Below are 122,500 nucleotides of genomic sequence, written 5' to 3' on the forward strand. Positions count from 1 at the left end.
TTCCTAAAAGATGGTGCTTTTGAACTGTCAATCCCTATTGCTCACATAATAAATCTGTCAATCACCACTAATACCGTACCGGAGGGGTTCAAGGAGGCCAGAGTTACTCCTATCTTCAAGAAAAATAATAGGTCTGATGTAAGCAACTATAGACCTGTTAGTATACTCAGTATAATATCTAAAATTCTGGAGAGGGCGGTGTATTCTCAAGTAGTTAAGTACCTTAATGACAACAGCATTCTCCATAGCTATCAATCGGGCTTTAGAAGATCCTACTCAACCGATACCTCCCTTATTAATCTGATGGATTACCTGAGAACTGAAATGTCAAAAGGGAACCTCATAGGTATGGTAACCTTAGACCTGCAAAAGGCCTTCGATACTGTCAACCACAATATATTATGTAATAAACTTCAATCTATCGGTATAGGTTCTGTAGACTGGTTTAAGTCCTACCTTAGCAACAGGAGACAAATAGTCAAAATCAACAAAACGGAATCAGAACCCCTGCCGATAACATGTGGAATTCCCCAAGGTAGTATTCTGGGTCCCTTACTATTCTTATGTTATGTCAATGATATGCCTATCAGTGTCAAGTGCAAACTCCTACTGTATGCAGATGACAGTGCTCTGTTAGTGACAGGTAAAGACCCACAAGATATTGCTAATGTTTTAACACTGGAACTGGAGTCCTGCAGCAAATCGTTAGTAGACAACAAACTATCATTACACCTAGGGAAAACTGAAGCCATTCTCTTTGGAACGAAACATAAACTGAGAAGGGTAAATAATTTTAATGTTCAGTGTAATGGGGAGTCCATCACTTTGGTTTCATCAGTTAAATATCTGGGAATCCCCTTTGACCCATGCATGTCAGGAGAATTGATAGGGAACAGTGTAGTAAAGAAAGCGAATGCCAGGCTGAAGTTCCTGTATAGACAAGCACAGTGTCTACCTACTGAGGCTCGCAGGACCCTATGTCTAGCCCTTATACAATGCCATATGGATTACGCTTGCTCTTCTTGGTACTCTGCCTTGACAAAAAAACTGAAAGATAGACTGCAAATCACCCAGAACAAAATCGTAAGATTCATCCTGGGGCTGGGACCAAGAGAACATGTAGGCCAGGATGAATTACAGCAGTTGGATATGCTGAATGTTGAAGACAGAGTAAAACAACTGAAGCTAAATCATGTTTATAAAATTGCTCACAAACAGTGTCCAGAATATCTTGCTGTCAATTTTGTCAAGGTTGGGAACCGCAGCAATCATAGTACTAGGGGGAGAGAGCACAACTTTGTAGTACCCACAGTCAGTGGCCAGGCTTCAAACACCTTTTATTGTACAGCAATAAAGGAATGGAACAGACTACCCACAAATGTCAAGGCCAGTCATAGCTTGAACCAGTTCAAGAAGACTGCCAAAAAGTGTCTGATGAATGAAGCAACAGAAAGGGAGGGGAATGATTTTCTATTTTTTAGCTAAAATACGTGTAAATTTTACCTTATCCCTAGTAATGACCCTCGTATTGTAGATAGTCGTAATGACCCTCGGGTAGTAGATAGTCTTAATGACCCTCGTATTGTAGATAGTCTTAATGACCCTCGTGTAGTAGATAGTCTTTTTAGTATGATAATAAGATGTTATCTTCATTATAGAATAATAAGAAAATATTATAACCTTTATATTATAATAATAAGGTAAAAGGACCCCAATGGAAATAAGTCACTCTGTCTGACTTTTTTGGGTTATCCTAGGTTCTCTACACATATGCTGCTATGTATGATAATTCTATGTAACTGTATTGTGTATACCTGAATAAATTTACTTACTTACTTACTTACTTACTTACCCTACCACAATTACTCTCTCACTTGGTTCAAAGGCTCCTATACATTCACTTAACATCTCCATAAAATCTCTCTCTTTCCTCTGCATTCCTCTCTTCTTCAGGTGCATACACGCTTATTATGACCCACTTCTCGCATCCAACCTTTACTTTAATCCACATAATTCTTGAATTTACACATTCATATTCTCTTTTCTCCTTCCATAACTGATCATTTAACATTACTGCTACCCCTTCCTTTGCTCTAACTCTCTCAGATACTCCAGATTTAATCCCATTTATTTCCCCCCACTGAAACTCTCCTACCCCCTTCAGCTTTGTTTCGCTTAGGGCCAGGACATCCAACTTCTTTTCATTCATAACATCAGCAATCATCTGTTTCTTGTCATCCGCACTACATCCACGCACATTTAAGCATCCCAGTTTTATAAAGTTTTTCTTCTTCTCTTTTTTAGTAAGTGTCTACAGGAGAAGGGGTTACTAGTCCATTGCTCCCGGCATTTTAGTCGCCTCATACGACACGCATGGCTTACGGAGGAAAGATTCTTTTCCACTTCCCCATGGACAATAGAAGAAATAAAGAAGAACAAGAACTATTTAGAAAAAGGAGAAAAACCTAGATGTATGTATATATATATGCATGTGCGTGTCTGTGAAGTGTGACCAAAGTGTAAGTAGGAGTAGCAAGATATCCCTGTTATCTAGCGTGTTTATGAGACAGAAAAAGAAACCAGCAATCCTACCATCATGCAAAACAGTTACAGGTTTCTGTTTCACAGTCATCTGGCAGGATGGTAGTACTTCCCTGGGTGGTTGCTGTCTACCAACCTACTACCTAAAAAATATATCTTTAAAAGTATAAGAGAAAATTTCAGAAAGGACTTAATTTTAAATGAGTTCTTGCTAATTGACGAGTTTTACATATTCGGCACGACATATATATATATATATATATATATATATATATATATATATATATATATATATATATATATATGGGAAATGGCACGGCTGGCAATACTAGGAGAGGCAAGTGTCGGTCATGCTTACAGCTTCGTTGTCTCAACTCTAATGGTTTCCTCCGCAAACACGGTAGTTGCCCTGGTTCAGGATGTCCTCCTGTGGAAAGTGATGATCCAGAGCCACCTCAGGCACCTGAACCCACTCCAACAGATTTTATCTCATCAGACAATCTCTTGGAAGCAATCAAAGCAACAGGTACGAGGACACTCACACATATTCCCAAAGCAGCCCGTCCACACGCAGCTGGGAAACTTACAGACCTCCTGAAAAAAGTAAACGATGGTTCCACTATCTTAAATGCTCCACCAACCATCAAGGCATGGCACAACTTGCTACTTTTTGGCAATGTCTGCTTAGCTGTGCCGGAAAGAAGGGGAAAGAGGCTAGCCTCAATGATAATTAAATCCTTAAGAGATTTTCCTAGAGTTGATAACCTCATTCACCTTCCCCGTCAACACAAAAAAGGGAGAGGCAGAACCCCCACTCACTCTACTGACAGTGAAAAAGTCAGAGTCCAGGTGAGCAAGAAAATTGAAGAGGGCAACACAGTGGGGGCAATCAGAATTATTACCAGTGAAGATACAGTTGCTCCCAGGGATGCTGACACGGCTGAAGCACTTAGAGGAAAGCACCCTGCCAGGGAAACCAGTGGCACCAACAGTTCCAACACCTCTGTCCCCACTATGGAACCATTGATTGTGGAAGACTCAGACATTTACAAAGCAATAATGTCGTTCCCATCTGGCTCTGCTGGGGGTTACACTGGAATAAGGCCACAGCATTTAAAGGAAATGGTTAATCCAGTTATTGGGGAAATTGCAGAGACACTGCTTTCAGAGATCACAAGGTTCGTCAACAATTCCTTGGCTGGTCTGATTCCTGATGAAATTAGACCTTTCTTTTTTGGTGCAACACTTTGTGCACTTAAAAGAAGGATGGAGGAATTCGGCCAATTGCAGTAGGCAACACGTTACGCCGCCTCGTATCCAAAGCTGCTGTCCGAAGTATTCGTGCACAGGCAACCATGATGCTTCAACCAAACCAGCTTGGCTTTGGGGTCTCTCAAGGAAGTGAAGCAGCGGTTCATGCAACAAGGGCATATATCAACAACCTGCCTGAGGACAATGCAGTGGTAAAATTAGATTTCAAGAATGCGTTCAATCTCCTGAAAAGAGACGTGGTATTAGCAGCAGTACAAGAACATTTCCCTGGTCTCTTCCCTTTTGTTTCAGCTGGGTATAGCAAGGAATCAATGCTTCTCTTTGGAGAGCATGAAATCACATCATCAGAGGGTGTCCAACAAGGAGATCCTCTTGCACCATTTCTCTTCTGTATTGCAGTTAGGGAAATCACAGTCAGACTGACCAGCGAGCTAAACATCTGGTTCCTAGATGATGGCACACTAGCAGGTACAAAGGAGTCCCTCCTACATGACCTTACACAGGTAATGACACGGGGACAGGAAATGGGTCTCATCCTGAATCCATCCAAATGTGAAATCATCTCAGTCAGTCAACAAGTGATAAATGCAGTGAGATCAAAACTACCAGGAGCAGCAGTCATTGCCCCCACAAATAGTGTCTTGCTAGGAGCACCTCTGGGAAGCAATGCCATTGACACAATTCTCAGGAAGAAATTGGAAGAGTTAAGGAGAATGGAACAACGAATTGGCAATCTGGACACCCACGATGCCTTGTACCTTCTCACAAAGTGCTTGAGTCTGTCCAGGTTGACATATTTCCTAAGATGTGCACCTTCATATGATAACCCTATACTGCACGAATATGACAGTATTCTGAGGCAGATTTTTACGAAAGTACTTAACCTTACTCTAGAAGACGGGCAGTGGAACCAAGCTACACTTCCAGTCAGACTAGGAGGCATTGGTGTCCGCAAGTCATCACAGATTGCGTTACCTGCTTTTCTGTCCTCGTGTATTGCATCCAGAGAGCTTGTAGCAGCGATTCTCCCTGAACATCTTAGGGACAAGATTGGAGCCCAGGACCAAAAATTCATTGACGGAGCAATGATCTGGGATAATCTAACGGGCTCAGAAACCAGACCTGCTCCCCCCAACAACTACAAACAATCGCACTGGGATGGTCCAATAGTGGAAAATATAGCCTCAACGATGCTTCAGAGTGTGTCAGGGAAGGATAGAGCCCGCCTGCTGGCAGTGAGAGCCCCTCATGCTGGGGACTTTCTGTTGGCTGTTCCCAACTCCAGCCTTGGCACACGCCTCGACCCACAGACCATCCGCATCGGTGTTGCCCTTCGACTTGCCGCCCCTATTCTCGCCGAACACAGGTGTATTTGTGGCAGTGAAGCAGCAGACCGATTCGGGTACCATGGTCTTGTGTGCCGTAAATCCGAGGGAAAGATTGCAAGACATGAGGAGGTTAATAACATTATCAAGAGGAGCCTCACAACAGCTGGATGCCCAGCAGTAAGGGAGCCACCCCAACTATGCAGATCTGATGGCAGCGAGAAGCGTCCAGATGGTATCACCCTTCAAGCCTGGACAGATGGGAAGCAGGTGGTGTGGGACTATACATGTGCATCTACCTTGGCTGATACCTATCTCCAATACACCAGGGAGGAAGGAGGGGCAGCTGCCAGCTTTAGGGAGTCCCAAAAGTCTAGAAAATATGGAGAACTTGCCCATCATTATATGTTTGTTCCCATAGGCTCAGAGACCCTTGGCTCATGGGGAAAGAGTGCATCTAATTTCCTTAAGGAGTTGGGAAAAAGACTCATCAGGGTAACTAGGGATCCCAGGGCAGCTAGTTTACTGTTCCAGCGGCTCAGCGCGGCTGTTCAAAGGGGTAATGCATGCTGCATTTTGGGCACACGCCCCAGCTCTGAGGAGCTGGATGAGATTTTCGCCTTATAATCGGTGATACACACGTAACAACATGTATATATATATATATATATATATATATATATATATATATATATATATATATATATATATATATATATATATGCCACCTTTATATCAACAATGTATCTCTTAAATCTTCTGTATATATATATATATATATATATATATATATATATATATATATACATATAAATATATATATATATATATATATTTATATATATATATATATATATATATATATATATATATATGCAAGGAATTCGCGAGAGCATGCGAAATATACACAAACACTGATCTCTGGCTGAAGGAGACTCGAACCTACGAACCTTAGGACAAGGTACGCAGTGCTTTACCAATCTACCCACACTGGACCAATACCTTGGCGGCTGATGCATGCAGGGGATGAGATGAAAAGCTGTAAGCCTTCTCCCTGAAAGCTGGCTGCCTTGGATCAAACGTGTAGCTCATGCTACACGCCAAGGTATTGGTCCAGTGTGGGTAGATTGGTAAAGCACTGCGTACCTTGTCCTAAGGTTCGTATGTTCGAGTCTCCTTCAGCCAGAGATCAGTGTTTATATATATATATATATATATATATATATATATATATATATATACATGCATGTATATGCTTATATGTTAACTCACCTTGTGGATCTTGTACTCCAAATGATATAAAGCGCTGGAGATTTTTATTTTGCTGTCTGCAGTTTTGAAGATATCTGTTGAATGTATAAATACATATGTTGACGATGGACAGAGCTCACTGTTAATAATTTTCAGAGTTTTCTCTGCATTAAGAAGTAAGTGTCCAGAGAGCACCTTGGAAATCAACATGTACAGTTGCAGAGGGACAGACCAGCATAAACTAATTAACATTGTTATTGTTGCATTAAAAGTCACTTCTGGGATTGTAATCATACCTGCTTTACATATACCATAAAAGACAGAATATGGAATTGAAAGTATGACTACGATTGCTGGAATTATAGGTTTTTCCTCCTTTCGTTCACTGCTTTCTAGCATTGACGAAAGATTCTTCAAGATGGACGCTAGTTGGCGACTCTTCGCCCACAGAAGAAGCATCAGAACACTTTGCGACAGAAAAAATATGGTTCTTGCAACATGAAATATTATGGTTCCTATATCAAAATTCAGTTCAGATAATATCAGTCTCTTTATATATAGATTAATATTGCAGAAAATCGCCGTCTGTACAAACACACCCCAGAGACAGATCTTAAGGCTGAATTTGAAGCGGCACTGTGTCTCTGTCCTGGACAGAATGTATGGAAATATACCAAGTAACTGACAGAGAATCAGTAGTGAGCGCCAAGGCCAGGATCCACCGTAGTTTGTTGCTCTCTCGAACATATTTCTTACTTTAAAAGCAGATACTCTTTCTTTAATGCTTTAATACATATGAAAATAGCTCTGTGTAATTTGCTTATACATGTGTGAGCGCAAATCTTGGTGATAGATGACAGTGGGTACAACAGGTACTGGTAACTAGTCTCCAAGTCTGCCACAAACTGAATGGTAGACAGGTACACGGTGAGGGTTTCTGGATTGTTGTATTGATTTTATGTCAGTGTGTGAGTGTTACGAACATAGCCGGTTGGTCCCTGGGTTATAATGCTTCTCGTAACAAACGAACAAACTTAGCACGTCATCACTCATAGAGGAGAAGGAATTTTCTTAGTAAAGTAAAAGGACACAAGTGCAACTAATGTGACATTTATTGTGGCAACGTTTCGCTCTCCAGGAGCTTTATCAAGCCATTGATAAAGCTCCTGGAGAGCGAAACGTTGCCACAATAAATGTCACATTAGTTGCACTTGTGTCCTTTTACTTTACATATTGTCGGTAATTCTACCAATTTTATTACAATTTTCTTAGTGTCTAATTTATTAAAAACCATTTGAGGGAAAAGTTCAATAGATAGGAGTAGCGAGGGAATATATAGTAACAATAGTTTCATGTCCGGCTACTTGTTAAGGTAGGGTAAATCCAGCTTCCCCTATTCCCCCCCCCCTTTTCCCCCTCCCCAAAAGTGATAGTTTGATTGCCGGCTGCTTGTTTAGGTAGGGTCAGTCTAGCTCCCACTATCCCTTCCCCTCCCTCTTCCCCCCCCCCTCCGAAAGGTGACGTGTGGGGCTCCAGTCAAACAGTAAATCACTCGACTCACAGCTCCCAACACTACTGTAAGTATGCGCCTGATCATATTTTAGTGGACTTATTGGTTGAAAGCTTCACTTTTGACCAATAATTAACCTAGTCCTTTCAGTCTTGATAGGTTAAATGTTTTAATAATCACCACATCTTTTAGATACTGTACTTATCATGGTGAGTGATTTCTTAAGCAGTGGGTAATCTGTCTCTCTTTACAGCTTGAAATGACAGAGAGGGTCACCTGCCAATCAACGAGTAGAATTGAAGGAGACGGACTAACTTCCTGAGACGTCCCATGTTATATATCCTTACCTGTGCACCTGTATGAAGTTGCAGGAGATAACCCCTCATCATTGCAGCGGTAAAGAACCTGCTTTCCTGTCATCGGGATAGATTATTCACTGCTATACTGTGAAGAACTAGCCAGTGGATTGTCACCAACACCTGCGACCCCCCCCATCAGCAACGGCTACGATTTCAACAATACGCAGTGTCACCAACACCAGACACCCAAGTTTCATATATATTAGCGTTGAATTCAGATATCATATATATTTTTCATTTTTCATTTTCTTTAATGTAGGATCAATATTTCATGTTTAAGTGTTTTATATTTTATATTCTAATTAATAAAGCGTTTAAGTTTGTCAGTTTTTATTATTTTTCTATGCATTAATTTTCCTGAGGAGCCAGCCTTAGTAATAATGACTGAAGTTGTTACAGGGCTGAGTAAGCCTTCACAAGTGGCGACCTTGCCAGGATCAACTCGACTGAATCAAGATTCAACTCCATCTCGAATCTACCATTGGAACTTCAACGCCACACACCTCAGACGGTTACCACCAGCCATGAGTAATCATTCTCTATGGTAGGACTACGGTACAGGTATTTAAAAGATTTGGTGATTGTTATAGTCTCAATTTATTTTAAGTCAAGTCAGGCAGGATATAATATTTAATTCTGCCACCTTTTTGTTCGAACTTGAAACACTTTGGAGGATTAGACTTTAGGGACCCGAGATTTTCCAGTGACAATTTGTTTCATTGAGCTCTTTAGTATATCAAGGGAACTGTCGTAGGACACTCTTGATTTGCTGGTGAGAAGATTGGATGGTCAAGGAACCCCATTCTACTTACTGTTTGCTTGGAGCCGGCATAGAACCCTTTGTTTTCATTAATACATATTGTTTAATTGAAGTAGGGATCGAGCCCTATGGTTTATTTACAGTTTGAGCGGAGCAAGAATTGAACCCTCCGTTTTCTTTGATACCCATTTCATTTTTCTCCTGGTAGTTTAAGTTATTCTTGCAAGTATGGAGGAATGCCAGTTTTGGATGAATGCTGAAAGTAAGTTATGAATAACAGGGAAAAATTTAGAATCTTTCATTAGTGCTAAGATCCAGGAAAGACTTGAAAGAGAGAGAATTGAGAGAGAAGAAAGACAGCTAGAAAGGGAAAGAGAAGAGAATAAGGAGAGAGAAAGAATAGAGAGAGAGAATCAAGAAAGACAGAAAGAGAAAGAGAGGATAAAAAGGAGAGAGATCGAATTGAAAGAGAAAACCAAGATAGACAGAAAGGGAGAGAGAAGACAAAAAGGAGTGGGATAGACTTGATTGTGAGGAGAGAGCTAGAGTACGTGAGAAACAAGCTAAAGTACGTGAGGAACAAGTTAAATTAAGAGAACTTGAGGAAAGAGCAAAGGATAGAGAAGTTGAGGAAAGAGCTAGAAAACATGAGGAAAGAGCTAGAGAACGTGAGGAAAAAGCTAGAGAACGTGAGGAAAAAGCTAGAGAACTTGAGTTAATAGAGAGAGGAAAGGATCGTGAGCTCGAAAAAGCTCGCCTTGAATTAGAGAATAAAAAGTTAACTCTTACACAACAACAATTAGAGGAAGGAGTAATTGAACATCATGCAGCTAGTGCTCATATTCCAACACCTAATTTACCTCCCTTCACAGAGGGTGAAGACATTACTTCATACATCATCAGGTTTGAAAATACCGCTACCCTCTGTGAATGGCCTGCTGACACCTGGGCTACCAGGTTAGGAATGTTATTTTCTGGTACCGCTTTGAATATCTATGCAACTTTGTCGCAGGATATCATATGTAATTATAACCTACTGAATAAGGCAATCCTTAAAGCATATCAAAAAACCACTAATTCTTACAGGAAAGATTTCAGGTATGCCACCTTACAGCCTGGCCAGAACTTTCAGCAGTTACAGGTAACACTTTGATTTATTCGACTTTTGGATAGAGAGTTCAGGAATTGATCACAGTTATGAATCTCTTTGAGACTTCATGGTTGCTGACCAGTTCCTGACAGCTCTTCCTCACCAGATACGAACATTCATTAGAGAACATAACCTGATTAAAGCTGAGGAAGTTGCTGAGGCTGCTGACCTGTATGTTGAGACTCACAATTCCTATAAAGACCTAAAGGGATCGAACCCTAAAGGCAAGGGTTCATCAGACCTTAAGAAATCAAAGCCTCTAGTGGAAAGTAAAATAGTTTTTTTATTATCACACTGGCCGATTCCCACCAAGGCAGGGTGGCTCGAAAAAGTAAAGCTTTCACCATCATTCACTCCATCACTGTCTTGCCAGAAGGGTGCTTTACACTACAGTTTTTAAACTGCAACATTAACACCCCTCCTTCAGAGTGCAGGCACTGTACTTCCCATCTCCAGGACTCAAGTCTGGCCTGCCGGTTTCCCTGAACCCCTTCATAAATGTTACTTTGCTCACACTCCATCAGCACGTCAAGTATTAAAAACCATTTGTCTCCATTCACTCCTATCAAACACGCTCACGCATGCCTGCTGGAAGTCCAAACCCCTCGCACACAAAACCTCCTTTACCCCCTCCGTCCAACCTTTCCTAGGCCGACCCCTACTCCGCCTTCCTTCCACTACAGACTGATACACTCTTGAAGTCACTCTGTAAAATGACTTCTTTTATTCCTGTTTGTCATTTGTGTGGTGTTAAGGGATATAAACGTCCATATTGTCCTTCTAAAAAGGTCCAAAAAGTTGGAAGATGTTTTAAAGACTGTAATGACCAAGCACCCTTCTGTTCAGGAACAGTTAATGGACTTAATGTATCTACCATTTTACGAGACACTGGATGCACATGTATAGTCATTTCTGATAAGCTGTTCCCTACCCTTAAAGAAACTCATTCCTCTGCTAAACTTTCAGACTACTTGGGCCGTACGGACACTCTTCCTACCATCCGTTGTTACATTAGGTCTAAATGGTTCACAGGTTGGTCTGAAGCTGTACTAGCTCCCATCACTTCTTGCTCCGTACTAATAGGTAATGTAAAAGGTGCCATTCTTCCTTCTGAGGTTGACCTTTCATCACCAAAGGTGGACATAAGCTTCTCAGATCCTCTTCCTGTAGAGTCAGAGAAACCCCTCGAAAGTTCAGATGAGACAATGTCTCACGAGATTCATGTGGGATTAAAAACCAGTGAAGCTGCTCTCGAAAGCGAGGTAGTAGGATCACCGGTTCACTTGTTAGATGAAAGTGAAGATATCACCTCCGATACCATAAATGTCTTGACTAGGGCTCAGACAAAAGCCAAGGCTTCTCCTACAATCCATCCTTTGATTTTCCCTGACTTTAAGCCTTTAGATATATCGAAGGAGTCCTTTGTCAATTTACAACGTAATTGCCCTTCTCATCAGAATTGCCATAATGCCGCTAAACAAAATCAAGTTATCCAAAGGAAAAACTTTTCATATAAATTTGAATATATAAAAGGTATCTTGTACAAGTCAGTATTCAAATTAAATTCAGATGAGATAGACTATTCCATCTTAGTTGTTCCAAGTCAATGCAGAGAGACTGTTCTTAAAATGGCTCATGACCTGCCAGTGGCCGGACATTTCTCTCATCGTAAAACCTTAAATAAAATTAGGGAAACCTATTTTTGGCCAAAAATGTCCTCAGATGTCACTACCTATTGTAGATCGTGTAAAGTTTGCCAACTGTCATCTTCCCGAGGTACCAGGCGAGTACCTATGGTCAGAATGCCAGTCTTTACGGTACCCTTTGAAAGAGTAGCTATTGACATCGTTGGTCCTTTATCTCCACTTTCATCTGGGGGACATAGATATATATTAACATTAGTTGATTATGCTTCGAGTTTCCCTGAAGCCGTTCCCTTAAAGACCATAGCTACTACAGAGGTGGGTGAAGCCCTTTTGTCCATCTCCAGAGTGGGCATCCCTAGAGAAATTTTGTCTGACCGTGGGATACAATTCACATCTGACTTAATGCAACATCTATACCAACTTCTGGGATTGAAGCCTCTCTTCACCACACCCTATCATCCCAGCTGTAATGGGAGGATTGAGCGCCAGCACTCGATTCTCAAGTCCATTTTAAGGAAACTTTGCTCCCTTAAACCTAAGGAGTGGCATCGTTACCTACCCTGTGCTTTGTTTGCCATGAGGGAAGTTCCCAGTGACTCTTTGGGGTTTTCACCTTTTGAACTTCTCTATGGTAGACAGGCCAGAGGCCCATTGTCCATCCTTCATGACTTATGGACTAATGAGGAGATGAGTGCTGAGGTTCAGTCTTCTTACCAGTTTCTCCTTGACCTTAGATCCAAACTTGAGGAGACCTCTGACATAGTTTCGAAAAACCTAAGCTTGTTAATGGACCAGTACAAAACCTATTTTGATTCCAAAAGTCAGAGGAGAAGTTTTAAAGTAGGAGATGAAGTTCTTGTACTTTTGCCTATCAAGTCAAATAAATTATTAGTAGCATGGAAAGGTCCATATAAAGTGTTAAAAATTTGTGGGAAAGTTGACTACCTCATAGAAGTCAAGGGGAAACCTAAGCTTTATCATATCAACATCCTTAAGAAATATTACCGAAGAAATTCGGTTAACTGCCTTAATAACTTTGACTTAGTTTTTCCACACGAACTTGATAAGACAACTTAAGAATGTAAGGTGTGCGTAATTGACACCTTTAACTTAGACTATGATGAAGAACTACATGACTTGGTGACTCTTGACCACTCGGGCACAACCAACATTAATATTAATGAATCTTTGGATGACCATAAGAGACATGAACTACTTCTATGTGTGAGTAACTTTTCAGACGTCTTTACTGATATTCCAGGTGTTACCTCCACGGTAGTCCATAAGATTGACTTAGTGACGTACAATCCTATCAAAAGAAAATTATACCCAGTTCCAGTTCACCTTAGGGATGCATTTGACCGAGAGGTAGACAAATTATTAAAACTAAAGATCATTGAACCTTCAGTATCTGCATATTGCTCACCAGTAGTCATGGTTAAGAAGGAGGATAATTCATATAGGCTTGCTATTGACTTCAGAGGCCTTAATGCTATAACTCGGTGGGATGCTGAGCCTATGCCCTTAATAGATAGCGATCTACTCAAATTTTATGACTCTTCCTTCTTTTCAGAGATTGATATTGCTCGGGCATATCATCAAGTAATGTTAGATCCTTCTTCTAAGCAGTACACCGCTTTTCCTACACACCAAGGACTGATGCAATATAGAACTATGCCCTTCAGTTTGGTAACTGCCTGTGCTACCTACGTGAGACTGATGAGAAAAGTCTTGGGTAATATGCCAAATGTTTCAGTTTATTTTGATAACATTTATGTAATGACATCCACGTGGGGCGAACATATCCAAACATTAACATCAGTTTTGCGTAGGTTACGCTCACATGGCCTCACTGCCAAGCCGAAGAAATGCTTCCTTGGGTTTAACAAGATTAGATATCTTGGGCTGATACTTTCTAATAACTCTCTGCAGCCTCTCCCCAGTAAGATCAAAGCTTTATTAGAATTTAAATTCCCCAAAACCAAGAAGCTCATGCGTAGCTTTATTGGTTCTGTAAATTTTTATGCATTGTTTATCCCGAACCTTACTGATCTTACAGGCATCTTATCTGACTTCCTTAAAAGTCTGTGAAGGAATCTCTTGAACTTTCCGACGTAGCTCGGGAAAAGTTTAATGAGATTAAAAGTATCTTTTCGAAAGACCCTATACTTAAGATTCCAGATATTAATAAAACATTTTGTTTAAGAACTGATGCCTCCAATACTGGCTTAGGTGCGGTGTTACTACAATACCATGATGGTACTCCCTTCCCTGTATGCTTCCTAAGCTGGAAACTCCTTTCTGCAGAAACGAGATACTCCACCATAGAAAAGGAATGTTTGGCCCTTGTGTGGGGTATCTCCAAACTTAAATTTTATTTGCTGGGAAAAGAATTCATTTTAGAAACGGACCACAAACCTTTGATATACCTAGAAACTTTTAAGGGAACCAACAGTCGCCTCTTGAGGTGGACTTTGGCACTCCAGGCTTTTAAGTTCCATATTGTATATATCAATGGTTCATCCAATTATTTCTCTGACTGGTTAAGTCGTGACAGTCAGTAGAAGATTTGTTGCCTTACGCGACTTCCACATGTTAGAACTTTTTCCTCGCCTATTCTTCTTATACTCCTTGACTATAAGTCTTGGTATGGGGGAGTGTGAGGGAAAAGTTCAATAAATAGAAGTAGCGAGGGAGTATATAGTAACAATAGTTTCATTGCCAGCTACTTGTTAAGGTAGGGTATATTGCCTAACAATGTTGGGTACTTCAAAATCACATTTATCACTTCTTTGGCTCGGTCACAGGCCAGATCTTGTAAAAAATCGTCCAGGGATAGTAGAACTTGAGTGTTTCTAACACGGACTTCCATTCATTTGGAGCAGTCCTCCAAACCCTCCTCTTCTTGCTGGGATTCTAGAAGAATGGCAGCGGTCGGGGCTAACCTTCCATAATATCTCTTCAATTGGTTAACATGGTATGTATGATCCGATTTCTTTTTCCCTGGCGTACGAACCAGGTAATTCACTTCACTTAGTTTTTTGATGACTTCCAAAGGTCCCTCATATCTTGGTTTCAGTGCATGTCTGGGCATGAATTTCTGAGCCAATACTTTATCACCGATGTCGAGAGAGCGAGGGGCCGCATGTTCATCATGTCGTAGTTTCATATTAGCCTGGGGTTTCTTCAAGTTCTCTGCAGCTAAATTCCTCGTGAAAATGAGGTGTTCCTGCATCAAAGCCGGGCATACCTGAACTGACGGAGTACGCCTTCCGGTCCATACATCTTTCAATACTGCGAGGGGTCCATGTACCGTATAACTATATATCAACTCAAAAGGGCTATACCCTAAACTTTCCTGCTCGCTTTCCCTTACGGCCAGAAGAAGGAAAGGAATGTCTTTGTCCTAGTCTTTACTGAATTGTTCACAGTAGGGACGCATCATCACTTTCAGCATTTGATGGAACCGTTCCAATGCTCCTTGGGACTGGGGCCTATAGCTCGTAGGGAGAATAGATCTTATACCAAGGCGTGACATGGCCTCCTTGAAGATTTTTGAAGTAAAGTTTGATCCTTGATCGGATTGGATCTCACGAGGCAGCCCTACCTGTGAGAAAAACTTTATCAAATTGCAGACTATTGAACAAGCATTTATTTTCCTCATGGGGATGGCCTCGGGTTAACGGGTGGCAGAATCCATTATAGTGAATAGGTATTGATTTCCCGCCTTGGTCCTTGGGACTGGACCTACGCAATCGATAATCAGACGGGAAAAAGGCTCGTCATCTGAAGCGATAGGACAGAGAGGAGCTGGAGGCGGGGTATGTGCTGGTTTGCCGACGGTCTGACAGACCCGGCAACTGCGATTTTCCGCATTCTAGGCCAAAAAAAGTATTTTGACAATTTTACCATTGTTTTCCTTACTCCCAAATGTCCTCCCATTGGACTGTTATGGGAGACCTCCAATGCAAGTTCACGATAAACCCTAGGTAGGATTAATACATGCTTGGCCTTGGCGAACGATGTCCCTAGAAAATGTCTTCTGGCGGATTTCTTCATAAGTATACCACTACTGGAATACACACAGTCTTCTAGTTTCTCGGCCTCTTCTTCCGTTACCACCAGCTTTCTTTTCTCCAACGAGGGGTCTTCCATCTGTGCTTGGATTAGATCTTCCGGTCTAAACTTTTTAGCACCTAAAGAATCTAAAGTCGAGTCTAGCCCTTCAGGCACAGACCTCGCATCCCTTGGCCAGTGGGTCGCACTGAACAATAAGTTCAAACCCAAATCAGCTTTGTCTTCTTCCTCTGTTGATTCAGGAGATAACCTGGTCGTTGCCATGGACCTAGTGGCAACTCCCAGCGGAAATAATGATAGATCCTTCCTATGAGCCTCAACCACGTAATCCTCTCCAAAGTTATTTTCTATCACCAAAGTTTCTTTCTTGATTCCTTCGCAACTTAGGTCATTACCTATCAGTAGGTCAGCAGACTTAATAGGGAATCCTTCGTCTGATATACCGACAGTCGCATATCCTTAATAGCAGCCTAGGTTTAGGTATATCCTGTGGAGGGGAACTCTAGAGACGGCTCCTCTATAAGCCTCCAGAAGTCCATCTATCTTCGTGTAAGTGTGGTCGGATAAAGGGAGGATTCTCTTTTCTAACAATGTTAAGTAACTCCCAGTATCCCTATAGGTTTTAATATGTACCACTTGACACTCGTCAATACCAGCTTTTTCTTCTGAAAAATATGGGCTCATTGCCTTCTCGAATCTCGATTTCTTGCCCTGAGATGGCCCTCGTCTCTGGTCATCTCGTTGAAGCGATCTTCGGTCCTGCCGGCCCTAGATCCGTCTGTAGACACCCCTGCAAGTGGGCTATTGAGGACACCATCTGCATCGGAGCACCTTCTCGATACTTATATTTCTTATCCTATTCCTATTCCTGATAACATTAGTTTCTCACATGACCTCCCTTTTGGCAATATGAACAGGACAAGCTCTTCCTGGCTTTATACACCTCCCGGTTCTGTCGTGGTGCAAACCGGTCATCATTGCATGGCTTATCCAGGGTACGAGAGGTCACTGCTTCCGAAGGAAATTTTTTGGCGAGGTTCTGTTCTTGACTTAACTGGTCGAACCTTCTGGCCCGATTTTACTGCTTCCTCTCTGGATGTTCTATCACGTATCAGCTGGCTGGAGATCTCGTAGCGATCGGCCAGTGCAGCCGTCTCCACATCAGGTGTTTGACGGTCGATCAGGAACTTCCGCAGATCACCAGATATAGAATTATAGAAGTTCTCTTGTAATATTAATTGGATTAGACTGCTTACGGTGTTGCTTTGTGAGGCTGTTTGCCACCTCTCAAAAGCTACCTTCTTCTGCCTGGCGAAGTCCACCCAAGTTGGCCCTTGTAACCATTGCAGGGTACGGAAGGCTTGCTGGTAGCTCAAAGGGAGTAGGTCATAGGTCTCCAGTATGACCTTTTTGACGGAGTCATATTGTACGTACTTTTCCTAAGGCAAAGCCGCGGTACATTCTCGAGCTTTACCAGTCGGAGCAGGGGTTGAGCAGCTCAAAACACCTATTGGTGCTTGCCCAGGTCGCACCAACAGTTTAGACTAATTAAGTAACTTACCTATATTCAAAGCTAAATAATATACGAGTAAATCCATTTTAATATACTAGTAAATCCATTTTAGCTACTAATGGGATTACTTATGAATATAATAAGTGAAATCGCAAAAGTAACATGTAAAAATATACCATTGCCATAATAACAAACAGAAATTGTCTACTTAAATGAACAAAAGGGTGTAACACTGATGGCATTCCATATATTGATTCTGGTAAGTAAACCTCACGAAATTTGCATTACATTACTGACCGTGTAGTGGACTACATTCCTTGTGACAGCTGAGTGAAAGGTACTTTCCTTGTGACAGCTGAGTGAAAGTCACTTTCCTTGTGACAGCTGAGTGAAAGTCACTTTCCTTGTGACAGCTGAGTGAAAGTCACTTTCCTTGTGACAGCTGAGTGAAAGTCACTTTCCTTGTGACAGCTGAGTGAAAGGTACTTTCCTTGTGACAGCTGAGTGAAAGTCACTTTCCTTGTGACAGCTGAGTGAAAGTCACTTTCCTTGTGACAGCTGAGTGAAAGTCACTTTCCTTGTGACAGCTGAGTGAAAGGTACTTTCCTTGTGACAGCTGAGTGAAAGTCACTTTCCTTGTGACAGCTGAGTGAAAGTCACTTTCCTTGTGACAGCTGAGTGAAAGTCACTTTCCTTGTGACAGCTGAGTGAAAGTCACTTTCCTTGTGACAGCTGAGTGAAAGTCACTTTCCTTGTGACAGCTGAGTGAAAGTCACTTTCCTTGTGACAGCTGAGTGAAAGTCACTTTCCTTGTGACAGCTGAGTGAAAGTCACTTTCCTTGTGACAGCTGAGTGAAAGTCACTTTCCTTGTGACAGCTGAGTGAAAGTCACTTTCCTTGTGACAGCTGAGTGAAAGTTACTTTCTCAGATATTTTTTGAATAATTTCACGGGATGTTTAGAATTTTATGATATTGTGACAAACCGATAAAATCTGAAACTTGAACAAAACTTAAAAGAAATGAAACTCTATAATGAACCATTCTGCACTTGTGGTCACTGAGACTGATAAACCGAGACCGAGCCAGACCGAGCCAGACCAAGCCAGACCGAGCCAGACCGAGCCAGACCGAGCCAGACCGAGCCAGACCAAGCCAGACCGAGCCAGACCGAGCCAGACCGAGCCAGACCAAGCCAGACCGAGCCAGACCGAGCCAGACCGAGCCAGACCGAGCCAGACCGAGCCAGACCAAGCCAGACCGAGCCAGACCAAGCCAGACCAAGCCAGACCGAGCCAGACCGAGCCAGACCGAGCCAGACCGAGCCAGACCAAGCCAGACCGAGCCAGACCGAGCCAGACCGAGCCAGACCAAGCCAGACCAAGCCAGACCGAGCCAGACCGAGCTAGACCGAGCCAGACCGAGCCAGACCGAGCCAGACCAAGCCAGACCGAGCCAGACCGAGCCAGACCGAGCCAGACCAAGCCAGACCGAGCCAGACCGAGCCAGACCAAGCCAGACCGAGCCAGACCGAGCCAGACCGAGCCAGACCGAGCCAGACCAAGCCAGACCGAGCCAGACCGAGCCAGACCGAGCCAGACCGAGCCAGACCAAGCCAGACCGAGCAGCGGGGGCGTTGACCCCCGAAGCTCTCTCCCGGTATAAAAGCTTCAGGTACTTGATGGGGTAGGAAGGAGAGGAAGGAGCGACAATAGGCAAGTGGTCGGAGAGAGAAACATCGATCTGCTCTTGATATCAAACCCCCTCAAGGGAGGTTCCTTGATGCTAGTGAGAGGCTCTTGATCTAGGGAATTGGATCTGTGCTCCAGTTCCCTGAATTGAGCCTGAATACCTTCCATCCCCCCACGTGCGCTATATAATCCTACGGGTTGAGCGCTCCCCCATGATCATAATAACATCAGTATTCAATAAAAGACTTACGTATTGTAGATGAATGGTTCAGAGAACCGACATGTTGATAAATTAGACACATGTGCAACTCTTGGGTATCTTTATTGAGGAAACGTTTCGCCACACAGTGGCTTCATCAGTCCATACATAGGAGAAACTTGAAGAACAGGAGGAGAATGAGGTAATCAGTCCCTCAACCTTGAGTCGATGTGTTCAGTCCATCAATCTTGAGTAGAATACGGCAGATGAGCGGAGAAGCAGCTTATAAACCGTATGGCAGGAGAGGTGTAGCAGTCATAGGTAGTGTCACATTTGTTCAATGTGGAAGTAGGTTGTGCCCAAGAATTAGGCAAGCGAAGAATTCCTAAGTATTATGTACGGACTGATGAAGCCACTGTGTGGCGAAACGTTTCCTCAATAAAGATACCCAAGAGTTGCACATGTGTCTAATTTATCAAAAGACTTACGTAACATTGATGGTTCCTTGCTCGGATCTCGACCATCACATTTATGTAATATAATTGTCTGGCCTAGTTTTAAAGCTACCTAAGTTTTTGGTTAGGTAACCCTACTAGGCAAGTTGCTCCACTTATCACTATTGCTCAACCTCTCTAAATTGAAATTAATCTAAGTTGAACCTATTTTTGCGAGAATTTTATTTCATAGATATCATTGTTCCAAGCGTTGAGAGAGAGAGAGAGACAGACAGACAGACAGAGAGAGAGAGAGAGAGACAGAGAGAGAGAGAGAGAGAGAGAGAGAGAGAGAGAGAGAGAGAGAGAGAGAGAGAGAGAGAGAGAGAGAGAGAGAGAGAGTGAGAGAGAGGGAGAGGGAGGGAGAAAGAAAGAGAGGACAGCGTGAAACAAGCTTTCATGCCACAAGACGGGCAGGCAGCAGCAACTTCACTCTGGCTGTAACCTTCTCCAGAACATCACTCCATCTGAGATCCTATATACCCAGGATGACTCGAGTATGGAACACATTCGTACAGCATAATGATGTCAACGAGATAAAGTCAGTTGATCACATGAAAATTCTGGCACACAGATGGCTCCAACTTCATCCTGTTTCCTACTTGTGTGTCTCATAACAATAAAAATACTTTCAAATGAGCTGATGTAGGTAGCAGTTCTTAGCTTGTCAATAAAGCTAGGGATCCTAAACCTTGTCAAACCCTGTGTAAAAAAAAAAAAAAAAAAAAAAAAAGAGAGAGAGAGAGAGAGAGAGAGAGAGAGACAGAGACAGAGACAGAGAGACAGAGACAGAGAGACAGAGAGACAGACAGAGAGGACACAAGGAAGCAAGCTTTTATACCACAAGACGGGCAGAAAGCAGCAGTTTTACTCTGGCTGTACCCTTCTCCAGAACATCACTTCATCTGAGATCATTTATCCCCAGGATGACTCTAGTGTGGAACACGTTAGTACAGCAATATGATGTCTACGAGATAAAGTCAGTTGATCAAATGAATATGCTGGCCCACAGATGGCTCCAACTTCATCCTGTTCCCTACTTGTATGTCTCATAACAATAAAAATGCTTTCAAATGAGCTGATGTAGGTAACAGCTCTTAGCTTGCCAATAAAGTTAGGAATACTTAACCAGTAAATAGCTTGAGTATAAAGTTAGGAATACTTAACCAGTAAATAGTTTGTCAAAAAAGTTAAGGATCCTTAACCTAACCTTGTCAAACCCTGTGTGAGAAAAACAAAGGTGTCCTTATTGGCTTCTTGAAAGCTCTTCGCCTCTGCAGGTTGTTCCTTAACGAAGAATAAACCTACATAACACACGTCTTTACGTCTTAATTCCGTCAACATCCTAGACTGAAGAGACGAGACACATGTAATCCTTAAGAGATTACCCAGGAAATATTCCTCTAAACAGTTCATAGTGCTCCTGTGTGGCGATGTTGCCAAGAATATCCGCCAGTTGCTTGATAGAAGAATTATTAATGTTTACAACATAACATAATATAATACAATATAATATAATATATAATATCTTTGTTTCTACAAGTACATGTACAAGGTATACAGACCATAGTTGACATCAGTGACATAATACTATATAGAAAGCCGCTTGTTATGCTCAGCATTTCGGGCAAATTAGGGCAGTTTTGTCCCAGAATGCGACCCACACCAGTCGAATAACACCCAAACCCATTTTACTGAAGTGGAACATAAACAATCGGTGTAAGGAAACACGCCCAATGTTTCTACCTTCATCGGGAATCGACCCCGCACATTCGCCCTGTGAAGGAAGAGCTTTAGCTACTAGGCCAGTGGGTCACATGAATAAATCCCCCTTTGAATGGTCCCACACTAACTTCCACAGCAGGCTTCTACATCTCTTGTAGACAATATTCAAAGAAATATGCTGGAGAAACAGGCAGAAATATTTCGGTACACCTAAGTGAGTATGGATACTCCATCATCAAGGACGACTTAAAGAACGCCTTAGTCCTCCGCAGGAGCTCCACGGAATATTTTATGTATTGGAATAAGGCACAACTCTTCTTCACTGAACATGACCTTAAACACCGACGGTACCTGAAGTCTCTCTACTCACCGTCACCGACACCGTGGAACATAGTACCGGAAGCTACAAAATTTAAGTAACACTTGGATACATGATATTCAGCCAAGCAAAGCCCAACCTGCCTCACAATACAAGTATCACGTGACATCACAATACAAGAATCACGTGACATCACAATACAAAAATCACGTGACATCACAATGCAAGAATCACGTGACATCACATTACAAGAATCGCGTGACATCACAACACAATAATCACGTGACATCACAACACAAGAATCACGTGACATCACAACACAAGAATCACTTGACATCACAACACAAGAATCACGTGACATCACAACACAAGAATCACTTGACCCCACAACACAAGAATCACGTGACGTCACAACCCAAGAATCACTTGACCCCACAACACAAGAATCACTTGACCTCATTGTCTATCTGACATCGAGAAAACCCTCACTTACATTTTTCATGTCACTATATTACATTTACATCTATATTCTGCTATATTTTTACCTCTACTATAAGTGATCAAGGTCCCAGGACCGAAACGTTTTCAAATAAATATGTCCCAGTGTTTTCTCACTTGTCGTCTTTTAGCAAAAAATTATCGGTATCAGTTACCAATGTTTATACTATATACATTGTGCACTCCGTGGCCACTTTATTAAGTACACTTGCGCACCTAACCAGCCAATCACGTGGCAGCAATTCGATGTCTAAAAGCATGTGACCATGGCCAAGAGGTCCAGCTGTTGTTCAAACAATACTCCAGAATGGGAAACAAATGTGATCTGAATGACTTTGTGGAATGTAAGACGTTAGAGAATGGCCAGACAGCATCAAGCTGACAGGAAGGCTACAGTAACTCAAACAATGACTGGTTACAATAGTGGTATGTAGAAAAGCATCTATGAACTCACAAAACATCGAACCTTAATGTGGATGGGTTACATCAGCGGAAGACAACACCAGGTTGCGCTCCTGTCATGTCAACAAGGACCTGAATCTCTATGGAATCTCTATGGAATACATGCCATGATGAATTCAGTCTCTTCAGTAGCAGAAGGGTGTACCTCATAAAGTTGCAACTGGTTTTGAGTTCGTGTGTGTGTGTGTGTGTGTGTGTGTGTGTGTGTGTGTGTACTCACCTAGATGTCGTTGCAGGGGTCGATTCATAGCTCCTGGCCCTGCCTCTTCACTGGCCGCTACTGGGTCACCCTCCCTGCACCATGAGCTTTATCATACCTCTGCTTAAAGCTATGAATGGATCCTGCCTCCACTACATCGCTTCCCAAACTATTCCACTTCCTGACTACTCTGTGACTGAAGAAATAATTCCTAACATCATTGTGATTCATCTGTGTCATCAATTTCCAACTGTGTTCCCTTGGTGCTGTGTCCCATCCCTGGAACATTATGTCTCTGTCCACCTTGTCAATTCCTCTCAGTATCTTATATGTCGTTATCATGTCCCCCTTATATCTCCTGTCCTCCAGTGTCGTCAGGTCGATTTCTCTTAACCTCTCCTCGCAGGACATACCAATTAGCTCTGGGACTAGTCTTGTTGCAAACCTTTGCACTTTCTCTAGTTTCTTTACGTGCTTGGCTAAGTGTGGGTTCCAAACTGGTGCCACATACTCCAATATGGACCTAACGTACACAGTGTACAGGGTTCTGAACGATTCCTTATTAAGATGTCGGAATGCTGTTCTGAGGTTTGCTAAGTGTGTGAGTGTGTGTGTGCTTTTCGTAACAAACTAACAAACTTAGCACGTCTAGGGGTCTTCACTAGTAGAGGAAAACGAATTTTCTTGGTTTCTGTTTAATTTATTAATAACCATAATAACCACTTAAATCCACTTTCTCATATTTTGCACTATGAGTAGAACACTTATTCTACTCCTCATTAAAACATCAGAGTACTTCGTTAAGTATTTACAAATGGCTCTGAGTGAGACAGGAAATATCAGTATATGTACAGGCGTTGTTTAAAAACTCCAACACCGCATTGATAGAGCTCTTACATAGGGTTCACTCTGCAATAAGCCCTCTTACAACACAGAAGCTTGATCACTTGGTTTCACTTTCTTGAAGAGTTTCTCAACAGCCTTCTCCAACCGAGATAAGTCTTAGCAATGAGTTTCCGAAAATTCCTGGTATTTTCTAGGAAGGCGAATGGTGGTTTAGAGGTGGATACTTCCCTAGACCCTTCCTGGTCCAGAGGAAGGTATGAACTGAAGCAGGGGTTGAGCAACTCAAAACACCTACTGGTGGAAACATAAACACATATGCAGTTTAATGTGATCCTTTATTGACAACGTTTCGCCCACACAGTGGGCTTTTTCAAGTCACAAACAGATCTACCTTGGGAGGAAGGCACGGGAGTATTTATAGTCAGGTTCAGAATGTTGAGGTCAGGTGGAGAATGCTGCATTCGATGATCTACCGGGTAGGGTTATAGAGTCTTGGGTAGCTTGGCAGGGGTATTGGACAAGTTGTGAGTAGACCTTCTGCAGTGTTCTATATTCTTATGTGGGATAGTTATGAAGAAGTTTCTTGGCAAGTGGTTCAGCTGTGTTATAGAAGCCATTGTTTTGGTTGAAATTGTTGGTTATAGAGATAAGCGATGATTCCAGGATTCTTCGGTATTGAGTGTTGTCTTCTGTGTCGATAAGTCTTGAGTTTCTGTAGTTAATTAAATGGTTGTGTGAATTGCGATGTTGCACACAGGCATTCCTTGTATCGTCAGTCCTGCTTGCGTATTGGTGCTCTGAAATACGTGTTTGGAGGTCTCTTGATGTTTCGCCCACGTATAATTTGTTGCAGTCATTACAAGGGATTATGTATACCCCTGCAGAGGATGGAAGCTTTTCCTGTCTACTACTGGTGATGTCCTTGATGGTCGTGGTTGTGGAGGTAGATACTTGGAATGATGTATTGGAAAAGATGTTGGAAACATGTTTGGCAATGGAGTTGGTGGGGAGGACTATGTATCTCTACATGCAGCTCCCCAGTCATACCTCGACGTTACATCATTGCACTTAAAGGTTTAGCAGAAGACACGACCATCAGGGTCACCACCGCTGATAAAGGAGGTGGTGTTGTTATCATGAACACTGATGACTACAGGAACAAAATGCTCAATCTACTTAATGACCCAGATACCTACAAACCCCTCACAACTAACCAAGTGGACAACTTTACTAAAATTTTTCTTCAAAGGACTCGCCGCATTCTAAGGAACTCAGAACAAGGGAAGAAACTTCTGCACACCATACCCAGCAACCCCAACCTACCAAAAACTCACAAGCCTGGTATCCCATTGAGGCCCATATCTTCGGGAATAGGCAGTGCTCCCCACCAACTCTCAGGAATTCTCGCAAAACACCTCTCCAAACTCTTGGGCGCCATCAGTCCAGCATATCTCAAACACTCGGGTGATCTTCTCAATCGCATTCGCAACATCATCAGGAACAAGAAACTTCCCAGCCTTGACGTAACTTCCCTATTCAAAGTACCTACTACACAAGCCATCGATCTCCTGCGCAGAAAAATTGACGATTCACTTGATTTTCCTATTCCAGCCAGCGATTTCATCGACCTCTTTGAACTATGTGTCGGCTATACGTGTTTCTCTTTCGAAAATCACCTCTTTCAACAGACTTTTGGTCTACATGTGTCTAATTTATCAGACTTTTGGTCTACCCATGGGCTCGCCACTCAGTGCCGTCCTGGCGAACTTATACATGGAACATCTAGAAGCCGAAAGTTTCTCCACCATTATTCCTTCGAATGTCACCTGGCTCCGTTATGTTGACGACATTCTCCTCATAACTCCCAGGCGCTTCAACGTTCAAACTCTCCAAGACAGGCTCAACCAGGTCGAGCCCTCAATCCAGTTCACACTTGAAGAGAAGTCGACAACACTCTTCCTTTCCTTGATGTTCTTCTCTGCAAAACTGACCATGAACTTCGTTTTAAAGTCTATCGAAAACCAACCAACAAAAACGATCTTCTCCACTTCTACTCTCACCACGACACCAAAACCAAACGTGGTGTAATTATAGGCTTCTTCCTGCGCGCACTCAGAATCTGCAGCAATGAGTTCCTTGAGGAAGAATGCACTATAATTGAACAAGTATTTTCTAAACTCCGCTATCCTCGTCACTTTATCAGAGACTGCAGACGAGGGCATTAACATCTTCAACACACCCAGAGAAGACACTGCCGAGAAGAGATACATAGTCCTCCCCACCAACTCCATTGCCAAACATGTTTCCAACATCTTTTCCAATACATCATTCCAAGTATCTACCTCCATAACCACGACCATCAAGGACATCACCAGTAGTAGACAGGACAAGTTTCCATCCTCTGCAGGGGTATACATAATCCCTTGTAATGACCAACAAATTATACCTGGGCGAAACATCAAGAGACCTCCAAACACGTATTTCAGAACACCAATACGCAAGCAGAACTGACGATACAAGGAATGCCTGTGTACAACATCGCAATTCACACAACCATTTAATTAACTACAGAAACTCAAGGCTTATCGCCACAGAAGACAACACTCAATACCGAAGAATCCTGGAATAATCGCTTATTTCAATCAGAACAATGGCTTCTATAACATAGCTGAACCACTTGCCAAGAAACTTCTTCATCGCTATACCACATAAGAATATAGAACACTGCAGAACATCTACTCACAACTTGTCCAATACCCATGCCAAGCTACCCAAGACTCTATAACCCCACCCGGTAGATCATCGGATGTAGCATTCTCCACCTGACCTCAACATTCTGAACCTGACTATAAATACTCCAGTACCTTCCACCCAAGGTAGATCTGTTTGTGACTTGAAAAAGCCCACTGTGTGGGCGAAACGTTGTCAACAAAGGATCACATTAAACTGCATATGTGTTTATGTTTCCATTGTGTCAGTATTTTATACCATTTATTTACACCTACTAGTGCTTGGCCAGGTCGCACCAGCAGTTTGGACTAATTAAATAACCTACCTATGTACAAAGCTAAATAATATACTGCCAGATAATATTATAAAGTCGAGTAAATCCATTTTAGCTAATAATGGAATTACTCCTGAATATAATATTAAGTGAAATGGCAAAAATAACATGTAAAAGTATACCATTGTGATAATAACAATTAGAAACTGTCTACTTACAATGGAAGAAAAGGGTGTAACAGTGTGTGTGTGTGTGTGTGTGTGTACTCATCTGATCGTGGTTGCAGAGGTCGATACTCAGCTCCTGGCCCCGCCTCTTCAATGAGTGCTACTAGGCCCTCTCTCTCCCTGCTCCATGAGCTTTATCATACCTTATCTTAATGCTATGTACGGTTCCCGCCTCCATTGCATCACTTCCTAGGCTATTCCACTTCCTCACAACTTTAAGACTGAGGAAATAATTCCTAACGTCCCTTTGACTCATCTGGGTCCTTAGCTTCCTGTGTCCCTATTGTTGTTGTGTCCACTCTGTATATGCGTGTGTGTGTGTGTGTGTGTGTGTGTGTGTGTGTGTGTGTGTGTGTGTGTGTGTGTATGTATGTATGTATGTATGTATGTATGTATGTATGTATGTATGTATGTATGTATGTATGTGTACGTGAGTACTGCGGTGGTAAGAGTCAACCCGACGGCCTGAAACACATTATTTGAGGTCGAACATTACTGCGATAATTATGGTGTTGACTGAACGTCAACTTGACGTATTACAGAATTTTCTTCACCTGCGTCAACAAGCATAGAATAAATTGATATTTTATATGCTATATTATATGCTATATTATATGTCATATTACATTACATAATTGTTAACGAGCTGAAACTAATGGATTATTATTCTACGTGATCATTATACATTGTAAAAATTATGTTACTTGTCTTGTCTTCCTCCAAATTGATTGGTATTAAAGGTCAGTATATTTTTTTTATATTTTCACATCGTATTGGTCGCCAAGTTTCTCCAAGTCTGGCAGTACAAATGTTATCATTATTACTGTTGCTTTTTATCTTAATTATCAATAATCCTTTGATTTACACTTAACAAATATGGTTTTGAATATTTTACACAGGCTACGTTTCGCTCGTCAGGAGTGAAACGTGACTTTCATATTATATTCAAAACTTTGCAAAAGTGTCTATTTGCTTAGCTTGATTATCGGTATATTTATTCCTGTCCTTGTCTCATTGATTTGTAGATGATTTTATAAATTTGATCTATTGTGGTCACTGACAGGTTAAGTTAGGTTAGGTTAGGTTACGTCAGGTTAGGTTACGTCAGGTTAGGTTACGTCAGGTTAGGTTACGTCAGGTTAGGTTACGTCAGGTTAGGTTGCGTCAGGTTAGGTTACGTCAGGTTAGGTTACGTCAGGTTAGGTTATGTCAGGTTAGGTTAGGTTAGGTTAGGTTACGTCAGGTTAGGTTACGTCAGGTTAGGTTAGGTTAGGTTAGGTTAGGTTAGGTTAGGTTAGGTTAAGTTACGTCAGGTTAAGTTACGTCAGGTTAAGTTACGTCAGGTTAAGTTACGTCAGGTTAAGTTACGTCAGGTTAAGTTACGTCAGGTTAAGTTACGTCAGGTTAAGTTACGTCAGGTTAGGTTACGTCAGGTTAGGTTAGGTTAGGTTAGGTTACGTCAGGTTAGATTAGGTTTGGTTAGGTTAGGTTAGATTACGTTAGGTTAGGTTAGGTTAGGTTACGTCAGGTTAAGTTAGGTTAGGTTAGGTTAGGTTAGGTTACGTCAGGTTAGGTTAGGTTAGGTTAGGTTAGGTTAGGTTAGGTTATATCAGGTTAGATTAGGTTTGGTTAGGTTAGGTTAGATTACGTTAGGTTAGGTTAGGTTAGGTTAGGTTAGGTTATATCAGGTTGGATTAGGTTTGGTTAGGTTAGGTTAGATTACGTTAGGTTAGGTTAGGTTAGGTTACGTCAGGTTAGGTTAGGTTAGGTTAGGTTAGGTTAAGTTAGGTTAGGTTAGGTTAGGATAGGTTAGGTTACGTTAGGTTAGGATAGGTTAGGTTACGTTAGGTTAGGTTACGTTAGGTTAGGTTACGTTAGGTTAGGTTACGTTAGGTTAGGTTACATTAGGTTACGTTAGGTTAGGTTAGGATGGGTTAGGTTAGGTTAGGTTAGGTTAGGTTAGGTTAAGTTAGGTTAGGTTAGGTTAGGTTACGTTACTTTACGTTAGGTTACGATAGGTTAGGTTACATTAGGTTTCGTTAGGTTATGTTAGGATAGGTTAGGTTACGTTAGGTTACCTTAGGTTAGGTTAGGTTAGGTTAGGTTACGTTACGTTACGTCAGGTTAGGTTAGGTTAGGTTAGGTTAGGTTAGGTTAGGTTAGGTTAGGTTAGGTTAGGTTAGGTTAGGTTAGGTTATATCAGGTAAGATTAGGTTTGGTTAGATTAGGTTAGATTACGTTAGGTTAGGTTAGGTTAGGTTAGGTTAGGTTAGGTTATATCAGGTTAGATTAGGTTTGGTTAGGTTAGGTTAGATTACGTTAGGTTAGGTTAGGTTAGGTTACGTCAGGTTAGGTTAGGCTAGGTTAGGTTAGGTTAGGTTAAGTTAGGTTAGGTTAGGTTAGGATAGGTTAGGTTAGGTTACGTTAGGTTACGTTAGGTTAGGTTACGTTAGGTTAGGTTAGGTTAGGTTAGGTTAAGTTAGGTTAGGTTAGGTTAGGTTACGTTACTTTACGTTAGGTTACGATAGGTTAGGTTACATTAGGTTTCGTTAGGTTAGGTTAGGATAGGTTAGGTTACGTTAGGTTACGTTAGGTTAGGTTAGGTTAGGTTAGGTTAGGTTAGGTTAGGTTAGGTTAGGTTAGGTTACGTTACGTTACATTACGTTACGTTAGGTAAGGTTAGGTTAGGTTAGGTGAGGTTGCATTAGGTTACGTTAGGTTACGTTAGGTTACGTTAGGTAAGGTTAGGTTAGGTTAAGTTAGGTTACATTAGGTTACGTTAGGCTAAGTTACGTTAGGTTAGGATAGGTTACGTTAGGTTAGGATAGGTTAGGTTAGGTAAGGTTAGGTTAGGTTAGGTTAGGTTAGGTTAGGTTAGGTTAGGTTAGATTAGGATAGGATAGGTTAGGTTAGGTTAGGTTAGGTTAAGCTAGTTTAGATTAGGTTAGGTTAGGTTACGTTAGGTTAGGTTACGTTAGGTTAAGTTACGTTAGGTTAGGTTACGTTATGTTAGGTTAGGTTAGGTTACGTTAGGTTACGTTGTGTTAGGCTAGGATAGGTTAGGTTAGGTTAGGTTAGGTTAGGTTAGGTTAGGTTAGGTTAGGATAGGTTAGGTTAGGTTAGGTTAGGTTAGTTTAGGTTAGGTTAGGTTAGTTTAGGTTAGGTTAGTTTAGGTTAGGTTACGTTAGATTACGTAGGTTATGTTAGGTTAGGTTTGGTTAGGTTATGTTACGTTAGATTAGGTTAGGTTAGGTTAGGTTAGGTAAGGTTAGGTTTGGTTAGGTTAGATTAGGTTATATTATGTTAGGTTAGGTTAGGTTAGGTCAGGTGAGATTAGGTTAGGTTACATTAAGTCAGCTTAGGTTAGGTTAGCTTAAGTTAGGTTAGGTTAGGTTAAGTTAGGTTAGGTTAGGTTAGGTTAAGTTAGGTTAGGTTAGGTTACATTAGTTTACGTTAGGTTACGTTACGTTACGTTATGTTATGTAAGGTTAGGTTAGGTTAGGTTAGGTTAGGTTACATTAAGTCAGCTTAGGTTAGGTTAGCTTAGGTTAGGTTAGGTTAGGTTAGGTTAAGTTAGGTTAGGTTAGGTTACATTAGGTTACGTTAAGTTACGTTAGGTTACGTTAGGTTAGGCAAGGTACGGTTTCTCAAGACACTGGACAAGTTTTTCCTGAGCGGGTGTTAGTCAACTGATGACCCGCCACTTGGGGTTATGGTCATCTGACCGAGGCCTTCCACTAGCGTACCGGTCCACCCCTTTAAAACTTAATGGAGTAGTGCACAGTGTGGTCTATGTTAATGCACTTAAATATCAGCGCGAATGAGAAAACATGCATGATATATTTAATTAAAACCTTCCATTAAATACAGCTGCTATGAAGCTAAGCCAGCAACTTCCATTCGCTCTTAAAAGTTGTGGTATCATGTTATCAGCGTTGAAATGTTTAAGCAAATGGATTGTGAAACTTGGAAATTATTACTTAATTAAGAAGAAAAATTTCGATATTCGCAATTCCTTCCAGGAAAGGCAAGTTGAGATCAAAATCAGTCAGATGTTTTCTGTAGGTAAGACAGATCAGCTTTTAACAAAATAAATTTTATTTGAATTTTCGATGCATAACATACTGTTGTTTTGACAGTGATATTAAAGACACACAGGTAATTTTTAACATGCTTGCCGTCTCCTACTAATGTACAAATTAATTCCGTATTTTCATAAGAAAATGGACATTATTACATACCTTTTCGCATGACTCGATTATAAGCTTTGGGGCCCCATTGCATAAAACTAGTAAGGACCCCTACCACTCAAACGTCAGTGTCAGTTTACATACTGGTGGTATGTAAAGTGATGATACCAAGCTATTTTGAAAAGCATCACCAATGTTCAGTTGCTAACAAAGGAGTTGCCAGCAAGGAAGTTGCTAACAAGGGAATTGCTTACAAGAGTTGCTAACAAGGGAGTTGCCAGCAAGGAAGTTGCTAACAAGGGAGTTGCTTACAAGAGTTGCTAACAAGGGAGTTGCTAACAAGGAAGTTGCTAACAAGGGAGTTGCTTACAAGAGTTGCTAACAAGGGAGTTGCTAACAAGGGAGTTGCTAACAAGGTAGTTGGTAACAAGGGAGTTGCTAACAAGGTAGTTGATAACAAGGTAGTTGCTAACAAGGAAGTTGCTAACAAGGGTGCTAACAAGGGAGTTGATAACAAGATGGTTGCTAACAAGGGTGCTAACAAGGGAGTTGCTAACAAGGGAGTTGATAACAAGATGGTTGCTAACAAGGTAGTTGCTAACAAGGTAGTTGCTAACAATAGTTTGCTAACAAGGAAGTTGCTAACAAGGTAGTTGCTAATAAGGTAGTTGCTAACAAGGTAGTTGCTAACAAGGTAGTTGCTAACAAGGTAGTTGCTAACAAGATAGTTGCTAACAAGGTAGTTGCTAACAAGGTAGTTGCTAATAAGGTAGTTGCTAACAAGGTAGTTGCTAACAAGGTAGTTGCTAACAAGGTAGTTGCTAACAAGGTAGTTGCTAATAAGGTAGTTGCTAACAAGGTAGTTGCTAACAAGGTAGTTGCTAACAATAGTTTGCTAACAAGGAAGTTGCTAACAAGGTAGTTGCTAATAAGGTAGTTGCTAACAAGGTAGTTGCTAACAAGGTAGTTGCTAATAAGGTAGTTGCTAACAAGGTAGTTGCTAACAAGGTAGTTGCTAACAAGGTAGTTGCTAACAAGGTAGTTGCTAATAAGGTAGTTGCTAACAAGGTAGTTGCTAACAAGGTAGTTGCTAACAAGGTAGTTGCTAACAAGGTAGTTGCTAACAATAGTTTGCTAACAAGGAAGTTGCTAACAAGGGAGGTGCTAAAAAGGGAGTATCTAACAAGGGAGTTGCTAACAAGGGAGTTTCAAACAAGGGTGCTAACAAGGGAGGTGCTAACAAGGGCGTTGCTATCAAGGGAGGTAACAAGGGAGTTGCTAACAAGGGAGTTGCTAACAAGGGAGTTGCCAACAAAGGAGTTACTAACGAGGGAGTTGCTAACACCTTTCATTTTCTCTGCGTTTATGTGACGCCCCTAAGTATTTAGCGCTTCCTCACGAGAATTTTAACATTTTGCAATATTTTTCTACGAGTACTTTGTAATTTAGTTAAAAAAAATCTGTTTTTTTTTTTTTGCATTTTTATTTCTGCAGCGAGAATACAGTTATAATGAAGGTATAACTAACATAATGTATTTAAAATTATTTTAGCTTGAATAAAGATAATTTTTTTTATAATGTATATATTCAAACAGAAAGTGCTTTACTGTAGGTCTAACTTTACCTAAATAACTACAAAATCATAATATAAAAAACTGTCCATTTTACCAAATGTTTTACAATGTTTGTAATGAACATATTCGGAGAGAATTATTTAAGGATTATTCAATTTGGCGAAATTATGTGGGATTTACTATTTGGAAAGGAAGCGTCAGCAAGTGAGCAGCTGTCTCCACCTCCCTGTCTGTCTGTTTTTTCCGAATTATTTAAAAGAGTATCAGCAGGTGAGCAGCTGTCTCCACCTCCGTCTGATTCTCTCCGTCTTATTTAGGAGAGTAATATTGACAGACAAATCGCTGTATTTTCAAACAGGAATCATCGTTCAGCATCAGATGCATGTTAGTATCAATGTCAACACAGATCTCTGTTCCACTATAGTCGTTGGGTTCACCAAACGCCCAGAGACTTGAATTGATTGGTCTTCCGTCCATCCAGGTCCACTCAGAGGTTCCTGGGGTGTTGTTCTTGCCTCCCAAAATGGCTTTTATATAACCTGTTTTCTCAGCGTCACATGGATCAGAGGAAAGAAATAATATTAGTTAATTATATTTAAACAAGAAATGCTTTGTACAAACATTCATATACACTATTTACAAACAATATATATATATATATATATATATATATATATATATATATATATATATATATATATATATATATATATATATATATATATATATATATATATATATATAAATATATATCATTTACAAAACTGCGGCACGTCAGGACTCGATCTTACAAACCTTGTACCGCCTCAAGGGGTCGTCACGTCAATTATATGTTGCTTTTTTGTTTACCGTCCAATTTCCTTCAGTTTTGGTACACAAGACGAAGTGTTTTCTCTAGTTACTCTAAATATTTATCAATAAGATACCTCAAACAACAACTGAGAAAAGACTGAAAAAGGACTGATTTACTGAAAATGCCCTTTGGCAGGAAGGTGATCCTATATGGGACGACGTAAGGTTGTTTGGACACTTGGTGCCGAGACAACAATGCTTGTACGAACTCCTCATGGTTTAGTTTCCTCTAAATATCTTATCTTTATTTCACAAAAAAATAAAGTTTGTTAGTTCTTGGAATGTTGTAAAAACTCTGCCCTTTACTCCCACATAAATTGGAATATTTCCAAAAATGTACCATCAGAAATTAAAGAAATCATTATTTTACAATTTCTGTGAATATTATTCCATTTAATTAAGTAATAAAGGCATCGATACCATGCCTAACCCTTCTAGGGTAGGGTAGGTGCCTGAGCCCGAGCCTTTAGCTCATAAGACTGTCATTCCCATTTGCCCCCTTGGGGTGGGGATGGCAGACCAGAGAGGCCTAGCTTGTGGCTAGGCCTGGGGACAGTTGGTCCCAAAGATAAGGAGGTACTTGTGCCTCCTCCCATGGGAGACTTAGGTCTCAGACACTCCCTAACGAGGGAGCCAAGGCCGGGCCACCTCTTGGAAAAGGCCCGGGCCGGGAGAATACCGGCAAATCTTTAATAATAATAATAACAACAATAATAATGAAGGCGTACCTTAGCGAAATAAGTGAATAAGTTACTTCCGAGATATTGGCCTGGAGCACCGGCCGGCCCCCCGTCTAGAAAAAATAAGAAATAAAAATTCGCGAAAATAGCGTTTATTTCGGTGTATTTCTTAGTAAACTGATGTTCTAGTGCAGTTATCCTCTTCAAAATACCGTTTTCTCTTACTCAAAGACGACATGAGGAGTAACTCATTTATATCGAAATATTCCCGATGGTCTCTCTCCATATCATGGCTTATTTTATTCAGTCTAGATTATATAAGATGTTTGTATGTTATTTATAGTGTTTATTATATCATATTAGATCAATTCTGATAGATAAATAAGCCGTAGAGTTGATATATAAGCTTTTATTTTTTAACACACTGGCCGATTCCCACCAAGGCAGGGTGGCCCGAAAAACAAAAACTTTCACCATCATTCACTCCATCACTGTCTTGCCAGAAGGATGCTTTACACTACAGTTTTTAAATTGGAACATTAACACCCCTCCTCCATTATTAGCTTATATAAGCGTAATAATGAAGTGAGTTCTCGTGGCTCTTTCTGGAGCGGGAATACTGCAAGTGTTCCTAGATGGTTCCTGATTGGCTGGCACTCTACGGATAAGCTCCGCCTACTCTTCTATGATGCCAAATAGTCAAATATTATATTAGGAAGAATAATGCAAGAAAAAGAGATAAAAATCAAGGAAAAAATTACAAAAAAATATATGTGCTGTGAGCAGACGCACTACCCATATCACCGTCACCTTATCTGATATAAATGACTATAATTTCTTGTATTATTATTATAATCAAAAAGAAGCGCTAAGCCAATAATTTATTGTAGAAACGTCGTAGATCATTGATTCTGGTACCATTGTGTTGCCAAAGAGTTAAGCTATTTTTCTGTATATATAACTCAATTTCCATATTTTTTAAAAATTTTTTTGAGAGCGCGCGGAAAATTGCCTGGTCGGCCCCTCAAGAGACAAAATACACGCATCATCTTACCACTACGCCACTGATCCTACAAGAACCAAGCACACAGCACGTAGCTATGTGATCGCCTTGGCCCGAGGACACTCGTGGCAGTGGTAAGATAAGATTTCGTTCGGATTTTTAACCCCGGAGGGTTAGCCACCCAGGATAACCCAAGAAAGTCAGTGCGTCATCGAGGACTGTCTAACTTATTTCCATTGTGGTCCTTAATCTTATCCCCCAGGATGCGACCCACACCAGTCGACTAACACCCAGGTACCTATTTGCTGCTAGGTGAACAGGACAACAGGTGTAAGGAAACGTGTCGAATGTTTCCACCCGCCGGGAATCGAACCCGGGCCCTCCGTGTGTGAAGCGGGAGCTTTAGCCACCAGGCCACCGGGCCACCTAGCACGTAGCTATGTGATCGCCTTGGCCCGAGGACACTCGTGGCAGTGGTATCTCAAGGATTAATTTCAGCCTCGTCCTGTTTGAATACCCGCCTCAACAAGCAATCTATATAGCAATGAAATTACGAAGCAAGTTGAGGCGGGTATTCAAACAGGACGAGGCTGAAATTAATCCTTGAGATACCACTGCCACGAGTGTCCTCGGGCCAAGGCGATCACATAGCTACGTGCTAGGTGGCCCGGTGGCCTGGTGGCTAAAGCTCCCGCTTCACACACGGAGGGCCCGGGTTCGATTCCCGGCGGGTGGAAACATTCGACACGTTTCCTTACACCTGTTGTCCTGTTCACCTAGCAGCAAATAGGTACCTGGGTGTTAGTCGACTGGTGTGGGTCGCATCCTGGGGGACAAGATTAAGGACCACAATGGAAATAAGTTAGACAGTCCTCGATGACGCACTGACTTTCTTGGGTTATCCTGGGTGGCTAACCCTCTGGGGTTAAAAATCCGAACGAAATCTTATCTTGTGTGCTTGGTTCTTGTAGGATCAGTGGCTTAGTGGTAAGGTGATGCGTGTATTGTTTTGTCTCTGGAGGCGGTACAAAGTTCATAAGGTCGAGTTCTGCCCTGGCGCAGTTTGGAAAATTATTTAAAATCACTTGTTTGTCGGAGGATCTCAACTTCAAGGACCATAACATTATATAAATTGCAGCTGCTAGAAAAATGACAGGATGGATAATGAGAACCTTCAAAACTAGGGATGCCAAGCCCATGATGACACTCTTCAGGTCACTTGTTCTATCTAGGCTGGAATATTGCTGCACACTAACAGCACCTTTCAAGGCAGGTGAAATTGCTGACCTAGAAAATGTACACAGAACCTTCACGGCGCGCATAACGGAGATAAAACACCTCAATTACTGGGAGCGCTTAAAGTTCCTGAACCTGTATTCCCTGGAACGCAGGCGGGAGAGATACATGATTATATACACCTGGAAAATCCTAGACGGACTAGTACCGAACTTGCACACGAAAATCACTCACAACGAAAGCAAAAGACTTGGCAGACGATGCAACATCCCCCCAATGAAAAGCAGGGGTGTCACTAGCACGTTAAGAGACAATACAATAAGTGTCAGGGGCCCGAGACTGTTCAACTGCCTCCCAGCATACATGAGGGGGATTACCAATAGACCCCTGGCAGTCTTCAAGCTGGCACTAGACAAGCACCTAAAGTCGGTACCTGACCAGCTGGGCAGTGGCTCGTACGTTGGATTGCATGCAGCCAGCAATAACAGCATGGTTGATCAGGCTCTTATCCACCAGGAGGCCTGGTCACAGACCGGGCCGCGGGGGCGTTGAGCCCCGGAACTCTCTCCAGGTAAACTCCAGGTAAATATATATATAATATACATATATAATATATATATATATATATAATATATATATATATATATATATATATATATATATATATTTATATTTATATTTATATATATAGTATATATATTAACTAGGTAGTAGGTTGGTAGACAGCAACCACACAGTGTAGACAGCCTGTACTGTCTGCACAGACAGCCCATGCTGTCTGCCAGCTTAGTTCATATTTCGCGCCACTCAGGTGCTGCCATCTATAGGCCTTGCCACTTCAGTATGCCCAGACTTGCCTCGCTCTCACTCACACAGCGGCCTGGCATCAAGACACAAGTACTCCCAGCTCTCTCTCGCGGGCATGGCCCTGCCCGGGCCATGGGCACAAACACACAAGCCTGTGTAACCCACCACTACTTAACAATAAACTAAGAAGCCTCCGAAGAAGTATATCATTTAACTACCCGCTCTACAGCTACCAAACAAGCCCTTTATATTGGTGGCAGCGGTGGGATCAGCGTTGTGTTTACCCTGGAGAGAGGAAGGAGAGGTATGAAGTCACCTTCACTTCATCACCCTACACAAGAAGCATCCGTCTCTCAACGAGTTATCCTGATGTTGTGTCTGCACGTTTGAGCATCCAGACACAGGTACAAGCAGGATCCAGCCGAAATTTGCCGAATTTCTTCGAGAATTGTGAGTGGCGTCCCAGCGTCTCACGCTACAGTGTCCCACGCTGTTTCTCAAGTCACGTGTTCAGCGTCACTTGTATGTTGCTGTTGTTGTTCAGCTCAGCACAGCTGTTTCAGCAAGCCAGAGGTGAGTCTTGTGGTGATTTCTGCGTCCAGTGTGAGCTTCTCCACGTGTTTGTGGGTGGGGGAGGAGAGGAGAGGAGAGGAAGTGGCTGTTCCTCACCTTGCCCATGCTCGCCCTCCTCACGCTCACCCGTCTACCATACACCACTCACCACTGCCCACTCCCTCTGCTGTGTTTTCTGCTGTTTTTCGTGTGAATTCTTTGCCAGTGCTGTGTATCCGAGTGCCCGAGGCCACTCGAAGCTACGTGGATTACGACGTCACGTGGGTGTGGGCGATCATGTAGACCTACAAAGCCACGTGAGTTACCAGATGTCCCAGGCCTCATGCTGTGGTCTGCTGCCCGCATCACATCGACGCCACCCACGATGCTGCCCGACTTCATGACGTCACGATGTCTGCTGACGTCACCTCACGATGTCTGCTGACGTACCTCGAGATGTCTGCTGACGTCACCTCACGATGTCTGCACCTCGAGATGTCTGCTGACGTCACCTCACGATGTCTGCTGACGTCACCTCACGATGTCTGCCTGACGTCACCTCGAGATGCTGACGTCACACGATGTCTGCTGACGTCACGATGTCTGCTGACGTCACCTCACGATGTCTGCCTGACGTCACCTCGAGATGTCTGTTGACGTCACTGCTGCTGACGTCACCTTGCGACATCACGCCTGACATCACATGATGTCACATCGAGTGTTCTAGTAATTATTTCAGTATTGTCGAGAAGATTGAGAGAAAATATATGTCGTGTGTTAATTAATTCCTCTCAGTCAGTGTTCTCACATTTTAGTATGTCTTAATCAGTTTTATGCGCAGAAAAGCATCTTTTGCTAGTTCAAGCCATGTTGTACCGTATGTACAGCGGTGTGTTTTTAAAGTTCCGTGTGTCCAGTGAGGTCTGTGGTCAGACCCTTGAGTTGTACCACTAAGTCACCCGTGACCAGTGTGTTTGACAGCTGATTTCTCAGCCCTGAGCGTATGAGCCCCCTTGTACAGAAAGCTTTTATGCTCGTCGCTCGTGTTGTTCTGCAGAATCGTACCTGCTACGATTCCCATCGAGATTTGTTTCACTTCACCTCCAGACCTTCAGAGTGCAGTTATATGTAGAGAAACAAGTCTGGGGACGCTTAGACTAACCTCTGCTATAACTCCAACTGTCGAGAGATGATACTCGTCAAGCCGCAGCCAGGCCTGTCGGCAGGCGCTGTGTCAGCCTCGTGTCACAAGCTTCAGTGAGCAGCCTGCACAAAGAAGATGTCACTTTGACTGCTAGCTCTCTCACTGCAGTCTGGTGTATGATGTTACGACTCCCAGATGTTTCGCCCAGTCGTCTCTGCCACGACTCGCTCCACAACTCGCTCCACGCTCGCCGGCAGTGATAGCCCAGCGACAGTACCAGTCGAGAAGTGTCCTCCTGAGTCGCTTGCCAGAAGTCCTGCCCAGTTGCCGAGTTTTGTCGACGCCTCACTCAAGGGCACCAGCATGTCGTGCCCCAGGTTGAGTGAAAACCTGCAGCGACTCCTACGATGTCTGCTTCACCGTTCCAGAGGAGACCGTACCCTGTTACGTCACAGCTCAGCCGCAGCGATGTCTCCCGTGTTGCAGTATCTGTCCAGACGCAGGAAGGCGTGCAGTGATGCACTTCGATGCTCACTGCCTATGACCACGATGTTTAGCACACCCCACATGTTTTTTCTTCCCTCCCTGTAGGAAGTTTTTTTTTCCATGTCCATATGTATATATATGTTTTTATTTTGTGTTCTGTGCCCTGTTCCTACGAGAGAGAGACCGAGTTTCTTTTACTACCAGTATTGTCGCGTCGGGACGACGCGCGATAGGTGGCCGAGCGTATGTAGACAGCCTGTACTGTCTGCACAGACAGCCCATGCTGTCTGCCAGCTTAGTTCATATTTCGCGCCACTCAGGTGCTGCCATCTATAGGCCTTGCCACTTCAGTATGCCCAGACTTGCCTCGCTCTCACTCACACAGCGGCCTGGCATCAAGACACAAGTACTCCCAGCTCTCTCTCGCGGGCATGGCCCTGCCCGGGCCATGGGCACAAACACACAAGCCTGTGTAACCCACCACTACTTAACAATAAACTAAGAAGCCTCCGAAGAAGTATATCATTTAACTACCCGCTCTACAGCTACCAAACAAGCCCTTTATAACAGGGAAGTACTACCGTCCTGCCAGATGACTGTGAAACAGAAACCTGGAACTGTTTTACATGATGGTAGGATTGCTGGTGTCTTTTTCTGTCTCATAAACACGCTAGATAACAGGGATATCTTGCTACTCCTACTTACACTTTGGTCACTTCACAGACACGCACATGCATATATATATATATATATATATATATATATATATATATATATATATATATATATATATATATATATATATATATATATATATATATATATATATATATATATACATACATCTAGGTTTTTCTCCTTTTTCTAAATAGCTCTTGTTCTTCTTTATTTCTTCTATTGTCCATGGGGAAGTGGAAAAGAATCTTTCCTCCGTAAGCCATGCGTGTCGTATGAGGCGACTAAAATGCCGGGAGCAATGGACTAGTAACCCCTTCTCCTGTAGACATTTACTAAAAAAGAGAAGAAGAAAAACTTTATAAAACTGGGATGCTTGAATGTGCGTGGATGTAGTGCGGATGACAAGAAACAGATGAGTACTGATGTTATGAAAAGAAGTTGGATGTCCTGGCCCTAAGCGAAACAAAGCTGAAGGGGGTAGGGGAGTTTTCGGTGGGGGGAAATAAATGGGATTAAATCTGGAGTATCTGAGAGAGTTAGAGCAAAGGAAGGGGTAGCAGTAATGTTGAAGGATCAGTTATGGAAGGAGAAAAAAGAATATGAATGTGTAAATTCAAGGATTATGTGGATTAAAGTAAAGGTTGGATGCGAGAAGTGGGTCATAATAAGCGTGTATGCACCTGGAGAAGAGAGGAATGCAGAGGAGAGAGAGAGATTTTGGGAGATGTTAATTAAGTGAATGTATAGTAACCTTTGAACCAAGTGAGAGAGTAATTGTGGTAGGGGACCTGAATGCTAAAGTAGGAGAAACTTTTAGAGAGGGTGTGGTAGGTAAGTTTGGGGTGCCAGGTGTAAATGATAATGGGAGCCCTTTGATTGAACTTTGTGTAGAAATGGGTTTAGTTATAGGTAATACATATTTTAAGAAAAAGAGGATAAATAAGTATACAAGATATGATGTAGGGCGAAATGACAGTAGTTTATTGGATTATGTATTGGTAGATAAAAGACTGTTGAGTAGACTTCAGGATGTACATGTTTATAGAGGGGCCACAGATATATCAGATCACTTTTTAGTTGTAGTGACACTGAGAGTAAAAGGTAGATGGGATACAATGAGAAAGAAGCATCAGGGAAGAGAGAGGTGAAGGTTTATAAACTAAAAGAGGAGGCAGTTAGGATAAGATATAAACAGCTATTGGAGGATAGATAGTGTAATGAGAGCATAGGCAATGGGGTCGAAGAGGTATGGGGTAGGTTTAAAAATGTAGTATTAGAGTGTTCAGCAGAAGTTTGTGGTTACAGGAAAGTGAGTGCAGGAGGGAAGAAGAGCGATTGGTGGAATGGTAATGTAAAGAGAGTAGTAAGGGAGAAAAAGTTAGCATATGAGAAGTTTTTACAAAGTAGAAGTGATGCAAGGAGGGAAGAGTATATAGAGAAAAAGAGAGAGGTTAAGAGAGTGGTGAAGCAATGTAAAAAGAGAGCAAATGAGAGAGTGGGTGAGATGTTATCAACAAATTTTGTTGAAAATAAGAAAAAGTTTTGGAGTGAGATTAACAAGTTAATTAAGGAAGCCTAGAGAACAAATGGACTTGTCAGTTAAAAATAGGAGAGGAGAGTTATTAAATGGAGAGTTAGAGGTACTGGGAAGATGGAGGGAATATTTTGAGAAATTGTTAAATGTTGATGAAGATAGGGAAGCTGTGATTTCATGTATAGGGCAAGGAGGAATAACATCTTGTAGGAGTGAGGAAGAGCCAGTTGTGAGTGTGGGGGAAGTTCGTGAGGCAGTAGGTAAAATGAAAGGGAGTAAGGCAGCTGGGATTAATGGGATAAAGATAGAAATGTTAAAAGCAGGTGGGGATATAGTTTTGGAGTGGTTTGTGCTATTATTTAATAAATGTATGGAAGAGGGTAAGGTACCTAGGGATTGGCAGAGAGCATGCATAGTTCCTTTGTATAAAGGCAAAGGGGACAAAAGAGAGTGCAAAAATTATAGGGGGATAAGTCTGTTGAGTATACCTGGTAAAGTGTATGGTAGAGTTATTATTGAAAGAATTAAGAGTAAGACGGAGAATAGGATAGCAGATGAACAAGGAGGCTTTAGGAAAGGTAGGGGGTGTGTGGACCAGGTGTTTACAGTGAAACATATAAGTGAACAGTATTTAGATAAGGCTAAAGAGGTTTTTGTGGCATTTATGGATTTGGAAAAGGCATATGACAGGGTGGATAGGGGGGGGGCAATGTGGCAGATGTTGCAGGTGTATGGTATAGGAGGCAGGTTACTGAAAGCAGTGAAGAGTTTTTACGAGGATAGTGAGGCTCAAGTTAGAGTATGTAGGAAAGAGGGAGATTATTTCCCAGTAAAAGTAGGCATTAGACAAGGATGTGTGATGTCACCGTGGTTGTTTAATATATTTATGGATGGGGTTGTATGAGAAGTAAATGCGAGGGTCTTGGCAAGAGCCGTGGAGTTAAAAGATAAAGAATCAGACATAAAGTGGGAGTTGTCACAGTTGCTCTTTGCTGATGACACTGTGCTCTTGGGAGATTCTGCAGAGAAGTTGCAGAGGTTGGTGGATAAATTTGGTAGGGTATGTAAAAGATGAAAATTAAAAGTGAATACAGGAAAGAGTAAGGTTATGAGGATAACAAAAAGATTAGGTGATGAAAGATTGGATATAAGATAGGAGGGAGAGAGCATGGAGGAGGTGAATGTATTCAGATATTTGGGATTGGACGTGTCAGCGGATGGGTCTATGAAAGATGAGGTGAATCATAGAATTGATGAGGGGAAAAGGGTGAGCGGTGCACTTAGGAGTCTGTGGAGACGAAGAACTTTGTCCTTGGAGGCAAAGAGGGGAATGTATGAGAGTATAGTTTTACCAACGATCTTATATGTGTGTGAAGCATGGGTGATGAATGTTGCAGCGAGGAGAAGGCTGAAGGGGGAATTCAGGCCTAAAATTTTTTTTTTTTTATTTTTCGTTCGATTTCTTTCATTTTTTTTGTACGTAAAGAAGCACCTTTCAATAGTAATGTGACCAAGTTTCAATAAGATAGCTCAAAAAACAACTGAGAAAAAAATTATTTACTAATAATCATACATAATCATACATATTGCAAGGTACCGTCGAAGTGGGACTTGGAGAAGCTGTTTTGGCATTATCTACGCATAAAACAATGCTAAACTGTATTTCTAGTGGATTGCCGTTCTGTAATTTATCCTTTCTTCATTCTTAAAAAAATAAATTTTGTATGTTTTTTGACTTTCAGCCAAATATCTGACTTTTGCCCTCACATAAATCAAAAACAAATTATGATATCTCAAAAAGCGATCCACTAGCTTGTAAAACAATCTTTCCTTTATGTTCTCTGTGAATTTCATTACATTCCTGCTATTATTAACTTAGTTACTTGCTCATATATGTGAATAACTTACTTCCGAGATAATCCACGAAACAGCCGGACCACCTTTTTTTTTTTTTTTCCGAGAAAATAACATTTTTCTCAGTCTTATACTGCATTACGAGTGTATATCATAGTTAACCATGTTCGTTTTCTCTAATATAAGGACCCTGGAGGTGAGAGAAAGAGAATGTAAGCCCCTCTCTGAGAATGGGAATCTATTATTCCCGATGGAGCGCTCTGGGAATATTCCATATATTATTCATTCTGGAGTATTTACCATACTTCTTTGTTATTTATATTGTTTATTATGTCATATTAGATCAATTGTGATAGATAAATAAGCCGTAGAAGCTATAATAGCGTTATATTGAGCCATATTCCCCGGCCACCCCCGAGACTGGAATTTTCCATGACGTCAGCAAGACTCAGCAAAATGGTGTCGGGAGGTTCCTGGTTGGTTGGAACTCTACGTATAAGTCCCACCCACTGTATTATGATACCAAATCGTCAATTATTATCTTAGAAAGAATAATACAGTAAATACACGAAAAAAAAACGGAAAAAAAAAAAAATAAATTGACGACAGGTGAGCACACCTGTCGCGGGTGGTGACGTAACCCTAGGTGTATTTAAATGACCATAATTCCTTGTAGGAATGTCGTAGAACAATGATTCTGGTACCATTGTGTTGCCAGAGAGTTAAGCTATTTTTCTATAAGATTAACTCAGTTTGTGAATTTTTTTCGGAAAAAAATTTTCGTTCGTGTTTTCCCGGAATTCCCCCTGAAGGCAGTGATGTCATATCTGAGGGCAATGTGTGGTGTGAATATAATGCAGAGAATTCGTAGTTTGGAAGTTAGGAGAAGGTGCGGGATTACCAAAACTGTTGTCCAGAGGGCTGAGGAAGGGTTGTTGAGGTGGTTCGGACATGTAGAGAGAATGGAGGGAAACAGAATGACTTCAAGAGTGTATCAGTCTGTAGTGGAAGGAAGGCGGGGTAGGGGTAGGCCTAGGAAAGGTTGGAGGGGGTAAAGGAGGTTTTGTTTGCGAGGGGTTTGGACTTCCAGCGGGCATGCATGAGCGTGTTTGATAGGAGTGAATGGAGACAAATGGTTTTTAATACTCGACGTGCTGTTGGAGTGTGAGCAAAGTAACATTTATGAAGGGATTCAGGGAAACCGGCAGGCCAGTTTAAAAACTGTAGTGTAAAGCATCCTTCTGGCAAGACAGTGATGGAGTGAATGATGGTGAAAGTTTTTCTTTTTCGGGCCACCCTGCCTTGGTGGGAATCGGCCAGTGTGTTAATAATAATAATATATATATCCAAAGAAATTGTTATGCACGATTATTTTTTTCCGAAAACTCCGCCATTTGATTCCATCCATAGAATTCAGTCTAAAAACAAAAAAAGGTATTCTTTCCCGGACACTCATCTCAAAGTGCAACATTCATCTTAAATTCTACATTTACTGGACACCAACAATCACGCACAACTACGTACATTCATTCAGCGAGAACTTTACACATATCAACAGATCAGTATCCAGTCGGGATTTTAGAGACAGATTTCCTTGTCTGAAGTCACTCATATTTACAATGAAGTGAACATTTTCCAGACGTAATTCCCGAAATTTGGGCACTCGAAATGATTTACTGGAAATTGTCTTAGGTTTGCCAGCAAATACTTGTGTAAATACTACTGCAAATACTGCAGCAAATACTGCAGCAAATACTGCAGCAAATACTGCAGCAAATACTGCAGCAAATACTGCAGCAAATACTGCAGCAAATACTGCAGCAAATACTGCAGCAAATACTGCAGCAAATACTGCAGCAAATACTGCAGCAAATACTGCAGCAAATACTGCAGCAAATACTGCAGCAAATACTGCAGCAAATACTGCAGCAAATACTGCTCCAAATTTATTTATTTATTTATTTTATGTCTTTGCAAACAGTACATTGAGATTTTGTATTTACAATAGTGGGTTGCAGTACAAAGAGAGCCTCTATTATGCCTAGGCATTATGGGCCAACTTAACATTATTGGCTTACAGACTACTTAACACTAAGGATTTTATCATAGTTGTACAGTAGGATAGTAATTATTTCATAGTTGTACAGCAGAACATTAATTATAAATTAATCAAAATTTGTGTAATACAAAGATATATTTATATTCGAAAATGATTTGTGAAAACAATGATTCAATTATATTCCTGTCAACAATGGATAAAAGGTTCAAAGTGATTGTTGAAGTTATGATGTGGGAGTACATAGGCGAGTATGTGTGTACTGAGTATTTAGAATTTAGTCTAGGGTGATTAAGTGGCTTTTGAGAAGAGTCTGAAATTGATTTTCAGACTGGGTTACTTTAATATCTTTGGTAATGGATTCCATATTTTGGGGCCATTTATGTGCATAGAGTTTTTACACAGTGTGATATGGACACGAGGTATATCAAAAAGAGATCTGTGTCTTGTGTTGTGGTCTTGTGTCCTGTTTAGGTTGGTTCAGGTTGCGTGCATTGTTCTGTGTATGTAGTAGGCACATGAATAAGTATGGATGTTCTTAATGGTGAGCAGATTAAGACTTTTGAAAATTGGTGGAGTATGCTGGCGGGAGTGGGAATTTGTTATTCTTACTGCTGCCTTTTGCTGGGTTATTAGGGATTTTAGGTGAGTGGATGTTGTTGATCCCCATGCACAAATTCCATATGTAAGATAAGGATATATGAGTGATTGGTACAGTGCCAGGAGAGCTGATTGTGGAACGTAGTACCTTATCTTTGATAGTATGCCTACAGTCTTGGAGATTTTCTTGGTGATTTGTTGTATGTGTGTCCGGAACTTAAGGCTACTGTCAAGGTGGATACCTAGGAATTTTCTTTCTGTGAGTCTTGTGACTGATGATCCATTTAGCGTTATGTTAATTGGATCATTTGCAGCTTTGTTTCCAAACTGAATGAAATAGGTTTTATCAGTGCTCAGGGTAAGTTTGTTAGTCATCATCCAGGCAGATATTTTCTGTAATTCAGCATTAACTGTGTTTGCTAGTATGACTGTGTTTGGGTGGGAAAAGACATATGTAGTGTCATCTGCAAATAATATGGGTTTGAGTAGCTGTGATGCATTCGGTAGATCACTGATGTAGATGAGAAAGAGGAGTGGTCCAAGGATGCTTCCTTGTAGGACTCCTACTGTGATTGGTTGGGTGGAACAATTTGCATCATTTGCATACACATATTGAGTTCTGCTACTAAGGTATGACTTTAGGTAGTTGAGGGAGTGGCCTCTGATACCATAGTGCATTAAGTTGGAGTACAGTAGTTCATGGTCGACTGTATCGAAAGCTTTACGTAAATCAATGAAAATGAACAGCGAGACTTCTTTGTTTTCAGGTGCGGTATATATTAGTTCTAGCATGTGTATGATAGCATCATTTGTGCTTTTATTATTCCTGAATCCAAACTGACAAGGGTTTAATATGTTGTGTGAAACGAGGTAGGAATAGATCCGTCTATGAATTACTTTTTCAAAGATTTTAGAGAGCATTGGTAAGTTAGATATTGGTCTATAGTTATTCATGTCAGGTTGGTCACCTCCTTTGTGGATCGGAGTGACCCTCTCTATTTTGAGGATTGTTGGGAAGGTAGATGATTCAGTGGATTTGTTAAAGAACGTTGCAATAATTGGTGACAATACTTGAGAAGCTGTTTTGTACATAAAAGCAGGCAAGTTGTTTGTCTCCTGCTTTGTTTTTAAGGGTGTTTATGATGAGCGTAACTTCTATGGGGTTGGTTGGAGCTAGGAATAGCGTAGGTACCTATGAGGTAGTCTGATGGACGGGTGTTTGTGCTGGTATTTTGTTTGCTAGATTTTTTTTCCTATGGTGGAGAAGAAAACATTAAGTCTGTTCGCTGTTTCAGTAGGTGTGAGAGGGGGTTCATCTGATTTTGTTAATAGGATTTTCTTTTCGGATAACTTTTCAGTTCCAAGAATTTCAGATAGACTTTTCCAGGGTTTTTTCATATCACCTTTGATGTTATGTAATTTATTTTCATAATACAATTCTTTCGACCTTCTCATCAGGCTGGTAAGTGCTGACGAGTAACGTTTAGACTGTTCTCTAGTTATTTGACCCATTTTATACTGTTTTTCATATTTGTGCTTTGTGTTAATGGATTTGAGGATGTTTGGTGTTACCCAGGGATTATTCAGTCTCTTTGCTGTGATCTGCTGCAAATACTGCAGTAAATACTGCTGTAAATACTACTGCAAATAATGCTGTAAATACTGCTGCAAATACTGCTGTAAATACTGCAACAAATACTGCAGCAAATACTACTGCAAATACTACAGCAAATACTAGTGGAAATACTACAGCAAATACTGCTGTAAATACTGCTGCAAATACTGCAGCAAATACAGCTCTAAATACTGCACCAAATAATGCTGCAAATACTGCAACAAATACTGCTGCAAATACTACAGCATATACTGCTGCAAATACTGCAGCAAATACTACAGCAAATACTGCAGCAAATACTGCTGCAAATACTGCAGCAAATACTACAGCAAATACTGCAGCAAATACTGCAGCAAATACTGTTGTAAATACTGCAGCAAATACTGCAGCAAATACTACAGCAAATACTGCAGCAAATACTGCTGCAAATACTACAGCAAATGCTGCAGCAAATACTGCTGCAAATACTGCAGCAAATACTACAGCAAATACTGCAGCAAATACTGCAGCAAATACTGCTGCAAATACTGCTGCAAATACTACAGCAAATGCTGCAGCAAATACTGCAGCAAATACTGTTGTAAATACTGCAGCAAATACTGCAGCAAATACTGTTGTAAATACTGCAGCAAATACTGGTGTAAATACCGTAACAAATACTCCTGCAAATACTGCAGCAACTAGTACAGCAAATATTGCAGCAATTACTGCTTTCAATACTGCTTCAAATACTGCTGCAAATACTGCTGTAAATACTGTAGCAAATATTGCTGTAAATACTGCAGCAAATACTGCTCAAAATATTGCTCTTAATGCTGCAGCAAATACTACTGTAAATACTGGAACAAATAATTTTGTAAATACTGCTGTAAATACTGCAGCAAATTCCACTGCAAATACTACTGCAAATACTGCTGTAAATACGGTAGCAAATGTTGTTGTAAATAATGCTGAAAATACTGTAGCAAATACTGCTGCAAATATTGCTCTTAATACTGCAGCAAGTACTACTGTAAACACTGCAGCAAACACTTCTGTAAATACTACAGCAAATACTGTTGTAAATACTGCTACAAGTACTGCTGTAAATACTGCAGCAAATACCGCTGCAAATAATGCATCAAATACTGATGTAAATATTGCAGCAAATTCTACTGCAAATACTGCTGTAAATTCTGTAGCAAATATTACTCTAAATGCTGCAGTAAATACTGTAGCAAATGCTGCTGCAAATAATGCTGCAAATACTATTGCAAATATTGATCTTAATACTGCAGCAAATACTACAGTAAATACTGTAACCAATAGTTCTGTAATTACTGCTGTTAATATTGCAGCAAATATTGCAGAAAATAATGCAGCAAATAGTGCTGTAAATACTGCTGAAAATACTGCAGCAAATTCTGCTGAAAATAGTGCAGCAAATACTGCTGTAAATACTGCAGCAGATACTGCTTTAAATACAGCTGCAAATACTACTGAACATACTGCAACAAATACTGCTGTAAATGCTGCAGCAAATACTGCTGTAAATACTGCTGCAAATGATGCTGTAAATTCCGCAACAAATACTGCTGTAAATACTGCTGTAAATACCACTGCAAATACTGCTGTAAATGCAGCAGGAAATACTACAGTAAATACTGCAACAAATACATCTGTAAATTTTAATGCAAATACTGCAGCAAATACTGCTGAGAATACTGCAACAAATACTGCTGTAAATACTGCTGCAAATACTGATGCAAATAATGCTGCAAATACTACTGTTTATTCTGCAGCAAATTCTGCTGCAAATTATGCTGCATATTCTGCTTTAAATAATACAGCATATATTGCTTTAAATATTCCTCCATAAACTGCTGCAAATAATGCTGGAAATACTGCCAGAAATACTGCAGCAAATACAGCTGAAAATAATGCAGCAAATACTGCTGTAAACACTGCAACAAATACTGCTGTAAATACTACTGCAAATACTGCTGTAAATACTCCTGCAAATACTGCTGTAAATACTGCAGCAAATACTGCTGCAAATACTGTTGCAAATACTGCAGCAAATACTGCAGCAAATATTGCAGCAAATATTGCTGCAAATACTGCTGCAAATACTGCAGTAAATACTGCAACAAATACTGCAGCAAATACTGCAGCAAATATTGCAGCAAATACTGCAGCAAATACTGCAGCAATTCATGCAGCAATTACTGTAGCAAATACTGCTGCAAATATTGCAGCAGATACTGCACCAAATACTGCACCAAATACTGCTGCAAATTCTACAGCAAATTCTGCTGCAAATACTGCTGCAAATACTGCTGCAAATACTGCTGCAAATACTGCTGCAAATACTGCTGCAAATACTTCAGCAAATGCTGCAGCAAATACTCCTGTAAATACTGCAGCAAATACTGCTGTATATACTGCAGCAAATACTGCAGCAATTCATGCAGCAATTACTGTAGCAAATACTGCAACAAATATTGCAGCATACACTGCAGCAAATACTGCAGCATATACTGCAGCAATTACTACAGCAAATAATGCCGTAAATACTTTTGCATATACTGCTTTAAATACTGCAGCAAATACTGTTGTAAATACTGCTACAAGTACTGCTGTAAATACTGCAGCAAACACCGCTGTAAATCCTTCAGCAAATACCGCTGCAAATACTGATGTAAATATTGCAGCAAATTCTACTGCAAATACTGCTGTAAATTCTGTAGCAAATATTACTCTAAATGCTGCAGTAAATAATGTAGCAAATGCTGCTGTAAATAATGCTGCAAATATTGATCTTAATACTGCAGCAAATACTACTGTAAATACTGTAACCAATAGTTCTGTAAATACTACTGCAAATACTGCAGCCAATATTGCAGAAAATACTGCAGCAAATAGTGCTGTAAATACTGCTGAAAATACTGCAGCAAATTCTGCTGAAAATAGTGCAGCAAATACTGCTGGAAATACTGAAGCAGATACTGCTTTAAATACTGCTGCAAATACTACTGAACATACTGCAACAAATACTGCTATAAATGCTGCAGCAAATACTGCTGTAAATACTGCAACAAATACTGCTGTAAATACTACTGCAAATACTGCTGAAAATAATGCAGCAAATACTGCTGTAAATGCTGCAGCAAATACTACTGTAAATACTGCAACAAATACTGCTGTAAAAACTGCTGCAAATACTGCTGTAAATACTGCTGCAAATACTGCTGTAAATACTGCTGCAAATGATGCTGTAAATACTGCAACAAATACAGCTTTAAATACTAATGCAAATACTGCTGTAAATACTGCTGCAAATACTGATGCAAATAATGCTGCAAATACTACTGTTTATTCTGCAGCAAATTCTGCTGCAAATTATGCTGCATATTCTGCTTTAAATAATACAGCATATATTGCTTTAAATATTCCTCCATAAACTGCTGCAAATAATGCTGGAAATACTGCCAGAAATACTGCAGCAAATACAGCTGAAAATAATGCAGCAAATACTGCTGTAAACACTGCAACAAATACTGCTGTAAATACTACTGCAAATACTGCTGTAAATACTGCAGCAAATACTACTGTAAATACTGCAGCAAATACTGCAGCAAATACTGCTGTAAATATTACAACAAATACTGCTGTAAATACTACTGCAAATACTGCTGTAAATATTGCAGCAAATACTGCAGCAAATACTGCTGTAAATATTACAACAAATACTGCTGTAAATACTACTGCAAATACTTCTGTAAATACTGCAGAAAATACTGCTGAAAATGCTTCAAAAAATACTGCTGTAAATACTGCTTTAAATTTTGCTGCAAATACTGCTGCAAATACTGCTGCAAATAATGCTGCAAATACTGCTGAAAATACTTCCGGAAATACTGCAGCAATTGCTGCAGCAAATAATGTTGTAAATGCTGCTGTTAATACTGCAGCAAATATTGCAGCAAATACTGCAGCAAATACTGCAGTAAATGCTGCAGCAAGTACAGCTGAAAGTAATGCAGCAAATACTGCTATAAATGCTGTAGCAAATACTGACGAAAATACTGCAGCAAATACTGCTGTAAATACTGCAGCAAATACTGTGGTAAATACTACTGTAAATACTGCAGCAAATACTGCTGTAAATACTGCTGCAAATACTGATGCAAGTACTGCTGAAAATACTTCCTGTAATACTGCAGCAATTGCTGCAGCAAATAATGTTGCAAATGCTGCTGTAAATACTGCAGCAAATATTGCAGCAAACACTGCAGCAAATACTGCAGCAAATACTGCTGTGAATACTGATGAAAATACTGCAGCAAATGCTGCTGTGAATACTGCAGCAAATACTGCTGTAAATACTGCAGCAAATACAGATGAAAATACTACAGCAAACACTGCAGCAAATACTGCAGTAAATACTGCTGTAAATAATGCTACATATACTGCTATAAATACTGCAGCAAATACTGTAGCAAAATTTGCTGAAAATGCTGAAGCAATTATTGCTGTAAATATTACTGCAAATGCTGCTGCAAATACTGCTGTAAATACTGCTGCGAATGCTACTGAAAATACTGCTGCAAATACTGAGGCAAATTTTGCAGCAAATACTGCTGTAAATGCTGCTACAAATACTGCTGCAAATACGGTTGAAATACTGCTGCAAATATTGCTGCAAATGCTGCAGCAAATACTGCAGAAAATACTGCAGCAAATACTACTGTAATTACTACATCAAATACTGCTGTAAATACTGCTGCAAATGCTGCTGCAAATACGGTTGAAATACTGCTTCAAATATTCCTGCAAATACTGCAGAAATACTGCTCTAAATAGTGCAACAATTACTGTAGAAAATACTGCTGTAAATATTGCTGCAAATGCTGCTGCAAATATTGCTGCAAATGCTGCTGCAAATATTGCTGCAAATACTGCTTCAAATTCTGCTGCAAATACTGCAGCAAATTCTTCAGCAAATACTGCTGTACATACTGCTGCAAATTTTGCAGTAAATACTGCTGCAAATACTGCTGTAAATATTAGTGCAAACACTGTAGCAAGTACTTCTGCAAATACTGCTGTAAACACTGTAGCAAATACTGCTGCAATTATTGCTGTAAATACTGTTGTAAATTCTCATGCAAATACCGCAGCAAGTTCTGCAACAAATACTGAAGTAAATACTTCTGCAAATATTGCTGTACTCTTGGAAATATTGTTGTAAATACTGCTGCAAATACTGCTGCTAATAATGCTGCAAATACAGCAGAAAATACTGTTGTAAATAATGCAGCAAATACTGATGTAAATACTGCAGCAATACCGCAATAAATACTGCATGAAATACTGCTGCAAATACTGCTGCAAATATTCCTGCAAATACTGCTGAAAATGCTGCTGCAAATGCTGCAGCAATTACTGCAGCAAATAATGCTGTAAATACTGCTGCATATACTGCTTTAAATACTGCAGCAAATACTACTGTGAAATCTGCTGTAAATACTGCAGCTGATACTGTGGCAAATATTGCACCAAATATTGCAGCAATTACTAAAGCATTTACTGCTTTCAATACTGCTCCAAATATTGCTGTAAATACTGCAGCATATACTGATGTAAATACTGCTGCAAATACTGCTGCAAATACTGCAATAAACACTGACGTAAATACTGCAGCAAATTCTGCTGCAAATATTACTTCAAATACTGCTGTAAATACTGTATCAAATACTGCTCTAAATACTGCGGTAAATACTGTAGCAAATGCTGGTGTAAATAATGCTGCAAATGCTACAGCAAATACTGCTGCAAATACTGCTGCAAACATTGCTTTTAATACTACAGCATATACTACTGTAAATACTGCAGCAAATACTGCTGTAAATATTGCTGCAAATACTGCTGTAAATACTGCAGCAAATACCACTGCAAATAATGCTGCAAATACTGGTGTAAATACTGTAGCAAATACTGCTCTAAATGCTGCAGTAAATACTGTAGCAAATGCTGCTGTTGATACCACAGCAAACACTGTTGCAAGTATTCCTCTTAATACTGCAGCAAATACTACCGTAAATACTGTAACAAATAGTGCTCCAAATACTGCTGCAAATACTGCTGTAAATACTGCTGTAAATATTGCTGTAAATACTGCAGTAAATACAGCTGTATATACTACAGCATATACTACTGTAAATACTGCACAAATTCTGCTGTAAATACTGCTGTAAATGTTGCTGTGAATACTGCAACAAACACTGCTATGAAATCTCCAGCAAATACTACTGTAAATACTGCAACAAATAATGCTGGAAATACTGCAGCAATTGCTGCAGCAAATAATGTTGTAAATGCTGATGCAAATACTGCAGCAAACATTGCAGCAAACACTGCTGCAAATACCACAGCAAATATTGCGGCAAATACTGCTGTAAATACTGCTGCAAGTTTACCTGGAGTTTACCTGGAGAGAGTTCCGGGGGTCAACGCCCCCGCCGCCCGGTCTGTGACCAGGCCTACTGGTGGATCAGAGCCTGATCAACCAGGCTGTTGCTGCTGGATGCACGCAAACCAACGTACGAGCCACAGCCCGGCTGGTCAGGAACCGACTTTAGGTGCTTGTCCAGTGCCAGCTTGAAGACTGCCAGGGGTCTGTTGGTAATCCCCCTTATGTATGCTGGGAGGCAGTTGAACAGTCTCGGGCCCCTGACACTTATTGTATGGTCTCTTAACGTGCTAGTGACACCCCTGCTTTTCATTGGGGGGATGTTGCATCGTCTGCCAAGTCTTTTGCTTTCGTAGTGAGTGATTTTCGTGTGCAAGTTCGGTACTAGTCCGTCTAGGATTTTCCAGGTGTATATAATCATGTATCTCTCCCTCCTGCGTTCCAGGGAATACAGGTTTAGGAACCTCAAGCGCTCCCAGTAATTGAGGTGTTTTATCTCCGTTATGCACGCCGTGAAGGTTCTCTGTACATTTTCTAGGTCAGCAATTTCACCTGCCTTGAAAGGTGCTGTTAGTGTGCAGCAATATTCCAGCCTAGATAGAACAAGTGACCTGAAGAGTGTCATCATGGGCTTGGCCTCCCTAGTTTTGAAGGTTCTCATTATCCATCCTGTCATTTTTCTAGCAGATGCGATTGATACAATGTTATGGTCCTTGAAGGTGAGATCCTCCGACATGATCACTCCCAGGTCTTTGACGTTGGTTTTTCGCTCTATTTTGTGGCCAGAATTTGTTTTGTACTCTGATGAAGATTTAATTTCCTCGTGTTTACCATATTTGAGTAATTGAAATTTCTCATCGTTGAACTTCATATTGTTTTCTGCAGCCCACTGAAAGATTTGGTTGATGTCCGCCTGGAGCCTTGCAGTGTCTGCAATGGAAGACACTGTCATGCAGATTCGGGTGTCATCTGCAAAGGAAGACACGGTGCTGTGGCTGACATCCTTGTCTATGTCGGATATGAGGATGAGGAACAAGACGGGAGCGAGTACTGTGCCTTGTGGAACAGAGTTTTTCACCGTAGCTGCCTCGGACTTTACTCTGTTGACGACTACTCTCTGTGTTCTGTTAGTGAGGAAATCATAGATCCATCGACCGACTTTTCCTGTTATTCCTTTAGCACGCATTTTGTGTGCTATTATGCCATGGTCACACTTGTCGAAGGCTTTTGCAAAGTCTGTATATATTTCATCTGCATTTTTTTTGTCTTCTAGTGCATTTAGGACCTTGTCGTAGTGATCCAATAGTTGAGACAGACAGGAGCGACCTGTTCTAAACCCATGTTGCCCTGGGTTGTGTAACTGATGGGTTTCTAGATGGGTGGTGATCTTGCTTCTTAGGACCCTTTCAAAGATTTTTATGATATGGGATGTTAGTGCTATTGGTCTGTCGTTCTTTGCTGTTGCTTTACTGCCCCCTTTGTGGAGTGGGGCTATGTCTGTTGTTTTTAGTAACTGTGGGACGACCCCCGTGTCCATGCTCCCTCTCCATAGGATGGAAAAGGCTCGTGATAGGGGCTTCTTGCAGTTCTTGATGAACACGGAGTTCCATGAGTCTGGCCCTGGGGCAGAGTGCATGGGCATGTCATTTATCGCCTTTTCGAAGTCATTTGGCGTCAGGATAACATCGGATAGGCTTGTGTTAATCAAATTTTTTGGCTCTCTCATAAAAAAATTCATTTTGATCTTCGACTCTCAGTCTGGTTAGCGGCTTGCTAAAAACTGAGTCATATTGGGACTTGAGTAGCTCACTCATTTCCTTGCTGTCATCTGTGTAGGACCCATCTTGTTTAAGTAGGGGCCCAATACTGGACGTTGTTCTCGATTTTGATTTGGCATAGGAGAAGAAATACTTTGGGTTTCTTTCGATTTCATTTATGGCTTTTAGTTCTTCCCGCGATTCCTGACTCCTAAAGGATTCTTTTAGCTTAAGTTCGATGCTTGCTATTTCTCTGACCAGTGTCTCCCTACGCATTTCAGATATATTGACCTCTTTTAGCCGCTCTGTTATTCTTTTCCGTCGCCTGTAAAGGGAGTGCCTGTCTCTTTCTATTTTACATCTACTCCTCCTTTTTCTTAGAGGAATAAGCCTTGTGCATACATCGAGTGCCACCGAGTTAATCTGTTCTAGGCATAAGTTGGGGTCTGTGTTGCTTAGTATATCTTCCCAGCTTATATCGGTTAGGACTTGGTTTACTTGGTCCCACTTTATGTTTTTGTTATTGAAGTTGAATTTGGTGAATGCTCCCTCGTGACTAATCTCATTATGTCGGTCTGGGGCTCCACGCATACATGACTGAACCTCAATTATGTTGTTATCTGAGTATATTGTTTTTGATATGGTGACATTTCTTATCAGATCATCATTGTTAGTGAAGATGAGGTCTAGTGTATTCTCCAGTCTAGTAGGCTCTATTATTTGCTGGTTTAAATTGAATTTTGTGCAGAGATTTAAAAGCTCGCGTGAGTGTGAGTTTTCATCAGAGCTGCCTCCTGGTGTTATTACTGCAACAATATTATTTGCTATATTCCTCCATTTTAGGTGCCTTAAGTTGAAATCCCCCAGGAGCAAGATGTTGGGTGCAGGAGCTGGAAGATTTTCCAGACAGTGGTCAATTTTTAACAACTGTTCCTGGAATTGCTGGGATGTTGCATCCGGAGGCTTGTAGACTACCACAATGACTAGGTTTTGGTTCTCGACCTTTACTGCTAAAACTTCCACTACATCATTTGAGGCATTTAGCAGTTCTGTGCAAACAAGTGACTCTGCAATGTACAGGCCAACCCCCCCCCCCTTTTGCCTGTTCACTCTGTCACATCTGTATAGGTTGTAACCTGGGATCCATATTTCGTTGTCCAAGTGATCCTTTATGTGGGTCTCAGTGAAAGCCGCGAACATTGCCTTTGCCTCTGCAAGCAGTCCACGGATGAAAGGTATTTTGTTGTTTGTTGCTGGCTTTAGACCCTGTATATTTGCCAAGAAGAATGTTATCGGACTGGTGGTATTGTTGGTACTAGGGGGGGATTTTTTTTCCGGCATTAGTATCTGTATCTGTTGGTTTGGAGTGGAGGCCATCGACTGTGGTTCCACTCCAGGAATGACTGGATTTGGTGTACGATTTCTGCCATTTCCTGCCAGTTTTTTTTTCCTTCCTGGCACTAAAAAACCTCTCCCTCTTGAGTGGCTGTGGCTACCCAGGTTTTCCCATGGCCTGGATGTTTTGTATTTTTTTGTCCCCTTTAGATGGTATGCCTGGCAATTTAAGTTATAGCACAGTCTTTCCTGTACTGAAGAGGTAGACATATACCAACAAACTCAGTAATAAATATTAAAATATTAAATGACAGGATATTTTTTACCATAGTCTGCAACAATGTTTCAGGTTATGGTAAACAACAACAAAATCTTTTCCCCAGGCTGAGGGACTGACCACCTCAAAACTGTCTTCAAGGCTGATGGACTGATTACATCGTCTTTACGTCTCTACTGCTCCTGTCAACTTTTCTGTACTCGACTGAAGAAGCTTATTATGTAAGTGAGACGTTTTGGAATAAAGACACCTAAGTGTTGCACATGTGTCTTACCAAACTAAGTATAATGACTGGAACACAAAACCAAAGAATCCGTTATTGTCGGCCATACCAGGAGGTGATTCACCTCATTTGTCATGACTAAACTAAAACAAACGAATGATGGAGGGGAATAGTGCTTTTCGTATTCGAATCAAAAATTAATTTTTCAGAAAAAGATTCTATGGTAGTACATTGGATTTTTCTGTTTGTGTTGGGGTTACTGATTTATTTTACTAAGTGATTTTTTTTTCTAGCATATGTCAATTAATCATTTATATTGAACTATATGGAGGTTATGACACTAAAAAAAATTGAGAAAATCTTGGGTTTCCCATGCAGAAAAGTGGCAGTGTGCCGCTGTTTACTACCAGATGATTCGAGGAATATTTCAAAGATTATAAATAAAAGTCATATTCTTAACTGGTATTTGACCATCAGGTATAAAATACTACGTAACTACAAAAAGAAAATGATAGCAGCAGCACCTCCAGACTCCATGGCAGCTCTATCACGTCTCAGTATTGATGGAACTCAAGTGGAATTCGGAGATCGGATCTAAGACAGTCCAAGTGTGAACCTTAACTTAAGACACATCTTATATAAAGCTTATAACAAACCTCAAGTATATCCAGCATAATGAACTTCTATATGTCTCCTCATGTACATACTATCATGTTCTCCCAAAAAATAATTGTCTCTCTTCATTACTGTATTTGCTGAAGATCTCTTAATGGGTTATTCACACAATTCATATTTCAGTCCATCTCACCTCCTTAGTTCTTTACACATCCAAGAAGACAAGGACAAGAAGACAAGGAACATTAATTTTGTATACATAACACAAACTTAAATATTCAAGAGACATCAACGACCAAACATAAATTACACATCATCAACAGAACATACAAACCTGCAGTACTGATAATGAATGACTTGAGGCCGTAGAGGTTCCTGGGTGAGGCTAAGTCACCTGTCATACCTTGACAATACTGGCGAGCATCAGGCCAGTTAAGTGAGATAGAACTCACATAGAAGCACTCATCTACCACTCTGCTGTAAGGGTAAGGGCAACAAATCTCTGGAAAAATAAAATGATAAAAATGAAAAGACGTCGTTTTACGTTCATTTCATAAAACTGTTATTTGGGTTAATTTGATCTTTTCATCTCTCAACAATTTTTTTTTAGTATAAATGTTTCAGGGCCTCATGAATCGTGAGTTAAATCATTCATTTTCAAATCCATCAAGATACTAGACTTTCCACTTCCTGTCTATTATATACGACATAACAAAAATGACTCCCGCGAAGCTTACATCATTTTCTTGTTATGAGCAGAACTTTAGATTATTTCAGTGCGATAGAAAAATGCTAATGCTTTTATTTTGTCATCATTGGTAATTAATGAAGGAATATTATTCGTATTTCATATTCCATTACAAATTACTTCACATAATATCTGCATTCTTTAAATAACACACTAACATTTCTAGTCTTAGAGTTGCAAGAGTACTACAGTGGTAAAGTTAACTGGCACAGTAATGAAATGGGACATTTATTTGTAAAATTAATGTTGATTTAGAAAATACGTGGCAATAATATGACAGATAACTGATATAATAAGAGATATGACTACCTTTTGCTTTTATAAGCATTTATAAACTTTCTGGTATGGAATCGACCAATGCTGAACACTTTTTGGTAAGTTCTTGCTCTTGGTACCAAGTCCTAATAACAGAAGCAATTATGGAATGGTTCAAAAGCAATTAGCTTCTCCATAGTTGAACAATCCTGTTTTGCGATCCTGCGTTTGGTTATTACCCATAGATTTTCAGTTGGGTTGAGGTCAGGAGAGTTTCCAGGCCAATTTAGAACACTTAGCCCACTCTCTTCGATGAATGTCATCATTTTTCTGGAAGTGTGTCATGGAGCAAGATTCTGCTGGAAAATACAAATGAGTTGCTAGGACTGCCTTGTATTTGTCGCTGTTGATCGTTCCCTCAACAGTGTTTTATCGCTTGTTAAATGTGTCCATTCCGAAGAGGTTTGCCTTTGCTCCGTCTCGCTACCACTAATCTGTACCCATGTACTTCAAAATGTACCACATCTGATAGTGCCCACTGATGCCATTTTTTCTTCAAAGCAGCAGTAAATAATTGTTTCTTTACCGTCTTTCTGGCAGTTCTGCCAACTTTAAGTAGTCTCGTCAAACTATTGAAGAATCACCATTAGCACCAGCTTAAGCCAAATCGCTCTGTAGATCTTTGCTGGTTTTCTTGGGATCTTTCAATTTCTTATGATAAGATTGTCATCATGACGTGCTGTCTTGGATTTTCTTCCACATTTTCTCCGTCGCAGCGCTTCACAATCACCAGTGTCGTCATCTCTTCAGAATTCGACGAACAGTTGACTTTGCTAGGCTCAAATTTTCGGCGATCTTCCTGGTAATCAAATCAGCAAATTTTCAATGAGTTACAAGACTATCAAGCTTCCTGGGCGTAATATGCATTATGAATTTCAGCAGTAATCATGAACTCAAGAGGAGAATTTAGTGAAACCACATTCACTCAAGCAGCACACTTGCAAGAATAACCTTAATGAACAACAGCTGTTGTAGCAGTGAAGGCAGTCGCAGGGTAACACCACAGTCGCAGGGTAACACCACAGTCGCAGGGTAACACCACAGTCGCAGGGTAACACCACAGTCGCAGGGTAACACCACAGTCGCAGGGTAACACCACAGTCGCAGGGTAACACCACAGTCGCAGGGTAACACCACAGTCGCAGGGTAACACCACAGTCGCAGGGTAACACCACAGTCGCAGGGTAACACCACAGTCGCAGGGTAACACCACAGTCGCAGGGTAACACCACAGGAGCAGGGTAACACCACAGTCGCAGGGTAACACCACAGTCGCAGGGTAACACCACAGTCGCAGGGTAACACCACAGGAGCAGGAGAGGAAACGTGCAGTAGTAGACAGGTGTAGCAGATAAAAAAGTGCAGTAACAGAGAGGTGAAACAGGGAACAAGTGCAGACGTTTACAGGTGCAGCAATGAACAAGTGAAATAGTGGTGCAGTAGTGTAGTGGTGCAGTAGTGGAGTGCTGCAGTAGTGTAGTGGTGCAGTAGTGTAGTGGTGCAGTAGTGTAGTGGTGCAGTAGTGTAGTGGTGCAGTAGAGTAGTGGTGCAGTAGGGTAGTGATGCAGTAGAGTAGTTTTGCAGTAGTATAGTGGTGCAGTAGTGTAGTGGTGCAGTAGTGTAGTGGTGCAGTAGTATAGTGGTGCAGTAGTGTAGTGGTGCAGTAGTGTAGTGGTGCAGTAGTGGAGTGCTGCAGTAGTGTAGTGATGCAGCAGTGTAGTGGTGCAGTAGTGTAGTGGTGCAGTAGTGTAGTGGTGCAGTAGTGTAGTGGTGCAGTAGTGTAGTGGTGCAGTAGTGTAGTGGCGCAGTAGTGAAGTGCTACAGTAGTGTAGTGGTGCAGTAGTGTAGTGGTGCAGTAGTGTAGTGGTGCAGTAGTGTAGTGGTGCAGTAGTGTAGTGGTGCAGTAGTGTAGTGGTGCAGTAGTGTAGTGGTGCAGTAGTGGAGTGCTGCAGTAGTGTAGTGGTGTAGATGTGGAGTGCTGCAGTAGTGTAGTGGTGCAGTAGTGGAGTGCTGCAGTAGTGTAGTGGTGCAGTAGTGTAGTGGTGCAGTAGTGTAGTGGTGCAGTAGTGGAGTGCTGCAGTAGTGTAGTGGTGTAGATGTGGAGTGCTGCAGTAGTGTAGTGGTGCAGTAGTGGAGTGCTGCAGTAGTGGAGTGCTGCAGTAGTGGAGTGCTGCAGTAGTGGAGTGCTGCAGTAGTGGAGTGCTGCAGTAGTGGAGTGCTGCAGTAGTGGAGTGCTGCAGTAGTGGAGTGCTGCAGTAGTGGAGCGCTGCAGTAGTGGAGTGCTGCAGTAGTGGAGTGCTGCAGTAGTGGAGTGCTGCAGTAGTGGAGTGCTGCAGTAGTGGAGTGCTGCAGTAGTGGAGTGCTGCAGTAGTGGAGCGCTGCAGTAGTGGAGTGCTGCAGTAGTGGAGTGCTGCAGTAGTGGAGTGCTGCAGTAGTGGAGTGCTGCAGTAGTGGAGTGGTGCAGTAGTGGAGTGCTGCAGTAGTGTAGTGGTGCAGTAGTGGAGTGCTGCAGTAGTGGAGTGCTGCAGTAGTGGAGTGCTGCAGTAGTGGAGTGCTGCAGTAGTGGAGTGCTGCAGTAGTGTAGTGGTGCAGTAGTGGAGTGCTGCAGTAGTGTAGTGGTGCAGTAGTGGAGTGCTGCAGTAGAGTAGTGGTGCAGTAGTGTAGTGGTGCAGTAGTGGAGTGCTGCAGTAGTGGAGTGCTGCAGTAGTGGAGTGCTGCAGTAGTGGAGTGCTGCAGTAGTGTAGTGGTGCAGTAGTGGAGTGCTGCAGTAGTGGAGTGGTGCAGTAGTGGAGTGCTGCAGTAGTGGAGTGGTGCAGTAGTGGAGTGCTGCAGTAGTGTAGTGGTGCAGTAGTGGAGTGCTGCAGTAGTGGAGTGGTGCAGTAGTGGAGTGCTGCAGTAGTGTAGTGGTGCAGTAGTGGAGTGCTGCAGTAGTGGAGTGCTGCAGTAGTGGAGTGCTGCAGTAGTGGAGTGCTGCAGTAGTGGAGTGCTGCAGTAGTGGAGTGCTGCAGTAGTGGAGTGCTGCAGTAGTGTAGTGGTGTAGATGTGGAGTGCTGCAGTAGTGGAGTGCTGCAGTAGTGTAGTGGTGCAGTAGTGGAGTGCTGCAGTAGTGTAGTGGTGCAGTAGTGGAGTGCTGCAGTAGTGGAGTGCTGCAGTAGTGGAGTGCTGCAGTAGTGGAGTGCTGCAGTAGTGGAGTGCTGCAGTAGTGGAGTGCTGCAGTAGTGTAGTGGTGCAGTAGTGGAGTGCTGCAGTAGTGTAGTGGTGCAGTAGTGTAGTGGTGCAGTAGTGGAGTGCTGCAGTAGTGTAGTGGTGCAGTAGTGTAGTGGTGCAGTAGTGTAGTGGTGCAGTAGTGTAGTGGTGCAGTAGTGTAGTGGTGCAGTAGTGTAGTGGTGCAGTAGTGTAGTGGTGCAGTAGTGGAGTGCTGCAGTAGTGTAGTGGTGCAGTAGTGTAGTGGTGCAGTAGTGTAGTGGTGCAGTAGTGGAGTGCTGCAGTAGAGTAGTGGTGCAGTAGTGGAGTGCTGCAGTAGTGTAGTGGTGCAGTAGTGTAGTGGTGCAGTAGTGTAGTGGTGCAGTAGTGTAGTGGTGCAGTAGTGTAGTGGTGCAGTAGTGGAGTGCTGCAGTAGTGTAGTGGTGCAGTAGTGTAGTGGTGCAGTAGTGTAGTGGTGCAGTAGTGGAGTGCTGCAGTAGAGTAGTGGTGCAGTAGTGTAGTGGTGCAGTAGTGGAGTTCTGCAGTAGTGGAGTGCTGCAGTAGTGGAGTGCTGCAGTAGTGGAGTGCTGCAGTAGTGGAGTGCTGCAGTAGTGGAGTGCTGGAGTAGTGGAGTTCTGCAGTAGTGGAGTGCTGGTGTAGTGGAGTTCTGCAGTAGTGGAGTGCTGGAGTAGTGGAGTTCTGCAGTAGTGGAGTGCTGGTGTAGTGGAGTTCTGCAGTAGTGGAGTGCTGGAGTAGTGGAGTGCTGCAGTAGTGGAGTGCTGCAGTAGTGGAGTGCTGGTGTAGTGGAGTGCTGGAGTAGTGGAGTGCTGCAGTAGTGGAGTGCTGGTGTAGTGGAGTGCTGCAGTAGTGGAGTGCTGCAGTAGTGGAGTGCTGCAGTAGTGGAGTTCTGCAGTAGTGGAGTTCTGCAGTAGTGGAGTGCTGGAGTAGTGGAGTGCTGCAGTAGTGGAGTGCTGCAGTAGTGGAGTGCTGCAGTAGTGGAGTGCTGGAGTAGTGGAGTGCTGCAGTAGTGGAGTGCTGCAGTAGTGGAGTGCTGCAGTAGTGGAGTGCTGGAGTAGTGGAGTTCTGCAGTAGTGGAGTGCTGGTGTAGTGGAGTGCTGGAGTAGTGGAGTGGTGCAGTAGTGGAGTGCTGCAGTAGTGGAGTGCTGCAGTAGTGGAGTGCTGGAGTAGTGGAGTGCTGCAGTAGTGGAGTGCTGCAGTAGTTAAGTGCTGCAGTAGTGGAGTGCTGCAGTAGTGGAGTGCTGGAGTAGTGGAGTTCTGCAGTAGTGGAGTTCTGCAGTAGTGGAGTTCTGCAGTAGTGGAGTTCTGCAGTAGTGGAGTGCTGCAGTAGTGGAGTGCTGGAGTAGTGGAGTGCTGGAGTAGTGGAGTTCTGCAGTAGTGGAGTGCTGCAGTAGTGGAGTGCTGGAGTAGTGGAGTGCTGCAGTAGTGGAGTACTGCAGTAGTGGAGTGCTGCAGTAGTGGAGTGCTGCAGTAGTGGAGCGCTGCAGTAGTGGAGTGCTGCAGTAGTGGAGTGCTGCAGTAGTGGAGTGCTGCAGTAGTGGAGTGCTGCAGTAGTGGAGTGCTGCAGTAGTGGAGTGCTGCAGTAGTGGAGTGCTGCAGTAGTGGAGCGCTGCAGTAGTGGAGTGCTGCAGTAGTGGAGTGCTGCAGTAGTGGAGTGGTGCAGTAGTGGAGTGCTGCAGTAGTGGAGTGCTGCAGTAGTGGAGTGCTGCAGTAGTGGAGTGCTGCAGTAGTGGAGCGCTGCAGTAGTGGAGTGCTGCAGTAGTGGAGTGCTGCAGTAGTGGAGTGCTGCAGTAGTGGAGTGCTGCAGTAGTGGAGTGCTGCAGTAGTGGAGCGCTGCAGTAGTGGAGTGCTGCAGTAGTGGAGTGCTGCAGTAGTGGAGTGCTGCAGTAGTGGAGTGCTGCAGTAGTGGAGTGGTGCAGTAGTGGAGTGCTGCAGTAGTGGAGTGCTGCAGTAGTGGAGCGCTGCAGTAGTGGAGTGCTGCAGTAGTGGAGTGCTGCAGTAGTGGAGTGGTGCAGTAGTGGAGTGCTGCAGTAGTGTAGTGGTGCAGTAGTGGAGTGCTGCAGTAGTGGAGTGCTGGAGTAGTGGAGTGCTGCAGTAGTGGAGTGCTGCAGTAGTGGAGTGCTGCAGTAGTGGAGTGCTGCAGTAGTGGAGTGCTGCAGTAGTGGAGTGCTGCAGTAGTGGAGTGCTGCAGTAGTGGAGTGCTGCAGTAGTGGAGTGCTGCAGTAGTGGAGTGGTGTAGTAGTGGAGTGCTGCAGTAGTGGAGCGCTGCAGTAGTGGAGTGCTGCAGTAGTGGAGTGCTGCAGTAGTGGAGCGCTGCAGTAGTGTAGTGGTGCAGTAGTGGAGTGCTGCAGTAGTGGAGTGCTGGAGTAGTGGAGTGCTGCAGTAGTGGAGTGCTGCAGTAGTGGAGTGCTGCAGTAGTGGAGTGCTGCAGTAGTGGAGCGCTGCAGTAGTGGAGTGCTGCAGTAGTGGAGTGCTGCAGTAGTGGAGTGCTGCAGTAGTGGAGTGCTGGAGTAGTGGAGTGCTGCAGTAGTGGAGTGCTGCAGTAGTGAAGTGCTGCAGTAGTGGAGTGCTGCAGTAGTGGAGTGCTGGAGTAGTGGAGTGCTGCAGTAGTGGAGTTCTGCAGTAGTGAAGTGCTGCAGTAGTGGAGTGCTGCAGTAGTGGAGTGCTGCAGTAGTGGAGTGCTGCAGTAGTGGAGTTCTGCAGTAGTGAAGTGCTGCAGTAGTGGAGTGCTGCAGTAGTGGAGTGCTGAAGCATTAGAGTGATGCAGTAGTGTAGTTGTGGAGTGCTGCAGTAGTGGACTGGTTCAATACTGGAGAGGTGCAGTAGTGGAGTGCTGCAGTAGTGGAGTGCTGCAGTAGTGGAGTGCTGCAGTAGTGGAGTGCTGCAGTAGTGGAGTGCTGCAGTAGTGGAGTGGTGCAGTAGTGGAGTGGTGCAGTAGTGGAGTGGTGCAGTAGTGGAGTGCTGCAGTAGTGGAGTGCTGCAGTAGTGGAGTGCTGCAGTAGTGGAGTGCTGCAGTAAAGGAGTGGTGCAGTAGTGGAGTGGTGCAGTAAAGGAGTGGTGCTGTAGTGGAGAAGTACAGTAGTGGACTCATGTGTTAATTTTCATGTACAGTACTGGACATTACCACTAAAAGGTGAATCAAGGAATAGTCCATGTTCGAGTCCCTGGAAAGTCTGCCATAAGTAACAAAAAAAGGCGCAATACCGTGACTGGAACGATACACAAATAACCCGCACGTAGAAGAGAGGAGCTTACGACGACGTTTCGGTCCGACTTGGACCATTTACAAAGTACACTAACCAGAAGTGGAGCAGGACGGCTATATATAGGCAGGAAGAGGTAGTGGTGGTAGTAGTAGTGGGGGGAAGGGGAAGTGATGAAATAAATAATGAAGGAACAGAAACACGCGACAGAAGAAAGAAAGACAAAAAAAGGAAAGAGGAAAGGGGAAGAGGGAGAATTAGAAAAATTGAGGAATCAGGTTAAGTCACGGGTGTTCTGAAGTTTGGAGCATTTTACAATGTAGTGGGAGAGGAAGGCATCTACAGAGACGAAGCCAGGACTAAGATTCATGCAAGGAAAGTTGTGTATTAAACAGGATTCAACTAGATGGCGACTGCTAAAGTTGGAAGTAGGGAAGACAGTTTTAGCAGAAGACCAGTCAATAGGATGGCTGTGATCTCTGACGTGACAGAACAGAGCATTGTTAGTGTCGGCAAGCCTAACACTATTTTTGTGCTCCCTAAGTCTGTCAGAAAGAGATCGGCCAGTTTCTCCAAAGTATTGAAGAGGATAGGAGGAGCAAGAAATAGAGTAGACGCCAGGAACATCTGTAGAAGGAGGAGAGGTATGAACGAGATTAGTGCGAAGAGTGTTAGTCTGGCGGAAAGTAAGCTTGATGTCTAAGGGACGGAGGGAATTGTTGAGATTAGAAAGGAGGGAAATGTAGGGAAGGCAGAGGACAGAAGAGTTCCCAGGAGTAGAGAGTTTGGCTAAACAGTACCTGCCTCAAAGCCCCTCAACATATCCAACATTATGGTTATACTGCACTACAGTCCCCCTATGATCCCCATGATGGGGTTGTCATCCTCGTCAAATCCAACATAAAACACGAATTTCTCCCAATCCCTTTTATACACCAACACTGTCTTGTGATCAGAATACACACCCACCTTGGCCCCTTTATCTTTTTCACCACCTATGCTCGCCCAAATACTATTCTCAACATACACGACCTTTCCTTAGTCTTCAACTACACCAACACACCAACATACCTACTAGCTGACATGAATGCCAAACACACAGCCTTTCATCACACCAGTAACAACCAGCTTGGTCAGCAATTACTCAACTTCACAAACCATAAACACCTAAGTCATCTTGGCCCAGACTTCAACACCTTCTACAACCACACTGGCCAAGGCAAACCAGACATCATTCTGGCAAACCGAGCCAGCTCTCTCTTTCAACACTACATCTCACCAGGCCCTATTACAGGCTCTGATCGCATCCCAGTCATCTTGCACATCTCCTCCAACCCTATCCTCATCTCGGCCACACCTTCCTTCTCCTACAAGAACGCTGACTGGGATGCCTTCAAACAACACATAGATAATACTAACCTCACCTATGACTACAACAACAGACCCATCTCTGACACTGACACTCAACTTGCTCTCATCCAGGACACCATTACACAAGCAGCCAACACCGCAATATCAAAGAAAACCCACACCACTCGTTATTCCTTCAAATCCTCAATCAGAACAAGAAGACTAATTATCTGCTACCACAACAGCTTCCTCTACAACACACAGATTTAATCAAGTTCGATTAGATCTCACTTACCTCAGAAACAACATTCTATACAGTCTAGACCAAGACCACAACAATCACTGGTCACAGCTCATAATACAAGTAGACAAACAGCGTATTAAAAACAACAAAGCTTTCTGGAACTTTATAAAAAAAATCAGAAGTACCACTCCCACAAACAAATTCAAACACATCACCCACAACAACACACACATCTCAGATTCACAGGCTGCTATTAACATCTTCAAACACATCTGCTACAAACATCTTCCACCCTCACCCACCCCACCCTAACGCTATCCAACACATTCAGAACATAGAACACTGGAACACTACACACCCACACGAAACAACACCAGACAGCCACATCCATCTAGACTCTCTTACCTCCTCCCAAGAACTTGACACTCCTTTCACCAACACAGACGTTAAAACTCTCCTCAGACACCTTCCTCCCAAGGCCCCTGGTACCTCTGGCCTAAACCATATTATCCTGAAACACCTTCCTGACTCTATCATTACTGCCTACACAAACATCCTCAATGCCTCCCTGGCCTCTGGATACTTTCCTTCCCTCTTTAAAGCTGCTACTGCTATCCTCCTTCCTAAACCTAATAAAGACCACTCTGACCCTAGAAACTATCGCCCTATCAGCCTCCTCGAAACTTTAGGAAAACTCTTTAAAAAACTCATCAATCATCGCCTTCGCAGATACCTGGAACACAATTCTCTACTTTGTGATGGCCAGTTTGGATTCAGAACACACAGTCCCACACAGGATGCCATTAACATCATCCTCAACTACATCCATATAAACACAAAACAAAGAAACAGGACAGCCCTGGTTGCAAAAGACGTTGAAAAAGCTTTTGACACTGTCTGGCACGAAGGGCTCAAGTACAAGCTCTGCACTAACTTTAACCTGCCTCTCACTACTCGTAAACTCCTCTGCAACTTCCTAGACGGCCGTACCATGAGAATCACATTCCAAGGCTGTTACTCTGACTACTTCACACTGAATGCCGGAGTACCCCAGGGATCTGTCCTCTCCCCTACCTTCTACATTTTATACACTAACGACATTCCAACACCTGTATACCACAACTCCATCACACTAGCCTATGCAGACGACATTACACAACTTATCACTCATGCTAATATAGATACACTCACACACAAAACACAAAATGAGGTCGACAGGATAGCCATCTGGGAACAAAAATGGAGGATCAAAACCAATGCAGCTAAATCCAGCATTACGTATTTTAACTACAGGAAACGTGATCCTCCATTACCTGTCGAGCTCAGAACAGCAGACACCCGCACTTACATCCCCATCACACAATCTGTCACTGTCCTTGGCGTTAATCTTGACTACCTACTTCGTTTACACGGACATATTCACTCAAGGCATGCAATAGCTAGTAAGGCCCTTGCGGGCCTCTACAAACTGAAACATGCCTCTCAACGCACCAAACTACACCTCTGCAAATCTCTAATATGTCCTCTGATAACTTACTCTCCTCTAGCCATCTCTCTTGCAGCAAAAACAAACTTACTTAAACTGCAGCGTGTCCAGAACAAGGCGCTGCGCTGGGTGCTTGATGTCAGATGGGAGGACTTCGCCACAAGCGAGTCTCTCCATGCCCAATTAGACATCCCTGCGCTGAATCTGTACTGGAAGGCGCTCAGTGACAGACAAACAGACAAACTTGAGACACGACATGACTACTGGACCTCTCTCCTTGACGAAGACATTCGCAGACCCACAAACCAACACAACCTTTTCTACTCCTTGCATGATCCTGCTCCTAACCCTATTTACAAATAACCTTGAATCCTCTGACAGGTACCTTCTCTGACAGGTGCCGTTCTCTGACCCACATTCGCCTTAGCTTTTGGGTTAAGACATAGCTCAGTTCTACACTCCTCTCTAGCTCTAAACGTCGCATGTCCCTTCCTCCCCGCTCACCCCACCGAGTCCCAACTGAAGAGCCTGAATTTCTCTTCTCAGTATCTGTCCCACGATCGCCTTCGCTGCTGGGTTAAACCCTGGCTCTATTTCTACGACTAAGAACACTCCTCTCCAGCACTATTCTTCGTCTGTCCCGTCTTCCCCGCTCATCCCTTTTGGGATCTTACCTGAACTTTCGTTCGTTCGTTCGTTCGTTCGTTCGTTCGTTCTGGTTAGTGTGACATTGTAAATGGTCCAAGTCGGACCGAAACGTGGTCGTAAGCTCCTCTCTTCTATGTGCGGGTTATTTGTGTATCTGCCATAAGACTAGCAGGTCACTTCCCTCACCACTGGTCCATTGAATCGATAATTTTAAGGCCGACATACCTGGAGAGGGTTTCGGGGGTCAACGCCCCAGTGGCCCAGTGTGAGACCAGGCCTCGTGGTCGATCAGAGTCTGATCAACCAGGGTGTTACTATTGGCTGCACGAAAACCGACAAACCATAGCACGGCTGGTCAGGTACTGACTTTAGGTGCCTGTCCAGCGCCTTCTTGAAGACAGACGGATCTATTGGTAATCCCCCTTATGTATGCTGTGAGGCAGTTGAACAGTCTTGGGTCCCTGACACTTATTGTGATGTCTCTCAGTGTACTCGTAGCGCCCCTGCTTTTCATTGGGGGAATGTTGCATCTCCTGCCAAGTCTTTTGTTTTCGTAGGGAGTGATTTTCATGTGTCTTTCTCGCCTGCGTTCCAGGAAATACTAATCAAGGGACTTCTACCGTTCCTAGTAATTTAGGTGCTTCATCGCACTTATATGTGCCGTGAAAGGTCTCTGTAGAGTGACTTGAAGAGAGCAGTTAGTGTACAGCAGTATTCCAGCCTAGAGAGACCAAGGGATTTGAAGAGAATCATCATGGGCTTGGCGTCCCTAGTTTTCAAGGTTCTCATTTTCCATGCTCTCATTTTTCTAGCAGATGAGGTAGATACATTCTTGTGGTCTCTGAAGGTGAGATCCTCTGACATTTTCTCTCCCAGGTCCTTTTTATTAATTTTTCGCTCTGTTGTGTGATTAGATTTTTTTCATACCCTGATAAAGTTTGAATTTCCTCAAGTTTTCCATATCTGATTAGTTGAAATTTCTCTTCATTGAACTTCATGTTGTTTTCTGCATCACATTTAAAGATTTAGTTGATGTGTCCCTGGAGTCTTGCAGTGTCGTCGATGGCGGCCACTGTCGTGGCAATTCTTTTGTTATGCATTTTGTGCACTGTTACACCATGGTCGCACTTGTTGGGGGCTTTTGCAAAGTCTGTGTACACTACATCTGCATTTTGTTTATCCTCCAAAGCATCCAGTACTTTGTCATAGTGGTCCAGTAGCTGGGACAGACAGGGGCGACCTGCTCTAAACCCGTGTTGCCCTGGGTTGTGTGACTGATGGGTCTCTAGGTAGTTGGCGATCTTGCTTCTTAGAACCCTTTCAAAAAAATTTATATGGGATGTTAATGCTATCGGTCTGTAGTTCTTTGCAATTGCTTTACTGTCACTCTTGTGGAATGACTCCTTTGCCAATGCTCCCTCTCTATAGAATGCTCAAGGCATGTGACAAGGGCTTCACGCACTTCTTGATGAACACAGAGTTCCACGAGTCTGGGCCTGGGGCAGAGTGCATGGGCATGTCAATAATTGCCTTTTCAAATTATTATGGTGTGAGAATAATATCATAGATTTTTGAAGTGATCAAATTTTGAGTCTTGGTCATAAAAAATTCATTTACATTGTCGACCATGAGACTGGTTAACGACTCACTGAGCACTGAGTCATATTGGGAGTTTAGTATCTCACTCATTTCTTTACTGTCATCTGTGTAGGTCCCATCTCGTCTACTGGATGCTGTTTTCTCCTTAGATTTGGCATAAGAGAAGACGTATTTTGGGTTTCTTTCAATTTCATTGATGGCTTTAAGTTCATCCTGTGATTCTTGTATCCAGTAAGATTCCTTAAGCTAAAGTTCATTATTTGCTATTTCTCTGACCAGTGCCTCCCTTTGTATTTAAGATATATTGGCCCCTCTCAGCAACCCTGTGATTCTTCACCATCGCCTGCATAGGGAGCCTCTCTCTCTTTCTAGTTTACATCTTCTCTTTCTTTTTCTTAATGGAATGTGCCTTGAGCAGACCTCAAGTGCCACAGAGTTCATTTTTTCTAGACAAAAGTTCGGATCCATGATGATTAGGATATCTTCCAAGCTTGTTTTATTTAGGACATGGTTGACTTGTTCCCATGATAAGTTTTTGTCATTGAAGTTGAATTTTGTGAAGGCACCCTTATAACTGATCATATTTTGCTGGTCTGGAACCCTGTCCATACATGTCTGTACCTCTATTAAGCTGTGATCTGAGCGTTATATTACGTATCAGATCGTCGTCCAGTGTATTTTCCAGTCTTGCAGGCTCTATTATTTGCTGGTTTAATTAAGATGAATTTGGTGCAGAGATTTAATAGCTCGTGTGTGTGTGAATTTTCATCTGAGCTGCCTCTTGGGGTGATCTCTGCTAAAACATTATTTGCTACACTCCTCTATTTTAAGTGTCTCAAGTTGAAATTCCCCAGTAGCAAGATGCTTGGGGAATGAGTTTGGAAATTTTCCAGACAGTTGTCAATTTTTAAAAGCTGTTTCTGGAATTGCTGGGAAGTTGCATCCAGAGGCTCCTATACAACCACAATGACAAGTTTTGGTTTTCGACCTTTACTGCCAAAACTTCAACTACGTCATATGAGGTGTTTAGTAATTCTGAGCAAATGAGTGACTCTGTGACGTACAGGCCAATCCCATCCCCCTTTCTGCCTATTTAGTCTGTCACATCTGAATAGGTTATGACCTGAGATCCATATTTCGTTGTCAAAATTATCTTTTTATATGGGTCTCTGTGAAAACTGAAAACATTGCATTTGACTCCGTGGGCAGTCCCATGATATAAGGTATTTTGTTGTTTGTTGGTGGCTTCAGACCCTGTATGTTTGCAAAGATGTCGTCATATTGATGGAATTTAAGGGGGTGTTGTTTGCTGGCATTAATATCTAGTGTTCTGGAGTGGAGGCCAATGACTACCCTTCCACTCCAGAATTTTGGTGTAGGATTTCTGTCACTTCTTGCCAGTCTTGCTTCCTTTCTGACACTAAAAAATTTCCTTCTTTGGAGAGGTTTTGGCTTCTCTCTTTTGTTTCCCACAGTCTGGGTGATCTTCTTGTCCCCTTTCGATGATGTGCCTGACAGTATATGTTGTAGCATTGTCTTTCATGGGCTGACAAGTGACACATTTTGGGGTGAAATAAACTACAAGAAGAGTTGCTCCATCCTGTTGTCATGTGGTTTCGGCATTTTTTGTGATAGTCAAAAGTGCATGTCCCACTTATTTTTCCAGATAAACAATCCCTTCAGATTCCCAAGGCATAGAATCTGCATAGATTGAATTTTTGTTTGCCACGATATTTTGTGGCTGCATTTCCTACTGGTGGTCCATTTTTTCTGTTTCCCCGATGCCTGCAGCCCCTGCATGGACATCAGTGGTTCCATCACTTTTTACTAATAATGTGTTAACACTATTTCCCAAAGCATCTTCCCCTTTTATTCCATCTCCAGTAGTATTGCTATTTTGTATCACTGGAAATTGTATAACATTGTCTTTACTTGTTTCATCACCAGGGCCACTGTCTCCATTTGCACTATCCTCTAGGACAACACCATCCCCTTCTGGTGCATTATACTCCAGGACAATACCAACTTCATCTGGTGCACTCTCCTTCAGGACAATGCCAGCACCCTCTGATGCACTGCCCTTTAAGACAGCCTCATCCAACCCACATGTTATATTTTTCCAGCTGTTATACAAGGCTGTCATGTTTTCTAAGAAGGAAATTTTATTGGCGTTCTTGTCTTTTATTGTAGACTTAATTTTCTCCAACAGGTGTATCTCGTTTGGGAGACCTAAAGACATTCTCCTGATTTTATATCAATAGTGCTTGCTGGTTTAAAGTTCATACTTGACCCATGGGACCATTTACCACAGATTGCATGCAATCCAAGGATGAGTTCGCCTGTTACTCGTCCTGCAGACTACATAGATTTTCATGGTAGTCATTTACAATTCCTGGCATACTTGGCAACTCTCCTAGCTAGCTAGTTGAAATGACCACTAAAAGTAGTTAGTTTCCAGTGTTTGAACAGGTCTTCTGGGTAGGTTCGCTAGGATAAGCTTATTATAAAAAAAAGAATTTTGTTTTGAATGTTGGTATATATACTGTAGGATGATATATATGGATTTTATATATTATTATTTTAATACTGTTTGTTCCATTTGTTGTTTACAGTCAGCTACATGTCAGCTACATATCAGCTGATGTCAGCTAGGCTTGTATATCTTGTACATGTACTTGTAGAAATAAAGATATTATTATTATTATTATTATTATTATTATTATTATTATTATTATTATTATTATTATTATTATTATTATTATTATTGTGTGAGTAGAAGGTTTACAGGTCAGAAAAATAAATATAGCATAGACGTTTTTGTACTGTAACTATTGTAATCCTAAGACTAGAACTGAGGACATTACTTATTGCCCAAAAAGTAGTTAAGGTAAAAACATAATTTACGAATCACTATTTAAAATAATAATAGACGTCCCGCCTGAAATCTGTTATTAAAGAACAAAATTATTAAATTAATTAAATTAAATATATAATTAATTTAATTAAATATATCATTAAGGTAACTGTATAAAAGTATTGACATGTCAGCGTTTTCATGAATTTATGTGGTTATTAAAGCAAAATTAAGAAAGTTATACCTATAATAATAAGATGAAATAGTTACTTTCAGTGCAGTTGAAGTTATGTAAGACAGCGGTCGCCAACCTCCTGGTGTTCTCTGAAGTGTTGGTCAGTATTGACTCCATTCTTGTCAGAATTCCTTTCAGCTCATTAAGCGCTCCTGTGATATTCTCAGCCGGAGGTTTGACATCAGTGATGTTAGAGGTTGGCTGCGGCTGACCACTCGGCTGACTCTGGCCTAGCACTCCCAGCACCAGGGATAACAACAGTAGATTGAAGAGTGTGCACGTCATCACTCCTTCAATGAATTGAAGACCTAATTAACATTTATATAGTCATTGTATGTCATTACTATTAAACTAACAGAGTTCATTGACAAGAAATAGCAGAAAAGATCAAAATCTTTCTTTAGTATGTTTGGATATTTCAATTACTATGGTATACATGATCTTATAAATACACTATATTCTATAATGGTAAGTTTTATCATGTACGATAAAAGACAATTCCCATTCAGTATCATGTACACAAATATATACTTATGAGAGCTCATCCTTTCACGATTTACTTAGAAAAAGATATTTAATAAAAATCCGTCATAATCCATCATACCAGGTAAAGTTTGTCAGGACACAGAATAAGTGTTTCCTGATGTACAGTAGTTTCGCAGTAGCCATCTTAGATTCTAGCTGAAGTGGTAGCGTTAGGGTGTGTTTCCAAAAAATAATAATTATGATTCAGTAATTAAATGATGAGGGTCCATTAAAAAATATGTGTATACATGTATTTTTGTAAAATGTTGTATGCTCAACAGATCCCCCCCCCCCTCCTTCCTCTCTTTTGAAGTCACAAACCACCATACAGTCAACTCAATAATCTTGTAATTTACCAACAATATTGGTATTAATATTATTGTGGAAAATACTGTATATTTTCCGGAAATACGGTAATTTATAGGTAAATAGATGGCCTATATTGTATACAGTAAAAATCATGTTATCGAAAATGGGAAACCCTGCACCGGCGCAGAGGAGTCTCGCCATTGTTGTTTGAATGGAGTAACAGACGTTAGTTAATAATGTGAAGAATTTTCGTGCTCTAGAGGTAAAATTGGGTTGACACCTCTCAAATAGGAGGCGAAATTGTTGGATATGCATTCCTGCATAACTTGGGATGTCAGGCGACTGGACAAGACAGCTCCAGGAGCCTCAGATAAGTCTGTTATGTTTAACTCTGGCCAGTGTTATTTCATGTATAGACAGTGAGGTTTTCTGAGTATGATACACATTAATCTCCAGTCAAATTGGTGAGTGATATTAAGATATTCTCCTTCTGTTATGTATATGTGTATATATATATAATCCTTTATTAATTTAATATACAGTCCACAAATTTATATATTTACCAGAATTCTTGGTGATACATATATCATTTGTAATTAATAGGTCCAGAGCAACTTGTGGATATGACAGTGGTAGGTATCGAAGGGGGACATTTTTTGCGACCTAGGTGTCTGAAATTCCTACTTGTCTAACTGATAAATAATAATTATCTTTGTTCATTTACTGTTATGTACATAATGATACATTCAGATAAATGTAATTTTCCACATTTAATTTGCCTGTTGGTCCTTCTTGAACCGGAGGTAATTAGTGAAGCCATTAATTAGTTAACTACTTAATAATTATATGTGAAATGACAGAAGGAGGTGGATGTTAAGTCAACAAATTTACTTAATGTATAGTGGATTATAATTATTACTATATTAATTTGGATAAGCCAAGTGTTGCTAATTATATTTTTGTGTATAATATTAATTTTGCTATGCCAAATTCTGGCAAGGATTTATATTAATTTGTATAATATTAATTTTGATGAGCCATGCCTGGCTAAAGGTTTGTGTTAATGTACATTTAAAATTTATATAATTTTCTTACATGTGTAATTACTAAGCTCAAGTATAGCTAACAGTATTAATGTACATTTAAAATTTATATAATTTTCTTACGTGTGTAATTACTAAGCTCAAGTGTAGCTAACATTATTAATGTGTATTTAAAATTTATATTACAATTTTCTTACATGTAATTGCAAAGCTCAAGTGTAGCTAGGATTTATTCAAAGGCAAGTTGTATCAGTGTTGTAAGTTGTAATCAGTGTTATTAATTAAGTTGAATTTAATACATTGCATCATGGCTGAAAATGAGGAAATTAATATAGAAGACAAACATATGGAATATAGAGCAAAGAAACCATCACTGCAGGCTAGAAAGGGTCATGTAACCAAGGCATATAATAAATGTTTGGAATTAATGAATCAAGAAACTGTGAATACTGATGGTTTAAAATTGTATTTCGATGCTTTGGGGAATATATATGATTCATACAAATTATATTACAACAAATATGAAGGAGATTTATTAGTAAACTGTGTAGATGAGACTCAAGTAGATCTTATGATTAATCAGTATTATGAATTAGAGGAAAAGATTCTTGTAAAAGTCAGGCCTTGAATAAATTAAAATGTGTAAAACAGGCAGTTAATCAGTCTGCTCCAACAAATAAGATGTCTTTGCCAAAACTCCCAGAATTATGTTTACCTGTATTTAATCCTGGAGAAAATTGGGAGGAGTTTTGGTCAAATTTTAAAGCAGCTGTGCATGACAGGAGTGACCTAGCCTGTGTAACTAAATTATTTTACCTCAAAGGACAGGTAAGAGGAGATGCTCACATACTCATACAAGCCTTTCCCAATGTAGATGATTCTTACAAGGAAGCAGTTGACTTGTTGAAGGTCACTTATAGAACAAAGTAGGTTGGATCTAGTGAATATCATTGTTAATTTAAAATCTCCAGATCATACTTACAAAGGTTTACAGCAGTTTAGAATTAAACTGGAGAGCACTCTTAAAACTTTAAGTAATAAATATAATCTGAAGTAATCAGACTGGTTATTGAGTGCCATGGTACAGAATAAATTAAGCTGTAAAACACTTGAATAGCTCTCGAACAAATATCACAAGGGTTATTTTGGTCTGGAGGAAATAAGACTAGGTCTACAAGAATTAATTGTGCAGTTGCAGACCAGCCAACTAACTCATTTTAAAGATGCAATACATAATAACTTTGAGGTATCTGTCAAGTTTCACAAAGGGAAAAAATATCAAAATGGAAAATTGCATTTATCTGTATGTAACTCATAATGTACATACCAGTAAACAACAAAGACAGCTATTATTTATCAGTTACATAGACAAGTAGGAATTTGGGACATGTAGGTCGCAAAAAATGTCCCCCTTCGATACCTACAACTGTCATATCCACAAGTTGCTCTAGACCTATTAATTACAACTGAAATATGCATCACCAGGAATTCTGGTAAATACATAAATTTGTGGACTGTATATTAAAATTAATAAATGGTTATATATACACACATTTACATACCAGAAGGAGAATATATCTTAATATCACTCGCCAATTTGACTGTAGATTAAGGTGTATCATACTCAGAAAACCTCATTCTAACTAAATTTATGATTAATACTGGCCAGAATTATAACACAAATCTAGATAGCTTATCTGAGGTTCCTGGAGCTGTCTTGTCCAGTCGTCTGATATCTCAAGTTATGCAGGAATGCATATCCAACAATTTTGGCTCATATTTGAGAGGTGTCAGCCCAATTTTACCTCTAGAGCAGGAAAATTCTTCCCATTATTCATTAACGTTTGTGTTGTCCAGTTCAAACATGGCGAGTCTCTTCTGCGCAGGCACAGAATTTCCCATTTTTTATAACATAATTTTTATTAAATACAGTATGGCCATCTATTTACATATAACTACTGTATTTCTGGAAAATATATACAGTATTTTCCACATCTTCATAGAATTTATCAAAATGAAACTCGTCAAGTTCTTCAACCCAAGTTACATCATGACTCACGAAATCGTAATGACACGATTGGAAACAAACCATACCACGGGTGGGTTAGAACCCCGATCAGAGAGTCATAAAACTCCAAACCGAAGCGTTAGCCACTGGGCCAGGTAGCTAGCTAATGCGTCGGCCTGGAGTTTTATGATTCTCTGATAGCGGGTTCTAACCCCACCTGTGGTATGGCATGTTACATTATCTTCACCTCATAAGACTCGATGCTGTTTCATTATAATAACGGTTTATAATAATGACAAGACTTGAACAGTAAAGATTTATCCTGGCTGAGGGACTGACCACATTAAAACTATTTTTTATAATGCTGATGGACTGATCCAAACATCATTACCTTTCCACCGCTTCTGTTGTCTTGATATTTAGTCACCTCTGTATTTGAAGACAGCAAATATTCAAGAGCATATAATTGGAGTCTTCTAGTGGGCCTCTGACAACAATATAATGTTCAATATACCCCAAATTGAGTCTGAATACCTTCCATCCCCCCATAGGCACTGTATAATCCCTACGTGTTTAGCGCTTCCCATGATTAGTAAAAAAAAAAAGAAAAAAAATGTTCAATATAGATAAGTCTCAGTTGTTCTGCTCTGGAAGAATGGAGGAAATAAAAACTGAAATGACGTGCAGGACAAACTCAAATATTTCAATGGAGCGAAGGTTCCATGTACGAGACTTGGGAGGGGTGATTCAAGGATCACAGTAGTGCTGCTCTTTCTACCGGAAGGTAAAGGATAGGCTGCATAAATTGAACTTTTAGGACCACAGGTTTAATCAGGCTGCCCCTCATATCAAGAAGCCCCATTTTTACTAAATTTATGAGGCTTTTATAAGTTATTGAGGAGAGGTGTCATACTACATTGTTATGATATAACTAACGTTTTTCATTTCATATTTATAAAGTTCTTCATTCCTTTCTCATCTGAATGTGTTACACTGAGGGTGAGTGGAAGTTTTACCTACTGATTATTCGATATACGAATGATTCGGCGATCTTAATTAGCAAAGGTTCATGTAGCACGGGACTATAATAAAGCGACGGGGTTATAAGGACATGTAAAATCACAAGTAATGGATCTCTGGGAATACGTACTACTCCGGCTGCTCCATACTAAATCACGTCACCAAAAAAGTAAACTTTTCAAAAGTCCACCTCAGTCACCTATACACCTTTAATCAGATCTCATCTATGTCAAGAAGCACCTATGTCAAATCAAATCAAGTTTATTCTCAATAAAGATTACAATGTGGGGTTTACATATTATAGGATATTGTGTGGTTTACATTATAAAATATTAATTACAAAGAGGGCCAATGACACACCTAGCATGACTAGGCATTTCGGGCAGACTAAGATAAATTCAAAACTTTATTGGTACAGATTATCGAGCATGTTGGTAATAAGGTTAAGTAACTGCATTACAATTCGTACATTTAGCAATGTGAATACTTTTGTTTCGGTACAATACATAGTTTCTATATTGGAGTATCACAAGCAAACTTATGACTAGTTAAGATTCATTAGGTAATAGTTGTATTATATATTTCTATGTTTATAGTCAAATGGGTGAGTGTAGGTGCGAATTGTGGGGAATCACAGATAGTGAGGGGAGGTTTAGGTTGTTTTTTATCTGTGTATGATGCAAGAGAATAGGCAGTTTTCATGTAGTTAGCACCAGTGACCATATCGCTCTCGGGCCGTGTGGTTGTGCTGCGCACATGCTCCTGGTTGAGAGGCCTTCCTGCTTAGTTTGATTTTCTCAAGATGGCGCAGAATACAAGAAGGTGTGTCAACACTGTGTGCTTTGATTTAGTGCGGGGTGTAGTTACACCTCAGGCCGCACAGGTGATTCTACCTATGATTATTCGCGACACATATGGCATTGCTGATCAAGATCTGTATGGAGTATCGCTCAATGGGGCTTACCAGATATTCGTCAAGCTACGATCGACGGCAGTGTATGAACGCCTGGTGAAGTATCAAGATGGCTGTGTGAACGTTAACTCGGCAATATGAGTTCGTCTCATTGATGTGTCGAGACACTACACCTGGGTGAAGGTACGTAATGTGCCTTTCGAAGCTGATGAGGCAGACCTAAGGAACGTTTTTGAACGTTACGGTACTGTTCACCTGGCAACAGCAGGTACTTGGGCGGATGGGGCGCACGCCAGCTTGTCGGAAGGTACATTCAACCTGAAGATGATGCTAAGGCATTCTATCCCATCGTTCGTCATCCTAGAAGACTTCCGGACACAAGTGATGGTGTATTATGCAGGGCAGCGCAAGACTTGCAGGCTATGTAGCGCTTATGACCATATGGCAGCCCAGTGTGGGAGGCAGCAGCGACTACAGGATGCAGACAGAGGGACAGAGTGAGGGCCTGACCCAATGGCGGGGCCTGTCAGCGGGACACCTGTAAATGACCATAGTTCTTCTTGGAGCGAGAAGGTGGAGAGAGAGTTCCAGACGGTGGGGTCGAGCCCATCAATACCTGTAGGCTTTATGGTCTCCGCTTTGGTGGAAGGGGAGACCAAGCTGAGTGGTGAGGAACGAGCGGAGGATATGGCTTTAGAGCAGTTGACGGACAGGTTTTTGGAGACGAGGAAAGCTGGGGATGATGTACAGTCGGTGGAAGGACCAGAGGAGCACAATGACCAGAGGAGAGGCAGTCAGCTGACTGCGGGTGCCGCTTCTACAGGAGTGGTGACCGTGGTCGAGGTGGTGGCGGAGGTACATTGTGAGGCATCTCTCGACCAGAACATGGATGCAGAGAGTGTTTGGCGAAAGAGGGCGGCAACGCACTCTGATTCTAATGATGTTTTGACTCCGGCACAGAGGCCGGGGAAGAAACCGTGGGCTGACATGGTGAGTGGAGGTGCCACAGGTGTGTCCGGTCAGGTGTTCGACCGGGGGAGAATCGCGCTCACAGTGGAAAGCGTGGTTGGAAAAGTAGGAAGGCTGGTAATGCGCCCTATGAAAGGAGTTCCAGGGCAGCATGTAAAACCCTTCACAAAGGTTTCAGGTGTATGACTGTAAATGTAAATGGGATGTGTGCGGATGTGAAGCGTTTGTGGCCACAGGGGTTTTTGAGGCATTATGCCATAGATATTGTGTTTATGCAGGAGCATAATTTTAAGGTTGATCGGGATTTGAATGTGGCTGGATATAGAGTGTGTTTGTGGCATATTCAGAACGTTTGAAGGGTGGGGTTGGAATCCTGATTTGGGAGACGAGCCCGTTTGTTGTAATTAGATGTGAGGGAGGGGAGGAGGGTTGGGTACTCTGGGTAGATGGATGGTGGAGGGGTGAGCGACTGGCAGTGGTTTGTGTGTATGCGCCGGCGGAGCGTGATGTATGGGTGAAGAATGAGTTTGTGCGTGATGTTTTGATTTATTATTTGTGATCTCTTCTCTCGGTAACAATCGTAGGCGGTGATTGGAATTCTGTAGTACGTAGAAAGGATGTGGAGCCATGGGGGGCAGGGTGTTTTTTGGTTAGCCTAAGGGATCTTTTGCTGGGCGTGGGGTTAAGGGATGTTATTGGAGGTGGGGACCTGATGGTTGAGCATACATTTCATAGACGGGGATACGCGGCCAGACTAGATAGGTTATATGTGACGAGGAGTGTGCCGGTGATGAGCGTGCGTACGGTAGATGCTGTATACATGGATCATAGAGCTGTTTATGCGGACTTGACTTGGGCCAGCTTGCCTAAGAGGTATCCAGGGTATTGGAAGTTAAATGTGAAACTTCTTGGGGTGGAGGAGGCGGGGTTAGATTTTGGGACAATGTGGGAGAATTTGTGAGGAGAGCATAGGGATGTGGGTGACTTGCTGGGGTGGTGGGATGGGGTAGCTAAGGAGAGGATTCGGCAGTTTTATGTGCGATGGGGAAAGTACCAGGGTTGGATGACATATGGGCTGCAGCAGTATTTCGAGGGTAGGTTGCAAGGTTGTTATGAGAGAGGCGTGCAGGCAGGGCAGTATCCCGTGGAGGAGATCGAGTTGTTAAAAGGGAGGATTCGAGATTTGCAGAATGACAGATTTGATGCGTTGAGAGTGCATGGTGGATTTGAAGAGGCAGTCACCTATACACCTTTAATCAGATCTCATCTATGTCAAGAAGCACCTATGTCAAATCAAATCAAGTTTATTCTCAATAAAGATTATAATGTGGGGTTTACATATAATAGGATATTGTGTGGTTTACATTATAAAATATTAATTACAAAGAGGGCCACTGTCACACCTAGCATGACTAGGCATTTCGGGCAAACTAAGATTAATTCAAAACTTTATTTGTACAGATTATCGAGCATATTGGTAATAAGGTTAAGTAACTACATTACAATTCGTACATTTAGCAATGTGAATACTTTTGTTTCGGTACAATACATAGTTTCTATATTGGAGTATCACAAGCAAACTTATGACTAGTTAAAATTCATTAGGTAATAGTTGTATTATGTATTTCTATGTTTATAGTCAAATGGGTGAGTGCAGGTGCGAATTGTGGGGAATCACAGATAGTGAGGGGAGGTTTAGGTTGTTTTTTATCTGTGTATGATACAAAAGAATAGGCAGTTTTCATGTAGTTAGCTAACGGTGGGGTGTGTCAGGCAGATAAGATGTTTTCTAATGGTATTTTTGATAGTGACGAATGTGTCTGGAGCTCTAGAGTTTCCAGATTTTAGGCCCTTTTATGTGCATTAAATTTTTGTATAGGTTTAGCCGGACACGGGGAATGTCATAGAGATGTTTGTGCCTGGTGTTATCCCTGTGAGTCCTGTCACAACTATCAAGAAAGTGTTGTAGATCAGAGTTAATATTTGAATTTAAGGTTCTGTAAATGTAGGTTACACAGTAGTAAGTGTGAATGTTCTGAACAGTGAGTAAGTTTAGATCTATGAAGGGTGAGGGAGTGTGCTGCCTGGGATTGGATTGCGTGATTATTTTTACTGCAGCTTTTTCTTGGGCTATTATTGGCTTTAGGTGTATTGCTGCAGTTGATCCCCAGGCACAAATAGCATAGGTGAGGTAGGGATAAATGAGTGAATGGTATAGTGTGAGAAGGGCAGATTGTGGTACGTAGTAACTTATCTTGGAGAGGATCCCAGCCGTTTTGGATACTTTTTTTGTTATGTCTTGGATATGGGTGCTGAAATTCAGGTTGCTGTCGAGGTGCAGGCCTAGGAATTTTCCCTCATTATGTCTGGCAATAAGAGTGTTGTCGATCTTAATGTTAAGTTGTGCAACACCTGCTCTGTTACCAAACATAATATAGAAGGTTTTGTAAGTGTTAAGTGTACGTTTATTGGCTGTCATCAAAGTAGATATTTTGAGTAGCTCCTCGTTAACAATGGTGTGGAGGGTGGCAAGATTTGGGTGGGAGATGACATAATTCGTGTCTTCAGCAAAGAGAATGCGTTTCAGGTGTTGTGATACGTTGGGAAGATCATTGATGTATAAGAGAAAGAGCAGGGGACCAAGGACACTTCCCTGTGGTACTCCAGTATCAAGTGGCCGTGTTGATGAGGTTGTCTTTAATGTTGACATACTGACACCTATTAGTAAGGTAGGATTTGAAATATGCAAGTACATGGTCTCTTGTACCATAATGGTTAAGTTTGTGGAGTAAGATGCCGTGATCTACTGTGTCAAAAACTTTGATTCTTAGGTCAATAAAAAGTCCTAATGGATATTCCTTATTTTCCAGTGCTGTGTAAACCAGATCTAGCATTTTTACAATTGCATCATTAGTGCTTTTATTTTTTCTGAAGCCAAATTGGCAGGGGTCGAGTATGTTTTGGTAAGTTTGATATTGGCCTATGGTTGTTTACATCTGTGGGGTCCCTTAGTGGGCTCAGTAGGTGCAAGATAGAAGGAGTTTGGGAAATTCCCATCAAAGTAATCATTTTCATGGGCGTTGGTGCCTGCGATTTTACTGGCGAGATTAGATCCTATGGTTGAGAAGTCGTTTATCTTGTTAACTCTATCAATGGGATGCAGTGGTGTTTCATTCAGTTTAGTCAGGACAACATCCTTGTTTTTTTCAGTTTGTGAGTTCCCAGAATCTGAGAGTGTTTTCCAGGTCTTCTTTATATCTCCTCTTGTTTCAGTGAATCTGCTGGAGTAGTACAAATGTTTGGCTTTTTGATTAGTTTGGTGAGAACTGATGAATAATGTTTAAGAATATCTTTGTGTATTAAGCCTTGTCTATATTGCTTTTCATATTGGTGTTTCTTATCAATGGATTTCAGTATGCTGTTAGTTAGCCATGGACAACCAAACCGTTTATTCGTGATCTGTTTCGTTTTTAAAGGACAATGTTTGTTGTATAGTCTAAGTAATTTATTCAGAAATATGTCTGTTCAATCGTCAATACCATTGGCCTTGGAGAATTCTGTAGGCTGGTCAACAGTCTCTAGCTCTGCGGGGAAATTACTTATTGAGGCCTCGTCATGGAGTCTAAATGAAACTTTGTTGTATTCCAGTGGTAGTTTACTAATGTTTGTTAAGAGGAAGGTAGGGTAGTGGTCAGTAGTGCTGCCTGGAATTACCCCTGACTTAAGGGGGCTAGTATATTGGTCATTATATGATCAGCTATGGTTGCACTTGTCTCAGTCAGCTTGGTTGGTTTAGTTATTGTTGGTATGAGAAGTGTGTTGTTCATATTGTTGATGGAATCAGTTACAGGCTGATCATCTGGTAGGCCAAGGTTGATATTGAAGTCTCCAGCTAAGAGAAGGTGGTGCTTGTTCATTTGTCTGTTTGTTATCAGTTTCTTTAATTTCTCATTGAAATTTGGGATGTTTGTGTGAGGCATCCGGTAAATGGCACCGATTGTTATAGGAGTCTTAAGAATTTTTACAGTAAAATTAGCAAAAATATATTCTCCGTATTCCTCACTATAGCATGTGGTGATAATACAAGATAGTTGGTTAGAATAATAGATTGCAATACCACCCCCAACTTGGTATGGTCTGCAGTTGTAGATTGCTGTGTATCCTGGTAGTGAGTAGATATCTATTGTGTCCTGCTTAAGCCAGGTCTCAGTGAGAATAATACAGGAGAAGGGTGTCTTTAGGGAATCAAGGAATGTGAGGAGGTCATCATAGTGTTTGCTTAAGGACCTGATGTTGTAGTTAAGAACTGTTAGGCTTTTAGCAGTATTTAGGATAGTGCTGGCTTGTGATGCTGTGTAATAAAGGCAGTTACTATCCAATAAATTTTGATTGGGTGTTAGATTATGTAGGTTTAGATCAGGGTCGACGTGATCAATCATCTTTTAGGTTTAAATAGTAATTCTTTATATCCTGTATAGTGTGGTGAGTTCTAGTTCTGATTTCTGCATTATTAGTATTATAATCAAGGGGAAGCGCTAAACCTGTAGGATTATACAGCGCCTGTGGGGGGGATATGGAAGGTATTCAGGCTTAATTAAGGGAACTGGAGCACAGATCAAATTCCCTAGATTAAGAGCCCCTCACCAGCATCAAGGAACCTTTCTTGAAGGGACTGATATCTGTAGTAGTGGGATGTTTGGACAAGTATACAGTTAATGCACATTGGTCAAGTAGAGTGTACTAACTAACAAACATAATGAATTTGGTGTTGACTATGTACTGAGCTAGAATTAAGTAAAGTACAACTAGGTATAAACTAATAAGATGATGAGACCTATGCTTGAATATTCTTGTGCACCCATGTTGCTGACAACAAAAAACGTTGCAGCTGTAAAGAGTTCAGAACAAGACAGTCCGGTTTATCACAAGCACCAGACTGAGGGACAGAATCAGAATGGACGATCTGTACATCCAACAGGAGATCGACGCAATAAATGTCAGGCTGAACCAACTAGAGAAGCGACAGTTAATATACCATGGAAGAACTCTATATACCAGAGAGAGAAAACCCACCCCAGCCAACTGACATCACTGGTTACATCTTTAATACACCTTCCCATAGGATGCACAGGATGTCCTTCTAACAAAGACTCCGATGTTTTATACACAAAGAGGACTTCCCAAGACCAAAGATTCCGAGTGATCTGCCTGAAGATATAAAAGAAAGGGGCCACTTCCTCACCCTCACCCACCACCCCCTCCTCACCCTCACCCACCACCCACTCTTCACCCTCACCCACCACCCACTCTTCACCCTCACCCACCACCCCCTCTTCACCCCTCACCCACCACCCTCTCTTCACCCTCACCCACCACCCCTTCCTCACCCTCACCCACCACCCTCTCTTCACCCTCACCCACAACCCCCTCTTCACTCTCACCCACCACCCCCTCTTTACCCTCACCCACCACCGCTTCCTCACCCTCATCCACCACCCTCTCTTCACCCTCACCCACCACCCCCCTTCACCCTCACCCACCACCCCCTCCTCACCCTCACCCACCACCCCTTCCTCACCCTCACCCACCACCCTCTCTTCACGCTCACGCACCACCCCCTCTTCACCCTCACCCACCACCCCTTCATCACCCTCACCCACCACCCCCTCTTCACACTCACCCACCACCCCCTCTTCACCCTCACCCACCACCCCATCTTCACCCTCACCCACCACCCCTTCTTCACTCTCACCCACCACCCCTTCTTCACTCTCACCCACCACCCCTTCTTCACCCTCACCCACCACCCCCTCTTCACCCTCGATCACCACCCCCTCTTCACCCTCACCCACAACCCCCTGATCACCCTCACCCACCACCTCCTCTTTACCCTCACCCACCACCCCTCCTCACCCTCACCCACCACCCCCTCTTCACCCTCACCCACCACCCCCTCTTTACCCTCACCCACCACCGCTTCCTCACCCTCATCCACCACCCTCTCTTCACCTTCTCCCACCACCCCCTCTTCACCTTCAACCACAACCCCTTCCTCACCCTCACCCACCACCCCATCTTCACCCTCACTAACCACCCCCTCTTCACCCTCACCCACCACCCCTTCCTCACCCTCACCCACCACCCCCGCTTCACACTCACCCACCTCCCCTTCTTCACCCTCACCCACCACCCCGTCTTCACCCTCACCCACCACCCTCTCTTCACTCTCACCCACCACCCCTTCTTCACCCTCACCCACCACCCCCACTTCACCCTCACCCACCACCCCTTCTTCACCCTCACCCACCACCCCCTCTTCACCCTCACCCACCACCCCGTCTTCACCCTCACCCACCACCCTCTCTTCACCCTCACCCACCACCTCCTCTTTACCCTCACCCACCACCCCTCTTCACCCTCACCCACCACCCCCTCTTCACCCTCTCCCACCACCCTCTCTTTACCCCCACCCACCTCCCACTCCTCACCTCACCCACCACCCACTCTTCACCCTCATCCACCAATGTTGATTTAGAGAAAATTTTTCAAAATCCCTTCTTGCTTATTTATATCTTAGTTAAAACTATTTATTGACCATATATTAATTTACAGATTAATTCTACTGAGTATCTCAAACGAGTTGTAACTTTATTCTTGAGTTCAGTAAGCTGAGGTCAGTGGTCACGTATGGTCATACCTGCCTAACCTGTCTGGGAGTTAGTATGGGGTGTTACCAAGCACCATGGCTTGTTGTAGTGTTTTAGAATCTCAGGTTCAAGTGTTGAAGAAGGAGATTCTACTTCCTCAGGAGGAAAATAGGAGACTGAAGCTTCACCTAGATGGGTTTGGGAGTGAGTGTGAAGTAGATTTAACTGGTAAGGAGGAAATTCAATTCAATTCAATTTAATTCAAGTTTATTCTCTATAAGGGTTACAGTGTGGGGTTTACAGGATTTCGATATTGTGTGGTTTACATGTTATAAAATACTAATTACAGAGGGGGCCACTAGGACACCTAGCATGGCTAGGCATTTCGGGCAGACTTAGACTAATTCTTAACATTAAATCCTTACAGATTATGGTATTAAGGCTAAGTGACTACATCATAATTTGTGAGTTTAGCAATGTGAATGCTTTTGTTTTAGCACAATACAAGGTGTCTATATTGGAATATCATAGGAAAACTTATGACTAGTTAGAATTCATTATTTTAAGATTAAGATAAGTATTTCTGTGTTTATAGTCAGTGGGTGAGGGAATGTAATTGTGAACCACCAGGTGGTTATCCTGTAGTTAGTTGTCGGGGTGTATCAGGGATATAAGATGTTTTCTAAGTGTAGTTTTGGAAGTGATGAATGTGTGTGCAGTTCTAGAGTTTTCAGGTAGGGTGTTCCAGATTTCAGGACCTTTGAAATACATTGAATTTTTGTAAAGGTTTAGTCGGACACGGGGAATGTCATAGAGATGTTTGTGTCTGGTGTTATGCCTGTGGATCCTGTCACAACTTTCAAGAAAGCATTTTAGGTCAAGGTTAATATTGGAATTTAAGGTCCTGTAGATATAGACTGCACAGTAGTAAGTGTGGATGTTCTGAACAGGGAGTAAGTTTAGATCTATGAAGAGTGGGGGGTGTGTTGCCAGGGATGGGATTTAGTGATTATTCTTACTGCGGCTTTTTGTTGGGTTATTATTGGCTTTAGGTGTGTTGCTGCAGTTGAACCCCAAGCACAGTTAGCATAGGTGAGGTATGGATATATAAGTGAATGGTATAGTGTGAGAAGGGCAGTTTGTGGCACATAGTATCGTATCTTGGAGAGGATCCCCACCGTTTTGGATACTTTTTTTGTAATGTGTTGGATATGGGTGCTGAAATCTAGGTTGTTGTTGAAGTATAGGCCAAGGAATTTGCCCTCATTATGTCTGGCAATTAGAGTGCTGTCAATCTTAATGTTTAGTTGTGCAGCACCTGCTCTGCTACCAAACATAATATAGTAGGTTTTGTCAGTGTTAAGTGTAAGTTTATTGGCTGTCATCCAAGTCGATATTTTGAGCAGCTCCTCGTTAATAATGGTGTTGAGGGTGGCAAGATTAGGGTGGGAGATGACATAAGTCGTGTCGTCAGCAAAGAGAATGGGTTTCAAGTGTTGGGATATGTTTGGAAGATCATTGATGTAAATGAGGAAGAGCAGGGGTCCAAGGACACTTCCCTGCGGAACTCCAGTATTAAGTGGCCATATTGATGAGGCTGTGCCTTTAATGGTGACATACTGATACCTATTAGAAAGGTAAAATTTAAAATATGCAAGCGCATGGCCTCTTATGCCATAGTGGTCAAGTTTGTGGAGTAGGATGCCGTGGTCTACTGTGTCAAACGCTTTTCTTAGATCAATAAAAATTCCTAGTGGATATTCCTTATGTTCCAATGCTGTGTAAAGCAGGTCTAGCAATTTTATAATTGCATCATTAGTGCTTTTATTTTTCCTGAATCCAAACTGGCAGGGGTTGAGTATGTTTTGTGCCTTTATAAATGAATACAGTCTCCTGTGCACGAGTTTCTCGAATATATTGGATAGCAATGGTAAGTTTGATGTTGGCCTATAGCTGTTTACATCTGTAGGGTCACCACCTTTATGTAATGGTGTAACCCTTGCTGTCTTGAGTAGTGTCGGGAAAGTGCCGCTCGCTTTTACAATAATGGTGGGACGTGAGACAGATTCCCCGAGTTATTTTTAAGTGACTTTATGATCGCGGTGACTTCCGTGGGCTCAGTTGGTACAAGATAGAAGGAATTTGAGAAATTCCCATCTAGGTAGTCCCCGGCACGGGCATTGGTACATGGGATTTTACTGGTGAGATTAGCTCTTATGTTTGAGAAGAAGTCGTTTATCTTGTTAGCTCTATCATTGGGATGCAGTGGTGTTTCATGAGGTTTAGTTAGGACAATATTGTTGTTGTTTTTTCAGTTTGTGGGTGCCCAGAATCTGGGAAAGTGTTTTCCAGGTCTTTTTTATATCTCCTCTAGTGTCAGTGAATCTATTGGAGTAGTACAGTTGTTTGGCTTTCTTTATTACTTTGGTGAGAACTGATGAATAGTGTTTAAGAATATCTTTGTGTATTAAGCTCTGTCTATATTGCTTTCCATATTGGTGTTTCTTATCAATGGATTTCAGAATGCTGCTGGTTAGCCATGGGCAACTGAGCCGTGAGAGTGGCAGCCGCTTTAAGTGGCAAGTGGTTCACAGTTCAGGAAGAAGAAAGATAGGAGGGTTAATAGAGAAAATGTGAAGGTAGGAAATCGATTCTCTGTTCTCCAGGATGAGTGCACTTCAGTGGTTAGTGAGGTTGAAGGTACCACTGATTCCCCTGCTAATCAAGGTAAGAATATTCTAATTGTAGGAGATTCTCAGGTAAGATATATGGATCATTCATTTTGTAACAGAGATAGAACGGTCAGAAGGAGGGTGTGTCTCCCAGGAGCTGCTGTTGGTTGCATAGTCAGCAGGTTGGATAATATTATTTCAGGTAATGGGAACAAGCCTATTATCTATCTTAGTGCTGAGGGGTAATGACAGTGGGAAGGGCAAGAGACAGGAGCTGCTGGACAATTACAGGTCAGCCCTAGAAGTAGTCAGGTCTAAGGGAGGGATCCCAGTCATATGTAGCATCTTGCCTAGAAAGGGATTGGGCAATGAATGGATGTCTAGGGCAATGCTATAAATTGCTGGCTAGACAGGTACTGCTAAGAACTTGCAATCCAATACATTGATAACTGGAACAAATTCTATGGCAAACATGATATGTATGCAAGGAATGGGGTTCATCTCTCTGGGGCTGGAGTGGTTGCATTAGCCAATTTGATTGAGGGGGTAATTGATGACTTACCTAGAACTTTAAACTGGTAGATTATAGAGGTATGGGTGTCTGAGGGAAACAATCAGGCTGCATTATTAGGGTTGAAAACAGCAGATATTACCGGGATATCTCAGGGATACGTTTAAAAGACAATATTCAAAATAAAGTTGCTAGTAAAGGCAAATCAACTGATCAACAAACAAAGAGAGATAATAGAGGGCAACAAGTGACAAGCTCCCTTAAGGTTTCCTATACAAACCATACCCCCGGCCGGGATTGAACCCGCGGTCATAGAGTCTCAAAACTCCAGCCCGTCGCGTTAGCCACTAGTGGCTAACGCGACGGGCTGGAGTTTTGAGACTCTATGACCGCGGGTTCAATCCCGGCCGGGGGTATGGTTTATTTGCAATCGTGTCATTACGATTTCTTAAGTCATGTTTCCTATACAAATAGTAGGAGTCTAAGAAATAAGATAGATGAGCTAAGATTACTTGGAAGTGCAGGTAAAATAGATATTATTGATATAACAGAGACCTGGTTCAACCTGAAAGAAAGAGAAATGCCATCTGAGCGCAAAATACAGGGTTATAAACTATTCTACACAATAGGGTCAACAGGAAGGGTGGTGGAGTGATGATGTAAGTCAGAGATAATTTAAACTGTTGTCTTAGACATAATACAAGATTAGAAACATCGGACACAGAATCTGTTTGGCTACAGTTTCTTGAGGGTTGTGACAAATTAATTTTGGGTGTGATTTATAGGCCCCCAAACCTTGACAGGGAGTGCAGTAAGTTGTTATGGGACGAAATTCATAAGGCATCTAGTTATGAAAATGTTGTGTTAATGGGGAATTTTAACTTTTAACAAATTGATTGGAACAATACGACAGGAAATCTTGAGTCTAATGACTTTCTTAATACGGTTCAGGATTGTTTTTTGGAACAGTTTATGACAGAACCAGCTAGAGGAAACAATCTGCTTGACTTGGTTCTTGCCAACAAAGAATCACTAATTAATAATCTTGAGGTTAATGATGAGATTGGGGAGAGTGATCACAAATCACTTAGTTTCAATATATCATGGAATTACCCAGATAATTGCAATCAAATCTCTGTCCCATACTTTTGCTTGGCTGATTTCATGTGACTGAGAAATTACCTGGGTGGGCTAAATTGGAATGACCTGACTATGGGTCAGGGAGATTTATCTTGGTTGCCAATATGACGTTTTTTCAGAGTATAGTTCGAGCTACCAAGACAACTTTTGCTCTGAGTAGGGAAATTAGATCTTACAAAAATGATCCCAAATAGACGAACAATAGATTAAAACATCTCATTGGTCAAAAGAGAGGCATATATAGGCGTCTCAAAAGAGGAGATGGGCAGTTAAGAAATCAATATAGTCAATTAAAGAGAGAACTAAAAAAACAGGAATAAGAAAAGGAGAAAAGGATTATGAGGCTAAGGTCGCAAGGGATTCTTTCAGGTACACAGAAGTAAGATTAGGGACAAGATAGACCCACTTAAGAGTAACTCAGGCCAGATCACTGACAGTGATAAGGATATGTGTGAAATTTTCAATATTTACTTTCTCTCAGATTTTTACCCAGGAAAATACTAGCGAAATTACTGAAATAATAGATTATGTAGAACACGACGATAATAAACTACGCACGATTGCGGTAACTAGTAACATGGTCCTCCGACAAATAGAGAAATTAAAACCTAACAAATCCCGATTCCTTGATGAACTGTTTGCAAGGGTGTTAAAGGAATGTAAAGAGGCACATAGCATACCTTTGGTTAATCTTTCAAACTGGCATAGTGCCTGATAAATGGAAAATGGCAAATGTAATAACTATTTACAAGGCAGGTGACAGGTCCTTAGCATCGAACTATAGACCAATAAGCCTTACCTCCATAGTGGGAAAATTTATGGAATCAATAATTGCCGAAGCAATTCATAGCCATCTTGATAGGCATAAATTGATTAATGAATCTCAACACGGTTTTATAAAGGGGCGTTCCTGTCTTACGAATTTACTAACTTTTTTTCATTAAGGTGCTTGAGGAGGTAAGGCTTTCGATAGAGTTCCACATCAGAGGCTATTGAGGAAACTTAAGGCACTCGGAATAGGAAGAGAAATTTTTTCCTGTGTAGAGGCATGGCTGACAAATAGGCAGCAGAGAGTTTGCATAAATGGGGAGAAATCAGAATGAGGGCACATGACAAGCGGTGTTCCGCAGGGGTCAGTGTTGGGCCCGTTATTTACAATTTACATGAACAACAAAGATGAGGGAATAAATAGAGACATAATCAAATTTGCTGATGACACCAAAATAGGCCGACCAATTCGTTCTAATGAGGACACTAGAGTAAGTAAGTAAGTAAGTAAGTAAGTAAGTAAGTAAGTAAGTAAGTAAATTTATTCAGGTATACACAATACAGTTACATAGAATTATCATACATAGCAGCATATGTGTAGAGATCCTAGGATAACCCAAAAAAGTCAGACAGAGTGACTTATTTCCATTGGGGATGATTTGAATAGACTGAAGCAATGGTCGGAGAAGTGGCAGATGCAGTTTAGTATAGACAAATGCAAAGTTCTAAATGTTGGACAGGAAAATAACCATGCCACATATAAACTAAATAATGTAGATCTTAATACTACTAATTGCAAAAAGGATTTAGTAGTTCTGGTTAGCAGTAATCTAAAACCAAGACGACAGTGCATTAGTGTTCGCAATAAAGCTAACAGAATCCTTGGCTTTATACCTGGAAGTATAAATAATAGTCCTCAGGTTGTTCTTCAACTCTATGGACCTGCTGCGCATGGGTCAGTAGGCCTGCTGCAGTGTTCCTTCTTTCTTATGTGCTTATATAATGAAAATCGTGCGCTTTACCTTATTTTATTAATCATTTTAGCTGAGAATCAATTATTCAAGTGTCACCCTTGCATAAGTTTGTTACAAAAATATGCATCTGAATATGTCTTTACAAGGAGCTAAAATTATCAACCATTTGTAAGTAGTTAAAACTTAGCTAAAAGATCCATACAATACAGTATTCCTTCAAAATTATGGCTAATTAAAGAATACTTACTAAGGCTTTTAGTGGGTGAAGCGACTTCTTGAGTTAGTGGTGTCGGAGAGACGACTGTGGCAGCCTCAGGACTCAGTTAGTGGTGTCGGAGAGACGACTGTGGCAGCCTCAGGACTCAGTTAGTGGTGTCGGAGAGACGACTGTGGCAGCCTCAGGACTCAGTTAGTGGTGTCGGAGAGACGACTGTGGCAGCCTCAGGACTCAGTTAGTGGTGTCGGAGAGACGACTGTGGCAGCCTCAGGACTCAGTTAGTGGTGTCGGAGAGACGACTGTGGCAGCCTCAGGACTCAGTTAGTGGTGTCGGAGAGACGACTGTGGCAGCCTCAGGACTCAGTTAGTGGTGTCGGAGAGACGACTGTGGCAGCCTCAGGACTCAGTTAGTGGTGTCGGAGAGACGACTGTGGCAGCCTCAGGACTCAGTTAGTGGTGTCGGAGAGACGACTGTGGCAGCCTCAGGACTCAGTTAGTGGTGTCGGAGAGACGACTGTGGCAGCCTCAGGACTCAGCTCACCTCATTACATTATTCTAAAGCTGTTTTTTTTTTTTATAAATCCAAGACTGAGTTATACCCATGAATGGTAATGTTTTGAAAATGTTCCCCTGGATCCATGATCAAAAAGTGACACAAGTGATGTTCTTCATAACACTGCCAGTGTTGTGGTCAACGTGGATTTTTCAAGACAATATGTTTTACTAAACACATAAAAGACAGATCTCACTCCGCCAATATTACATAACCAGTTCACTTTAACTTGAGTTTTTCAAACACTCTTGTTAGGTTTTATGACATTTCAATTATTTTCTTCCCACTGTTAACCTCTTTTCTCAGCAGCTGCAACAGTGACTTAGTACTCAGGTTCACCAGGATGACTTATGGTCAAGAATCTTCTCCATGTGGTGACCTGTACACATGTGGTGACCTGCACACATGTGGTGGCCCGATATACATGTGGTGACCTGTACACATGTTGTGACTCAGCACACATGTGGTGACCTGCACACATGTGGTGAACTGCACACATGTTGTGACTCAGCACACATGTGGTGACCTGCACACATGTGGTGACCTGTACACATGTTGTGACTCAGCACACATGTGGTGACCTGCACACATGTGGTGACCTGCACACATGTGGTGGCCCGATATACATGTGGTGACCTGTACACATGTTGTGACTCAGCACACATGTGGTGACCTGCACACATGTGGTGAACTGCACACATGTGGTGACCTGCACACATGTGGTGAACTGCACACATGTGGTGACCTGCACACATGTGGTGACTTGCACACATTTGGTGACCTGCACACATATGGTGACCTGCACACATGTGGTGACCCAACACACATGTGGTGATATAAGAAAAAAAAGAAAGAACACTACAGCAAGCCTACTGGCCCACGCGAGGCAGGTCCAGTTCTCCCACCAGCTTAAACCAACGTCTTGACCTAGTCAGGTCAGCCACATTCACTTAAGGAATGAGCACGGCATCTGACCTAGTAGCAGAAGCTAGTCAGGTCCAACTCACACCCACTCATGTATTTATCTAACCTATTTTTTAAGCTAAACAACGTCTTAGCTTCTATGACTGTACTCTGGAGTTTGTTCCACTCATCCACAACTCTATTACCAAACCAGTACTTTCCTATATCATTCCTGAATCTGATTTTTTTCTAATTTAAAAGCATTGCTGCGAGTCCTGTCTATGCTAGATATTTTTAGCATGCTATTTGCATCCCCTTTATTAATTCCTGCTTTCCATTTATACGCCTCAATTATATCCCTTCTAATCCTACGCCTTTCTAGAGAGTACAGATTCAGGGCCCTCAGTCTAGCCTTATAGGGAAGATTTCTGATACATTGGATCAACTTTGTCATTTTCCTTTGTACGTTTTCCAGTGCATTTATATCCATTCTGTAATAAGGTGGCCAGAACTGTGCAGCATAATCTAAATGAGTCCTAACCAAGGATATATAGAGTTGAAGAACAACCTGAGGACTTCTATTATTCTTGCTATAAAGCCAAGGATTCTGTTAGCTTTATTGTGAACACTTATGCACTATTGTCTTGGTTTCAGATTACTGCTAACCAGAACTCCTAAATCCTTTTTGCAATCAGTAATATTAAGATCTACATTATTTAATTCATATGTGGCATGGTTATTTTCCTGTCCAATATTTAGAACTTTGCATTTGTCTATATTAAACTGCATCTGCCACTTCTCCGACCATTGCATCAGTCTTTTCAAATCATCCTGGAGTGCTCTAATATCCTCATTAGAATGAATTGGACGGCCTATTTTGGCGTATTTGCTCATGGCGCTATTTCCTCATCTACGTCGTTTATGTAAATTGTGAACAACAACAGGCCCAACACCGCTTGTGACGTGCCCCATTCTGATTTCTCCCCATTTATGCGAACTCTCTGCTGCCTATTTGTCAACCATGCTTCTACCCAGGAAAAAATTTCTCCTCCTATTCTGTGTGCCTTAAGTTTCCTAAATAGCCTCTGATGTGGAACTTTATCGAAAGCCTTACTGAAGTCCATATACACAATATCATATTCAATACCATGATCTACTTCCTCAAGTACCATAGTGAAGAAAGTAAGTAAATTCGTAAGACAGGAACGCCCCTTTGTAAAACAGTGTTGAGATTAATTAATCAACCTGTGCCTAAAAAGATGGCTACGAATTGCTTCGGCAATTATTGATTCCATAAATTTTCCCACTGTGGAGGTAAGGCTCATTGGTCTATAGTTCGAAGCCAAAAACCTGTCACCTGACTTGTAAATAGGTATTAAAGTTGCCATTTTCTACTTGTCAGGCACTATGCCAGTTTGTAGTGATATATTGAAAAGATTAGCCAAATGTATGCTAAGATCCTCTTTACATTCCTCTAAAACTCTTGCAAACAGTTCATCAGGGACTGGGGATGTGAAAATTTGTCTGGACTGCCTCCAAGTGAGTCACCTACCCTGGCAAACTCTGTTGACATCGAGCTCTGAGGTGAGTACCTCAGCCTCACAAGTGGCTTATAGGACAGATTTTCACAAATGATTGATGTTGCAAGAAACTCGCCTGCATGCACGTATAAAGGACTAACTTACTAGGTATTGCAGCATATATCCTGATCTTCAACTTCCCTAAGCTTAGCCTTAGCCCCTTTGGACTTCCCCTCAGAAACCATGTGCAACCGGGAGCCTTAATTCCTGCAATATTCAATCGTTATTAGTGACCTGCCTGCACCTCAGAAATTCCTATATCCAAGAGGGTGTGTATCCCCTAGTATAACTATGCAGACACAGACACTAGCTTCCAGACTGACAAGAGACACTGGTACTTACTGGGCATGCACTGCCTGCTGCACAAAGGGCCTACAGATCAACTCACTCACAATTCTCCCCAGACATTGGCCAGAAATCTAGCAGATAAAGTGGAGGTCTTGTCTTACTGTATGGGCCTGACGGAGGTCATCTATGGTACATCGAGGTGCCTCTACCAGATTTCCCCAGGTCTCGAATGTGAAGACACGTGGGGGCACTGTCTGCTGATCACGGCACATCTTGTCCAGTTGGCATCTGTCTTAAGAAGAACGCTATTGTGTCTTTGAGGCCCGTGCCTCGTAGTTCAAACTAGGGCTGCCAGTTCACCCTAGCTAACTTAACCTAGTGTTTGCCTACATTATCGGCCTATTGCTACCTATGTTAAGGTCTTAGGTCTACATTATTATTATCTACAGTTGCCTTAGTAAACCTAATATTAATATACTAACAGTAAAACTACCTACTCCTTCCCTGAAGGGTAAATCTATAACTTAAATAGTGCTTACCAACCACGCCAACTCGGGGAGAATGCTTTTTGTTTGGGTGGGTTTAAGGGCCACCCAGCTCAGCCGTTCCATTATGGACTTGCTGGGATCCCTTGGTTCGCCGTGTCTGTCCTGTGGAACTTTAGGGACAAAATAAATTTCCACATCCTCCCTCCGGCGAAGGTAGGTGCTAAGTCTAAATCAAGTTCACCTTCCGCGAGCCCCCACGGCGGACCCTGGACACGAGTGCTGTCCGGCCACTCTCGTTGAGCAGACTCCAGTCTAACTTCAACTGTCCAGTTTCCCCTGCATGGACCTCTGGGGGTGTAAACTTGTTGATTCCGGTGGTCTTAGCACCCTTTCCTTTAACTTTAACGTCTTTCGTATGTCTAGCCTTGACTGAGTGGCTCCGTACTTTCCCACCCAGTGGCCCACATGCCCTGGTAGCCTTTCGTCCCAATGATAAGAGGTTCCCTGGATTTAATGGCAATCTATCTCCCTCTTTACGTACCCTGTACAAGTGTTTTCCCAAGGTGGCCGAGTGTTCGTCACTCCCTACCTGGTTCAGCTTCCCTGGCGGTTCATCGTGTATACTGGTATTCATTATCACTACTCCCCCAGCTATCATGGGGACAGCTTCTCCTCTATCTGGCGTGGCAGGGAATTCAGGTGGAATCCTGCAGCCTATGATGTATCCTACTGGGGATCTGCATAAACCAATTCCTTCCTTAAATGTCCATCGTGTAGACAGGAAGTCATCTGCATGATTGGCTCCCACCAGGACACCTACATTTCTGACTGTGTCAGTGGTAATTCCCTGGTCTGCCAGCTTCACGTCAAGGTCTTTCAATCGCTTAGCTGCTGCAGCAAGACCTCTCGCTGTAAATGCCGTGGGTAATGTCTCTACCACCAAGGCTGTAATGTCTCTGCGATGTCCACCTAATTTGACTGTGACATCCACCACATCATAAGATTTGGGTGGGACCTGACTTATAGCCCCTCCCAACATCATACTAACTTTCTTTGTGGCCTTCAACTTTAATTTAGCCACCAACTTCTTTGTTATCAAGGATACTTGTGCTCCTGGGTCAAAAAATAATTGGGTTGTTTCAGACCTGTGCCCACTCACAACTTTTGCCATGACTGTAGGTAGGGCAGCACCTCCGTGATTCTCACTCAGATTAGAGACTTCACTCCCACTAATCACGCTGGCTACCATTTCAGGCTCAGACTCACTTTCTATCTCTACCTGAGAGATATCCCTACTAGCTTGGGGTTCCCTTAAATTATTGGGACATAGTGCAGTATGGTGCTTACCTTTGCAACAGACTCGACACTCACTGAGCTGGGTGCCACAGTCTCTCGCAAAGTGTTCCCCACAACACTTGAAGCAGAGTCTCAACTCCCTTAGTCTCTGTTGCCTACTGCTCAGTGTTATATACTCCGAGCAACTCGTGCTAGCGTGTTTGCCTTCGCAGAACACGCATATTCTGGCATGAGTGCCTCTGAGGCTCTGCTTAGAGGCTCTTACCTTAGACACCTCTTTACCATAGTACACTCCAACGTTAGTCGTACGAGCTTTAGACTGATCTCTCGAGATCTTTGAGTGACTGTCTGGGTTTTTATGTGGTGATGGTGGTGACTCTTCTCTCACACCTATACTCAAATGAGAAACGAGATCTCCCAACCCCTCAACAATTTGTTTTATCGTGAACCTATTCGTCCGATATTTTAAGTGTAACTCATGCACTGTAGTGCTAGCCAGTTTCCTCTGAATCACCTGGCTAAGGACCCATTCTGAATCATCCTCATCATGCAAATCTTTGAAACTATTTGTCAAGCTCATAATTTCAATACAGAACTTCTCTAGGCTTTGACGGTCATGTCGGCAAGCCTCTAGATCCAACAACCGATAAAGTATGGCCACTTTTATCTCCTCAGTGTTGCCAAACATGTCTTCTAATTGGTCTTTGGCATGTTGGTAATTAGTGTCAGTAATCTGGTAGTGCCGGACCAGGTCTAAGGCTTTACCCATGAGCTGCGACCACAAATACTGCAATTTGACGGCATCTGACAAATCATTCCTGTCATCTATCTGGGCTTTAAACTGATCCCAGAAAGCAATGTACTCAGTTAGGGTTCCGTCAAATGTCGGTAAATTTAACTGGGGCAACCTGGGAAACCTGGGCAACCTGGGCAACATATTGACAAGTGTGTGGCTGTTTGGGGTATCTGCAGTGTTCGACACCACACTTGGAATACTAGCCTTTAATGTACTTAACTTATTTTTGTACGTATTCATCTCCTGATGACTATCTACATCATCCTTAGTGAATTCGTCCAGAGCCTGCTGAAGACTACCCTGGGATTCATTATCCTCAATAGCCTGTAGCTCATATGCTGAGAATGCTTGTTCATAGGCTTCCCATTTTTTCCCCAAACTCTTCAAGCAGTCTTGCAAATCATCGCAGTCTATGTTACTGCGTTGGCAAGTAGCCTTGCACCTGTTATGCGTTCTGTTCAGATGCCCTTTGTATGCCGCCACTGATCGTTTTAATTTTGTTAACACTGAACCAGACTCTCCTGAACTCCCATCTGCCATTGACGAAGTTTAATGAGGAATGTGACACTAATTGTACTTTACCCAGTCCACCCCACAGCACATCACGGTGTTAGGTGAGAATGAACGAGTCTCAAGGCTTCTCAACAAGCTTAAAACAATTCCCTTTGTTATATTGACTCTACTCTGACTTAAAATGTACACTGTAAGCTCTCAAATCCCAATCAAAATGTGTATCGATGTGAAAGCTTAACCTAGCAATTTCCTGTACAATGCCAGCAAATAATTACAGGACTTAACCTAGTCTCAGGTACAATTCACAAATCCCATATTAACATGAATCAAAGACAATGAAAATCACACAATAAAAAGTGCAGTATACAAATTAAAAAATCACTTAATTCGCACAAGTAAATTCAACAATTCAACTTGTGAAACAGTAAATGAATAATGTATGTAAACAGCTTGGCCTAGCTTACTCAGTCTAGCATGGATGGTTGGATAAGGTAAATCCTAACCTAACTAGTGTGCTATAGCTTAAACCTGGCTTTATAACTCCCTGTAAATAATAACTATGTTAAATCTGTCCTAGCTACTATAACTGTTGTAAATATTGCACAAGCCTAGCCTAACTATGGCTACCTTGCAAATCCAGTGTAAGTAATTAACACACAAGTCTCCTACTCTGGATTACTTGTAATCACTGTAAATAATTAAATTCACAAGCTTCTCTAGCCTACCTGGCCTGCCTGTAAATTACTGCAAATAACAACTTCTGTGTATAGTTAGCTTGGCCTAGCCTCTGTGTAACTCTGGGCCTAGGTGTGTTAACTTAACCTAACTCTGTTAAACTGGTTCCTAACTGTGACCTAGCTATGATAGCTTAACCTAGCTATTCCACATCACGGTTTTGAAGGACCACTTTTGTGAAAATTTGTGTGGACTGCCTCCAAGTAAGTCACCTACCCTGGCAAACTCTGCTGACACCGAGCTCTGAGGTGGGTACCTCAGCCTCACAAGTGGCTTATAGGACAGATTTTCACAAATGATTGATGTTGCAAGAAACTCGCCTGCATGCATATATAAAGGACTAACTTACTTGGTGTTGCAGCATATATCCTGATCTTCAACTTCCCTAAGCTTAGCCTTAGCCCCTTTGGACTTCCCATCAGAAACCACGTGCAACCGAGAGCCTTAATTCCTGCAATATTCAATCATTATTAGTGACCTGCCTGCACCTCAGAAATTCCTAAATCCAAGAGAATGTGTATCCCCTAGTATAACTATGCAGACACAGACACTAGCTTCCAGACTGACAAGATACACTGGTACTTACTGGGCATGCACTGCCTGCTGCACAAAGGGCCTACAGATCAACTCACTCACAATTCTCCCCAGACACTGGCCAGAAATCTACGAGATAAAGTGGAGGTCTTGTCTTACTGTATGGGCCTGATGGAAGTCATCTACGGTACATCGAGGTGCCTCTACCAGATTTCCACAGGTCTCGAATGTGAAGACACATGGGGGGCGCCGTCTGCTGATCATGGCACATCTTGTCCAGTTGGTGTCTGTCTTAAGAAGAATGTTATTGTGTCTTTGAGACTCACGCCTCGTAGTTCAAACTAGGGCTGCCAGTTCTCCCTAGCTAACTTAACCTAGTGTTTGCCTACATTATTGGCCTATTACTACCTATGTTAAGGTCTTAGGTCTACATTATTATTATCTACAGTTGCCTTAGTAAACCTAATATTAATATACTAACAGTAAAACTATCTACGCCTTCCCTGAAGGGTAAATCTATAACTTAAATAGTGCTTACCAACCACGCCAACTCGGGGAGAATGCTTTTTGTTTGGGTGGGTTTAAGGGCCACCCAGCTCAGCCGTTCCATTATGGACTTGCTGAGATCCCTTGGTTCGCCGTGTCTGTCCTGTGGAACTTTAGGGACCAAATAAATTTCCACAGGGGATTTCTTAGGTTTTAATTTCTCTATTTGTCGGAGGACCATGTCACTAGGTACCCCAATAGTGCATAGTTTATTATCATCCTGTTCTTCATAATTTATTATTTCTGGCATTTCGCTAGTATCTTCCTGAGTAAAAACTGCGAGGAAGTAGGTATTGAAAAGTTCACACATTTCCTTATCATTGTCAGTGATCTGACCTGAGTTACTCTTAAGTGGGCCTTTCTCAGAACACAAGTTGTCTAGGCAGCTAGCACTATGCTCTGAAACACGTCATATTGGCAACCAACCCTACCTACCTGACCCATAGTCAGGTCATCCCAATTTAGCCCAACCAGGTAATTTTTCAGTCCCATGAAGTCTGCCAAGCAGAAATCCGGGACATCAACTTGATTGTAAATATCTGGGTAATTATTCCATGATATACTGAAACTAAATGATTTCTGATTGCATTCCCCAAGCTCATCATTAACCTCAAGATTATTAACTAGTGATTCTTTGATGGCAAGAACCAAGTCAAGTAGATTGTTTCCTCTAGTTGGTTCTGTCACAAACTGCATTAAAAAGCAATCCTAAACTGTATCAAGAAAGTCACTAGACTCAAGATTTCCTGTCAAATAGTTCCAATCAATTTGCCTAAAGTTAAAGTTCCCCATCAACACAACATTTTCATATCTAGACGCCTTATAAATTTCGCCCCATAACAGCCTACCGAACTCCCTATCAAGGTTTGAGGGCCTATAAATCACACCCAAAATTATTTTTTTCACTACCTTCGAGAAACTGTAGCCAAACAGATTCTGTGTCCGGTGTTTCTAATCTTATATCATGTATAATACAACAATTTAAATTATCTCTGACATACATCGCCACTCCACCACCCTTCCTGTTGACCCTGTCAGTGTGGAATAGTATATAACCCTGTATGTTGCATTCAGAAGACACACATGTGGTGACCCAGTACACATGTGGTGACCTGGCACACATTTGGTAACCTGGCACACATGTGCTGACCAGACACACATATGGTGACCCGGCACACATGTGGTGAACCAGCACACATGTGGTGACCCAGCACACATGTAGTGACCCAGCACAATGTGGTGACCCAACACGCATGTGGTGACCCAACACACATGTGGTGACCCAGCACACATGTTGTGACCCAGCACTCATGTGGTGACCCAGCACACATGTGACGCAGCACATATAAAATATTGTATTGTTGACAAGTATGACAATATTGTTGAAAAAGTTTTTATGGGGACAGTACTACACTCTGTGCACATTTTTCTCAAATAATACAAAGGTAACAATTAGCAAACACATGTACCAGAGGATGGTAAGTTGGAAGCAATTAAAGTAACAGTAGATGTGAGGTTACTCTTAGATTGTGGCCTCTTGATCCACAGTCATCTGAGGGTGAGAATAAAGTGTCATGTCAGGTGGTCGAGGGTGCTACAAGAAGACCAATGTAGCAGCTATGATGGTTAGGTGGTCGATGGTGCTACAAGAAGACCAATGTAGCAGCTATGATGGTTAGGTGGTCGATAGTGCTACAAGAAGACCAATGTAGCAACCATGATGGTTAGGTGGTCGATGGTGCTACAAGAAGACCAATGTAGCAGCCGTGATGGTTAGGTGGTTGATGGTGCTATAAGAAGACCAATGTAGCAGCCATGATGGTTAGGTGGTTGATGGTGCTACAAGAAGACCAATGTAGCAGCCGTGATGGTTAGGTGGTTGATGGTGCTACAAGAAGACCAATGTAGCTGCCGTGATGGTTAGGTGGTTGGTGGTACTAAAAGGTGATCAATGTAGCACCTATGATGGTTAGGTGGTTGATGGTGCTACAAGAAGACCAATGTAGCAGCCGTGATGGTTAGGTGGTTGATGGTGCTATAAGAAGACCAATGTAGCAGCCATGATGGTTAGGTGGTTGATGGTGCTACAAGAAGACCAATGTAGCAGCCGTGATGGTTAGGTGGTTGATGGTGCTACAAGAAGACCAATGTAGCTGCCGTGATGGGTAGGTGGTTGATGGTGCTACAAGAAGACCAATGTAGCAATCATGATGGTTAGGTGGTTGATGGTGCTACAAGAAGACCAATGTAGCAGCTATGATGGTTAGGTGGTCGCTGGTGCTACAAGAAGACCAATGTAGCAGCCGTGATGATTAGGTGGTCGCTGGTGCTACAAGAAGACCAATGCAGCAGCCGTGATGGTTATATGGTTGAAGAACAGCACTAAGAACAGCAAGGCAGCACCTAGAAACCGACTATTCCATAAGACGACCCAGCAGGACGCCGGTGCCCCAACCACCCCCCTCACCACCCAGAGAGAGGCATCACCAACAACAAACATGGCCGACTCACCCTCACCCACCAACCCAGGCGACTCGACTACAACACCAACCGTGACTGACTCCCTCTCTACCTCTACTACCTTCATAGGATTTAACCCATCTGATATGCTCCCAGGTATGACTAATGATCCTGACACTCTAAAGAATTACATCACCACCCTAACGGCGGATAACTTAAATCTTCGTGCTGAAAATATGTCTCTCCATGCAACAATAACAAACCATGAATCTAAGTTACCTTGAGAATAAGATCAACAGCCTTGAACAACAGCTAACATCAACTGGCATGACTGATTTTGGCAAGACCCTCCAATCAGTCATAGCCAGTCACACAGATCAAATAACTTCCCTAAACACGAAGATTGAAGATGCTGTCAAGGACTGGAAAACAAACATGGATACCCAACTGAACAATTATTTTGCTTACCAAGATGACAAGGCAGAGCAAGATAAGCTGCCGATGCAGTAGTAATAAACAGTCCATTAAAACCATACCCCCGGCCGGGGGTATGGTTTATTTGCAATCTTGTCATTACGATTTCTTAAGTCAAACAGTCCATTCTTTACTAGTGAATTAAACTATACCAACTGCAAAGCTACAACTCTCCAGATCATACGCGACCACCTACAGGTTAATGTGCCAGTGTCGGAAATTAAAGAATCACGGTTACTAGGGAACCAAGGGAGAAAAAGTGTTATGCTCAGATTTCACACACAAGACAGAAAAAAAGATCTAATAAGCTCATCTATTAAAGCAAAAAAAGATATATACATAAATGAGTCTCACAAGAAAACGACAGAACTTCCTGTACAGAGTGAGAAAACTGAAACGTGAGAATAATGATAAAATTCACCAGTGCTTTGTACGTGATGGACAAATTCTAGTAAGAAAAACAAATGTAGTCCGTGTGTATTATATTACAAATGAAAATGAACTAGAAAACTTCCTTCATGATGCAAACATTACAGAGTCTAACTGATATTAGAGACCAAATCATTGTACTACATTAGTGTATGTTATTATGCCATTATTAAACTAATCCCTGTACCATCACCTCCTGGATAGTATTAACTACCTCATTATCCCATGTGCCCCACACAGTTCTTTGTGTGACCCAATTTGTGTTATCTTCCCAGATTTCCCTTTCAATTTATTACTTGTTAATAAGATACTCATTAATAATATCCGTATTACCATTTATTCCTACTTAAGCACTGTTATAATTCTTCTATAATCTTACCTAATTTTCCCTTTGCTCCTAAACTACAAATAACAAACTAGTGTATGCTCCTACTACACTACAGTGCAATTCTTTGTACCATCTTCCACTAACTAGTATCAACTACCTCAAATAATATTTCTTTAGTGACATCAATTGCTCAAACTTTATGTTATAAGGCAAATCCTACTCTCAGATTAATTTCATATCATAGTGTCAATCTATTTAAAGGTTGTTTTTACCACTACTTAATTTAGTCCCTTTTTACATTTCTCCTGAAATAATTCTCTATATACCAACACATTGTACTGCCCTTTATTCAGTATTTGTTATACTCCTAGTTCTAACAACTATTAAAGAGAAACTTTCAGGAGATTTAATTTTTTTCCCTCTTGTCCATATAGTCATATTTTTTAAAATACTCCAGGTGCTATTGACTACCTCAGGTGCTACTGACTACCTCAGGTGCTATTGACTACCTCAGGTGCTACTGACTACCTCAGGTGCTATTGACTACCTCAGGTGCTACTGACTACCTCAGGTGCTATTGACTACCTCAGGTGCTACTGACTACCTCAGGTGCTATTGACTACCTCAGGTGCTACTGACTACCTCAGGTGCTATTGACTACCTCAGGTGCTACTGACTACCTCAGGTGCTACTGACTACCTCAGGTGCTATTGACTACCTCAGGTGCTACTGATTTTGTTTTAATATATTCTTGTTTTTAATACATTTTTTTATTATATTCACTAGCTCCTTTATTCTAGCTGTAAAATCTACCGTAGTTCATAAACCCACACTTGTTAAAATAATTAAGGTGCTATTAGATGCTTAAGTGTATAACTGAATTATCTGTTCTGTAATAATCCTTCTTTCTTTTAAATTTTTACAAGTTTTAGAATAATTACATAGTCTTATTCATAAGTCTAGTTGTAGATTCAATGTAACTCTTATATTATTTTACTCAGAAAATCTAGTTTGTAAAATTACTCTCATCCTATGATTACAGGCATAGATCCTGATGTAAACTTTTTACTAAATGAAATACACGAATCAAACAGTAACTGTAATTACTACACAGCAGACCAAGCAAAGACATTACTCAGTGCAAACAATAACATAACCATCTTTAACTGCAAGACCAGATCCTTGAGTAAACATTATGATGACCTCACAGCATTACTCAGATCCCTTCATTCCAAAATATCAATCATCACACTTATGGAAAATTACATTTACTTGGATGTTACATAAGGTACATACCAGTAAATGGTAACTAAGATAATTATTATTTATCAAAGTTACATAGACAAGTAGGAATTTGGGACACCTAAGTCACAAAAATGTCCCCCTTCGATACATACAACTGTCATATCCACAAGTTGCTGTAGACCTATATTAATTACAAATGAAATGTACATTACCAGGAATTCTGGTAAATTTAATAGAAATTTGTGGACTGCATATTAAAATTAATAAATGATTACATATACACATTTATATAACAGAAGGAGAATATATAATCATAACACTCACCAATTAGTCTGGAGATTACTGTGTATAATACTCAAAAACCTCCCTCTAACTAAATTTATGATAATACTGGCCAGAATTACAAACATAAATTAGATAGCTTATCTGAGGTTCCTGGAGCAGTCCTGTACATTGATTTAATGTTCAAATTATGCAGAAATGCACATCCAACAATTTTGACTCCTGTTTGAGAGGTGTAAGCCCAATATAACCTCTTGAGTGATGAAAATTATACACTTTACATTAACGTGTTTGTACTCCATTCAAAACACAACGGCGAGTGACCTCTGCACAGGCGCAGAGCTTCCCATTTTTTATAATATAATTTTATTAAATACAATATATTTTATTAATTTACATACAAATACATTATTTTCGGAAAATATACTATATATTTTCCACACTGCGGCCGGGCGGAGTTCATTACTAAACGACTCAAATTACTCTTTCCTCTAGGAGATGATTCCAGCCAGTTCTAGCTTGAGTGGCTATTCTTCTAGTAGGTCTTACTACAATTTCCTCTTCCTGCATCACTTGGTCAGCGCTATCTTCAATATCACTAGTGTCACTTTTCCTTAGATTTTCATTTACATTTGATTGAATGCCATTTAATTCCTAGGGAATCAATTTATTAATTGTGCATAAACTTTCTTGGCCACAACACAACACTTTGACATTCTGGACAACTCCTTGTGCATCTGGGTAAGAAGATATTCCTTACGCCACACATTAGACCAATGATCAATTACTTTATTTAACATTTTAAATTTATCACACAACACTGCCGCATCATTGTAATCTTCATCACTTTCTTCAGGATTATCTCTAGAGACAAGGGCAGCTTCCAATTTCCTTCCACATATTAGGTGAGGTGTTAATACATCTGCATCAGGTGTATCACTCACGTACGAGAGAGGCCTATTATTTATACAATTCTCAGCTTCCACTAACACCGCACGGAATTCTTCCAAATTAATTCTCTTCCGGTGTAGTACTTTAGGGAGACACCTCTTTACTGTGCCTATCAGTCTTTCGTAGAGCCCCCCCCCCCTGCCAAGGGGCTCTAGGAGTAATAATTTTCTAGGTACACCCTCGCTGGGCTAACAGAGATTGAACATCGTTACTATTATTTAATTCTATCAAATGTTGAGCACCTGCTACAAAATTTGTGGCATTATCCGAAATCATCAATCTCGGACAGGATCTTTTAGCTGCAAATTTTTGAAGCAGCTGTATAAACTGTTCTGCAGAAAAGTCCTGAGCCACTTCTAAATGAACTGCCAAAGTAGCAGTACAAGTGAACAAGCATACATACACTTTCAGTGGAACACCATCTGAAGTACCAGTTAAAATGATTGGTCCACTATAGTCTACGCCTGTTACATCAAATGGTTTCACTAATTGTACACGCTCCTTTGGCAATGGTGGAGGACCTGGGTACATATAGGATCTGGCATCCACACGGCGACATATTACACAAGATTTAGTCACCCTTTTTACACTTTGCCATCCTTGTGGAATTCAGAAAGTTTCCCTAATACAATTTAAGGCATCTTGTTCCCCACCATGCATTACATTTTTATGGGCATATAAAACAATTAAATTTGTTAGATGATGAGTTTTGGGCAGTAAGATAGGGTGTTTAGCATAATCACCCAATTCAACATTTTGTAACCTACCTCTGCACCTAATTACATTGTTCTCTAAATACAGCCCCAATTTCTCTATTGTGGAACCATTCACAGTTTTTCTTTCCATCATCAATTTAACCTCATTTCGATAGATCTCTTCCTGTACCCTCTTTATCCAATATTCAAGAGGGTGTGAAATCTTATGTGAGATATTCATCTTGTTTAGAAATTTAAACACCAACTTAGTTACATTGATTAGTTTGGGTAAAGAAGAATACCTATTTATATCAATGGCTAAGGAAGGACAAACTATTGGAGCAGTGGTCACAGTAATTTCAACATGAGCATTATATGCCTTTTGTACAGGCCAATTAGCTTTATTTACCAACCAGCTCGGTCCTTTAAACCATGATACAGCATTTACAAATTTAGCATAAGGTAAACCTCGAGGCAAGAAATCAGCTGGATTCTCCTCACCAGGTATATGATTAAATGTTAACATATGCTGACCCAAACTATTATACTTCTCTTTCATCTGATTAATTTCAGCGACTCTGTTTTGTACGTACACAATTTTACTGTTTCCATTACGAATCCATTGTAAGGATACCTCATTATCAGACCAAATTACAGTGTCGCTAATATTTATCTCCTACAACTTATTTCTTATATAATTAGCTAATTTGACACCTACATAAATGGCAGTTAATTCCAACTGAGGTAAGGTATGTGATTTAATTGGAGACACTTTAGCCTTAGACATAAGAGAAATAACACTATTACATTGAAGGTAAGCAACTGCTCCATATGCCAATTTTGAAGCATCACAAAAAATGTGGAGTACATTTTTCCCATCTGGATTAGCCATCTGGCATGGGAACTCCAACATTGGAATTATTTCATAATCACCAATTAATTCACCCCACCTGTTAATGAATTCCTCAGGTAGAGTTTCATCCCAAGCACATTTAAGCTTCCATGCTTCCTGTATTAAGGGGTGACACTAAACCTAGTGGATCAAAACATTTGGAAACTTCAGCAAGCAAAACTTTCTTAGTTAATTTACTGGGCATACTGTAATTATTAGGTTTTACCATTAACAAATCTCTATCAGTATCCCAAGTTAATCCCAATACATTACTACATTTTGGCACTTCATCTCCTGGGTAATCTTTACTTATTTTGTCCTTTAATTTGGACGAATTACTATTCCATTCCCTCAGAGGCATATTTGCACTTTGCATTATTTTATTAGACTCTCCATAAGTCATTAACAGTTCCTCTTCAGTTGACATCACACCCAGGAAATTGTCCACATAAAATTGTTTTCTCATTACTTTACTCAATGGACTTCCCGTACATTTAAGGAGTGCATTTATCGTCGCTAGAAGTAGGAACGGACTGGAGGTAGCACCAAATAATACGCTCCTAAAGCGAAAGGTTTTCAGAGGGCTAAGTGGGTCACTAGGATTCTCAGGCCATAAGAAGCGGGTACAATCCCGGTCAGCCTCTTGTAAACCCACTCTTAGGAAAGCTTTACTTATGTCAGCTGTAAAGGCATAGTTCTTCACCCTGAAATTTAATAAGATATCTCCCAATTTTTCCGTCAACGACGGACCTGTCATCAAACAGTCATTTAAACTAGGTACATTTTTGTTACTCCTAGCACTACAATTAAACACAATCCTCAGAGGAGTGGTCTTAGAATCCTTCTTCACTCCGTGATGTGGCAAAGAGTGACCATAAATTTTGGCTTGCTCAGGAGGTACCTCTTCTATAAATTTATTAATTAATTGTTCAGTAATTATATCATTATAGGCAGTCAACAATTCTGGTGTCTTACTCAGTTCGCGGAGCTGAGCCTTTAATTGTCCATATGCCATTCTGTAGTTAGTGGGCAATTCTGGATGGTTCAGTCTCCACGGAAGTCGTACCCAGTATTGTCCAGATTCAAATTTTACATCTCTCAGGTATTGTTCCTGAGTAAAAGAATCGTCTGGACTTTCTTCATTTACATTTATTTCAATGCTGTCTAATTCCCACAATTTATTCACAGGCTCAACACCATCCTCTATGGAAGAATTATACTGGGGCACGATTTCATGAGTAAGACACACAGTTATAGTATTTATAGTTTCCTCTAGTCATGCATTATTATTACGAGGAATCCTACCATACATTACATGGCCTCCTGCAGTCTTTACAAGGGTGACACCACATTTCTTTATCATACCCTTTACAAAGGAGGCATAATAGTCACTACCTATCAAAATATTTATTGGGCCTACAGAATCATCATTTACACCAGAAGGTGCTAAATTTACATCATGTGAAAGTCTTTCTGTAGCTTTCCTAAGCACTATTGCAGATATTTTCTCTGGAAGTCTATCTTCAATTACTGCATTAACACGTTTTTTTCTCATTGCCCAACCTGACAGTTACATAAACAGTGTCATACAATTGAGCCCTTTTATCTGAGAGAAAACCAGATAATTTTAGAGTTGTAGGATCTCCCATCTGTACTTTCATACCATCAAGACATTTATGTTTTATGAAAGTACGCTGGGAACCCTGGTCTAATAATACAGTTACATTTTTTTTATTTATGCCTTTTATCATCAATTTTTACCTGTAACACAGGTAAGGCTACTTCAGCAAAACCATCATTATTAACATTAGCAGCAATTTTTACATTAGCCACTTTTGTGTCAGGATTGTCAACATTATCATTATTATAAACATCATCATATAGACCCTTACACATGACTATATGGTGTCTTCCTTTGTGTCATTGATAACAGTTGTTTAATTTGGCATGACAATCCTTTACATTGTGATTACCTAGACATCTGATACACCTGTCAAGTTCTTCCAATCTTTCAACTTTATCATTCCATGAACTGTATGCACTGCAATTCTTAGAAAAATGAGTACCCTTGCAGAAAAGACAATCTCTCTTTTCTTTGACTGGTTTCTTATTAACTGGGCTACTCTTAGGAGGGTACTTATTCTTCTTACATTGTGGAGAATCATTATTTCTGATTCCTGTTACTTGATATGCACCTATGCAACTCTTTTTTAGGAAATGAATTTTGATTATTACCATTGGGATAATTTTTCCCTTTGTGAAACTTGACAGATACCTCAGAGTTATTATGCATTGCATCTTTAAAATGAGTTAGTTGACTGGTCTGGAACTGAACAATTAATTCTTGTAGTCCTAGTCTTATTTCCTCCAGACCAAAATAACCTTTGTGATATTTGTTCGAGACCCATTCAATTGTTTTACAGCTTAATTTATTCTATACTATGGCACTCAGTAACCAGTCTGATTCCTTCAGATTGTATTTATTACTTAAAGTTTTGAGAGTGCTCTCCAGTTTTAACTCTAAACTGCTGTAAACCATTGTAAGTGTGATCTGGAGATTTTAAATTAACAATAATATTTACTAAATCCAACCTACTTTGTTCTATATTACCATAAGTGACCTTCAACAAGTCAACTGCTTCCTTGTAAGAGTCATCTACATTGGGAAAGGGTTGTATGAGTATGTGAGCATCTCCTCTTACCTGTCCTTTGAGGTAAAATAATTTAGTTACACAGGCTAGATCACTCCTATCATGCACAGCTGCTTTAAAAATAGACCAAAACTCCTCCCAATTTTCTCCAGGATTAAATACAGGTAAACATAATTCTGGGAGTTTTGGAAAAGACATCTTATTTGTTGGAGCAGACTGATTAACTGCCTGGGTTATGCATTTTAATTTATTCAAGGCCTGACTTTTGCAAGAAAGAATCTGTTGTTCTAATTCATAATACTGATTAATCTTAAGATCTACTTCAGTCTAATCTACACAGTTTACTAACAAATCTCCTTCATATTTGTTATAATATAATTTGTATGAATCATATCTATTCCCCAAAGCATCTAAATACAATTTTAAATCATCAGTATTCACAATTTCTTGATTCATTAATTCCAAACATTTATTATATATATATATATATATATATATATATATATATATATATATATATATATATATATATATATATATATATATATATATATATATATATATATATATATTATATATATATCATATAACAATATGACTTTTCTAGCCTGTAGTGATGCTTTTTTTGCTCTGTATTCAATATGTTTGTCTTCTACATTAATTTCGTCATTTTCACTTATGATGCAATGTATTAAATTCATCTTAATTAATAACACTGATTATGTCCTAAATTATGCACTTCATAAACTTACCTTTGAATAAATCCTAGCTACACTTGAACTTAGCAATTACATGTAAGAAAATTATAATATAAATATTAAATACACATTAATACAAACCATAGCCAGACCTGGCTTATAAAAATTAATATTATACAAATACACTAATATAAATCCTTGCCAGACTTGGCTTTTCCTTGCCAGACTTGGCTTGCAAAATTAATATTATAATAATTATAATCCACTACACATTAAGTAAATTTGCAGACCTAACATCCACCTCCTTCTGTCATTTCACATATAATTATTAAGTAATTAATTCACTAATTAATGACTTCAATAATTGCCTCCCGTTCAAGAAGGACTAACGGGCAAATTTTGGAAAATTACATTTACTTGGATGTAACATAAGGTACATACCAGTAAATGGTAACTAAGGTAATTATTATTTATCAAAGTTACATAGACAAGTAGGAATTTGGGACACCTAAGTCAGAAAAATGTCCCCCTTCGATACCTACAACTGTCATATCCACAAGTTGCTCTAGACCTATATTAATTACAAATGAAATGTACATTACCAGGAATTCTGGTAAATTTAATAGAAATTTGTGGACTGTATATTAAAATTAATAAATGATTACACATACGCATTTATATAACAGAGGGAGAATTTATAATCATAACACTCACCAATTAGTCTGGAGATTACTGTGTATAATACTCAAAAACCTCCCTCTAACTAAATTTATGATAATAATACTGGCCAGAATTACAAACATAAATTAGATAGCTTATCTGAGGTTCCTGGAGCTGTCCTGTACATTGATTTAATGTTCAAATTATGCAGAAATGCACATCCAACAATTTTGACTCCTGTTTGAGAGGTGTAAGCCCAATATAACCTCTTGAGCGACGAAAATTATACACTTTACATTAACGTGTTTGTACTCCATTCAAAACACAACGGCGAGTGACCTCTGCACAGGCGCAGAGCTTCCCATTTTTTATAATATAATTTTTATTAAATACAATATATTTTATTAATTTACATTCAAATACACTATTTTCGGAAAATATACAATATGTTTTCCACAACACTCACAGAAACCTGGCTTAAGCCTGATGTTACAGATGTCTATACCATTCCTGGCTACATGGTCATACACAACTGTAGAACAGACCAGCAAATCAACTCGAATGCATCGATAAATCCTGCACAGGGGATGAACATGGAGAATACATCATAGCCAAATTTAAATCAAAAGACCTGCAAAAACCCCTCACAATTATAAACATATACAGAGTACCACAGTCAAAAATTTACCATTTTAGTGAAAAACTAGGAAACATGATTACTGATGCACTCATGAATAAAGACCACCTACTACTAACAGGAGATTTTATGATAAACATTCTACATGACCAGGACCCACAAGTAACTGAATTCACAAACACAATGAGTAACTGCCTGTTGCTACCAGCAATATCTAAACCTACAAGAATCTCCGAGACAAGCATCTCCTTAATAGATCACATCTGGACAAACTCCACATCCCCTTTAAAATCTGGCATAATCACAGACAACACTACAGACCACTACCCAACCTTTCTCAAAACTAATCTGGGCAAATTGCCACAAGACATTACTAAAGTAACCTTCAGACTACATAACGAGACAGCAGTTAACAACTTTATAGCAGCTATGAATAACATCGATTGGCAAAATGAGCTCGAAACATATACAGATATGAATGAATGTATAAATAATTTTCTAAAAAAAAAGCCCAAAGCCTCTATAACAAACATTTCCCCCAAAAAACTAAATAGATCACAGCAGACTGAATAATCCCTGGCTAACACCAAGCATCCTCAAATCCATTAACACAAAGCACAAATATGAAAAACAGTATAGAATGGGTCAAATAACTAGAGAACAGTCTAAACGTTACTCGTTAGCACTTCCCAGCCTGATAAGATGATATGAAAAAAAATTAGAAAACTCTATCTGAAATTCTTGGAAATAAAAAGTTATCCAAAAACAAAACAATCAAGCTAACAAAATCAGATGAACCCCCACTCCCACCTACTGAAACAGCGAACAGACTCAATGTTTTCTTCTCCACCATAGGAAAAAATCTAGCGAACAAAATACCAAGCATAAACACCCGTCCATCAGACTACCTCTTAGGTACCTACCCAAATACGCTATTCCTAGCTCCAACCAACCCCATAGAAGTTACACTCATCATAAACACCCTTAAAAACAAAGCAGGAGACATAAACAGCTTGCCTGCATTTATGTACAAAAAGGCTTCTCAAGTATTGTCACCAATTATTGCAACGTTCTATAACAAATCCATTGAATCATCTACCTTCCCAACAATCCTCAAAATAGCGAGGGTCACTACGATCCACAAATGAGGTGACCAAACTGACTTGAATAACTATAGACCAATATCTAACTTACCATAGCTCTCTAAAATCTTTGAAAAATTAATGCATAGACGGATCTATTCCTACCTCGTCTCACACAACATATTAAATCCTTGTCAGTTTGGATTCAGGAATAATAAAAGCACAAATGATGCTATCATACAAATACTAGAACTAATATATACTGCACTCAAAAAGAAAGAAGTCCCGCTGGGCATTTTCATTGATTTACGTAAAGCTTTCGATACAGTCGACCATGAACTGCTGTACTCCAAGGAAGCGTCCTTGGACCACTCCTCTTTCTCATCTACATTAATGATCTACCGAATGCATCACAGCTAATCAAACCCATATTATTTGCAGATGACACTACATATGTCTTTTCCCACCCAAACACAGTCATACTAGCAAACACAGTCAATGCCGAATTGCAGAAAATATTTACCTGGATGATGACTAATAAACTTACCCTGAATACCGATAAAACCTATTTCATTCAGTTTTGAACCAAAGCTGCAAATGATCCAATTAACATAATGTTAAATGGATCATCAGTCACAAGACTCACAGAAGGAAAATTCCTAGGTATCCACCTTAACAGTATCCTTAAGTTCCGGACACACATACAACAAATCACCAAGAAAATCTCCAAGACTGTAGGCATACCATCAAAGATAAGGTACTACGTTCCACAATCAGCTCTCCTGGCACTGTACCATACACTCATATACCCTTGTCTTACATATGGAATTTGTGCATGGGGATCAACAACATCCACTCACCTAAAACCCCTCATAACCCAGCAAAAGGCAGCAGTAAGAATGATAACGAATTTCCACTCCCGCCAGCATACTCCTCCAATTTACAAGTCTGAATCTGCTCACCATTAAGAACATCCATACTTATTCATGTGCCTACTACATACACAGAACAATACACGCAAATATAAACTCCCAACTCAAACTTCTCCTCACCAACCTAAACAGGACACATGACCACAACACAAGACACAGATCTCTTTTTGATATACCTCGTGTCCATATCACACTGTGTAAAAACTCTATGCACATGAAGGGCCCTAAAATATGGAATTCATTAGCAGAATATATTAAAGTAACCCAGTCTGAAAATCAGTTTAAGACTCTTCTTAAAGCCACCTAATCACCCTAGTGTGTAGTGCAGGTGTGTAGTGAACGTGTGTAGTGTTGATGTGTAGTGCAGGTGTGTAGTCTTGGTGTATAGTGCACATGTGTAGTGTCGGTGTGTAGGGTTGATGTGCAGTGTTAGTGCGTAGTGTTGGTGTGTAGTGTTGGTGTGTAGTGTTGGTGTGCAGTGTTGGTGTGTAGTGCAGGTGTGTAGTGCAGGCGTGTAGTGTTTATGCGTAGTTCAGGTGTGTAGTGCAGTTGTGTTGTGTTGGTGTATAGTGCAGGTGAGTAGTGTTGGTGTGTAGTGAACGTGTGTAGTGTTGATATGTAGTTCAGGTGTGTAGTGCAGTTGTGTAGTGTTGGTGTGTAGTGCAGATGTGTAGTGTTGATGTGTAGTGTTGATGTTGATGTACAGTGTTGGTGTGCAGTGTTGGTGTGTAGTGCAGGTGTGTAGTGCAGCAGGTGTGTAGTTCAGGTGTGTAGTGTTGGTGTGTAGTGCAGGAGAGTAGTGTTGGTGGGTAGTGTAGGTGTGCAGTTCAGGTATGTAGTGTTGGTGTGTTGTGCAGGTGTGTTTTGAACTCTGTCAGTCTGTGGGACCTTAGCGATGACAGAATTCCATCAGTTATTTACCCCTGAGTTAAGCTCAGTGTGGGACTTCCAGTCTTTGTCAATAGTGTCACCATCAGCTGAGCAGCTTATGTCACTTGATGCAGGCTTGTACTGACCTTCTACAATAGCTTGTAGGTTATCTAATGATTTGAGGAGCTCATGAAGTGCTTCCCTGTGATGGATTATCTTAGCTGCAACATTACAACACAGCCCAAGAGGGTAGTCTTGATCTTTGGACAGAAGTCCCTGGGGTAGGACTTCTGAACCTTCCTCCTGTAGCTCCAGGCTTGTATCCACATATACTACAGGATTATGGATATCCTTCATTTTCTGAAATTTTCAACCTGGCTGCAACAAAATTCTTCTTCTGGAAGGCAATCTGTGTGGCAGTAGTTGGAACAAGTAGGCTCCTTACATCTAAGAAAAATATGGAAAATTTTCTAGGGGTGTTACCTGTATGTACCTCAACATTACATGCATACGAGTAATCTCATTGGGAGACAACAACTATATTGTTTACCGTAGTCACCCCGTGTAGACATGTGAGAAAACTTAACCACCTCTGGTCACTGCAGGTGGGCCTTCGACACTCACAATCTTATCCATATCTATCCGAGACCAGTATAAATTGGATAGCACCCACAAGTACGGCTCTACTAATTAATTGTGGACTGTATAGATTATATTAGTTTAACTGAATGAAGGGGGGGATAGGTTGCACATGTATATATCCATCAAGGAAAAAACACTTGTATATAATCCCACCACTTACCAGATATTCTCTGGTGGTTACTTGATGTAGCTGGATCACCCCCAACCTATTCAATTACAACATACCTAACTGGTCAGTATCAGTCTGCTATAACTAGAAGGGTTACTTAACTGTGGGTGATTGATGCTCCTTATTTCCTCCATTCACCATCTCATTTCGATGTCCTGCTACACCGACACGGTTCTTGTTCCAGCAGGATGAGGTATCCGTTGGTTTGTCCCGGTTTAGAAGTCGTGACTCCATAAAAACTTCACTATCCTCGAGACAGGAACACGAGATAAACAAATGCTCACTCTGAGAATGGCGACTCATTTCACTTCACACATTCTCTTAACTTGGTGTTATTATCACTGATTACTTCTTAGCCCACCATTCAGTTTAATGTCTCCTAAATATTATACACATTGGAGGCCACTCCATTAAGATCTGAGACCGATTAGTGATGATTAAACCACTGGTATTTTTCACCGGGACACAGTCCATGGTGACGCGCCAGTCACCACCGGTCCTACCATTATTCACTCATTTTACCACTTTATTACGGTGGTCCTGTAAATCACGTTCCCTTACTCTTCTTCACCAGGAACAGTTACGACACTTCCTATTATGAAGTGAGGTCTATATTAATCCTTAGGCAACCGTGAACGCCAATTTCCTGGTCCCATGTTTTCACAGCCTCTTTACTACATTCAAAACACTCACGCTCCCGACCTGTCCCCCCACACATCCGCGCAGGAGCAGAGGGAACTCCTGGTTCTATTCCATTTTCAAATACATTTCTGACCCATATCGACACATTAAACACCTATTAGGTACTATAGCTTCGGAAAATTAAAATATTTTTCACGCTGCGGCCGGGCGGAGGTCGTTGTTAGACGACTTAAATAATGTGGAGTACAATTTTCCCATCTTCACTGGCCACCTGGCTTGGGAACTCCAACACTGGTATTTACATAATCACCCATTAATTCTTTCCACCTGTTAACTCCTCAGGTAGGGCTCCATCCAAAGCACACTCAAGCTTCCATGCTTCTGGTATTAACAATTTCCCTCTTATTGTAAGGTGTAACACCAAGCCTATGCTCTCTGGGTTAATTTATGGGTATACTGGAATTATGAGACTTTAACAATAACAAGTCTCTCTCAGTGTCCCAAGTCAGTCCCAGCACATTACTGCATATAGGCACTTCAACTTCAGGGCTATCCATATTTATTGATCCCTCAAAATGGACTAATTGCTGTTCAATTCCCTCAGGGGCATCCTTGCCCCTTGCATTATTTCATTAACCCCTTCACATATCCTCATTAGTTCCTCTTCAGTTGACGTCACACCCGGAAATTGTCCACATAAGATTATTTACCCAATTACTTCGCTCAGTGGACCACCTGTGCACTTAAGGTGTGCATTTATCATCGCCTGAAGTAAGAACAATTTACTATTTAACTGTTGATTAATTATATCATTATAAACAGTCAACAATTCTGGTGTCTTGCTCAGTTCGCAGAGCTGGGCCTTAACTGTCCATACGCCATCCTATAATTTAGTAGGTATTTCTGGACGGCTGAGCTTCCACGGAAGTCGCACCCAGTAATGTCCAGATTCACATTTAACATCCTTCAGGTATTGTTCCTGAGTAAAGGAATCATTTGGACTTTCCTCATTTATATTAATCCCTATGCTGTCCAGCTCCCAGAAATTAGACTGGTTCAACATCATCCTCGATAGAAGAATACTTGTACTGGGTTGACCTTTTATGAGTAAGACACCGTGACTGTATTTACTACTTCCTCTAGTCATTATTACTGCGCGATAGTCCGCCATATATTAAATGGCCCGTACCAGTGTTGAGGAGAGTGACGCCGCATGGTTTTGGATTTATGCCCTTTATCCTGAATTATTACATCCAACACCGGCAAGGCTACCTCAGCTAGGCCATCATTATTGCCATTAGCTGCAACCTTTACCTCAGTCACTGTAGTGTCAGGGTTATTAACATTATCATTATTGTCACCATTATTATAAGAATTACATACAACCCTGCACATAACTGTATGGTGCCTTCCCTTGTTGCATTGATAGCAACTGTTCAATTTGGTATGACAATCCTTTACATTATGATTGTCTAGACATCTGATAAATCTGTCAAGTTCTTTCATTCTTTCCACTTTAATATCCCATGAATTATAGGCATTACAGTTCTTAGTGAAATGAGTACCCTTGAAGAAGAGACAGTCTCTCTTTTCTTTGCCTGACCTCTTATTAACTGGGTTAACCTCACTGATGTACTTATTCCTCTTACCTTGATGTGAGGAACCACTATTACTGATTCCTGTCACTTGATATGTGCCTATTTAACTCTTAATTATGATTATCACCACTGGGATTATTTTTCACTTTTGAGACTTGACAGATACTTCAGAGTCATTATGTGTTATACCCTTAGAACTGTTTGGCTGACTGGTCTGCAATTGAACAATTAATTCTTGCCGACCTAGTCTGATTTCCTCCAGACCGTACCCTGGAGGTTTTGGCAAACACATCCTTTGCATTAATAGGTTTACCTGGAGTTTACCTGGAGAGAGTTCCGGGGGTCAACGCCCCCGCGGCCCGGTCTGTGACCAGGCCTCCTGGTGGATCAGAGCCTGATCAACCAGGCTGTTACTGCTGGATGCACGCAAACCAACGTACGAGCCACAGCCCGGCTGTTCAGGAACCGACTTTAGGTGCTTGTCCAGTGCCGGCTTGAAGACTGCCAGGGGTCTGTTGGTAATCCCCCTTATGTATGCTGGGAGGCAGTTGAACAGTCTCGGGCCCCTGACACTTATTGTATGGTCTCTTAACGTGCTAGTGACACCCCTGCTTTTCATTGGGGGGATGTTGCATCGTCTGCCAAGTCTTTTGCTTTCGTAGTGAGTGATTTTCGTGTGCAAGTTCGGTACTAGTCCCTCTAGGATTTTCCAGGTGTATATAATCATGTATCTCTCCCACCTGCGTTCCAGGGAATACAGGTTTAGGAACCTCAAGCGCCCCCGTTATGCGCGCCGTGAAGGTTCTCTGTACATTTTCTAGGTCAGCAATTTCACCTGCCTTGAAAGGTGCTGTTAGTGTGCAGCAATATTCCAGCCTAGATAGAACAAGTGACCTGAAGAGTGTCATCATGGGCTTGGCATCCCTAGTTTTGAAGGTTCTCATTATCCATCCTGTCATTTTTTAGCAGATGCGATTGATACAATGTTATGGTCCTTGAAGGTGAGATCCTCCGACATGATCACTCCCAGGTCTTTGACGTTGGTGTTTCGCTCTATTTTGTGGCCAGAATTTGTTTTATACTCTGTTGAAGATTTAATTTCCTCGTGTTTACCATATCTGAGTAATTGAAATTTCTCATCGTTAAACTTCATATTGTTTTCTGCAGCCCACTGAAAGATTTGGTTTATGTCCGCCTGGAGCAATGCAGTGTCTGCAATGGAAGACACTGTCATGCAGATTCGGGTGTCATCTGCAAAGGAAGACACGGTGCTGTGGCTGACATCCTTGTCTATGTCAGATATGAGGATGAGGAACAAGATGGGAGCGAGTACTGTGCCTTGTGGAACAGAGCTTTTCACCGTAGCTACCTCGGACTTTACTTTGTTGACGACTACTCTCTGTGTTCTGTTAGTGAGGAAATTATAGATCCATCGACCGACTTTTCCTGTTATTCCTTTGATCAACTGCCTGGCTTACACCCTTTAATTTATTCAAAGCCTTACTTTTACAAGACAGTTTTTCTTCCCATTCGTAATGTTGATTAATTAAAACATTCATTTCCATTCCATCTGCACAATTCTCCAGCAGATCTCTTTCACAGTCTTTAAACCACAATTTGTACCACTCAAATCTACTCTCTAAAGTATCTAAATAAAACTTTAATTCATTAAGGTTCACGGTTCTTTGATTCATTAAATCCAAGCACTTGTATGCCTTCGACACATGGCCTTTAATAGCCTGTA

At 41.3% G+C, this 122,500-nt stretch overlaps 1 protein-coding gene across 1 annotated transcript; it reads right to left on the reverse strand.

Moving 5' to 3' along the window:
- Nucleotides 1–32,708: 32,708 nt before the first annotated feature.
- On the reverse strand, nucleotides 32,709–94,717 carry LOC128699942 (type-2 ice-structuring protein-like). The gene is made up of 4 exons (XM_053792786.2): nucleotides 94,218–94,717; nucleotides 74,507–74,761; nucleotides 58,923–59,090; nucleotides 32,709–33,369 (listed from the first exon to the last, which is right to left on the reverse strand). Exons 2-4 carry the CDS (start codon nucleotides 74,754–74,756, stop codon nucleotides 33,140–33,142), a joined length of 648 nt encoding a protein of 215 aa, XP_053648761.2. The 5' UTR covers nucleotides 74,757–74,761; nucleotides 94,218–94,717; the 3' UTR covers nucleotides 32,709–33,139.
- Between the last annotated feature and the right edge of the window lie 27,783 nt (nucleotides 94,718–122,500).

Source organism: Cherax quadricarinatus, chromosome 20 (assembly GCF_038502225.1).
Source record: "Cherax quadricarinatus isolate ZL_2023a chromosome 20, ASM3850222v1, whole genome shotgun sequence".
Taxonomy (NCBI): Eukaryota; Metazoa; Arthropoda; class Malacostraca; order Decapoda; family Parastacidae; genus Cherax; species Cherax quadricarinatus.

Excerpts from the sequence above, each read along its gene's own strand:
- LOC128699942 (XM_053792786.2), bottom strand. The coding sequence starts at position 74,756 with ATGACGTGCACACTCTTCAATCTACTGTTGTTATCCCTGGTGCTGGGA. Across the intron at positions 59,091-74,506 it reads TAACTTCAACTGCACTGAAA|AGATTTGTTGCCCTTACCCT; the intron begins GTAACTATTTCA and ends TTATTTTTCCAG. Across the intron at positions 33,370-58,922 it reads ATTCATTATCAGTACTGCAG|GTTATATAAAAGCCATTTTG; the intron begins GTTTGTATGTTC and ends CTGAGAAAACAG.